Below are 144,179 nucleotides of genomic sequence, written 5' to 3'. Positions count from 1 at the left end.
GCCGGGATTGACTTGGGAATCGATGATGAAATACACCAACGTGGAAGTGGGCCTCATCGCAGAGAAGAAACAGTATGCTTTCATGGAGAGTGCGATACGCGGTGGCATCGTCCAATGTCCCCGACGCCATGCTCAGGCAAACAATCCTCATACGCCTGGTTACGATGCATCGAAGCCCAACACCTACATTGTCTACTGGGATGTCAACAACCTGTACGGCCACTCCATGTCCCAGTGTCTTCCCATCAGCGACTACGCATGGATGACCGAAGAGGAACTCTCCTGCAAGGATTTTCTCAACTGGAGCGAAGATAATGAATGGGGTTGTTTCTTGGAAGTGGATCTCGATTATCCCGAAACACTTCACGAGAAACATCATGGATTGGCCCTGGCCCCCTCTAAAAAGAAGCCACCTGGAGGATCAGAGCCAAAACTCATACTAAGCATGGAGAACAAGCGGAATTACGTTCTGCACTACCGACTCCTCCAATTTTACATAAGTCACGGCTTGCAGTTGAAGAAAGTTCATAGAGGATTGAAGTTCCGACAGAGCAAGTGGCTGGAACCCTACATAACCGAGAACACGCACCGCAGAGCGCAATCGACATCGCCTGCAGACAAGGATCTGTACAAACTGTTCAATAACGCCATCTACGGCAAGACGATGGAGAACGTGCGTAATTACATCGACGCAACGTTGGTCACGGACAAAAAGAAATTTGAAAAGATTGTCGCGTCCCCCTACTTCAAAAACTTCACCATTTTCGACGAGAATCTAGTATTCGTCGAGAGGAACAAGAAGCAAGTGATGCTCAACAAGCCGATTGCCATAGGTGCCACTGTCCTTGAACTATCAAAATTGCACATGTACCAATCGTACTACGATCAGTTTCAACCTTTTTATGGAGATAACATCCAAATATGTTACATTGACACGGATAGCTTCATTTTTCTAATCCAAACACCAAGCCTCGAACATGATCTGACTAAGATGAAGCATCTGTTTGATTTTAGCAACTTACCATCAGGCCATCACTTACATTCGGCAGAAAACAAAATGACGATTGGAAAATACAAAGATGAAGTTGGCGGGGAGTACATCAGCGAATTTGCGGGGCTTCGTGCCAAAATGTACTGTGTAAAGATTACAGAAGAAAAAGAGATCAAGAAAGCGAAGGGGGTGGGAAAAATAAGTACCAGCAAATTTAGCATGCAGGACTACAAAGAATGCCTTTTTCATGGTAAAAGGCAACTCAGCACCGATCATCGCATTGCAAGTAAATTGCATGATTTGTACACGACGCGCGTAACCAAAGTAGCATTGGATGCAACGGACAATAAGTTACGTGTTCTCGATTGTAAAATCCACACGCGAGAGTGGGGGCACTACAATGGAAGCGATAAATGTGACGTGTGTTAACTGTAACCCCATAGCCATGAAGTCCGCTGTGTCTTTTCCTCTTCAAAAGCAGGCGGAGGAAAAGAATGAAAGAGGGAGCCCTCGGGTGATGAAAAATAAGAGTTGAATTTAATGAGCCTCAGTTTGAAGCGGGCTTAACAACATAATAACAGGTTGCAACTCTTAATCGCCCGAGGGCTCCCTCTTTCATTTTTTTCCTCCGTATATTTTGAAGAATAGCAAAGGCACGTGTTAAATACCTAACAAGGACAATGAATCTCTTTGGTTTTCGCAAACAAAGCAACATGGAGACTGCATTACCAAATTCCAATAACCTCTTACCTTCCGTGTTATCTAAACTCAATGGTCTACTAATTGTACATCTTAATAGTATATGGACGGAAATAAATAACGATGTGGGCAAGATGTTTTACGTCTTCAATAACAATTTACATTTCTATGAAATTCCGATCGACGGGAAACTTCAAATCACCGTGAATCCGGAGAACATAGGCGAAATCAAAATTTCTACCGGCAAGAACATTTTTCGAATGAAGCACGACAAGATACTTTCTAACATGTCGTACGATGTGTCTGCAGGAGATTATCTTTACGTGGAACTCCTAGGAGATTACGACAAACTTATTCCTCTCTTCGTAGAATTACGAATCGTCTATCCTATTATAAATAACCGTTAACCAAAAATGCCTAACGACATTTTCGGCAACACCAAGCGTGTAGACCATGCAGAAGAGATTCTCATGTTGGACATTCGAGTTAAGAAGTTGAGGACCGATTTGATCGCTTTGCAGGAGACCTTAAACAAAAGTTTAGAGTCGGAGATCGCTACGCTCCAAACGCAATGTCTCGATCCCATTCTGAAAATCGATTCCGAACTGAAAACACTGATAAAAAATTATGTCGACGTACCTTCTTACGACAACATTCAAAATATACAGTTGAGCATGGATTCGCTTCAAAATGATTTGGCCAAATTACAGCAATTTCAATCGAAAAATGAAGATTTGGAAAAATTGAAACTCGAAATCGAAGAGCGAACTTCCGCAATAGAAAAGAATTTCTCTGAACTTCAAACCGTGGTGAATGATATTGATATAGAACGCTTGCAGGTTGTTGTTTCTAAATTACAAGAAGAATTCACCGGCACGTTGGAAGAAATCAAATCCAAGTTGCAGATTTTGGAAGATACCATGACGAACCTACCATCGTCGGACGAACTGCAGGTCATCGGTAAAAGCGTCGCGAACATAAAAATTCAATTGGAGGCCTATCAAGATTTCGAACACATTCAAACCACCATCGCTACGCTTCAGGCGTCCTTGGAATTGATCAACGAAGAAATTAAAAATATTCACGCTGAAGCAAGTGTGTTGACGAGTATTCAGGACACGTTGAGCACGGTTCAGCAGAAGATCCAATATTTGGAAAATTTGAACGTCGAATCCAATCTTACTCATTTTCATCACGTACTGGACAACATACAGGGTGACTTGGAATCGTTACGAACGAGCGTGCCTTCGAGCGAAGATTTGGAAAAATTGAAAACGGCGGTGACGGCCCTATCAGATTCGAGTGACATCAAAAGTTCGTTGAGCGATCTCGAGAGTAAAGTGGCCAATCTCCCCACCTCCAAAGAATTACATGCCTTGAAAAGGAACATATCACGTATGCTGAAACGACTGGAAACGGAAACGGCGAACGTGGAACAGATTCGAGACGAACTTGCCTCGCTGGTGTCGACGCTGCCCACTTCGCAGAGCGTCGCCGACCTTCACACGCAGTTTACAGAGATGCGAAGCATCGTGAACGATCTTACCGAGAAGAGCTCGAAATTGAATCAAGTCGAGAACCTTCAGAACATCGTCGTCAACATCAGAGATCAAGTTGGAGTGCTGGAATCAACGCAGGAATCAACGCTGACCTCTTTCGGTGCCAAGTTGCAAGAACTCAACGAAAGCTACAAGCAGTTGAACGTGGAAGTGAAAATCAAACCGTCATTTTCTACCGTAACAGATACCATAGTCGAACATTTGTTGCCCGTACAAAACACACTGGGTCAGCTTCACAGTAACCTCGTTAGCGTCGACACTAAATTCGCTAAACTGCATTCTCTGCAAGCCATCGAAATCAACAGCGTACCCAATCAACAGAGAATCTCCACGTTCGTCGAAGGTAACAAACTGTACATGCTACATCCTTATCATCCGTACTACAAGTTTTTCCTCGATGGCACGATTCAGATAAACGAATTTTCGTACTGGTCTCACGGCAGAAAAGCTAGCGTTCCCACCATGACTTTGATATCGAATCGTGGTGTCCAGAAAGCAGGAAACATTCCTCTGGCACGTTGGAACGAAACGCGCAACATATATGAAATACACGAAGACGAAGATCTCACCGTTTTCGGCGTGAGTGCCGGCGATAAGCTGATCATTCAAAACACGAGCGAAGTGCCACCCTCTTTGAATCCCATCACGCTGGTGCTTCTCTTCAAACGTAATCTCTAAAAATAATAAAAATGTCTAGGCAAGCCATCGTCCAAGAATTGCATAAACCTGCACGCCGCAACTACAAACGTTTGGCTGTGGTAACCAAGGGAATCGACGACCTCTGGGAAAGCGACCTCGTCGAAATGAGTAGCGGCAAGTTAAAAAACGTGCATAAATTGAACAAGGGCAACAAGTACCTCCTCACCGTCATAGACACATTTTCGAAATTCGCATGGGCTCTACCTTTGAAGGCAAAAACAGGAACGTGCCTCACGGAAGCATTCAAGACAATTTTTCGCGAAAGCGGCGGCAGACGACCTCGGTTTCTGCACACGGACAAAGGGAAGGAATTTTACAATGCCGTATTCCAAAAGTTTATTCGGAAACACAACGTTCAACATTACTCGACCTTCAGTGACGTCAAGGCCAGCATCGTGGAAAGATTCAATCGCACTCTGAAATCGCGCATGTGGTCACGCTTCACGCTTCAGGGAAGCTACAAGTGGGTCACTATTCTTCCGGAACTTGTTAACGACTATAATCACACACGGCACGCAACGATAGGCATGAAGCCAGCTGACGTTACCAAGTCCGACGAGCAACGTTTAATTTCTAGCGTTTACTGTCCAAAGTACACGCCCACGACAAAAAAAGCTAAATACAAAATTGGAGAACAGGTGAGGGTTAGTAAATTGAAGCGAACGTTCGACAGGGGTTTTACACGAAACTGGAGTACTGAACTTTTTACCGTGGTTCGAGTTCTACCCGGGAACCGTCACACGTATATAATAAAGGACAGTGGCGGTGAAATTTTATTGGGGCGCTTCTATGAAGAGGAACTCTCTAAAACTAAATACCCCGACACGTACCTTATTGAAAAAGTTTTGCGCAAGAGAGGCAACAAACTTTTGGTGAAATGGCTGGGACTTCCGGAAACAAGTTGGATCGATTCAAACAAAGTGATTCTATGAGTACGTGGAATGTTGTGAAACGTTTACCTAATTCGGAAAATGGAAGGAAGAAAAAGAACGGCGAATTGCTTCCCGACAGCATCCGTTGTCTGATCGTAGGTCCTTCGGGGTGTGGGAAAACGACACTGCTCGTGGACAATTTTCTCCTCGCACCGAATTGGTTAGATTGGAAGAACAGGCACCTGTACGTGTTCTCGAAAAGTTTGGAGCAATCCAAATACCAGCAACTGATGAAACTGTACGATGGTCTGGACATTGCAACGTTCACCTCGGAAATAAAACCACTTGACAATTGTCGTGAAAATTCAGTCGTTGTGTTCGACGACGCCATTCTGGAAAATCAAAATGAAATTCGCAACTTTTTCACGCAAGGTCGTCACAAAGGAATGGATTGCTTCTACCTAGCTCAAACATTTTCCAAAATTCCAAAACAGTTAGTACGTGACAATGCTAATTTCATATGTTTGTTTCGTCAAGATCACACCAACCTCAAGCATGCGTACGATGACTACGTAGGGGGGGACATGAACTACAATCAATTTTCGGAAGGCTGCTGCTCTACTTGCTGGAACGGTGACGATTTCGGATTTGTGACGATCGACATGACGAGGAAACCCAACGATGGAAAATACAGAAACAAAATCAACGACTTTCTAAACGTTGCAACGTTATGAGAAACGACGTATATAAATAACGTCATGACGAAACGAAAAATTGAAGACGAAAATCTCAAGCTTCGCGATTACCTCGCGAAACGCTTCAAAGGTTGGAAATCCGAAAATCGCGGATTCTACGAAGAGAAGAAACGTCAGGATCAACCTGTGATCGATGCCATCAGCGGTCTAGGTAAAGAAATTAAAAGTGTCACGGAACAAAATAAAAATTTGATTAATGAACTCGTACCGCTCGCAGCTAAAAGTTACGCCGTACCCACGCCCATTTCGAGCATTCCTTCGACGCCGTTCGAACTGAAGGATGCACCAGCACGACGTCGAGCCATAGGCAGCACGTCTTCGGATAAAATCGAGTTGGGACCTTTGGCACGAGACTACCTGAGCACGGGGAAATTCGACAAGGATGAAGTGTTCGGATTGTATCCCAGCATGGAAACCAGCGAAGGCGGCGGTGTGGTGTGGAAGATTGGGAAATCGAAGGTGACCTTCGAAGGCAACGACATTAAAGTCAATTTAGGCGACAAGGATAGTTGGAACAGGTATCCGGGTACGGTGGGACTGTGGGAACTCGTCGCCAAAAAGCAGCCGAAAGATTACACCGACGAAGATTACCAGAGTTACAAGGAAATTCTGATCATGACGGATGCCTTGTACCAGAACAACGACGCCTCGCAGAATAGGGTGAAATCAAGCAGCGGCGAGAAGTACAGGAATCTCATCAAACCGATTTGGAACCAGGTCAAAACAGGCAGCGGCGTCAAACGCTACAACACGTTACCCAAAGAATTCGTTTGGGTGGACGACGTGAGGAAGCTCGTGGACCGATTGTTGGTGATAGCCGGCGAGGAGAATGCAGGCAACCGTAATTTCTACAACGAGAAGGTTGGCATCGTGGACATGATCAGCACGAAACTTTCCAACTTCATCGTTAACGACGACAAGGGCATAGGTTACCTCATCAAAATCATCAACACGCTGCCTCCTAAATTTTGGAACGTGGCCGAAGGAAAGGGACTCGTAAACGACATCATCAACAAGTTACCTTTCGAGATGCATCTACCTGGCTACCAGTACTGTGGACCGGGTACCAAACTCGAGAAAAGATTGGAGAGAGGAGACAAGGGTGTGAATCCGTTGGACGCCGCATGCAAAGATCACGACATTGCTTACAACACCACACAGACGGATCTGGATGCACGTCACGAAGCAGATAGAAAGTTAGAGCACGCAGCTTTCGAAAGATTCGTGAGCAGAGACGCATCGTTGGGTGAACGGGTCGCCGCACTAGGTACCACCATCGCCATGAACACGAAACAAAAATTGGGGTGGGGTATATAAATAACATACAGTAAAAAAAAACAACATGTCTCACATAACCGATTTGCCACCCGAGCTACTATCTAAAATATTCAAAAAGGTAGTTAACGGAGATGTTAATAAACTTGTGATCATAGCAAAAACAACGCCGGAATTTCGCATCCCTTGTGAAATGGTTCTCAAGGACCTTCTTCGGAAGATCAGCGGCCTGAGGTGCGATGATCTCAACATTCTGCTTTCGGCTGCAGGGGAGAAATTAAACGATAGGTTGGACGAACTGTACGAGGCAAGGCAGGGAAGAAGACGGTATACTGATGATTGGTACAAGTCTATGCAGGAGACGGAAGATATCACTACGCACATCATCGCGTTCTCCGAAGCACGAACTTTCTTCCTCTGTTAAAAAAATCTTCGATACAAATCGCAAAAAAAAAAAAACTTGATATATAAATAACGCACATCGTGAAAAAATAAACTTTGGTATATATAAATAACACACATCGTGAAAAACAATTAAATTTCCCTAACACATACACTGAAAATTTCTCTTCTTTGATATGACAACTGAAAAAATAAGTGATCTCCAAGCATTAAAACAAATGCTAAATTTGTCAGTCGAGTATGTAAAAATTCGGGAATTGGAAGTCGACAAATCTTACACGATAACTTCCGGTTCAATCGTTTCTACCCAGTATGGTCCCAAGGTACGCCTGTTGCTCAACGCACAATACAGTCTATTTTTACCAGATCGATACGCTAACATGTTATCCGACGAGAAGCTATCTATTTTAATCGAGAACAAAACTCGAATCGTGTACAAGGGGACAAAGGAACTTCTTGGCAAGAAAACAAAGCACGTAATAGAATTTGTGTAACGACTGCGAGGCCTTGAAAATATATAAATAACATACCGTAATAAACTACACAAGAAAAAATCTCAGAATATATATATAAATAACATACCGTGAAAATAACACATAGAGCATCAACATGAAGCCCAAGGGTGTCGTGTACCAGATACCATACTCCAATCTAAAAAATCTAGGTACCCTCGATGGGTTACTCACCAAGAAACAACGCGAGAAGAAACGTTCTTGCTTGTCGAAAGGACATGGAATGAAATTACTTCTCAGCACACCTCAATTGAAAAGATTGCAGCGTTCGCGGAAACAGCAAAAGATCGGAGGTTTCATATTCAGCATCCCGGCCATCCTGGCAGCATTGGGGGCCGTTGGAAGTTTGGCCGGCGGAAGTGCCGCCATTGCGAAAACCGTCATCGACTCGAAGAAGAACAAAGCGGAATTGGAAGAACAGAAACGTCACAACCTGGCCATGGAGAAGAAGGGGAAAGGTATAACCAAAAAACAAAAAAGCAACCTCGATGCTTTGAAGAAATATAAAAAAAAGAAACAGAAGCACTCACCAACCGAGACATTGAATCTCTGATCGAACCGTTACAAATCAAACACTTCAGAGGAGTTTTTATGTCCGACTCGTTACCTTCAAGCGTGAAAAGAAGAGAATGTGGAGTAGTCAACTTGGACGGTCAAGAAAATCCAGGCACACATTGGATATGTTACCACAAAAACGATGATAAAGCATTCGTTTTCGATTCTTTCGGAGGTGTTCCACCTACAAATTTAGTTCATTATCTGAAAACGAACAAAACCTCCATATACTACAACGACGAACGCATTCAAGATTTCGGAGACGTGAACTGCGGTCATCTCTGCCTCTCCGTGCTCGCGTTTCTCTCTAAAATAAATAACCCTACAGTCGAAGATTTCCAGAAAGTACTGTGGAACCTGAAACAGCATCACTAGGATGGGCGTGTTCCATCTCACGAGCGAATCTTCAATCTTGAAACTCACGCTGCACGACGACATTGTCTATCCTAAATCCGTGGCTCTGCGTGCATTCTACAGCATGTACCTCATACCTAATGTTACGCAGCACAACAACAAAATTAGCGTCGGAAGCGAACACATTGTCGTCACGCCAGGACAATACAATCTTTCCACTTTGCAAGCTCAGTTACCCAAAGGCACGTACTTTTCTCAAAATTCGGTTACGCACAGAGTGGAAATCCTGTCGGCGACGGAGACCGTGGACCTGGGCACCATAGGAGAACTTTTAGGTTTCGAGAACAACACAAAACTCGAAGCTGGCATCAAGCACGTGGCAACAAACATTCCTAAATTTTTGGCCATAGAGACTCTGAACGTACACTGTAACGTGGCGGAAGGTATGATCACGAAATCCTCGGACGGATTGTTAGGAAGTCACAAGCAGACGGGAATCATAGCCACTTTCAAACCAAGTTCCGAATTCATGGAACCGATCATCTACACGCCCTCTTCGCCGATCTATTTTCCAGTATGTCGCAACCGCATAGACGACATAGAGTTGGTAGTGACGAACGAGAAAGGAGACGTGGTGGATTTCGCAGGTGCAACAACTACTGCCATCGTGGAGATCAACGTATAATAAATAACCATACATGTAAAATGGAGCAAATCGAAAGTTACGAATTGCAATCTTTCCCTCCCAACCGTCGCACGTTTGCCAATCTGAACGAAGCGAACAGGGAGATCGAATACGATGTGGACGTAGGCGACGGGTTCATTCATCCTCACAGAGCGGACCTCTACCTTCAATTCGACGTGGTGAAGAAAGAAAGCGGAGACGCGTTTCCTGCAGCAGCAAACTTGATACTCGTGGACAACTTCGTGCCTCACCTGTTCTCGCAGGTAGAGGTGAGGAAACACAACACCGTCATCGACAGAATAGACTATCCAGCCATCACGTCGACGGCAGTGGGAACATTGAAATTATCCAAAACAGACGCAGCGTACTATCAGGCAGGAGGATTCGAAGCCGGGACCAAAATATCGACGAGAAGTCACACGGTGCTCTTTCCCATGCGTCTGCTTCCAGGATTCTTCTCGGACTACAAGGAGATCATGTGGAAGGGAGGACTGAGAGTCACGTTTCGAAGAGCAGCCAACGACAACGACGCACTGATGCGATACTCTACTTTGGGTCCGGACGGCACCACGCCGATAGCCAACACTTTACCCGAAGCAGCGAAATGCGTCATCCAAAGCATGGAATTGAGAATGCCGGTAGTGGAATACGAAACGAACTACGCCCTCAAGTACAAAGCGGAGATCTTGAAAAATCCGCAGGTGCTGATTCACTTTCACGGTTACCAGTGCGTGCAGAAGATGGCGTCCGGAAGTCACATGGAATTCGACGTGACGACGCAGTTCAACAACATACAGTTCGACATGCCAGATTTCGTCGTAGTGCTCTTTCAGACCGGGAGGGACAAAAATCAGGAAAAAGATTCCAGCAAATTCGACGACTGCAAGATCAAGAACGTTTATCTGAAGAATGGCAGGAACGAAGTGTTCCCGCGCGAGAATTACAACCTCGACATGACCAAAAACAATTATCTCAAACTTTACGAAGCGTATTCGGCTTACAAACGCGTGACCGAGGGAAGTGTGGACATGTACTACACGCCCAGCGAGTTCAAAGCACGGAGACCCATGACCGTCATCAACACATCTAAGAGAAAAAAGGTTGTGGTCAACGATCGAACCAACATCAAGGTCGTCTGCGAGTTCCACGATGCCTTGCCCGAGGATACCCTATGCAGTGTCATCCTGATTGCAGAGAAGTCCTTCGCCTACGACGTGAAGAACGAGAGGGTCACAGAGCAGTTTTAACAAGTTTTTTAACATCTATTTTCTTGCACAATAAGAAATTTTTTGTACTAGCACAATCAGTTACAATGGCACAATACAAATTTCACTAGTTCAGATCACTTACAAATGTTAATTTCATTAGCTATCAGCTACAATATCTTTTTGCACTATAGCACGAGACAATCAGAAAATTTGCACAAAAAAAAATTTGTTGTTGTTTTTTTACACGTGAAAATTAACAATAAAATTTCTTTTTTATCGTTTCAGATGCTGTCGAAACATCAAAAACATATACACACACACTAGAAAAAAGCATGCAACTTTATTTGTAACACACACATATTCTCCATCTTCATCAAGAAAAATATTATAATAAACATAATTATTTTTATCTATATCTCACAATAAAACTCTATATCCAAAAATATCACAACATCAAATAACACTAGAGTTGTTAGTACACGTTGCATGCATTACGGAGGTCCTCTGTAGGGTTTCATGGAAGTTTGGGGGGAAAAAAAAAACACGTGAAACTCTACAGAGGTGCGGTAATCTATAACCGCAGCCATTAGAAAACTTTTACATTTTTGGTTGGGCACCACGCACCCTGGCGAGGTTATATAGGGGCCAGGCCTCCTAAAAAACAACAATTATTATTTTGTTTGTTTGTTTGTGTTACAATACATAAGCGCGCGTGTGTATGTGTGTGCCACATCCTTCCCCCGAGAGAGAGAGGTTTACATAGGTCGCAATATATAAACATTTGGTCCCGGACTTGAAAAATTACGATAAAATACACTCATCTTTCAAAAATAAGAGGATGAGAGGAGAGGTTTACGAAGGTCACGATATATATAAACATTTGGCTCCGGACTTGGAAAATTACGATAAGGTGCACTCATTTTTTCAAAAATGAGAAGATGAGAAGATGAGAGGAGAGGAGAGGTTTACGTAGGTCGCAATATATAAACATTTGGTCCCGGACTTGGAAAATTACGATAAAATACACTCATCTTTCAAAAATAAGAGAATAAGAGAATAAGAAAATGAGAAGATGAGAGCACGCGCGTGTGTATATGCCACATCGTTCCCCGAGAGAGAGGTTTACGAAGATCGCTATATATAAACATTTGGTCCCGGACTTGGAAAATTACGATAAGGTGCACTCATCCTTCAAGAATGAGAGAATGAGAGAATGAGAAATTAAGAAGATGAGAGCGCGCGCGTGTGTATATGCCACATCGTTCCCCCGAGAGAGAGGTTTACGAAGGTCGCTATATATAAACATTTTTTGGTCCCCTTGATTCCAGCACTCCAACTTCATCTCTAATGTTGACGACAATATTCTAAAGGTAGAGAGAATGAGAGAATGAGAGAATGAGAGGATGAGAGAATAAGAGGATGAGAAGAGAGGTTTACGAAGATCACAATATATAAACATTTGGTCCCAAACTTGGAAAATTACGATAAAGTGCACTCATCCTTCAAGAATGAGAGAATGAGAGAATGAGAGAATAAGAAAAGAGGTTTACGTAGGTCACGATATATAAACATTTGGTCCCAGACTTGGAAAATTACGATAAGATGCACTCATCTTTCAAAAAATAAGAAAATAAGAAATTAAAAAAATGAGAGGATAAGAGAAAGATGGGAGGATGAGAGGAGGATGAGAGGAAGATGAGAGAATAAAAAGAGAATGAGAAAGATGAGGAGGATGAGGAGATGAGAGCTCATCTTTCACTCATCACTGCCTTTTTGCGCCCGTGAAACGTCGTCAGCGTACTAAATGAGGCGCGGAGCAGGGAGAGAAAGTGAGTTTTTCAACTTTTTGTGGTCGTTTAGTCAAGAAATCAAAGTTGCGGTGGGAGTCACAAAAATACTCTACTACTTAGATTGTGCAGTTGGTGGTAGTGTGTGTGTGTAGGGGGGGGGGTATACTCCTGCACCCCGACTTCGAATACTGCTTGTAGTTATTCATCTTCATTGTAGCGATTAGCCAAAAGTGGGAAGAAATGTGATGTTAGAGATAATACATAATAAATTAACCATGGGTTCTCATCGTTGCAGTTAAACAAAGTGAACGGAAAAGCGACGTAAAAGTAGGCTAAATACAAAAATTTGCAATATATACTATATTAACTGAAGAAAACTGTCATTTACTGCAGGAAATTTAAAAACTCACCGTACCTTTTTATACCGTATCACCTCTTATATTGCAGAAATTGGCTTGTAAACCAGTGTGGTTCTAAAAGTATTATCTTAAAATTTGTGAAGAAAATATTATGACGAAAATAATTGTAATTCTAGAAAAGCATTCCTATAACATTAAGTTCTTACCAGTCAGAACTAACCTATGTATTCGCAATGAACAAGGCTGTTCACGTGTTCAGCCAATGACTGTTACAAGGTTTGCTTTGTCACCCTAATGGGAAAACCCTCTACCGAGTGGCTGAATTATAGTAAATACTACTATACTGCTAGGGCATAATTCATCTCCAAGAAATGGAGCACAGATTTTTGCACTGGAAGTTGTAAGATACTTGTTTTACACAGTAACAAGTGAATTTTCTGTCCCTTACGCGGCTCATGCTAAGTTGACGGGACGAGCAGAAGCCCCGCCTCCACGCATTTCTAAGTGATGACGTCAGAGGACCTCCTGTCTGTGGAGAGGACGTTTTCAAATCCGTGACGTAGTAGGTGAATTTCAGCGGTGTTTGAAGGCGTGTTTCTCGATAACCGAAACAAATATCGCCGAGATATTTTGCACATCTCATGTTTGTGCCATTATCTGTAAAATGAATGGATTTAAAACGTTTTTCATGTCTAAGTGGAAATGTCCATTGCTGCACCATTGTATTCGTCAGGTACGACTTTCTTTGTATTATTTTAATCCGACATTTAAACATGGTGTGAGGCGATTTTCGCACGCCTGTCACTCGAAAACGGTACCGATTTCGACATTTTTCACATGGCATTTTTTCTTTGCTTTTATTTGTCGAATCACCTCCCGAGCGTTGTAACAGGTATTTTGCAACACCCTGCATATGTGTGCATGTATTATGTGCTTTCACGTATCACATTTTACGTTGCTTTTCTTCCTACTTGGGCCGATGGCGGCGATAAGACTTGATGATCATATGAAATTTGATCAAGGGGCAAACACAACTCTTACCGAGTTCAGGATTCGAACCCGGTAACTTCCGTGGCAATATCACGAGTCAAGAACCCGGCGCCCTCAGCCACCGAAGGGACTCACGCAGTCTTAGTGTGTGTGTATTTATGTATAGCCTATATGTATGTATACATATGTGTATATGCAGGGTGGTATTTGTAGGGGGGATGAGGTGGAATTCCCCTTTCTGCTTGATAAATTTTATCCCTGTGGGGAAACAACAAATTATTAGCAATTTTGTTACTTTCCCCACTTCGCCATTCAATTGCAACACTTTTCTGTCAGACAACTGGAAGCTCCATTTGGGGAAGCCGTATGTGGCCTCAGGCACTGCTATATACCTGGAACTGTCAAATAAGTGGCCAGGGTTGAAGACCACCTCCCCACTTCCCTTTTCTTTTCCACGGAATTTGGCAGGAATGAATGTGAAAGTTACAAGTGGGTTGTCACGTAACTCGAACTTATCACCACATAACGTCTGTATTTGTATGAGTGAAACAATAGTACATGAAGACAGCCTACATGGAATTTTTGACGTGAGGGCAATAGCCCTTAACGAAGTAATTTTTTATAGAACAGTGTGCTTTCTTTAGAACGACCTAGATTTCTTTGTGAAGCTATCATGTTAGTGAAAAAAGTGGGCATTACGAGTTCCAAACTCCGAATCATCAGAAACACAACGCCGAGATCTAGGTATCCTCGTAGATTCAAAACTAAATTTCGATAATCACATATCTATCAACCATCACAATGCGTATGCTAGGCCTACTTTACAGATTCACCGAAATCAATAACCCGAAAGCACTTTCCATTTACTTCAAGACATTTGTGTCCCCCATTCTAGAATATTGTTCACCAATCTGGAACATGGCTGCCCATTCTCATACCTCCAAGATCGACAGTGTTCTCAACTTTTTCCTCTCAATCGTTCTATATAGAGTACCTGCCCTGACACACCTGCCTAAGAAGATCTGCTTGTAAACCTGCATATTAATACTCCAGAAACTCGTAGATACATTGCAGATATGATATTGCTATATAAGATTATAAATGGAAACTTAAGATGCAGCATCCCACTCCACGAACTCTCACTCAGAGTGCATAAAACACGGACCAAGGAAACTTTCCACCCTACAACTCCCAGGCTCTCACTCATACAACGTTCACTATTCCATAGGCTACCGAATCAGTTCAATATAATCTTTGTTTATTTTATGTTATCCTTTCTTTTGTGTTTCTAATCTTAGTCTATTGTTTTACTGTTGTTTCTTTCTGGTTGACAGTCCCGTCTCGGTTTCGGAGGGCAATTCTCCTTCTTGTCTCAAGTCTCGAAAAATATAGAATTGACAACTTATGCAAAGGCTTATCGCAGCGGCGGCTCAAGGGGGAGAGCCACCGTGGCATGGCACTACCCTCAGAAGAAATGCATACATAGCCCAAGTATTGTTAAATTAATACATTGATAGTTTACAGACAAGGAGATTCGAATCTTGCAATCGGTCAAGCTGGCCTGACGATCGCCCCAACCACAGACTAGATATAACAAGCCCCAACCTCCTCACTGCATCGCCAGCTGTTTCGTACCCTCGGCGAGGCAGCGTTCCGTGCCACTCAAGAGCTGGCCTAACCAAGTTGAAACACGTGAGAAGTCTCAGCGAGTAACATTTCCACCATGAGCCGGGAAGAAGGTGGCAGGGAGTGGTGTTAACCAGTGGGGTTAGCCCATAAGACACCAACCGTGCCCGTTTTCGCTTTGGCACAGCGAGGGAACTTTCGCAGTGTTGACACAGTTGCCATCTTCAGAGATAAGTCGCTAAATACGACGGATTTGTAAGACCCGTTGGGGAAGTAATTATTGAAAAAGGTACTATCTACTTTTCTGCCAACTTTTGGAGAAACGAACCTAGTATTTTTCCAAAGTTAAATGAACATTTTGATAATAGATAGATGCTCCTAGACTTTTTAAAAATATAAAAGTAAAAAATCCTATGGCGATGCGAGTTTTCTTTGGCATTTCGACAATTTCTTTTTACATCAAATGTCTAGAATATTTTCAACATCCAGTTGGAATACGTGTGCATGGGTGAGGAGAAGGTGAGAAGATTTGTTTTCCCTTCCTCTTGTAATTGTGTTTTTAGTGAAGTGTCATGTAGTGTATAAAGATAGGTTAGTGAGTGAAGATGAATCGTATTAGTGTGTTATTACTTAAACCCACACTGTTTGCCACGTTACCAAACGAGGATAAACATCTTGGCCAGTGGGGCAACCTCAAGGAGGGAGCGGGGGCAATGCAGAGGTTTTTTTTTTTTCGATTTCTTGATCACGTTGGCACTACCCATCATACTTGCCACCGGCCGCCACTGGCTTATCGTACAAACTTTCACAGTGCATAGAGATCATAAAGACAAAACAACTCTTCTTAATTATTTTTTGTTTGTTTGTTTGACTCCTCGTTTCAACGCTACAAGCCTTCTAAAACTGGATATGATCCTGCTTATTCGTGTATATGCAAATCAAACTACCGATTCAGAATTACCACGAATGAACTGGCGTTGTAATTATTATACACAAAATTCATGATTTAACTGAGGAACTCACATGTTCCAAGTTTGACTCTCGAGCTGGGCACAGTGGCGTACGCAAGGTGGGGGGGTTACGGGGTTTAAACCCCCCTTTCAGCTTGTGAAATATTATGAAAAATGCTGTGGAAAAAATTTAAATGGCCAATTTACCACAGTCAAAGATCTGGGACAATACTATTACTATTACTACATCTACTACTACTACTACTACTAATAATAATAATAATAATAATAATAATAATAATAATAATAATAATTTGAATTATTATTTCTATGTAGCATGGAGAAAAGCACAGCATTCCAAGCACACGCGTCTTTCAGAGTGATGCCTTGAAAATAAGCACAAGTTCTTGAAAGTGAAATATGAGGGTAACTATGATTTAAAAGAGAAATAAAATGTTTTGTATTTCAGTTGAAACAATGTGCAATACGCTGGTCAAGTCGTCTGCTGGTCCCGCGCATGGGTGCGGCCATATTGGCAATAAACAACCGGTTGCTACGGTCGTTGCTAAGGTCGGTAACATGGCGTTGGCTATAGAGCGTTGCTGAGGTTTTGGAAAGATGAGCCGAAAACAATGAAGGAGGGAGGGTTAGCATGTAAGGAGAACCACTTTCGTAGTTTCAGATACACAAGATAAGAAGGCGTCGTCAAAGTAAGGGTGAAAGCAAGCATGAAGGAAAGAATATGATGTTAAGGAAAGCGATACTTAGATGTCGCACGTGTTGTGACTAACACTTCTTCGAAAATTTTGCAATAGCTTTGTGTATGTGCGAAGAGATGTTTATTATCTTTCTTTCAGTGGCGGCAATTAGGGACGGCGAGGGGGCAATTCCCCCCCACTTTTTCGCCCACTTTTGCCCCCGCACTATGTTAAATCTTATCTACAAAGGAAAATATACTGTCTTTACCTCCCAGTTTTGACACCTTGCCCCCCCCCCGGTTTTGGAACCCAATCGCCGCCACTGCTTTCTTTATAGTTACGTAAACCAGATTAAATATTTTACATAACCAATGTAGCCTCTATTCCTTTGTTCCGAGCCTATTACGAGGGCAAAAGTGTTGAACACAACAAGTGCCGTTTCCTCCGTCCATCATTATCTTGTTATTATTTCAACTTATCACTTTATCATGTTCTTTTATGCAAAAATATTAGAATGAAAACAATTTGTTGTAATTAATAATGGACTGCCAAGCTGAAAACACCTTCAGGTCGATCAGTAGGCTCCAGGCGCCAGGAATGTATCCAGTAGCGTAACTAACATGCTCTGCGCACCCCAGCCCCCCCTCGCAACTTTCAGTTGTGTGCCCATACTCGTCTAAAAATATACAAATATATTTCTTTTCTAAAATATTAATTCACGCCCACATTTATATTAGGTATATAAAAACATGAAATGCATACATGTAATTTGAATCAATGTAAAAACTGGTACGAAAGGTTAAGACAACAGAGAAGCTGTAAAAAATTATATATGAAAACAGACTGTTATTACAAAAATTACGATATTGTCAAATGATAATTAGCAGTTTTCTGCATTTTTTCATGCAAGCAAATTCTTGTTTGCTAGTTTTCGAACTCGATCACTCTCACTGCTGACATTGTGCTTCTCAAGTAATTTTTGATGAATTTTAGCTTGGAAAATCATTTCGTCGAGGAAGAATTTTTTTAACTTCTCTTTTCCGTTTGGTAAAAATTGTAAGTAGGGTGAAAATTAGCGTTGCCAGTGTGTTCTCTTGCCTGTCGTCTACCCTTCGGCTACGTAAATCATTCAGCTAATGAAGTTTTGTTTTCTAATCTGGTAATCCACTTTCTACTTGTGATAAACATTTTCTGTTTGCAGTTAGGGGCATACAATATAATATGTTCGGTTGAAAATATATTTTAACGCCGAAAGTGAACTATCGGACTTTCTTAGTTTATCATTCTTACTGCGCCCCCCACCCGCGCACCGCGAGGGTGTTATTTACGCCACTGCATTTATCACATGTTCAATCTTTCGTTCAATAGTCCTTAATGCACACAGCGATATGCATAACTCGGAAAAGGGGTGAATTTCCAAGAAGCGGGAAGATAAGCTTCTAGGGGAGAGATTTCTTTCGTATTTTCTCAATTCCTCATAATCTATAATTGGCAGTAAAATATTTTCGGTTAGAAATCGCTTATTTACGAGTTACGATTATTCAGAATTTCTGGAAATTCAAGAACATAATATATTTTGGAAAGTGCCATTCGTTTAAGATGTAAATGCGAACCTAATTTCCTGAAATAACAGACGTGATACACCTGAGTTTACACATTTACTTTGGATGCAACAATAATAATAATAATACGGTGGAGGCACATAGTGGTTCGGATTACAATTTAAACTGTAGGTCCAGTCCCGATTAGCCTTACTGTGCATAAACTGGACTTAAAACACCAAATCAACCAATCAATAATAATAATAAACCATTGTTATCTTCATATGCATTTATTATTGTTGTTGATATTAGTAGTAGTCCCTATTCATTTGTGGTTGCTGTTCCGGCTATTGACTGAAATCACTTTAGACACTCAAAATATTACTACTACTATTATTAAAATATGTCAATGGCCTGACTACCCCTACAAGAATTTCTTTCGACGTCTATGACTATGTACTACACATATGTATTCTTTCGATCGAGAAAATGCATTGTAGTTTTTGAATACCCATTATTGCAAAGGCACGAAATATGCCTAATGTGCACAATGATTGTAATCATACGCATAGCAATAAGACATATCTGACCACAGACAAAAAACCATGCGACTTACGTTCATTTACCCGTCAACAAGCCTGTGTAGCCGAAACCGAAGAAATCGTAAGTTGCCGGTCACTTTCATGGAAAGTGCCTGCTTTTGTTCTTCCATTTCTTCTTTAACTTGTCACCTGTAAGCAACCTGTATTTTATGTACGTATTCTTCTGAATCTAATCTTTACAATGGTGTAAGATACATATTACCATTTTCGTTGAAAAACCCTGTCAGTAAGAACAAAAGGTATCCCTTGCGGTCCGCTTCCAATACTCACTGCATGGGGAAAGTACGGACAGCGCGTTGTATATTGCCAGGTATACTGTTGCTATGGCAACAGCGCCGGAAGTGATGTTCACTAGACCAGCGTATACTCTGGCGTACGCAGTTTTTTTTTGGGGGGAGGGGCCGGAATAGTAAATGTGGATAACACATGGCTTCGTTTTGGAGGGCAGGATGCATAATAAAATATTTCGTATTTTTGGAGCTTTTCAGTCTATTAAAATTGTATTCAAAGACAAAAATGGTAATCGGGACTCACTTTAAAAGAGGTTTCGTATTTACACATTTTGATTTTTTAAAGTTCTTAACGGATTTTTATTTGAAAATTCTGATTTTCTCAAAATTTTGGTAGGGGCTGTAGCATCATCGGTAGAGGCATGCATATTTCATTTTTGACAAAAAGAAAACGAAATTTGAAACAACACATTGCAATGTTAATTTTTAAGGTTTCTGAAAGGTGTGAGGTGCATTTTCCTACCCTGTTTTGTCTCGAAATGATGCGAAATGAACTGCAAAATGCGAAATAGACTCTTAAACACGAAATTTACCGTTTATATACCGACGCGACACTTTCTGAAGTCTGAAGTATCCTGTGTGTTATGCAATTCACGGAAAATTTATTAATTTTGTTGTAAATATTTGAAAAGCAAAAATGGACTCCTCTATACAGGAATAAACTTAATATTCTGGTAATGATTTAATGTGCTATTAGAAGGGATATGTTAATTTTGTGTAATAGTGCAGTTTTTAAATCAATTGCGATTATATTCACATTTTTAAAACCAAAATGTAATTTTATATACCGCCTTTTCACCGCTATAACAGCGAAATTTCATTTTATTTACAGCTTTTGAACCCGAAATTGACTCTGTTTTTATACTGAAATTTTGCTTTTTTATTTACCAAAAGTATGTGCCTCTAACCATCGTCCATGCCTCTACGTAAGTAGTGTAATTGGCCCTATTATAAACCCGAGAAAGTATGAGCCCCCCTCTGGCAGATTTGCCTACACTTAAAACTAGCTCAACATGCCCATATGAGCTTTTTGCTCAAGTGTGGAACCCTGTCTAATCCAAGATTTTTGTAAAAATGCCCTCGGGAATTTCCTGAGAAAGTATGACCCCCCTCAGATTGATTTGTCTACACTTACAAAACGCACTTCTGTGAGATTGTTGTCCATAAACCTGTCAAAAATATGCCCCTCTTGATATTTTTATTGCCCACACCTAAAACTACGCCAAACGTATTAACACACACACACCCACCCACCCACACACACACACACACACACACACACACACATATTTACTTCCGGTTTAAGTTCAATTGGACACCAGCCTCAATTTGTTTATCTAATATTAAAACAATGTAATATGCAGAGACTTTCTAGAATTGCTCTGTGACTCTCTCATTTCTTACATCATAAACATATGATTTTTCACCTATGAGAATAACACTACATATGGTGTCTTCAGGAGTGCTTGGGTATAATTTTCTGAAGCCTGTACCTCATCACAGCATAGCTCTGTCAGAGATAGGGACTGTGTTTCTTCATAATTATTATTCTTGTCAGTAATCAATTCTAACAAGTTTAATTTTTAATAGGCTCTTCACATCAGTGTAACAAATTTCCTGTCTTGTTTTGCATGCAGTTCCAAATCCCTGCTCATCAGTGCTGTAGAAATATCAGCCAGGCTCGGGTCTGTGTGTAGGAACAGGCAAGATATTTGTAGTTGAAATCTGCTTGGGTATAATTTTCTGAAGCCTGTACCTAACAGCATAGCTCTGTCAGAGATATGGACTGTGTTTCTTCATAATTATTATTCTTGTCAGTAATCAATTCTAACAAGTTTAATTTTTAATAGGATCTTCTCATCAGTGTAACAAATTTCCTGTCTTGTTTTGCATGCAGTTCCAAATCCCTGCTCATCAGTGCTGTAGAAATGGCTCGGGTCTGTGTGCAGGAAGAGGCAAGATATTTGTTTGAAATCTGCTTGGGTATAATTTTCTGAAGCCTGTACCTCATCACAGCATAACTCTGTCAGAGATAGGGACTGTGTTTCTTCATAATTATTATTCTTGTCAATAATCAATTCTAACAAGTTTAATTTTTAATAGGCTCTTCTCATCAGTGTAACAAATTTCCTGTCTTGTTTTACAGGCAGTTCCATCCCTGCTCATCAGTGCTGTAGAAATATCAGCCAGGCTCTGGTGTGTATGCAGGAAGAGGCAAAGTTGAAATCTGCTTGGGTATAATTTTCTGAAGCCTGTACCTCATCACAGCATAGCTCTGTCAGAGATAGAAACTGTGTTTCTTCATAATTATTACATTAGTCATAATCAATAAAATATAATTATATTCAGAACAAACCTCTATAAGATATGACAACCTGCAACAATCTGGATGTCAGGCTCTCTTGTTACAATCTTGTTTCTCTGTGCAGCCATCACTATAACAATATCTGCCAAATTTCCTGTCTTGTTTTACATGCAGTTCCAAATCCCTGCTCATCAGTGCTGTAGAAATATCAGCCAGGCTCGGGTCTCTATGCAGAAACAGGCAAGATATTTGTAGTTGAAATCTGCTTGGGTATAATTTTTTGAAGCCTGTACCTAATAATAGCATAACAGCATAACTCTGTCAGAGATATGGACTGTGTTTCTTCATAATTATTATTCTTGTCAGTAATCAATTCTACAATAATAGGCTCTTCTCATCAGTGTAACAAATTTCCTGTCTTGTTTTACATGCAGTTCCAAATCCCTGCTCATCAGTGCTGTAGAAATATCAGCCAGGCTCGGGTCTGTATGCAGGAAGAGGCAAGATATTTGTTTGAAATCTGCTTGGGTATAATTTTCTGAACAAACCTCTATAAGATATGACAACCTGCAACAATCTGGATGTATGAGATGTTTTATTGATTTTATGTTTCTGTATTTTTCAGGCTCTCTTGTTACAATCTTGTTTCTCTCTGCAACATTACCATCACTCTGCCACATGTTCTATGATTATATGCTCTAACAATTGTATAATCGATGCAAGAAAATAATTCTAACAAGTTTAATTTTTAATAGGATCTTCTCATCAGTGTAACAAATTTCCTGTCTTGTTTTGCATGCAGTTCCAAATCCCTGCTCATCAGTGCTGTAGAAATATCAGCCAGGCTCGGGTCTGTATGCAGGAAGAGGCAAGGTTGAAATCTGCTTGGGTATAATTTTCTGAAGCCTGTACCTCATCACAGCATAGCTCTGTCAGAGATAGGGACTGCGTTTCTTCATAATTATTATTCTTGTCAGTAATCAATTCTAACAAGTTTAATTTTTAATAGGATCTTCTCATCAGTGTAACAAATTTCCTGTCTTGTTTTACATGCAGTTCCATCCCTGCTCATCAGTGCTGTAGAAATATCAGCCAGGCTCGGGCAATACTGACATGTATTACACACCAGATGAATTCAAAGCACAGAGACCCATGTTGTCATCAACACCTCAAAAAGGAAACAAGTTGTGGTTAATGACAGGACAAACATTAAAATTATCTGTGAATTCCACGATACACTCCCTGAAGACACCATATGTAGTGTTATTCTCATAGGTGAAAAATCACATGTTTATGATGTAAGAAATGAGAGAGTCACAGAGCAATTCTAGAAAGTCTCTGCATATTACATTGTTTTAATATTAGATAAACAAATTGAGGCTGGTGTCCAATTGAACTTAAACCGGAAGTAAATATGTGTGTGTGTGTGTGTGTGTGTGTGGGTGTGGGTGGGTGGGTGTGTGTGTGTTAATACGTTTGGCGTAGTTTTAGGTGTGGGCAAAAAAAATATCAAGAGGGGCATATTTTTGACAGGTTTATGGACAACAATCTCACAGAAGTGCGTTTTGTAAGTGTAGACAAATCAATCTGAGGGGGGTCATACTTTCTCAGGAAATTCCCGAGGGCATTTTTACAAAAATCTTGGATTAGACAGGGTTCCACACTTGAGCAAAAAGCTCATATGGGCATGTTGAGCTAGTTTTAAGTGTAGGCAAATCTGCCAGAGGGGGGCTCATACTTTCTCGGGTTTATAATAGGGCCAATTACACTACTTACGTACGCCAGTGTACAAGGATCATGTATTTTTTTTTGTGTGAACAATGAGAATTAACTAAAGAAAGTTCTTGGTTCGTTGTTAGAGGCTAATGTATAGACAAAGGCTAGGCGGACAAGAATACAGTCACCAGTCCGCCTTCCCATTGTATTATTTACCACAGCACGTTTGAATGTCTCTCTTTAAAATGTCTCACCTTGTTGACTAGACAATTATTCAAAGACAATAAGCTTAACTATTGGAAAATGTTTTGTTGGTAAGAACAGTGAGACAATCCAGATGTGAATTATCGGGGACATTTATGCGCGGAAGAAGCCGGAAAAATTCCAACCAATTTCGGGAATCGAATCCGGATCTCCCGCATGATTGTCAGATGCTCTACCGACCAGACCACCGCAGCTTCTTGGATGAGTTCCATACTTTAATTATTTCAATTTATTTTAATATATTTTCTTGTTTTATGGATTTTCTTCACCTTGAAATGTCTCACTTCGTTGACCAGACAAAAAACAAAAACAAAAAAATGCTCCCAGGATTTGATAAAAATTGAATGATTAGAAAGTAATTTCTTTCTATTGTTTTCATAAATGGTATATTTATGTATATCTCTACTACACAATAGTAGTAGCGGTATTAGTAGTAATTCAGCTAATTAATTAATTATAAGTATTATTAATTAATTGTGATTATTATTATTTAATTAAAGTATAATAAATCAAAGGTAATGTGAATTTGGAGAAAGTTTTAGAAATAACCCCCCCCCTTGACGAAATCCTGCGTACGCTACTGGCTGGGCATGACTGTTCCTTTGTGAATCTCCTTTCATTGAAGTGGAAGTTGTTTAGTAGAGGAGGGGGGTTTGCTCGAGCCTTTGGGGACAGAAGGCCTAAGGGGATACTTCTATTGTTAACGTTAGTGTTGCTCACGACACGAGACATTTCCCGTCTCATCTCATTAAAGGAGACGGAAAAAGTGAATGTTTCGAAATGAGACTGGCCAGACCAAAGTTTCGTCTCGTCTTGTGGGTAGATTGGGTGATACCTAGATTGTGCTGGTTGGTGTTGGTGGCAGTGGGGGTGGGGAAGTTTCTCCTGCACACTGCTCGTAGTCATTGTCGCGATTACCCAAAAGTGGGAAGAAATGTGACATTAGAGAAGATACATACTAACCATTAAACAATATGACGGAAAAGCGACGTAAAATAGGATAAATACATAAATTTGCCATATATATATTAAGTGAAGAAAACTGTCGTTTACTGCAGGAAATTTAAAAACGTACTCTTTTTTTTTTTTTTTACAATATCACCTCTTATATAAGAAATTGGCGTGTAAACCCGAGTGTTCTAAACGCAGGGTGCGAAATCCAGGGGGGACTTTCCCCCCACCAATGATCTTGTCCTGAAATTTCCCCCCACCAATCTCTTCCGCGGAGGGAGTTTTTGTTTTAACAAGAAACATAAACAATTCATTTGGGATTCGAATATATTTGACTGGAATAATATCGAAAACGTACAAAAGTAACGGACATCAAAGAGCCTCATCTCTAAGGACACTGAACACAGCTAACCCCAGAATACAGAAATAAGACCGACTTGTTATTTCTTCTCCATTTCTCATCGGCTTTCGTTAGCAACCGCGAAGTATATAAACATATTAATAAAACACGTATTAGCATTTATATGTGGATTTTATACAGGAAACTATTATCTTCTCTTAATGCCTCTTAATTTTTGTCCCTTCCTCCTTAGCCAAGTCATTGTTCATAGCATTAGTAGTAGCTACATTAAAATCTTCAATTTGCAATTACATTTTGAATGAAGGACTGTCGATATAATATATTGTATATTTTATAATTTAATTTCATTATTTAATAATTCACACATATTTAATGACATTATATATACGTGTGTGTGTGACTGTCTGCTGCTTCCCCCCACCAATCTGCAGTGATTTCGACCCTGTCTAAACGTATTGTTATTTTAAAAATTGCGAAGAAAATATGACGAAAATAATTGTAATGCCAGAAAAGACATTTTTGTAACAATAATTTCTTGCCAGTCAGAACTTATGTATTGGCAATGAACAAGGCTGTTCACGTGTTCAGCCATTGACTGTTACCTTACCAGTATTGCTTTGTCAGCCTAATGAAAACCCTCAACCGAGTGGCTGAATTATAGTAAATACTGCTATACTGTTAGGGTATAATTCATATCCAAGAAATGGAGCACACATGATTTTTGCACTGGAAGTTATAACAAGATACTTGTTTTAGGCAGTAAGAAATGACTGTCGCTTGCACGGCCCATGCTAGTTTACGGGACGTTTTCAAATCTGTGACGTAGGAGGTGAATTTCAGCAGTGAATTTCAGAATATCGAGAACCAAAACAAATATCGCCGAGATATTTTGCATATTTCCGTTTGGTGTCATTATCAATAAAATGAATAGATTTAAAACGTATTTCATGTCATAGTGGAAATGTCCATTATGATACATGAAATCCATGAGAGAACACTGTGAAAGGAATGCCCAAGTCTGGACTGGACGTCGAATCCTTCGCTAAGTCTGACACTCAACATGCTTGGACACGAAGGTTCTTGTGTGTGTAAGACTAATAGAAAACACAGAAGAAAGCTATGCACTAGGCTTACGCTGACCAGTAAGGCTGGAAAGAGATGTATTACTAAACGACACTTTTTCACAACATTGTATTTGATATTTGCAAGATCCCCACATTCTTAACTATTCCTTAAATTTTTCCTCAATTTTTTGGCTCGTACATTTGGGGGGCTGCAACCCCAACACACCCTCCGCTCGGTACACCATTATATGGTTATTCCACCTGTTTTGACGTTATATTGAGTCTGTAGTTGAAATGTTTTTGGTTCACGAAGAACGCTTCACTGTAGAGCGAGGGGACGGCCCGTAGTCCTCTCCGGCAACGATGATGACATCATGCGCCGGAAGGGAGAGTTTTCAGGATCGGCTTGCATGCACCTCTTTAATCTTTCCACCATGGGCTAACCCCAGTAAACTGGACGCTCGAAGCAGACGACAAACGAGGTCTCTCTAAGTAGTGACGTATTAACATGGCGGGGCGTGTTTTCAGCGCAACGCTAGCCTCGCAACTTTGGTAGTCTCCGGGCGAGGGGAATGAAGCCGTGAGGGGAAGGGGGTGAGGTAAAACCGCCATCTTGGGATGTGCCACAGTTACAGCTGATACACTGGTAGAAGTAGGGATTTGAGCATGGAATGTTCGTTTATAGTGCATACTATCCAGGGACGTCGGAACTTATTTCGGAGGGGGTGGGGCAAGTTCTTAAATCAACCAACCAATTTTTACATTCTATGTGTAAGTGTGTGTGTGTGTGTGTGTGTGTGTGTGTGTGTGTGTGTTTGGTCATTCCACGTCAAATCAGGCAGAAGTTGACCCTCATAGTCACCGATTTTGATTATATTTGGTACACAACTTTGCTTTGCTCCAAAACTGATACCTGTGAAAGGATTTTGCTGAAATATGATTATTACGAATTATATGAGGGTTGTTCAAAATGTCATTTTTGAGCAAAATGCTCTTTTCAATGAAGTATATCTCGGGAACGAAAGAAGATACAGAAGCTTTCTTGAGCTCGTTGTATAAAGGAAGGACTGTTGCATATTATGAGATGATCAAATGTTGAAACTTAGTAAAATTTGAACACTCTGTTCAAATTTCAAGTTTGAACAGCTCAAAACACCCCTAATCGATTTTTCTCATTTTTTGATATTTTTAACTTTCCTTCCTCTTCATACTGAGAAAGTTTTATCGAGGTGTTTTCTTTTTTTACATATGGGAGAAAAATTAGATTGAATTTGTCCTGCATCAGCAATGAATTGAGCTGCAGCGTCCCTATGATGAGACTTTTCATTTGTGTCGCGCTAAAGGATATATATACTTACTGTTCAGGGAAAGATAATATTCCACTTGATAATTGGTTTCATTTTGTGCTGTTACTGCTAATTTATACGTTACTGTTTCCATATTTTTAACCACGTTCGTGGGGACGAGATGAATTCTATTTTACAGTCTGAAAGTGTCTGTGTCACTAATCACATCAGTGTGAACATCCCGTGTCGCTTGTCCCATTGGTCTGAAAGTTTCCTTACACTGTCGATGGCACTAAGGAAGTTTTGTGGATTTCCTCTTGTCGTTTCATGCAATAATCATTATCATCATCACCGCATTACTTTAAAGTTTAAAGCGGAAGAAAAGAGACGAAATATAGAAATGCTTCCGTGTGTATAGCTTTAAAACAAATGATGATGATGATGATGATAATAACGAACCTAATTCATACACAAACATTTAGTTACCAAGAGCATTTCAACCGTATATTTTGTCCCGTATTATTAATGTAAGTAACGATAACAGGACGTGGTGGACTGTCTAGAATGTTCATTAATGTATTCGCAACCACTGTACCAAATATCATAGCAATTATCACATTCATAGAAATGCTTCATGTAAAAGATTTATTTATTTTTATTTACATTTTACTTGGGATTACCGCTAAGCAGTTTTTCCCATATCTATTCATGTAAAAGAACCTGACGTTGCAGCGAAAACTTCTTTTACTTCCAAGATAAGCAGACCATAGAAGCAGACGAATACCATGCAGCTGTGCCGACACCAGCGCCTCTAGCGGTATCATATTCGAGTGGAACCAGCCAGAGAGCCCAGAACAGTGCCGTTTTCCTAGGGTTACCAGACGTCCGGATTTTCCCGGACATGTCCTACATTTTAGCCTTATGTCCGGCGTCCGGGAGGAATTTGAAAAATATCATAAATGTCCTACATTTTGAGCGTTACATAATATTAATTATAAAAATAGGTAACAGAAAAAATCATGCAAGTTACAAGTCCATGGACTGCGCTTCCAAACTCAATGGTGAAATTTATTTTGATTCAGTCATTGCACAAAAAGAAAAAAAGTTTGTCCTGCTATTAAACAAACGGGAAAAAGGAAGCACTTAATCAACAAAGGAAAAACGGTCTAGAAGAGTCCAGAAAAATTCAAGAATTCTGGATGTGTTATTTTGGTAGACACCCTGTTATTGAACTAAAAACTACCCAAAATGAGACTTCACAAACCATTTTAAATTGCTGTAATTGCTGAATATTTGTTTGCCATTACAGGTCATAATTCAAATGTTGAGAGAGTACTTTCATTACCATCAGCACAACAGACTCAAGAGAGAATTATTTTTTCATAAAGTCTGTAAAATGTTCGTTTGCTACTGGTCCCTATAATTTCAAATTGACTGTCCACTCTAATATAAATATAGTTTGACTAAACCTGAGATTTTGATAAAAATTGTCTCCTCTGAGAAGTACCACTTAAATCATGCAGTAAGAGGTGCATTTATTAGTATGATTGTAAGTTTTGAAATTTTGCATTTAAAAATTCATTAAGAATTCATTTCTTAAAACTGAAAAGTGTCATTTTTCAACTACTTTCCGTGTTCTATAGAAATATTTATTATTTATTGAGAATGTTTTGTGTCCTACATTTTGACCCTACATTTTGGGACAGCATGTCCTACAATTACCTTACAGCGATCTGGTAACCCTATGTTTTCCACACTACGTTATTCAAAGCGCTGTACTTAAACTGAACGCAGAGAAACGCGAGAACTTGCAGGGGTCATTTTACAGGGTGTAGTTTTTAAAATTGATGTAAAAGATTGGAAATGTCCATTGTAACTTTGGATCCGCCACTGACCCTTGCAGGAACTGTTCACCTAATCGTTCAATGCTAACGATTCCTGGGTCTGTTTGTAGTACAGTGGGATCCATGAATATTACAGAACAAATTGTCCATCACCATGTTCGTGCACTTTATTTGGCCCAATAAGAGCTTCAAGAATTAAAAGAAAACTCAAAACAAGCTGTTGACAACTTCTGCACCAGCATGCATAAAAATCCATCGCTTAAAAACACATACGATGTAAGAGAAAAATTAATGAAAACAGTCATAGACAATTTGCACGGTAAAACTCATGGATCCCACTGTACACTGCGAGCGAGCGAGCAGTTCCTAAGAAGGAGTTGTTCCCTAACGACTCGTTCACGAACGTTCATTTTCGCGCGCTTTTATGTGAGGTGTAAATGGATACGTATGTTTGTTCATCGAAGGAAATATTTTTAAGAAAAATATTTATCAGGGCTATATAGTTGTGTTTTATCGTATATAATTGATGGCATTCCCATCTATTTGTTGTGATTAAAGAATAACTGACTTTCATACAGTTTTGAGGAATACATTGATGCATTAGAGAATGGACGAAAGTAACAGTGGTAAGTGAAGGAAATGCTGATTTGCACATGTTTTTCAAATAAATGTTGAACTCAAGCTTTTTGGATTAAGTAGAAGTATTATTAACACGTTTCTTGCAGATATTACTAGTCGTATATGTAGAAATGTTGTTACAGACTTATAAAATCATCTAATTTCAAAATGAACCAGAATAGATTTTTGAAATTTCCTGCTTTAAGGTAATACAGGTAAGTCGAATAGATTAGAAACAGCAGCCTGTATTATATTAATTATTTTTTGTGTGGGAGCTTAACGTTCATCAGTTGAAAGCTGTAAACTTTGCGGGTCTTACCCATTTGTCTGACATTACTGCTAAAATTTTCCGTTTACCAAAGCAAGTTTTAATGACATCCCACATTAAGGGTAATTTTGGGGCCGTCGACCCACTGTACCCCCTCGAGAATTATGTCGATTTTTTTAAATCAACAGATTTCAACATTTTACCTAATATAAAAGTGGTTCCAGCTTTAGGAAACCACAAATAATGGAGATATTTGATCGCAAAGTATGACCCGCGTAAGCACAAGAAACTCCTATTCCGGACTACTTTCACTTATTTTTCCCGTAAAAAATTCCCAAACAGCAGCAAAACTAACACTTCTGGCGTAACAAAAACGAAATCACTATCGGTACCAAATATGGCCCTCCTAACCTAACAACCATATCCAATACGAACGAGAATACATAATTTTTGAGAGTACTAAGAAAGCAACGTGAAATCACTATTGTGACGAAACCTGGCCCTCCTAACTTAACAACTATTTCCAATGCGAACAAAAATATAATATTTAAAAGTAGCCTTAAAACAATGCACTTTCTGCTACATGATTGCAGTGGCGAAATGTGTCAATTGGCAGACAAATCACACATTTTCATTGATAGCACTTACCACACTAAAAACATATGCCCACCTTCCTAAGAAAATCCGGAGCAGTACCATGTCACATGATGGTCTCACTTATTGCACAACACTTTAGCAACCTTGTATTCTGACGTCGCGGGGCTTACATTGTTAGGTTAGGCTAGCTAGGTTTAGTTCTCTTAGCCAAAATAATAATTTGTCATTGTATTTATGCTAATGCTACCTAACCTAACCTCGTAGGCATGCCTCGTCTACCGAAACATCGTCTGCAGTAAATCTCATGCTCCCTGACCCTGATGTAACACCAGGATTGCCAACCTTCAATCTCTTGATATTTCCAACACGGCCCCAAGTTACAAAACACAAACAACGTAACAACACGTTCCTTCATATCACATGCAGATGGCAACGATCAAAGTGACGTCATAAATAGTCCCATCAAAAAAACTCTCATTACTCCACTATAATACAACCTTTGTCAGAAAAGTTCCAGGACTGAGCTCGTAAAAAATAATTTATTCAACTTAGGAACTAATGGTCCTAGGTCTAGTCAAAATAGTTCTCTTGGGTATCTATACACAGCTGCCACTGTTTCTGGAGGTCATGGAAGCAAGCAGAGAAAGCTTCATCCAGGAGGCTTCTCAGCACATCTGTCGCAAAAACTGTTTAGATTGCTACAATATCTTCATGACACTTCCCTTTCAGCAGCTTTTTCACATGTGGTTGGGGGGGGGGGGGGGGGATGAAATGACAGGGTGACAGTTCGGGTGAATATGTGGGATGTGGTAGAGCAGGGATACAATGCTTGGCCAGAATTTCCTGGACTGATAAAGCAATATGGGCATTTTGGAAATCTGCGCGTTTACTCACTAAATAGATTCTTTTACAGTAAAAAAAAGTATAAAAAACTTACGTGAGTGAGTATATGTCTGCAATCATTATACTCACTCACGTAAGTTTTTTATACTTTTTTTTACTGTAAAAGATGCAATATGGGGCCTTGCATTGTCGTGCAATAACAGCCACTGCTAAGATGCCGACAAATCAGGGTGGCACCACCAAATTGCTTGACAAAAACATTTCAGCTCGTCAATATAAAAGTTTTGATTTATCGTTTATCCTTCAGGCAGGTATTCATGGTGCATCAAACCTTTAGCATAAAAATATGTGATCAACATTGTCTTTGGATCGCCTTGCACTGAATCTCTGCCCTCCCAAAACCTTTTGTGCCAATCAAAGACACGGCTTCTCGATAATGCCTTGTCACATTGCTGTATCATATTCCATGTTTCACTAGAGGTTTTCCTATCTTAACAGAGAACTTAATGTTAACCCTCTGCTCAGAATCCACGTCCATCACATCACTCGAGTAATTTCCAAGTAAAGAAGCCAAACAGTGGGTTGGAAAGCACAGCCCTGCCACCTAGTGAGTTTACATGGATACACTTCCGTGGCCATGATTATTCAGAACACATATCAGGTAACTGAATATCATAGGTAAAGAAAAAAAATCAGTCCTGGAACTTTTCTGACAAAGGTTGTACATCTCTTAAAGCTAAAAAAAACACAAATCGTTTGTGTAGTACATAATCTTCATAAATGACACAATAATCATCACCTTATCGCGGGGGTATGGAGTGTCGATGATACCGTAGTTTCTAATCATGTAGTGTTCTATAATTTCTTATGACGTTATGAAATTTTTTGGTTGTTCAAATGCAAATTTTCCATGGCAGTTTGGTTTTACAATGAAATATTGTCTATTCAGTCTTCGGAGTTTTTTTTTTTTTTGAACGCGACTATTTTCACCAGGTGGTGAGAATACCATACAGGGCTATTTTCATTAGGTGGTGAGAATAGCATGAAGAGCTATTTTCACCAGGTGCTAAGAACTGCATGAAGAGCTATTTTCACCAAGTGCTGAAAACAGCATATGTGTTATTTTCACAAGCAAGAATAATTACCTGAATCGTACAATAACATTGTATTTTATAATATTGATTGGCAGTGTTGCTGAACTTACTGTTAAGAAGTTATTTTAAATTAAAAATTGGTTTGACTACTACTGTCACCAGGCAGTGAGAATAGCAGAAAGTGCTGAAGACCAGAAATTCCATGATCAGGTGTTTGGGAATATCTACAGAAGTAATTTAAATGCTAACAGCCCTAAACCTGACCTGCCTAACCTAACAATGAAAGCATTTAGGAAAGTAATACCCCTTCATACTTACGTCACATACTAATCCATATCAGAACACCTTGCAGTATTTTCCCAACTCCATAGCATGCAGAAAAAAAGTACTTGTCTCCTGCACGACAATAAATTCACCCTGACGTAAGCTTCATACACATAAACAACTAAAGAATACACACAGGCCAGGTTGTAGATCATGCACATGCAGTTTAAAATCTGGTGAAAATAGTCACTCAGTTTTTTTTTATGTATCTTACTTTCCTATTTGTTTATAAAGAAGTAAATAAGCCTAGATTCCAATCGTGTCATCCTATCATCATAATATAAACATTCCTTCCATATAATTGGAATTTTCTTGATTAATTCCCATATATATTTTTTTTTGGAAGGGGAGAATTTTCTTTACATTTTGATGCTATGTGTAGGTGAAGAGTGTCAGTTTTGGTACTGTAGTCATTATAATTATGTTCCTACTTAATATATTAGTATTTATATATTTTGAGTAGGTTTGATTGGCTTGGTAATTGTTCACTTACATTCATCTGCATGTGTATACAATATTTTCGGTGTGAAAAGAACTCTTCAGACAGTGTCGACTTATGAGCTCAGTCAATTACATAACTTATTTTTCACAACATAATATCTTGAAATTAATATACAGTGAGTCACATAATTATTCGGACACACAGTAAATTTCTAACGTTTAAGAGCGGGAAGGGTGTGAAATCTGTGTACAGCGTTGAAGTTGATTTTCGTTTAAAAAATGTCATGTTTAGCATAAAATTGGACGATAAAATGTTAAAAAACGAACATCAGCAACAATATAACGAAGGATGAATCCCTACCGTTGCAAAAATAGTGCCACAAAATTATTCGGACACATAGTAAATGTTAACGTAAGTTTGCGATACAGTGACAATTTCGATTTACGGATTGATTGATGTATGTATACTCTGTTCATATATATTAACTCTGGTTTCCTGTAGGTTTCTATAGCAATTACGATCGCGTTTTTTTAAGAAAGTTGTGATATAAGAACATATTCTATGTAGAAATGGGGCGAAGGGGAAAATAAAGTTCATTTGAACAACGTCAGTTAGTGATATGGCACCACGCTAAGGGTAAAACTTACCGTGCAATTGCCTCAATGTTGAAAATGAAAAAAAAGTACAGTTGCAGATATTATTAAGCGATTTAAAGATGAAGACAGGATCGAATCCCACGTTCATACAGGGAGACCAAGAATTTTTTCCCCCAGAGAAGAGACAGTAATCGTGAGGAAAATTTAAAAAAAAACCTAAGATGAGTGCTCCAATGATGTGTGCTGAGGTAGCTGAGGAGAGTGGAAAGCATAGTCATCCTGAAACTATAGAAAGAGTGCTCAGAAGGGCAAACTATCATGGCCGTGTAGCCAGGAGAAAGCCATTTGTAAGTAAGCCAAACAGGACAAGAAGACTGGTGTTTGCAAAGGAACACTTAGAAAAGGATCAGACATGGTGGAATCGGGTAATTTTCACTGGCGAGAGTAAATTCAATATTTGTGAGTCAGATGAGAGGGTAACAGTGTGGCGTAAACCAAATGAGGAGCTCCGAGGGAAAAATATGCAAGCAACACGGGGTGGTCACGTAATGGTTTGGGGCTGCATGTCGGCCCAAGGTGTTGGTAAATTGGCTTTCATCGAACAGACAATGGACAGGTACCACTACCTTGACATTCTGAAGTCAAATCTAAAGACTAGTGCTGAAATGATGGGCATTCTTTGTAACTTTATGTTTTATGAAGATAATGACTCGAAGCACACTTCCCGCGTAGTACAAGAATGGTTATTGTACAACTGCCCAAAAGTGCTCCATCCTCCACCGCAGTCTCCAGACTTGAACGTCATTGAGCACCTCTGGTGTAAGTTGGAAAAAGAAGTGAGGAAAACACTATAACCTCAAAGGCAGACCTCAAGGAGAGACTTCAACATGAATGGGCCAACATATCGCCAGTGTACACCAGAAAATTGGTAGAAAGTATGCCAAATCGTTTATCCGAGGTGTTAAAAATGAAAGGGATGCCTACCAGATACTGACATTTCTGTTCGTGCTTTCCTGTTTCTCCTTCCATGTGTCCGAATAATTTTGTTTAACCCACAAAAAATGTTTGTTTTGTTTAATGAAAATATTTTACTAATATATTATATTAAACATAATTGAAGATACTTAACAGTGTGCTCATATTGTGTTTTGTTTGTTAAATAAATATTAAACATTTATCATCATATTATATCACGACTACGTCAGTAAATATTCAGAAATCTTGTCTGTCCGAATAATTATGTGACTCACCGTATGCATACATCTTGGAAATGGACAAATTAGCATCTCTGAACTGAACTTGTAAAAGATCATTGCACAATGATAACCGTGAGCAGTATTTATGTACTGGGTGGTCAGTTATAATGAAAAATACACATCATATAAAAATGTTTTATTCTAAAATATAGTGCTGAAAGGGGAATGTAAGTTGGTGCTATTCATTATGTCATAGATGGTGTTACTGTTGGTGAAACCAAGGTAACACTTTACTATACCTGAGACAGATTTCTTCAAATTTACGGGAGAAAGTACTTACGCAAATCATTTTCTGTAGCGTTGTTGATGTTCGGGAATGTAATTTTGATTCATTTTTATGCGAATGCATGTGGTTTTGTACGAAAATCTATTTCCGACGTGCTATTGCTGCTGCTGCCATTTGCTTCCTGCATGAGAGCACAATACGCTCTCGTATTGTCCGTATATGCTAAATTGAACGAAAGGAGTGCTAATGGAACCAAACCTAACAGGCCTAACCTAACCTAGCAGGCATACTTCGTCCCCGTGATGGTTCTTGGGGCTATCGTGAATTTTTGGGCTAACGTCAATGGTTTTTCTGGCTCAAGGAACGATCAACGGTAAGCTATCGCCATGTTGTGTGTGGAAATAAACAAGAACAGTTAGTACTCGTAAATCTAAGAAATATACATTACTTTCCTAACAAATTCAATTATTTCACCTAAATAAGTGTTCCGGAATGCAGAATAGTACGTTAGCAATGTAAAAAAGTGCGAAAGAAATGATTCCCAGGTGTTTCAGGTATAGTAAAGTAGTACCGAAACCAATGCTGATATATGATTTTTTCAAATGAGAACTTCCCTTTCTATATTGCAGAATAAAATTTTACGCAAGAAAAGAACCACAATAAAACAAAACTTTGTCGCCTCGGAACATTTTTGAAAAAAGTGCATTTGTCAATCTACTTAGTTGTTAGAGTTGCAAAAAAGGTGGCTTTTTTGAATTAATGTTTTTTTTCTTGATAAAAAACAGACTCTCTGGAAAAATAACTGAGATTTTGGCTTTCTTTGGCTCTTTACCAATTACCTATTTCACTTGTTGTGTCAGTTAAGGGTTTAGAGTTCGAAATGTCATGTTTTGGAAATAGCTAAATAATTTTTTCATGATGTAGCTGCCAGAAGACACATTTTGGTCATTTCTTCTGCAGGGTGTTCGAAACGTCACGCAACCTAGACTTTGAACGTACGTAACTTTTGTACAAAATGCGATAGAGACATGAACCTTGCATTGGGAATTAATTTTGTCCATGTAGATATTTTATGAACATAAAAACACAATATGATTCTCTGCATGAACGTTTTAGTGTGGAAAAAAAGTTGTAGGAAAGTATTTGCATGAAGCAAAGAAAAACTTGGATAAAATACAGATATGGAGTCGCTTTGAAAAATGTTCAATGTGTGTCGCTGGTCTCCTTGGGTATTTATGGAATTTGCAAAAGTACGATAAAGTTTTATGCATTCTATGCATTACAGGTAATTTATGGATTTCCACCTCTTCCTTTGATGCTGGCAAGGTCCCAACTTACATTTGCTGATGCTAATCTCATAATTATATGTGTGGTGTTCATCATACAAATTGGATACATGTGTATGTCTCCAGCAGTGGCATATTCTCTCATGTAAACCAACTTTTTTGTTTTTATAATTTTGATTGAGCATTCCTGAAAAGCAAACTTTATTTACATGTGTCATGTATATACAATATAACGATCGAAATAAAAATCCTGGGGAGGATTCTCCACTAGAGGGGCAGACTTTTTCTTATAAGAACAAAGAAGAGCTTTACTAAGTAGTATACTTTACTAAGAAATACTCTAAAACATACAAAAAGAACATAGGATTATATGTCTCTGTGTGTGTTTGTTAGTGTTGCACCAATAACAAAATATGCAAAATTAAATTAAAACAACAATGAAAAATAAATATAAGTATGAAATGTAATTGATTTAGAGTAATAAATATCAAAAATTATATGAAAACTAAAATGAAATAAAAAAATTTCATCTATTTTGTAATTTATTGACATTTTGAACCAGTTGGTTAAGGAAATAGTTTGCCATATTAAGTAAGAAATAAATACACTTTTATATGTAACAACATAATTAATATATGTACATACATATATTTGTATGTATGTGCATAAATTTAGATTTCCTCCCCTCAGAAGTCTTCAATAATATCACACCCTGAGAAAGGTACTTTTTTTTCCCCCCAGAGTCACTTGCCACATCCCGAGCTAAGAGGCAGAAGCTTGATAGGAAAGGAAGGTTTGCTGCCTTGCAGAAGCTGAGAGACTTGAAAGGTTCCAAGTACAAGTATGAAGTGAATGATGTCGATAACGTCTATGATGAAGTGGATGAAAAGGAATACACAAAGAAGGTTCTCAAGAGACAAGAGGAGGATTGGATTATTGATGATGGTAAGTTCAGTGTTTGAGAGATTGCCACTAACAATGTGGTTATGTTCAAAGTTATCACATGCCCGAGAGTAAGTGGCCTGACTTCAGATTGCTGCATTCTTATCTTGTCATTACATCATATGAATTCACTACATATACAGGTCTCCTTGTATGATTGGTGATTCATGAGGTCTCTGTGAAGTATATGTTATCAACTGTTGCTTGTGGCTTTTTGCTTCAGTCTGAATACTCCCTAAATCCAGTCTCACACTGTAGTAAGTAGGTCCTCACTTCCCGACCCACCTCCAACTCGAAACTACCATAAGATTCTTTACGTCTTCAGTTCACGAAGACAGCAAAAGGGGTCTCACACGATCCTTAAAATCGCATCTTTAAAAATGGCGACTGCACAAACACTGTATACCACTTCGCAAGTTTAGATGCTAATAACCACTGAAGATTTGGGGAAAAAAATGTTTTCTCTTAAAAGAATAATAACGTTGGCACTGTTGAAAAATGAGACATGTAACCTGTGGCACTGGATGTGAGTATATAACATATTCGAACATGTGTTCTCGGGTTACCAGCCAGGTTAAATTGGAGTTGGCTAGGCGAGCCTTCTTCTGTCGCAGGTCTTGAAGATGGTGAATCCTGCGAAGTTTCTCCTCCCCGTAAAGGAATCGAATTCCTATTCTTATTTTATATAACATATGTTATTTCAGGTTGTTATACCACTTTAGGGACACACTTGTATGAAGTTGCATTATCTGTATATTACGATAGAAGTTGCATATTCTAAGGAAACCCTTCTCGTACGGTTTTGAAATATATCCCCCAATACGAACCAGTCAAGTAAATTACATAAACTTCACAACATTCAAAGTGCGAAAATTGTGTTGTTTACATTACCATATTATATTTATATTTGATTGACATATCTTTGCTCCTAAAATACATATTGTGAAATTTACTGTGAAGTCCATGAAGAACTAATTACAATTCATAATTTATATATCATTACAAAACTAGCAGATTTTTTTACTGCGGTGCTACACACAGCACAGTCTATTTGTAACAGCCAACAGAGTACATAGTACGTTTGTGGCTGTTCAGTGTTTACTTGAAATTAGTATTTGCGTCGGTTCTGAAAGTAAAATAACAGTATCACAGTAGGAAATTTAGACATACGAACTATTTAAAACATCAATAATGAGTAGACTCTTCACTCAACAAATAAAATATTCGCCCCAATCATTTATATAGCTGTATTGGTTGAATCTTTTTCTTCTTTAAGCTGCCTTGAATAAACAGTTGAACATATGTTGTCTTTCTTCTTCTTCTACTTCAGCTGGCCAGTGTGCTCCTCAGTTCTGATTGGTAGTTCTATGGTATTGCTGATGGATTTAGAGACTGTTTCTAATTCTGCCGAGAACTGAATATGAGAAAGCTCTCGCACGATCGTTAAGTGAGGAAGCTAGAAGTCGATGACTAAGTGAGGACGTATCTAACTGCCGTGTGAGACTGGCTTAAAACAACACAGATATGGTTCTGCTCACTTGCAACGGTAGCATGGGATGACTTTCACTCGCTCGTACTCCTTTGAGTCTCCCATCCTTGAGCACTCGAGCATATACAATGGAATATCATTTTAATGTCAAAATAGTCATAGCCACATGTTTGTAAAATACCCACCTTGGTAGTTTCAGCCCACAATCATCTATTTCATTTTCATATATCACTGTGTATTGGTAAGATAAGCTACATTTTAACATGGAGGTGATGACTATGTTCACTTAAGTTTCAATTTCACCTTGTCTTTCACTTCACAATCCATATTTGGGAGCCCACCACCACAAACAGATTGCGGTTATATGTGTACTATTGGACTTCGAGTGTATTCTGCTCATTTGTCTCTTCACGCAAAGAGGCTCTCAATTCCATACTCTATCTAGTACTTTTCCTTGCAGTGTAGAATTATATTTCTTGTAGTTTATGGTTGTTACAAGCATAAAAACACAGTTTTTTATGATATTTCTGGAGAGCACGAGCTCCCTTCATCAGTCTGATGTACCCCACGATGAAGGGAGCGTGTGTTCTCCTTGTAACAACCTTAACCTAGAAGAAAAATAACTATCTAGTACTACTGGGCTTTGAGTGTATACTGATCGTTTCACCTGTTCGAGCGTTATTTGCTCTAGCAAAGATGTTCTCAATTCTGTGTGCTATCTACTCTGCTCGCCATTAAAATTGCAACACCCAGAAGGAAATGAGATAGAAACATGAAACTTGGCAAATATGTAGTTCATAATAAGATAAGAAAATGATTACAGTTAGAGCTCGGTGGTGTGACATGCGACACGTAGAACATGGTTGCATAACCCCAAGGAGCTAGTAGCGTGTGCAGCCTCCACGGGCGGCAATAACTGCTGCAACACGGCGAGGCATGGACAGAATGAGTCTATCCATGTCTGCTTGCGGTATGTCGTCCCAAGCGGCTTCCGCACGGTGCCAGAGGTCTTCAACATTACGTGCCGGAAACCTGAGTTGGGCCAGCCGGCGACCCACCATGGACCAGACATGTTCAATTGGCAACATATCCGGCGAACGTGCTGGCCAAGGAAGCAGGGGCACGTGGTTAGCTTCCATAAATGCGAGGACATTCCTTGCAACATGGGGGCGTGCGTTATCCTGTTGAAAAGTGGCATTATGCAGTGCATGGATTAATGGGACAGCAACATGGGTGAGAACCTGTGTGATGTACCGTTGGCTGTTCAATGTCCCTTGAATGCGTACGAGACGCAAACTAACACCTATGGCGATGGCACCCCATACCATGATACCCAATGAAGGCCCTGTGTGATGATGCATGATGCAGGCGTCATGAAGCCTAGTGCCATGGTGCTGCCACAAGCGTGTACGTCCATCATGATGTTGTATACAGAAGCGGGATTCATCAGAGAACACTACAGCATTCCACTCCGCCATCCATGCATGACGGTGTTGGCACCATCTCAGACGCAAACGCCTATGCTCTACCGTCAGAGGAATCCGCAACAGTGGGCACCGGGAAAAAATTCCCCCGTTCGTGGGGACACTGGACGTTGTAAAACATCCCGTACTTCATGCGCAATCCTCGTTGACGTGACCATTCTGTCTGTAAGGGCCATGCGTATCAGACGTCTGTCCTCTCGTTCCGTTGTCCGACGCGGACGTTGTGAACCTCTACGTCGCTCTACAGTGCCTTCCTGGACCCACTGGTTCCATACACGGATCACTGTGGATGCATTCCGTCCTTCACGGGCACCGATCTCACGGTAGGATAATCCGCATTCACGGTATGCAACAATTCGGCCGCGATCGAACTGGGAAACCTGCTTGAATCGCTGCCGTATTCGACGATGTGGCATTGCTGACCGATTTTAACACACTACACTCACGACCATGCACTTTCACTGCTCTTCTGCACCTATCTGACCTGCTACAGGTACCACTTACCAGATGGCATGGCAGGCGCACATGATGCATGACGGCCTTGAACACCTAATCATTTCCTTCTGCACCTCTCCTCTACACACTGTGCACATTTCGTCCGATTCCGATTACTCCTTCTGGGTGTTGCATTTTTAATGGCGAGCAGTTTAGCATCATCCGTGTAAACTATTTGGCAAAATGTGAAATAACGTGCTATTGATGTTCAATGTTTTTGAAAGGTGTACATTTTCCTACCATCTTTTGGCACAAATGATGTGACATGAACGGTATAACGTGAAACAATTTCTTAATCACAAAATTTAGAGCTTATTTATCAATACAACACTTTGTGTGAAGTCTGATTTATCCTGCATGTTATGCAAAATCAGAGACAATTAATTATTGCTGTTCTAAAAATTTGAGAGGCAAAAATGGACCCTTTACACAATAATAAACTCAATCCTGTACATAATTAGTTATGGATGTGTGGTGGAAAAGGAGTTGTGGTTCATCCTGGAACTGCCAATTTTGGAGTATCATCTGCTAATTGTGTCACTGTGTTTTATTGTAGATGGCTGTGGATATGTTGAAGATGGAAGAGAGATATTTGATGATGACCTGGATGGCGATGCAATGTTTTATGATTCTAGAAAAGGAAAGGATTCAAAGAGAAAAAAGAGATCAGATAGGTCAAAAGATAGCGGTTCATCAAAATCCAGTAATATTAAAAATATGTTGATGAATATGCCTACAAAGAAGAGAAAAGAGGTATGATCTTCCTAGTGAATATCATGTGTGTATTATTGCATTCATTATTTCTGTATGGAATGCATGCTAGAATTTGAGCATTGCAAGGAAAGTGTTTGCTTATATTTTTTGAGATCTTCAGGCTCTCTAATTAGATACGCGTGTTCTTAACGGATGCTGTGTCACTATCAAAAAATATTTGGTTGGAGTTCATTCACTTAAATTGGGCAATAATTTTCCAGAGTATCAGTGTGTTGCAGAAATAGGAAAAACGCAGCATGGTACTTTCATGCAGTCGAATACTGAAAATTATGCAAAATTTTAAATTTTCATTAATTTTGTATTAGTAATGTGTAAAAAGGATGTCATTAAATGACAGGTTGTTTAATATTCCGATGTTATTGGTATATTTTATAATGCAAAACTGTTTGATCCATGGACTTACAGTACAATGTGTACATGTTAATGTTTGTGTTTTAAATATATTTTAATTGTTACAATTTGCAAGCATTGGTATTGGGCTCAATCTTGTACTTAACTCTCCAATATGCACATGTGGTACAGGTGTCCCCATCGATATTCATTGCAAGATTGCAACACTGTGAACTATGCTGCAAATGGGTACTTTTGTGTACTGGATGTTCTTTCTTTATCTTTGTCTAAGCTCAGGTGTGTTGTTCTGTTGCACTTCTAAGCCACGTGAAATATAAAGTTAACGTCAGTCACATGCTTAGGGGACTAACATAACAAGGAAAATATCAAAGTGAGAAAGTACGGCAGATTCAGATATTATATGGAAGTGGGTTAGTGAGGAAGGGAGAACACACAGTTATGTGTTAGCAGGGTGACTACTCACCGGGAATTCCTGGAATTCTGCACGAATTATTGGGTCAGGGAATTCTACGTGAATTTTTCTCCGTAGACGTGCAACTTTTATTAATCCATCGAATTTATACATATTTATAAATGCTCTGAGGCAAGTTTTTCACAATATAGGTTTTATTTTTATCGAGGAAGGAAATGAAAGCTGCCGGAAAAATGAAAGAGAATTCTCTCAATCCATTTACTTTTTAGTGTCTTTTGCAGAACAGCCTATCTCACAAACGATAGATTATTGCAAGATAAGATATCCTGAAGTTGAATAGACAAATTTGAGTTTGAAGTTCTTGTACAATTAACAAATTTTCGTAGATTAGTATATTTGTAACATTCGTCACTTGTATTTGACGATGTATTTGGAGTCTGGATATGTGGAATTGCAAATGCAAACTTTGTACCTTAAATTAAATATTTTATATATATGTATCTTTTAATTGAATTGATTTAGAGTTTTTGGATACATTGGAATCACACAGACCCTTTATATTGTTAATATATTTGTGTGCATATGTGTTAATGGTGAGATTCGTAATATGTTGATGTAGAGAGAACATCTGCTTGTATACCCTTGAAATTTTGGAAAGTTCACCTTGAAAACCAGGTATTATACTTCAATTTTATCATGGTCCTAGAGTGGCCACCCTGGTTAATGATGAAAGTGACCTCCTGACTGAGTTGGAATTGGTTGGAAATAAACTGGCCCCATGGCTTTTTTGGTTGGTCTTTTTTCGTCTATTTTCACAAAAGTGTCTCAAATCAATGAAAATACAGGAGTTGGCAGTATTTTTCCTCTTCCATGGTTTTAGTTTATCTCCCTACTGTAAAATAGACCTCATTTCTAAATATAAAATACAATTTACAATATGAAATTCGTAGCTAGACATAAACAGTGTTTCCATGACAGATGGCTTTTTTTTTTTGAATGGGCGGTTCTTCCGAGTATGATCTTCATATTTCGGAAGGCTTATTAGATATATCTATGTAGTATAAACATATTCACATAACTAGAGTAGTTTTGTATGTGTTTTTAATACAACCTAATAGTATGATATGATTTTCAATGTTCGAATTTGTTATACGAACACGTACATGAAGCAGAAAAGAAAATACTGCTCTACCTTTAGAAAATCTAGTATCAACATTAAATTTTGTTTTCAGTAAAATATATGTTTGTATGCCGACATTTGCGGCCTGTAATGCCCGCTTATTTTTATAGACATATGCAGACATTTATATAAATATTGCAAAACGATCACTAACCTGTGTTATAACACGCAAAAGTTCTTCTGTAATTCATCTAAGTTCTGCTCTTATATACACAAATAAATATGCTATAGAAACGATGTTAAGAGCCACAGATAAAAAAGCATTTTAATCATGGTTTTGATCAGTAACGTCCTGCTTAAGTTTATATCCTTGAAAGAGTTTTGTGGCGATGGGAATCGTTTGGAGGTTTCGAATGTGCAACACTGTATCAGGATTACACTGCAGACGAAACCGATAAAAGTGAATGGTTTTCTTGTTATTGTAGTGTGTATGTGTGACGTGTCAGTGAGACGATTGGAATGCCAGCCGCAAGATTCACGTTAGAACAAAGATTTTTTATGTATGACACGTACCTACGTGAAAACAAACTCGTGTAGAGACGTGTGTAGGTAATTTGTACAGAAATTCCCATGCGTTTCAACTCCACACAGAGATACGGTTAGATATCTTGTCCTTAAATTACGAGAAACTGTATCGTTAAATTTTAAAACACCTAAGCAAAAACGACGGATTCTAACCGAAGCAAAACTCGATGATATTGGTGCAGCATTAGAACGTTCTCCAAACAAACCTCTACGCCGTGTTTCACAAGAGGTGGGCGTGTCAAAATCATCGGCACATACAGTCACTAAGCTACTAAAATTAAAACCATACTCTTATAACACAGGTTAGTGGTCGTTTTGCAATATTTATATAAATGTCTGCATATGTCCATAAAAATAAGCGGGCATTTCGGGCTGCAAATGTCGGCATCTCCGTCAGTGTCGCCCGCCACGCTTCTCCCGATCTCTCGGCTGCAGATCGAAATGGACGCACGGTATAATTTCGTTAAATGGCCACTAAACCTGGTCACAGAGCAACTAGTGATGTATTTTGGCTGCTTGTTGTAGTGGTTCTCAACCTTTGTGAGACCAAAGCCCAGTATATTTATTTCTTACACGTCAATGCCCTGATCCCAACTACTTCACTAATAAATACATTTCTGATCTTTAAACTTTATATGGAAATTAATATTAATATATCAAGTATGGCATAATCCTAGTTCATTTATGTATAGACTTGCTTTCAGTATGAAATTAGATAAAAAATTAGTCGTCAAACCCTGGGTGCAACTAACTTTTTGCACCACGGCAGTTGAAAAACACTGGCACTAAGACTGAAGTAAAGAAGCAAATGAGACTGGCTGCAAATCTGGACTGGACCTACAGTTTGAGATGAGATTCGAAGCACCCTGCCTCCACTGAGAATTGAACCTCAGTTCTCTTCTTATTACAAGGCAACAGCATTACTTTATACCACTCCAGAGGGTCATTCTATAAAAGGAACCTTCTTTAAAAAAGCTGGCCTTTTTCAATCAACAGTACTTGCAATTTTTTCTCTGATTTACAGGCTTAATGAAATCTCAATCTCTTATGAAGTAGCTAAAAATCTTGTCAAGTATAGACAACATTCAGATCAAAGCAACACATGACGGGGGTGTCATTTTTTACTTGTCCCCAAACATTGAATATTTTGATATTAACATTTGTTTCATATTTTATAACATCAACATTTAAATTGAGACACAAACATACAAAAGCTTGTTTTAAGTCCATTTCATGGTCAGATGTGCTCATCTACATGTTTAGTTGTAACACAAGCTTACCCATGCCATACGAGAAACTTACATACCGAGAGGCTGCTCACAAGCCCATACCTTTTTTATCACTAAAATTCAAGAAAACATTTTATTATTGAATCACTGCTTCCTTTGCTTATTATGTGCAGTTATTTATTAATTATAATAATTACAAGAATTACTATCATTAATAAAAAATAATAACCAATTATTTCATGAGTGTGTGTCATATATTTTATCATTCACTAAAACTCACAAAATACATATTTTTTTATTAATGCTTTTTAGTTTGTAGAAGTGCGGTTGTTTATTAAATATAATAATTACAATCATTACCAACCAATTGTACACTGTCACTGGCATGAGTGTCTCGAATGAGACAAATTCAAAGATCGCACATGATATGTGCACCAAGTGCATTTTGCCTCCTAATTACATTACATTTGTTGAACGAAAGTAATAAATAAGTATTGGGAACATTGTAGGAAACAATGTAATTTATTTTCAAACAGTTGAAAAATCTAAAAAGTAGAGGTGGTGGGGCTGGAAGGACCCTTCCCACCCCCCTCCATATAAGCTAGGGTTAAAATTGTATCTGAACCGTTATGCAATATGTGTCAACTGGGATTGGCCAATATCTGTCTCTTGGCTGCTACATCATGTATATTTCTTTTAGCTAGTTGTAAAACATGTTACTACAAACCTGTAACTTTATAACGGTAACTTCAAGTGAAATAGGTTAGCTCTAATTGGCTTTATCGGTAAAAGAAACATCCATTCAAAAAGTAGGCTTTTTTGCAAGTCTACTCATGACCAAAAGTGAACATGACTGCTTCGGTTGTAACACATTTAGGCACTTGGGGAAGGACTGAAGAATGTGACTGATGTTAACCTTATTATATAACGTCACTTAGAAAGTGCAGCAGAGAATTGTGGCTGATCTTAGAAGAAAGACAAAGAAGGAATGTTCAGCTTGAATGCGCAGTATAAGTCACGATGTATTTCATACTTTAAAGATGGTTAATAGGTTGGGGAACAGATGTACCCTACTTGCCTATACATGTTGCAGTAAATTACGCATATAATGCAGGGTTAAGAAATGGAGTTTCTTCCAACTGGAGGTATTGCCGTCATACTTCCACTAACTAACTAACTCTCTAGCCTTCTTGAACCCGAAGGTTCATGGCTGCAGCAACACAGGCCTTCCATCTTTCCATATCTTCAGCAAGATCTATATACTCTTTTCCATCCCTACCAATTTTCTTTAGGTGCATCTCAATATTATCCCTCCATCTTTGTCTTGGTCTTCCTACTGGTCTCTTACCATCAGGTTTCCCAACAAGAATCCTGTAAACTCTTCTTTCCTCTCCACTGAAAAATAAAATACCCTTTAAACAGAGTTAAGTTAGAACATTCCAGTATCATCTCAAAATGTATTTGAATATATTTTGGAAACCTGATAAAATTGCTTTGACAAGATTAATAGGATTCCTGACAATATGACATTGTAAATTTAGACATTTTTTTTTCCTTTCTCCCTTCACAGGGACCTGTCAAGCTGGATGAGGATGACATCTTGGGGGACATAATGCAGGAGCTTCACAAAGAGCCTAGCCTAGTGATAAAGCCAAAAATGCCTTCGCTGAAAAGAGACACCTTTTCTCTGTCTCCGTCCGGCAGTGCTTTAAGGTAAGTGAATAATCAATTTATTAGATGCAAGAAATTGTCTTACGCCTTGTGCTGAGAAATATCTCAAACCTCTAATTTGCATAATGAGATTCAATATACAAACAAGAACTGTACCTGTTGTAAAATAATCAGTGTGCTGTTTATAAATACAGTAGAATCCTGATTTTACGTTCCCCTGTTTTACATTTACCCGCATTATACATTCAATAATCATGGTTCCAATAGTGAAAAATGCTCTAAATTTTTTTCCTGCATTTAGGGGTTTCTCGCATTTTAAGTTCTCTAACCTTGGTGCCCTGAAAAACATAAAATTGAGGTTCCACTGTATATAAGGTAAGATAAAGTTCGCTGTGAATATAGCACCTTGCCATGATGGAACATTTAGGGGATGTGGGGGTAGGGCTCCACACATGCTCGATCTCTGCCTTTACGGGTGATGTGATCAGCACCATGCTCCAGGTACCCATTGATTTGAGGCTGTGAGAGCCCCAGAGCAGTTTTATCTTGGAACAAGGCCAGAAAAATTCCAACCTTAGATCACTCACCCCAGGAATCGAATCTTGTTCCCCCACGTGGCAGTAACTTGCCCTACTCACTAGACCACCATGGTTCTTTATAAATATATAGTGAATAATAATTTACTAGAGCATAAGTTCTGCAGGGAGAGGACCAATCTGACAGGAACTGCTCGCTGAAGTGAAGTGTGGGTTTTAGCAATGTGACAAAACTGATTTCCACTGTGTGAATAGTGGCATGTTGGAACTGGTGACACAATGACCAGACTTTCATTTATGTTGTTAAGCTGAGAATAACAAAACAATGCTTCGAAGGTCACGAGTCCCCTTTGTCAAGTTGAGGTCATCTCGCATCGTGATCAAAGACTCCAATAACCTGAATCATTCTCACTAATTTAGGAGAAGTTCACTATCTAAGAAGAACATCGTCATAGTGCGAAAAGGGAAACATTACGCACAAGAATATCCACAATGCACAAGAGAGAAATTCATACATGGAGAACAATAATCACATTTTAAAAGGGTAAGTGCTGTATGCATCTTCAGGGTGGCTACTCTTCGACCATGAAAAAATTCAAGTATAATTCCCGGTATTCAAAGGCTAACTTTCAAAAAATTCAAGGGTACAAGTAGATGTGTTTTTTTATTTCAACCTTGCATATTACCATCTCTCACCCCCCCCCCCCCACCCACATACACAAATATATTAACAATATAAAGGATTCATGTGATTCCGATTCTATCCAAAGTTCTAATTCAAATCAATTAGACTGAATATATTTATATATATATTCTTAAAATATTAATAATAGGGACAGAGTTTACATTTGCAGTTTCACACATTCAGACTCGAAATAAACTGCTCACTATTAAAAATGCAACACCCAGAAGGAGTAATCGGAATCGGACGAAATGTGCACAGTGTGTAGAGGAGAGGTGCAGAAGGAAATGATTAGGTGTTCAAGGCCGTCATGCGTCATGTGCGCCTGCCATGCCATCTGGTAAGTGGTACCTGTAGCAGGTCAGATAGGTGCAGAAGAGCAGTGAAAGTGCATGGTCGTGAGTGTAGTGTGTTAAAATTGGTCAGCAACGCCACGTCGTCGAATACGGCAGCGATTCCAGCAGGTTTCCCAGTTCGGTCGTGGCCAAATTGTTGCATACCGTGAATGCGGATTATCCTACCGTGAGATCGGTGCCCGTGTAGGACGGAATGCATCCACAGTGATCCTTGTATGGAACCAGTGGGTCCAGGAAGGCACTGTAGAACGACGTAGAGGTTCACAACGTCCGCGTCGGACGATGGAACGAGAGGACAGACATCTGATACGCATGGCCCTTACAGACAGAATGGTCACGTCAACGAGGATTGCGCATGAAGTACGGGATGTTTTGCAACGTCCAGTGTCCCCACAAACCGTGCTTCGTCGTTTGGCAAACCGGGGAATTTTTTCCCGGCGCCCACTGTTGCAGATTCCTCTGACGCTAGAGCATGGGCGTTTGCGTCTGAGATGGTGCCAAGACCATCGTGCATGGATGGCGGAGTGGAATGCTGTAGTGTTCTCTGATGAATCCCGCTTCTGTATACAACATCATGATGGACGTACACGCGTGTGGCTGCACCGTGGCACTAGGCTTCATGACGCCTGCATCATGCATCATCACACAGGGCCTTCATTGGGTATCATGGTATGGGGTGCCATCGCCATAGGTGTTCGTTCGCGTCTCGTACGCATTCAAGAGACATTGAACAGCCAACGGTACATCACACAGGTTCTCACCCCTGTTGCTGTCCCGTTAATCCATGCACTGCATAATGCCACTTTTCAACAGGATAACGCACGTCCCCATGTTGCAAGGAATGTCCTCGCATTTATGGAAGCTAACCACGTGCCCCTGCTTCCTTGGCCAGCACGTTCGCCGGATATGTCGCCAATTGAACATGTCTGGTCCATGGTGGGTCGCCGGCTGGCCCAACTCAGGTTTCCGGCACATAATGTTGAAGACCTCTGGCACTGTGTGGAAGTCGCTTGGGACGCCATACCGCAAGCAGACATCGATAGACTCATTCTGTCCATGCCTCGCCGTGTTGCAGCAGTTATTGCCGCCCGTGGAGGCTGTACACGCTACTAGCTCCTTGGGGTTATGCAACCATGTTCTACATGTCACATGTCAAACCACCGAGCTCTAACTGTAATCATTTTCTTATCTTATTATGAACTACATATTTGCCAAGTTTCGTGTTTCTATCTCATTTCCTTCTGGGTGTTGCAATTTTAATGGCGAGCAGTGTACATCTACAAAAACAAGTCACAAATGTTATGAGATATTCACAGTATAAAAAGTATAAAAAAGTATAATAGTCGTAAAACTCCTTGCAGACTACATTTCGCGAAGGTACGCTTCGCTTCTTCAAGTATTTCTTTTCAGTATATAAAATACTTCATCGTATATGTAAAAATAAATCCAGGATTAGGTAAAAAAGGGTATTGGGATATAGAATTTAAAATTACATGACGTTAAAAGTCCATGTAGGCTAAAAGATAATTATAAAAGAACACTGTACCCATACTACCATACAGAATGAATCACTACTGTAGCATACGAATGCTACATCCCCTCCAATGAGAACTCCACAAATTCCGAAGCAGCTCGGGTCACTTCCGGCATGACATGGAATTTAACAGACTCTTCACTGTTCTTTCCCCACCGTTTGTACATGTTAATCCAAGCCTCATTCAAGTTACCGTCATCCCTATTCAGTTCTTCCCCCTATCAACACAAATATTTGCTGCCTCGTGAACGTTCATAGCAGGTTCTTTATGAACTCTTTTTACCACTTCTCTTTTTCTAACCTTATGATTTAATTCTAGAACATGTTCAGAAAGCCCGGTCTTCGGAGATTGTTCCTTAATATCTTTGTCATGCTCGTCCCAGCGAGTTCCCATGCTTCTTCCGGTTTGTCCAATATATGCTTTATTACAAGAGCAAGTTATCTTATACACGCCATTCTCATCTCTGACCTCTTTTCGCCCCTTTCCATCCTTTTTGCATTCACTAAAATATTACTCTATATATCGGGGAGCTCTCATTCCCCCTTTTAACCTAGTATTTTAGAATCTTATCAAATTTTTACAGATGGGATGCCGACATATTTGTATTCTATTTCCCCTACCTCGTTATTCTTACTTATCCCATTCCTTCCACCTTCCTTATTCAAGACTTTAAGTGCTCCCCTCTTTATTCTCCTCATTTCCTCTACTTTATATCCATTTCTTAACCCCACCTTCATTATCCAATTTTCTTCTTTCTCTCTTTGCTCCCTACAATTACAGAGCTTCCTGGCCCGAATGTAGAAGTTCATGTATAGATTATTCTTAATTCTGTTTGCGTGTTCGGAATTTGGTGGATATATCTGTCCCCTGCCAACTTCTTGTGGTAAACCCCAGTCCGAAACCCACCATTAACCCGTTCAATCCTCATGTCCAAATAGTTAATTATTCCTTCGTTTTCTATCTCACAAGTGAATTTTATTCTATCGTCTTGTTCTCCCATGATTTCGAAAATATGATCTAATATTTCTTTTTTCCCGATAACCAAGATGTCATCAACATATCTACAAAAATATTTAATATCATTGTTAACCTCACTCAGTGAATCCTTCTCAATGTAATGGAGGAATATGCTGGAAACTATTCCCGAAACAGGGTTGCCCATAGCAAGTCCTTCGTTCCGTCTATAAATTTTCCCATTGAAACAGAAATAATTATATCCCGATACTAAATGGAACCACCGTACAAACTCCCAGGCTGTCACAACATCAGTTCCCTTATCCATAACCCACCTCTGAAGACAATCTGCGATTTTATCTCGAGGGACGCTAGGATACAAATTAATGAAATCAAAACTACGTATTTCATCCTCCTTGTTTATGTTTATCCCCTCTAATCCCTTCTTCATTTCCCAAGAGTTCTCCTCACTGAATTCGGTCTTCCCCCCAACCTCCCTTAACCTCTCTACTAAAGTTTTCGCCAGTTTATACCCTGGGTGAGAATATATGGGTATAATCGGTCTCATCGGGATCCCTTCCTTATGAGTTTTCGGAATACCGAAAGCGATAGGAAGTTCACCCCTCTTACAGTCTTCAATAAGTTTCTTCTTTTCCAATCTCGAAAGTGTCAAACTAGTTTCTATCCCCTTTCTAACTACATTTCTTACTTTACTTATTGGGTTTCATTCTATTACTTCAAAATCATCATTGGAGAAACATCTTTCCATTTTGCCCTGTTTTCATATTGCGGAGATCTGTTATAGTGAAATAATGTACCTCTGTTACCTTACTCTGAAGGCTAGATGCACAGCATTGTAACACCCAATACGTTTGATGCTGATTGTAATTTTACATTTTACTCTTCAAATTTTCACTTTCTTGCGTGTATAGAATTAATTTTGCCCAAAAAAAGGTTGTAAAAGTGAATATTCATAATAATTAACGGATTATATATTTAATTGAAAAACACAAGGTACAAAAGCAAAAATCATGATAAACATGTCTGGAAAAATTTCATTTTTGGACTGAAAAACCTGGAGATGTTAGGGAATTTCATAATAAAAAAATTGTAGTAACCCTGATTCTGGAAATGGCATTCTAACATACTGAAGATGCTCTGGCATGTGCACACAGCCAGGATAATCCTCTCTGTAGTTTTATGTTGTCCTTTGTTTTTCTGAATCCCTCCATACAGTTTTATATGTGGACTATTTAGTTCTTAGATATATTTATTTTGTTGTTGCTAACAAGTTCATATCTTCAATATGAATTTTAGTGAAGTCCATTTAGATTGTGAGCTCTGTCCTATATTTAGTGCTTATACTTAAAAATAATACCGATGCTGTTACTTATACTGATTACTACTGATAACTGAACACGGTAATAGTTAAAACTGGGAATTACGTCAGGATATTAATAAAAAAAAAAATATTCAGAAAATCCTTTTATCAGATAATATTCGTGCAACAAATGCAAATAAAAGTAAAGTTCTTCCCTGTGCTTTGCACCATGCCATGAAGGCATATAGGGGGTGTAGAGTTAGGGCTCCAAATTTTCTTGATCACTGCCGAAGATGGGGGTGATGTGATCAGCACCATGTCCCTGGCTGCCTTTACTCCCCAGTGTGTTCTCCAGGTACCCACGTTATACGATGCTGGGTGGGTGCCGGAGCCATTTGAACAGGTGGAAAAAATCCCAGTTCTCCCCCGTTGGGATCAAACCCAGGTCTTGCATGGTAGTCAGACACCCTAACGACTGAGCTATCGTACCACGGCTACTACATAAACGCAAATATCCTGTATAATTTCTAGGATAATTATACTCTGGCAGAAGCTACATTAGCTTTGATATTGGCTCAGCGGTACCTGTACTTCATTGTTAATCAGTGCCTTCTCATATTAAATGACAGGTGCAAGTAGCCTAATTGCTCATGCATCTAGATTAGCTGAAATTATTAGAAAAGTAATGTACAATAAGAGATTTCAAATATAATTGTATTGAAATGAAGGAATTCCTTATATCTTTTGCAACTGTTTAAAATGATTTTCTTTCTCTTAATTAAGAACATACAGCAGGGCTCCTGCACCTTCAGTCTCTTTGAAGCCAAAGACAATTGCTAATCAACGGCCCCCTATTGATAGGGATGTGGGAGCAAATGGAGACACTTTTGAGGTTAGTAGACAATTAGACAATCATGTAAACTGGTTTAAAATGTGCACTCATCATGCCCTTTCATGACTGTTTTAATGTTATTTTTTTTAAGAATCAAAACATCTGTATGTTGATCTGTTACCAAAGAAGTTTGTATATTTAAATTGGGCACACACAGGAGATGTACTATGTAGAATTTTCAGCCAGGCCAGCTCGGTAGCTCAGTGCTAAGCAATGGCATGGTATGCTGGAGACCCAGGTTTGAGTCCTGGTTGAGCCTGCATTTTTCGCTGAACATTCTACAAAGAATTATGATTATTATTTTCATGTTGGCGTTTCTATAGTTGAACTAATGTTAAGTCAAGTCTAGTAACATTAAACAAAACTAGGGCTGATATGAAATTTTTGGCCAATACTGATATAGTACGGATATAAAATTTACTGATACGGATATAAAATTTACTGATACTGATAACTGATATTCTACCGATCTGATATAAAATTTGAAATTGTCCTTGAAGAACCTGAAAGCTTCATTGACCTTCTTAAGAAATGTGTATTTTGAGGTGACTACAGCGCAAAAGAAGTTTCTTACTTAAACATTTACTTTTAAAAAAAAGTAGAGCATGAAGATTATCCATAAAAATTACAACAAAATGGCAGAATTTTGCACTAAATATTGGATCAGTAAAATAATCTGTAATTTTACCGATGCACCGATATGTCTATATCAGCTGATACTGATTAATCTGTCCCATCCCAGGGTGGCTACTCACCGGGAATTCCTTGAATTCCAGGAATTATGCGTGAATTATTGGCTCCGGGAATTATGCGTGAATTCTGCTTGAATTTTTCTCCGTAGACGTGAAAATTTGCAACTTTTATTTATCCAAATTCTGTTGAATTTATACATATTGATATATGCCCTGAGGCGAGATTTTCACAGTTGAGTTTTTATTTTTATTGAGGAAGGAAAATAATGTGTGAAAAATAAAACAGAATTCTCTCGATCTGTTTACTTTGTTACTGTCCTTTGTAGAGCAATCTGACAGACGGAAGATTATTGCAAGATAAGATTTCTTGAAGATGATTGGGTAGAATATATACCATAACATTTCTGTGACTTGTGTTTGTAGTATTTCGAGTGAGTATGTGAAATGGCAAATGTAAACTAAGGACCTCAAATTAAATGTTTTAAATATACCGTTTAATTAAATTAAATTAGAATTTTTGGATACATTGGAATCACACAGACACTTCACATTGTTACTATATTTGTGTGTGTATACCAGTGGCGGAACCACAGTGGAGGAGCATTGCCCCCCCCTCCCCCAACCGTGAATGAAAATCAATTCTAAGTAGGGCAAGAGGGCAAAGATTGATGGCTAAGGGCACCTACAGATGGGCAATTACCCCCTCGATTTCAAATTTTATGCAAATAAAAATAAATTTCATAAAATTTACTCGCTCGCTTTTCTTAGTCTCGTCAAGTTTAGAGCTGTAGCTAGGGAGTAGCAGGAGTCGGCCCTGTTGAAAAATGAGACATGTAACCTGTGGCACTGGATGTGAGTATATAACATATTCGAACATGTGTTCTCGGGTTACCAGCCAGGTTAAATTGGAGTTGGCTAGGCGAGCCTTCTTCTGTCGCAGGTCTTGAAGATGGTGAATCCTGCGAAGTTTCTCCTCCCCGTAAAGGAATCGAATTCCTATTCTTATTTTATATAACATATGTTATTTTAGGTTGTTATACCACTTTACGGACACACTTGTATGAAGTTGCATTATCTGTATATTACGATAGAAGTTGCATATTCTAAGGAAACCCTTCTCGTACGGTTTTGAAATATATCCTCCAATACGAACCAGTCAAGTAAATTACATAAACTTCACAACATTCAAAGTGCGAAAATTGTGTTGTTTACATTACCATATTATATTTATATTTGATTGACATATCTTTGCTCCTAAAATACATATTGTGAAATTTACTGTGAAGTCCATGAAGAACTAATTACAATTCATAATTTATATATCATTACAAAACTAGCAGATTTTTTTACTGCGGTGCTACACACAGCACAGTCTATTTGTAACAGCCAACAGAGTACATAGTACGTTTGTGGCTGTTCAGTGTTTACTTGAAATTAGTATTTGCGTCGGTTCTGAAAGTAAAATAACAGTATCACAGTAGGAAATTTAGACATACGAACTATTTAAAACATCAATAATTAGTAGACTTTTCACTCAACAAATAAAATATTCGCCCCAATCATTTATATAGCTGTATTGGTTGAATCTTTTTCTTCTTTAAGCTGCCTTGAATAAACAGTTGAACATCTGTTGTCTTTCTTCTTCTTCTACTTCAGCTGGCCAGTGTGCTCCTCAGTTCTGATTGGTAGTTCTATGGTATTGCTGATGGATTTAGAGACTGTTTCTAATTCTGCCGAGAACTGAATATGAGAAAGCTCTCGCACGATCGTTAAGAGAGGAAGCTAGAAGTCGATGACTAAGTGAGGACGTATCTAACTGCCGTGTGAGACTGGCTTAAAACAACACAGATATGGTTCTGCTCACTTGCAACGGTAGCATGGGATGACTTTCACTCGCTCGTACTCCTTTGAGTCTCCCATCCTTGAGCACTCGAGCATATACAATGGAATATCATTTTAATGTCAAAATAGTCATAGCCACATGTTTGTAAAATACCCACCTTGGTAGTTTCAGCCCACAATCATCTATTTCATTTTCATATATCACTGTGTATTGGTAAGATAAGCTACATTTTAACATGGAGGTGATGACTATGTTCACTTAAGTTTCAATTTCACCTTGTCTTTCACTTCACAATCCATATTTGGGAGCCCACCACCACAAACAGATTGCGGTTATATGTGTACTATTGGACTTCGAGTGTATTCTGCTCATTTGTCTCTTCACGCAAAGAGGCTCTCAATTCCATACTCTATCTAGTACTTTTCCTTGCAGTGTAGAATTATATTTCTTGTAGTTCATGAAGATTATCCATAAAAATTACAACAAAATGGCAGAATTTTGCACTAAATATTGGATCAGTAAAATAATCTGTAATTTTACCGATGCACCGATATGTCTATATCAGCTGATACTGATTAATCTGTCCCATCCCAGGGTGGCTACTCACCGGGAATTCCTTGAATTCCAGGAATTATGCGTGAATTATTGGCTCCGGGAATTATGCGTGAATTCTGCTTGAATTTTTCTCCGTAGACGTGAAAATTTGCAACTTTTATTTATCCAAATTCTGTTGAATTTATACATATTGATATATGCCCTGAGGCGAGATTTTCACAGTTGAGTTTTTATTTTTATTGAGGAAGGAAAATAATGTGTGAAAAATAAAACAGAATTCTCTCGATCTGTTTACTTTGTTACTGTCCTTTGTAGAGCAATCTGACAGACGGAAGATTATTGCAAGATAAGATTTCTTGAAGATGATTGGGTAGAATATATACCATAACATTTCTGTGACTTGTGTTTGTAGTATTTCGAGTGAGTATGTGAAATGGCAAATGTAAACTAAGGACCTCAAATTAAATGTTTTAAATATACCGTTTAATTAAATTAAATTAGAATTTTTGGATACATTGGAATCACACAGACACTTCACATTGTTACTATATTTGTGTGTGTATACCAGTGGCGGAACCACAGTGGAGGAGCATTGCCCCCCCCTCCCCCAACCGTGAATGAAAATCAATTCTAAGTAGGGCAAGAGGGCAAAGATTGATGGCTAAGGGCACCTACAGATGGGCAATTACCCCCTCGATTTCAAATTTTATGCAAATAAAAATAAATTTCATAAAATTTACTCGCTCGCTTTTCTTAGTCTCGTCAAGTTTAGAGCTGTAGCTAGGGAGTAGCAGGAGTCGGCCCTGGCCACCGAACAATCTAAATGATAAAAGTTGTAAAAGAGAGAAAGTATGCCATGGCACCTCGTGAAGTTATTTGCGTGATATTAAATCAATATTGTTTTCAGTTTGCAATAAATGAATTAAAAATTTTCATGTTCACTTCACTCGCAATATGATTGTTTTCTGTAATGCACTGTAAATTACCAGAGAGAGAAGTAAGTCTTCTCTTCATGGATTTTTTCTTAAACGCACGAACAATTGTTTGGAAGAAAAGGAGCGTGCACATTTGAGAGACAATATATATAATGTTTGCTGTTGGTTTGTTATGAGGTTGATGAGTTGATTATGTAATGAATATAAATAATAGACCTATATGCTGTGTGTGTATAGGCTATATATGTTTAGTGTTGGCATGTATTTTCTTATTTTACATCACTCCATTTTGAATATGTGTAAAACATATGTTTTACGTGAAAGTTATACATGTTATATGTGCAAGAATAATATTCGGAATGCATTTATCATGCATTTTCTGCCATTCAAAAATACAGTTTGTGTACTTGTTTTCCATTATTAATTAATGTGAAATTGAACGTTTTTTTTAAAAAGGAGAAATATTTAAAATCGTTTGTACCAACACAAATGCTTTAACACCGACTTCTACCCCCTTTTGTCTAATTTACGAGGATGATAACGTCTTTGACAGTACCACTACTACTACCAATAATAGTCATAATAATGTCATTATTATTATTTTTGGTATGTTTATCCTGGTACTGCCCCTACCCCCCTTGCCCCACCCTTCAGACATAAGTTTGTGGTTGCGCCTCTAGTGCATAGTGCATGTGTGTGGGTGTTGAGAGGCGGTAATACGGAAGGTTAAGATAGAGAAAACATCTGCTTGTGGCCTTGAATTTTTTTGAAAATTTGCCTTGAAAACTGGGAATTATACTTGGATTTATCATGGTCCTAAAGTAGCCACCCTGCATCCGTAAAGAAAACATAAGTTACTACTTACGTGTGGCTAACAAGTCTGACCTGTTGCCTGGTCCTTCCTCAGGTAGTTGTCAGTTTAAATTTTTAGTTTCTGTAAACTATCTAATATGTGAAAGTTGTAAAAATGGTAAAGGTTAAGCCTGCTATCTTCTAAATGATCAACAAATTGTAAATAACCCAGATGTATCAATAGCATGGACCCATCATTGTGATCCAGCTCAATGATTGAGTGCGTTAAGTGGTTGACTTGTTCTTGCCTTCGAAATTCCCAGGTTCGAGTACTGGCCTGGGTGGCTTGGGTGTTCTTTGCGAGTGTCCCTTCGTCTATTTCATCTCATTCTGAAACTTAATTGAAAATTCATGCTCTTTGTTGGCAAAGGCTGAGGTGTACCAAATTCATATCTTCATTGCTAGCTTAGGCTATCTTCTATGTCACCGTGTCACTTGAAGGAATAGTAGACAAATTTGAAACAAAAGAGCAATGAAATATTTTTTCCAAATGAAAAACAAATGTAATATTACTGCACTAAGGTAGGTGGAGATAGGATAGTCCAGTGCTCAAAAAATTTTCTTCAAAGCTTGGCGCCAGCTCTGAAAATCAGGTGCCAGGAAACCACCTACTAGCGATTGTGCATACTACGTACAGTATGTTTCAAAACTTGCGCAATCCAAACTTTGAAAATATATATCATGAAAATCGTAAGAGATATTTACATCGGGTTTTCTGCACTAAACTAATCCGGCAGGCTATCACTGGGTTCATAAATTTATGTTAGCATTTATCTAAATGAAAGCAATTACATTATTTTAAAAATCACTGTTAATTTGCTGAAAACATCTGAGAACTAATTTTCAACAATAAATACTAACACAAACAATTTGTGGGATCATTTGTTGGTGTTTGACTATTTTTAAAACAGTTGCTTTGTGAGGTTCAGCAGAAGCAAGGCATTTTTATTGGAAAACCTCTTGCACATGAGTGTAAGAATGAGTAGTAAATACTCTTCAGCAATGCACACATACTGATCCAATGAATACGCCATGCTGAATCAATTAAAAAAAAAACAGGCACAGTAGCGGCAAAAGTGAGCCAAGGGCAGCCTAGGATTCTCTCAAGAGTCCAATTTCGGCACAAAATCTTGATTTACGATTTTTCACGTAAATGTATAGCCAATACTTAGACACATGTTGCATGCAACTGTTGGCAATATTTCAACCTGCTAGTGTTGACATATACGGATAAATGTACCAAAAATGGCACTTTTCACTCAACCCATAAAATCGTCAGTCAAGAATTCATCAAATGTTGCACATAACCAATATTGGTCGCAAATGTCAGACTGACATGGCATCAGTCATCAAATGTCTAATTATGACCCTTCGATAATGTCTTACATATGTTTCTTGCTCAGAAGTTCATTTCTGAAAAAATTTGAATGCTTCTTTCCGTCAGTTATTAAATTATATAATTTTCTGTACGGAGTGAACTGATAATTTTAAGCATTGAAAAATATCTCAGTGGATGAGGCTTTATAATGCAGAAAACCCGGTGCAAATATCTCTTACGGTTTTCATGATATACATTTCCAAAGTTTGGATTGTGCGACTTTTGAAACTCTCTGTATAAGATGCTGAGCATCACGGTATTCAAAACATCACTAAATTATTTGAGAAAGCAGGAAATGGGGGACAAAGGGTAAGAAATTGTTACTGACTCTATGGAATGTTCGCAACGTTGATAAAAAAAATAATAATAATAATAATTTGCTAACTTACGATGTATACTGCAGTTAGAACTTAGAATAATCAAAATTTCATACATATTATAGCAAAAGATCACAGTTGCCAGACTGAAACTTTTAGTCGCCATGGGGACCTGGCGACCGGAATTTTTCGAGTCCTGGGATAGTCACTGATCCTTGAACTAAGATCTGACAGGCAACTTCTGTTGACCACAGAGGTGCATGTCACTTTGCACCTAGGTGTGGTTTTAACAAACAGGAACCTAAGTTCCTGCTTTTGTACCTTCTTAGGTATTAATAATAACCTGTGACTCAACAGCCCTTCACAGCCAGGCCCTACCTAATAACTGCTGGCCTTACTTTCACATGCCCCAGCAGATCATCATCAGCAGTTATGGGGTGAAGTGTGTGTAGCATGACCAACGACTACCAGTCGTCGTCGGAGGTTTTCTTGACCAGGTTATGCTACTCATTTTCAACTCCCCGATTTACTCACAACGGTGGGTGCTTACCGGTCTCATACACTTGCTGAAATCTCAGCAGAAAAGTTATTACGCTCCCCCTTGGAGACTTTTACCAGTACATGGTCCGTTGCCTGAGCCCAAAGCCCGACACCTTAGACACCAAGTCTGGGTCTTTTGTGTGGGGGTCAGGTACGGTACTGACTGAAACATCATGGCTCCATTATGTTGGGTTAGCAGTTGCTTGTGCTTTTTACTGTTCTGGATCTGTGAGTGAGTTTTGAAGTAATTATAGGTACATCCATGTTGTTGATATTTTTGCATGCTAACTGCCAGAGTTTGGAAAATAGTTGAAAAAATAACCCATTACAAGTTAACTCTTAGCTTCTTTCAAAAGTAACTTATTAATAGGACTTGGAAGTTAATGAAATATCATCTTTAGCACTTCCAAGACAATGCTAAACCTGATAGTTCATTTCCCTTCAGTTAGAACCAGAATACATTTTTTTTTGCATTTTCTGGTATTTTCTGGCTATTAAGTCATTTTCAGTATTTTTTGCCATTTTTGTTGCATTTTTATGTTTTTTGTCAAGCACGCCATTAATCAACAGAAGCACAATATTGTTAAAATGTTCGGCATTTTTAAAGAATTTTAAGGCTATTCTAAGGGTATTTTTTTTTAGATAATTAACTTCCGAACCATACTTATTAATATTCTACAAACATTTATTGAATTTGTGTTCATGTGTGTGTGTGCAACTTTCAGGATAGCCTAATTGAATTTGAAGCCAGCCAATGCAAGCAAGAACCCAAGGAAGAAAACGATCTGATAGAGGACTTCGATACCAGTGATTTCCTAGATTCCAACGTTATTGATGAGGTATTGCTTTTTCTTGTTTGCTAACTAAATAAGTTAGTTAATATTTTAAATCATAATTTTTGTGTCCTCTTCTTTCTCTCTCTATCTTTTGGATGGTGTTAAATGAGTGGTTATTTTTGTTAATAATTAACGGAAGGATTAGTGATGAACCTATTCCACTTTGAACCAATACCAATGATGATACTCTTTCGGGTTTTTATGGACACGAATGCTTGAAAATTGTAACTTAATGGTTTTTCAAAATATTAATTAATAGAAGCATGTATATTTCGTTCCTGACAGAAACACGAAATGTGAAATAACTAGAGGCACATATTTTTGGTAAATAAAGAAACAACATTTCGGTACAAAAACAGTCTATTTCGGGTTCAGAAGCGGTATATAAAATAAAATTTTGGTGTTATAGTGGTGAATAATCACATCAAAAGTGCTATATAAAATGACATTTTGGTTTTCAAATTGTGAATATAATCCTAAATTTGATATAAAAACTGCACTTATTACACAAAATAAACTTGCCCCTTCTAATAGCACATTTATGTCGTTACCAGAGTATTAAGTTTATTCCTGTGTAAAGCAGTCCATTTTTGCTTCTCAAATATTTACAGCAGAATTAATCAATTTTCCGTGAATTGCATAACTCACAGGATACTTCAGACTTCTGAAAGTGTCGCGTTGGTATATAAATGGTAAATTTTGTGTTTAAGAATATATTTCGCATTTTGCAGTTCATTTCTCATTATTTCGTGACAAAACAAGGTAAAAAAATGCACCTCTCACCTTTCAGAAACATGAAAAATGATCATTACAGCATGTTATTTCATATTTCGTGTTTTCGTCAAAAACTAAATTTGTATGCCTCTAGAAATAACACACTGTGATATTCATTTTTCATGTTTTTGAAAGGTGAGGTGCATTTTCCTACCATGTTTTGTCACATTGTGATGCAAAATGAATTCCAAAATACGAAATAAACTCTTAATCATGAAGTTTATAGTTTATTTACCAACATGACAATTTCTGAAGTCTCAGTTATCCTGTTTATGCAATTCAGAGAACATTTATTAATTCTGCCCTAAATGTTTGAGAAGCAAAAATTGACTACACAGGAATAAACTTAATACTCTGATAACTACATTATTGGTTTTATTAGAAGGTTATTTATTTATTTTGTGTAACAAGTGTAGTTTTAAAATAATTTAGGATTTTATTCACCATTTTAAGACCAAAATGCCATTTTATATACAGCTTCTGATCCCGAAATGTGTCTAAGCTTTTGTACCGAAATCTTGATCTGTTATTCTCCATATGTATGTGCCTCTATTAATTAATATTCAGTCTTTCTTCATTTTACTTATGTCCTTTCTATAGTTTGAAGTTTTCTTTTAAGTTCACTTTATGCACAGAAAGGCTAATTGAGATGACCTACAGTTTAAAGTGACATGTGAACCACTATGATGTGCCTCCACTGTGTACCGAATCTCGGACTCCTGTTTTTGCAAAGGTCTACACTCGTAAGGGTTCACTATGAATGTACTGAGAAGGGTGGCTTTAGACACTCATCGGAAGTGATCAAAAAATATATTACCCATACGTGCATTCCTGCAGGTTAAGTTATGCTCTTAGAGAAAACTGTTGTGCAACCAACAAACTTTTTCTTGTTTTGGTTTTTAAATATCGTATTCTATTTATTAGTTACAGTCAACTCTCGATTCAACGACCTTTCACAGTTCCCGGGAAAAGAGTTGTTATTTCGAAGGGGTCGTTATTGGAATTTGCACCAATTTTCAGCTTAAAGGGAGCTCAAAGGAACACAAAGATGCCTAGGAGATGGTAACACCATTTATCCTGGTAGTTATACAACCTGTTACGCACAGGATGCGTGTTGTGAGAAGGAAAATAGAACATGAAAAAGTTTTCACAAACGAGAATTTAAACTAATGTTACTTTGTTTCAATTGTGCACAGTCGTTGCTTTTCCAGGAAATTCTTACAATTCTAGTTTATGAGAAACCCATTTGCACTGAGATCAATGGAAAGGAAAACAATCTCTCTCTTATTGCAAGCAAAACTCGAAGAATCTTGACACCAGTCAGACTGGTGCCAGCAAAAGTCGGGAGATAATCGGGCAGAATGAATGTTGGATGTTATATGGGTTTACTGGAGCATCGTCTGTTACAAGATTAACTGTTAAGATAAGATCTCTCTGGAGAAACAACACAACCTCTCCAGGTACCAGACAAAAAAAATAAAGGCAGGGCTGTAAATTTCGTTCTGGTTCGGCTGTGTAAAATACATCGCAAAAAAAAGTCACTTTTCTTTGCTTCAACCAACTTCATTCACCCTCCTCCCCCATTCAAGGAGCAGTCCAAACTCCTTCCTTGACTTGCATTGTAATCCAGCGTGAAAAAGGAAACGCGCAACTTGCGATGTGTTTTCACCCAATGCGTATTCTAGGACACATCATTAAACAGCGTGGCAATAATCATTCGGGTTTGGAATTGAATTTCACTTTAAACTGAATATTTAGTCCCGATTAGCCCATCAGCATAAAATGAACTGAAAACAAGCTTTTATGAAACTGCATTTTCACATATCAAAATGGTAGATTTTATTTACTCTCACGTTAATGGACAATTTAATGTTGTATTTAGGAGTATACTCGATGTCAACACCCACTCCTCCAAAAGTTTTCCCCTTGAATAATGTCTTTTTAATTGGCCTCAGTGACCATTCCTACATTGAGCACTCCCCCCCCCTCCCCACATGAATGGTTCTGAAGAAAAGCAGATGTGAATTAAATTTACAGTTTTGCTTATTAGAAGTCACAGAACATGAAGTTATTTTAATTCTTGTTTTCCTTTCTGGAAATCGAATTTCGTTATCGTCAAATCAAAACAGCTTTGCGAGATTCAAAACAATAAATTTTTCCTTCGCACTGGATGAGTCATTGCTGTTAGCAAGCAAGAGCTTTGCAGATGCTAGACAAAACACTGGCACCAGCTGCATCGTAAAAACAAGGAGACCGGCTGGAAGTTCGAGCAACAAGTGGCGGAAGAGAAAAATCCGAGCATTTTAAAGATAACGCAACTGTCGAAGATGGAACTTTTAACACCAGTGTAAAGAAGAAAGAAATGACCCTTGCTTTACGTTTTACCATGCAACAGATAATAATACGGGCAATATTTCCTATGCAGACAACAGCATTAAAAAAAGTAATAATAGTAAATAAAAAAACAACTGAAATCTGCAATTATCAACATTGCCATGCACACCAATGGCGGAGAATGAGCTGGGGAAAGGGTAGAGGGTCACTTTTTTTTACTTGTTCTATGGTTTTTGTTCGTTTTCAAGAATATATCCAGAACTGGTTGTCCCATTTTAGACATCCAAGGAAATGAAGAGGGATGGTTCCTTTTCCACCCTCGCCTGTAATCAGCCCGCATCAGCAAGAAAATCGTCGCTGAAACAATCTGCATCACCCCCCCCCCCCCCCACGTTTGCTGACAGGAAAAGAGGGTGAAGTCCGTCAGCCAACGGAACACTTTTTTGGCAGATATTACGACATCGACACAATTAGGAAAATGTATGAAGTGGGAAACTGGAGTTATGATGCACGTAAGATCGAAGTAAACTTTTGTGGAAACCTGGATGACAACGCATGAAGCGGGTTGAGGATCTTTAGTTAACCTATGTGGTTTTGATTATTTCTAACAGTTTCGCTTTTTTATGAAGTGTTGCAGGGAACAAAGAACATGTTTTGAATGAAAGCGGTTACCGGAAGTTGTCGGCTACAAGGCCGAAAGTTGCTCACTCACGGGAATCTGCTGAACTCTAGGTCAGAGCTGGACAGATGGGCCAGACTTCCAGGCACCACGCATCTGTATTTTCGAACATTCCTGTGATCTTATCTCTCGAGGTGGTATTTATCGATATAAAGAGCTTGACCTGCCATACACATTGGCAAGGACTGCAAGTCCAGCAGTCATTTCGGGCTGCTCCCACCCTCCCCTGCGAGTTTTCAGCAGCTCTTAGGACAAGGAAACAAGTCGATTTAAAATAACATCCAAGCACATTCGATCTTTTCTCGCGTATCCAAGAGCAAGCGTGCCAAAACAAGCCTGGCACGTTGGGTAGCGGCAGTCGGGTGCGGGGTAACATTGGTGCACTTGAGGGAGGGGAGGGCAGAGATCAAGTGCTATTGGATATCACTCAAGCATGGTGTGGTGGTGTCTATTTTTAGTTCAGACCTAATTGTGAGCGGTAGAGCACTCCTGAAGGGAATGAGTGGAGGAAAAAACAACACATTTTTCGGCCGATTTCCTTCAATTTTTCAACTTTTTTTTTAAAAAAAAATTTCTAAATTTTTCACGGTTCCCGGGAAAAGGGTCGTTACTTCGAGAGGGTCGTTATACCCAGGGTCGTAGAATCGAGAGTTGACTGTATTTAAAGAACTAACATATCCCTTTTCCTGTATTTCTTTTTGTCTACAGATGGAAATTGATGAAGCATTTAGCCAGCCCATGCCGAAAGAGTTAGTTGAGACGAAGCCTTCGAGTACAGTTTCGGTTTCGTCCCACAAGACTGACAGTGGTACCAAGCCTGCTTCACAACACCAAAATGTGTAAGTTACTTTGACTGTATAGGCATACAAAATTGCAGGTGCTATTGTTCATTTTGTGTTTTTCTCTCCACTGTGTTTCAGGCAGGAATTTCTAATTTGATGTCCCTGTACAAAGTACTCAGGGACTACCCAGTCTGTTTTCAGGAGAATAATACTGGTTACTTCACCACCACTGTGACAGTAACTGAACTTTGTAATAACTTTCAAACTTTGTTATTTAAATGTAATAATTAGATGTAGATGATAATCCGCGTCTTTTATTCCCCAAACACAAAGTAAATGTAATGTAAAACTGCACTTAAGAAAGAAATCTTTTTAAATTAAAACTTACATAATTTGAATTACTCGTTAATTCAAACAGAAGTTTATTACCCTTGAAACCATATTTAATAATGTGATGTTTTTGTTAATTCGAATTTTGGAAAATTTGATTTTTTGTGTGTCCTTTTGGAGTTCAAATTAAAAACGTGCACTGTATAAAATTATTCCTTACATCTTTTGTGTTTGCCAAATCGTTGGTAATTTGCAACTCTATGCTGGGACAAACTCGGCACTGTTGAAGTCATGAGTGTTTCAGAGGCTACAGAGCCCACTTTGGCAACACTGACAGGCAATTCCATTAGAGTGATGGAAAAATCAGGCGAAACCAGAGCTGGCTCCTTATCTCTGGCTTTGTATGCCAGACACCCAAGTTCAAATCGGCCGAGAGGACATTTTTCGCTGAAATTTCTACGAGGGCTGGAGCATAAGTCATGAAAAGTATAATTTGTTGTCATGACCATAAACTATAGTCGCTATAACTTATGTTTGCCCCAACCCTCATATATACAGTTTTTTATTTGTAACTTTCATTTATTGGAAAATTTGCCTTGAAAACCTTGAATTATACTTGAATTTTATCTTGGTCGTGCAGCGTAGACACCCTGATTTGGCCTTTCTCTTCCTCAGGTTGAATGCTGCCGCTATAGCAGAGCTAGCGTCAGGATGGGAGACCATGCAAGGCTCGGAAAGCAACATCACCACCTCGATTCCAGATGTGCACGTGGACCCATCCAAGCTCCCTCTCACCACAACGAAAGAGAATGAACAGGTACTTGGAATAGTATGCTTAAGCTTACGTAGAGCAGAACTTGCACCATATGCGAGCATGTAATGATTAGAGCCTTGATTTCAAGACATGCGAAACCTACCCAAATAGGTATACATTAGGGATGGGCCGATACCGATAAAGTACCGATATAAAATTTACCAATACCGATAACCGATATTCTACCGATCCGATATAAAATTAGAAATGGTCCTTGAAGAACCTAAAAGGTTCATTGACCTTAATAAATGTGTGTTTCAAGGTGACTAGTGAAAATGAAATTGCATATTTAGACGTTTACCGTTTTAGAAAGTAGGGCATGGAGATTATCCATAAAAATTACAACAAAATGGCAGAATTTTGCACTAAATTATGCGATATTTATCGATATATCTCATCGGTAAAATAATCGGTAATTTTACCGATACACCGATATGCCTATATCGGCCGATACTGATAGAGTACCGATTAATCGGTCCCATCCCTAGTATACATGCATGTGCCGACTTCCATGGTGGAGTGGTTAACACAGCATGTTACAACTCCAGGGGTTCGAGACCAAACCTGGGCATTCTTTGTCAGTATACCTTCATCAATTCCATCATATCATCACTCATCCTCATCTTCATTATTAGCCAAAGTGGCAGAAAAGCAAAGTAATATGAACCAAATCAATCAATCAACCAAATAGGCATACAATAAGGCACTAAAAGTTTAGGGGAAAGGCAATGTTATAGGAGCTAGAAATTTTTAAAAAGCATATAAAGGTATTAACTTACAATATTGTGATTAAGTACAAGCATAATTTCATTATGTAGGCAGAAGAAGATATTCTATGTGATCAAAAGTATCCGGACACACTGCGAAACGTGTGTTTATCATAGAGGGTGACACAGTACTGCCATCTACCACGTGAAATACATCATCAGCGATCTCAGTAGTGTACAGACAGCATGAGACAGCAGTATGGGATGGTCTGAGGAGCTCACGGGCTTTCAACGTGGTCAGGTGCCACTTGTGTAAGGAGATTTCCACCCTCCTAAACATCTCTAGGTCCACTGTTTCCAATGTTATAGTGAAGTGGAAACTTGAAAGGATGTGTAAAACCCAAAAGCTTTCAGGCCGACATCCCATGTTGACCTCCAGAGACCGTCGAGTGTTGAAGAGGGTTGTGTGGCAACTTGGTTTCCATGGCCGAGCAGCTGCCCATAAGCCAAACATCACACAGCCAAGTGCCAAACACTGCCTCGTGCGGTGCAAGGAGCGTCGAAAGTGGACCATAGAACAGTGGAAAACCATTGTGAGGAGTGATGAACCATGGTATATAATGTGGTGATCCGATGGTAGGGTGTGGGTGTTGCGAATGCCTGGTGAATGACATCTACCAGCCTGTATAGTGCCGACAGTGAAATTCGGGTGTGGTGGAGTTACAGTGTGGTCATGTTTCTCCTGGAGGGGCTTTGTCCTCTTGTTGCTTTACGTGGCAATGTCAAGGGACAACCGCTTTCATGCTGCCGACCATTGAAGACCAGTTCGGGGATGACCATTGTGTATTTCAACATGACCAAGCACCCTCCCATACTGCAGGGCTTGTGGGGGAATATTTTGATGACAACAACGTCCCACTAATGGACTGTTCTGCGCAGTGTCCTGATTTGAATCCCATAGAACATCTCTAGGATGTTTTGGAATGCCGACTTTGTGCTAGACCAGACCAACCCACATCGATACCTCATCTCATTTTGGTGCTCCGCGAGGAACGGACTGCCATTTCCCAGGAAACCTTCCACCACCTGATTGAAAGTATGCCTGCGAGAGTGAAGGCTGTCATCAAATCTAAGGGTGGTCCCTCACCGTATTGACTGCCAGTGTTCCCGATGGAGGGCAGCTCAAACTTGTTCTTCATTTTCAGTGGATGTTCGGATACTTCTGATCACATAAAGTATATCATTTTTGTATTAACGGAAAGAGTACTTTTCCCTTGCTTCTGAATAATATTTTTTTCAGGATGAGTAGATATGTAATGTTGTCCGATACCGATAAAGTACCAACTTCAAATCTACCGACAAGATAACTTTTAAGATATTTATAGATTTTATCAATTTTATTGATACACCGATATGCCTATATCAGCCGATATGGATATAGAGTACTAGTTAATCTGTTCCATCCAAGGTGGATTAATTTAAATCAGGTGATTTTTTAAAGAAATCACTGATTTAAATCGTTCTAAATAAATAATTTATAGAATAATGTACATAAGGATTTTGTAGATATCAGAAACACTTTTGGTGAAAGTATATTACTCTCGTAATCATTTAATGGTGATTATTAGATTCTAAGATGGGAAAGTAAAGGAAATAAAATATATGTATTGATGGTGTGAAGCTGATTCGAAAGGAAATGAGAACACCCGATTTCTCTTGATTTAAAATTCAATAATTTTATGGGCAAAAATAGCAAACATTTTGTGTAGAAAAATATACAAAATATTAATCTTGCTAAACCATAAATAGTGTCAATATCATTATACAGGGTGGCTCAATAAGTCACTTAACACCCCCAGTACAAGGCCACTGCGGCATGGGACGTGAAAATGGCGATGACCAATCGTTATCAGGCCAAGGGGGAACCACATTGACGTCACCCGCATGGTCGGCAGCCATCTTGATGTCCGCCATCTTGAATTCAACTTCAGAAATTTAAATGGGAAGGGGGTCGTGCGACATATCAAAATGGGCTAGAATTTCACCAGGAAAACAACTGTGACATTTGTTTTCACCTAACTTTAATTGTTGCAGAGTTAACAATACCACAAAGTTATAACACATGCTCAATATGACGTCCCTCTTGCGCAACACACACGTGTAATCGTCTCTCCCATGACCTTACCACATTCTGAAGAACCTCAGGAGTTATTGCAGTACAGGCATCCACAATGCGTGTGCGCAAGTGGGCCAGATCCCTGATTTTCGTAGCATACACCAAGGCTTTCAGGTGTCCCCAGAGGTAAAAGTCCAATGGTGTCAGGTCAGGTGAGAGTGCAGGCCATTCCACAGTCCCTCGGCGACCAATCCAGTGGTGAGGGAATTGTTGATCCTGGTACTGACGGACTATCATCCCATAGTGCGGTGGAGCACCATCTTGCTGGAACCATTCAGGATAGCTCCCATCCTCGGACAGTAAGGATGGTAAGATCTGCTCCCGTAGCAGAAGCAAGTAGCCCTCTGCATTTAAGTTGCCCTCAATGAAAAATGGACCAACAAGTCGGGAACCCCAAGTACCACACCACACCATTAGCTTCCCGCCTCCCGTCACCTTGCTGGGATCTGTCCAATGTGGATTTTCGGTAGACCAGTACCGCAGATTTTGCTTATTCACCTCTCCCGACACATAAAAATTAGCCTCATCACTGAACAGAATCTTGCTACCGACCGCAGGTCACGTTGCAGTTGTGCTATAGCCCACTCACAAAACTGCAAACGGCTGTCTGGATCGTCCTCACTAAGGTGCTGCTGCAGCTGTATCTTATACGGATGCCAGTGGTGGTCACGTACAATCCTTTGAATTGAACCTCTGCTGACACCGCTTTCCAGCGCCAGTCTGCGTGTGCTACGGGTTGGGGACTTTGCAAATGATGCCAACACCGCTACAGCAGTACCCTCATCCGTGGCTGTTTTCGGACGTCCATGTCGCGGCTTGTCATCCACAGATCCAGTATCTTGGAACTTTGCCAGCAACTGGCTGACAGCCACATGTGACACCGATTGTCTTCCAGGATTGCGGTTATTGAAGTCTGCATCAATGTCACGTGTACTTCTCTCCCCTGACATCAATATGATGGCAATCCGTTCCTCACATGTTAGTGGCATTTTCGTTCAGATCAGTGAAAAAGGAAATATGCTACTCTTGACACGATCAGTTCACATCATCAATCTTTTAAACTTTTATGTAAAGACAAAACACAATCGTAATTCCCATGCCAACCAATACTACAAGATATGTACATACCGGTAAGTCAATATCCGGACATTTTCAGTGATTGGTCTAACAATAAATACCACATAATCACATACTAATGATTATTTGAACAATAAACATTTAAGCAAAAAGGAAAGGACGTATCACTCTCCCATACGGAAATTGCCCTTAAATTTAAAGTTAGGTGAAAACAAATGTCACAGTTGTTTTCCTGGTGAAATTCTAGCTCATTTTGATATGTCGCACGACCCCTTTCCCATTTAAATTTCTGAAGTTGAATTCAAGATGGCGGACATCAAGATGGCTGCCGACCATGCGGGTGACGTCAATGTGGTTCCCCCTTGGCCTGATAATGATTGGTCATCGCCATTTTCACGTTCCATGCTGCAGTGGCGTTGTACTGTGGGTGTTAAGTGACTTATTGAGCCACCCTGTATATCAATATCATTCGAATTATCATTAAAAGAATCTCCAAAATTCAGGTACAAAGACTATAAAAATATTTAAGTTAATATTTTAAGTCACAATTATAGAGTACATTCAGAATGTTTTAGTTTCACTGGAAGAAAAGTTACTGAAATTATTATTAGTTTCATTAACAAACATTTCCATAGTAGTTACAGTATCAGAAACAGAAAAAATGTATCTTAACTTATTTTTTTATTTGCTTTAGTCAAACACTTCAAATATTTTACAGGGACATTTACTAGAAAAACCCTTTCTATAAAGAACTTATATCTACGAGGCACATGTCAAAACAATGGGGCAAATAATTTTTTACTTGGGACTGGCAACACTGACGAAGCTGCGCATGCACGGAAGCATGATTTAGTATTCTGTGCCTGCAACAGAGGTATATTTCTCAGTGTGGAGGTGCATACGTGCGAGTAGCAGGAAGTTGAAATGACTGCATTAATAGAAAATCCCGCCAAATGTGAGGTGAGGTCGGTGATTAGATTTCTAAACACAAAAGGACTGAGTGCAGCTGACATTTATCTGGAATTTTGTGCCATTTACGGACCAGCAGTAATCAGTGAAGGAAAGGTAAAACAATGGTGCCGTGCTTTTCGGGAAGGATGTTCAAATGTTTATGATATCGAGGGAAGCGGCAGACGGACGACCTTGTGCAACGTGTTGATGAGAAAGTGTGTTTTAATCACCGTTTCACCATTACTGATCTAGGCAAGGAGTTTCCTCAAGTGTCTGATAAAACATTGCACCGAATTATAACTGACAATCTGGGTTATCGCAATCTCTGTGCGAGGTGGGTGCCAAAAATGTTGAGAAACACTCGCAAAGATGAAAGAATGAAATCAGCATGTGATTTTTTGGCCCATTGGGAGAAGGATGGGGATGACTTGTTTTCTCACATAGTGACTGGAGACTAAACCTGGATATCGTACATCACTGGTGAGTCGAAGCAGCAATCCATGCAATGATGTCACTCCGGTTCACCGAAACCGAAGAAATTCAAGCAAACACCATCACATCGCAAAATCATAGAAACCGTGTTTTGGGACCAAAAAGGTGTAATTCTCGTGGAATTTCTGGAACCGGGACGAACCATCACAGCAGATGTGTATTGCCAAACACTGTCTAATCTGTGACATGTCATCTAAAACCGGCGAAGATGAATGTTACGGTTTGGAATTCTGCTTATTCATGACAATGCCCTCCCACACACAGCTAACCGTACTGTTGCAAAAATTCAAAAATTACAATGGGAACGTTTTAATTGCCCACCTTACAGTCCTGATCTTGCCCCAAGTGATTACGGTACCAAAAATGCTTGGAGCGTCATAGTGACTATGTAGAAAAATAGCCAGGGTATGCACTTGTATAGCATCAAAATAAAAATTTTCTCTCTTGATTTTATTCTCTGTAATAACCAATCGGCCCTTTTTTTTTACATGCCCCTCGTATGTGCATAGTGCGAAAAACCATGCAAGCAATTTTAAGTTTGGTTTTTAAAAATAATAAAAAGAATCGATTTAAATAAAAAAATCAACAAAAATGTTTTTTTAAATAAAAACCTTCATTTTTATCCACCCCGGTTCCATCCCTAGTATTTTTATAATAAGGAAAATCATGGCAAGATTGTACATTCAGTTACAGGTTATTTTAAAAATATAAAATTGTCAGCAATTTTACCAATAAATTCAAACACATTGTGTCTAAACCAGTATAGAAAATCTGGAAAAGCCAGGAAATATTGATTTTGTAAAATTGTAGACACCCTGAAATAATAATATTATCCTACTGACCAATCAATCTCATCCATATTTCCAGGTGCTGCGATTCTTCTGGTGGGATGCATACGAGGATCCTTTCAAGCACCCAGGAGTTGTGTACTTGTTTGGCAAAGTGTGGATTGAGTCTGCCAGCACCCACGTAAGCTGCTGTGTTACTGTGAAGAACATAGACAGGCGCATCTACATGTTACCCCGGGAAACGGTGAGTTCATCTTATGAGGCTGAATCCAGGAAATTGATGAGTTTCTGTAGAATCATAAGTTGCTTCTCTTCGTACATGAATTGGTATTGGAAGATAATAAGTCCCTCGCCATTATTTTTTTTAATGAAACGAAGAACAGATATGAAACTTGCTGATACTGTTAAAAAATTTAGTGATATTGATAACATATTATATCTGATATAATCGATCTGATATAAAATTTCATTCATCTCCTTAATATATGTGGTGTGTTATGAGAGGGATTTTTGTATTTGGATGAGAAACTACATACAGTAAAACCTTGTTAATCTAGACTAATGGAGGGGGGATAAGTTGACTGGTTTAACGAAAGTTCAGATTAACTGAAATAACGTAAAAGAACAGTAGAAAGTGCATTAAAACTCAGTTTATAGCAACAACTGCCTTTTCTTTGGGAAGTTCTCGTTGACTTCTAGCCACATTTAAAACCTTGCATTCTGCTTTTTTTGGGAGGGGGGGCTTTTGTCTGTCCGGATTAAGCAAAGTCTGGCTTATTGGAGTCCGGATTAACTAGGTTTTACTGTATTTTGGCAAAACTAGAGCGTACAAATAATATGTTTATAAGCAGAAAAGTAACAAAATGACAGAATTTTAAACTGAATTACAGGGTGTTATAGATATATTAGATCAGTATAATTATTGGAAATTTTACCAATAAACATGTATGTAGATATGCCTATATCGTTCAATACCAATAGTGTACTAATCTGTATCATCTCCAATAGTTTTGATATTTTGTATCCATGTTGTTACATTATTGCATTACCAGTAATTTGAGGAGGGTTAGCAAGGAAATGGATGACAGGAATGTCATCATCTATGATGACCCGTCTCTTTCCAAAGCATTGGGTTTTAACCTTTAAAAAACAGGCACAATGATACTGGTGGCACCAAAAAGTTTTCTAACTTGTAATCTTGCACAAGTTTCTTTTTGTGTGTAATATAAAAGGAAAGAGAGAGAACAACATATTTGCTGTGTATTGTGTTGTACCATAAAGGCACATACGGGGTGTGAAGGTAATTGTAATTACTTAATGTTCTGATGTTTTTCCAGTCGCACCTCTGATTCTGTTTCATTAAATGTAGTAATTATATTCTGTCTTTTGAGGATTTACCCTTATGTGCAATTCTTGACAAATTAAAATGCACAGTGCCATGTTTCCTTTCTAGCATTTTGATCAAAAGACCAAGAGTGATACTGGGAAGCCTGTGACCTTTTTGGACGTATACACGGAGTTCAACAGTAAAGTCACTGAAAAGTACAAGATTTCTCAGTTTAAGTCACGGAGAATCACAAAGAATTATGCTTTTGAGATTACGGATGTTCCCACCACATCTGAGTACCTGGAAGTTATGTATTCGGTAAGTTTGGAAGTTAGGTTGATCTTATATTCTGTGATCTCAAATGTTGTGCCTCTTATGGTGCGTAATATAAGTAATGTTCAATTTGGATATGTGTGTGTGTAATTTTTTGTGAATTAACCCTCAGTCGATGCCATCAATGTATTGGTAGCAGAAAGTAGGTTTGAATTTCATCACCAATATTTTTCCGGGTGTGTGTGTCTCCGAGAGTCTGCAAAAATATCATGAGGCACTTTCACAAGTCTAAATGTCCTGTAAATTATGCAAAATGTGTACGCATTCTTCTTGCAAAGCATTTTGGGGAGAAATGGATTTTGTCATTAAATGATCCCTAAGTACATGCATATGTAGTTTTTGACTGAAACACGAAATATGAAATAACACACACACACTAATGTTCATTTTTCATGTTTTTGAAAGGCGTGAAGTGCAAAGTAATTCAAAATGAAATGCAACATGTGAAATAAATACTGAAAAACAAAATTTAGAGTTTATTTACAATCACTTTCTGAAGTCTGAATTATTATGAATTATGCAAATCATGGAAAATTGATGAATTCTGCTGTAGATATTTGAGAAACAAAAATGGACTCTCTTTCACAGGATTAATACCATGACAAATACATGAATGTGCTATTAGAAGGGCAATGTTTATTTTTGTGTCATAATTGTAGTTTTTAAAATCAAATTTAGTATTATTTTCACCATTTTAAATACTGCTTTTAATTCTAAAATGTGCCTAGTTTTTTGTACCGAAATCTTGAATTTTTAATCACCATAAATATGTGCCTCTAATAATATCTATTGCGAAATTATGAAACTTTTCAAGTGGAAACTAGTCGATTGCAGTGGTATAGTTCAAATGGAAATTTTTTTGTAGGAAAATTGATATATATTCTGAGCTATTTTGAATTGTTAACAATTTTCAAGTCTCTGTATTGGTAAGATTATCATCATTGGTGCCAGTTCAAACCAGTATTGGCTCAGCCCTAATTTGAATAGTTATTTGGTCTAGGAATTAATTTGTGCGCCTGGACAAGAGATGGCGTAACGAGCGTATTGTCCCACAGTTCCGTGTATCCACACATGCGTTGAAAACTCCTGTCAGCATGCATCGTTCGTAGTATAGGGCAGTTGATTGACGCGTCAACAACAGCATTTTGTAGTCAACTGAACATGGCGCAGTTCTTACCAGATAAAGTGTTTTTGCGGGGTGTTCTGCTTCATTACTTTAACATGCAGAAAAGTGCTACCGAAAGTCATCGTATTTTGGTGGAAGTGTATGGTGACCATGCGCTAGCTGAGCGAACGTGTCAGAAGTGGTGATTTCAGCCTGGAAGACCAAGAGCGACCTGGACAGCCAAAAAAATTTGAAGACTAAGAATTGAGAGCATTGCTCGATCAGGATTCGTGTCAAACGCAGGAAGAACTTGCAGAAGCATTAGGCGTTGATCAAACAACAGTTTCCAAACGCCTCAAAGCCATGGGAATGATTCAAAAGATGTCACATTGGGTTCCACATGAATTGAAAGACAGAGACGTTGAAAGACGAAAAACCATTTGCGAATTGCAGCTTCAAAGACAGAAAAGAAAGGGGTTTTTGCATCGCATTGTTACTGACGATGAGAAGTGGATCCATTACGAGAACCCAAAACGAAAAAAGGCCTGGGTGAAGCCAGGTGAACCAGGTCCATCACAACGGAAACGAGATATTCACTGTGCAAAGGTTATGCTGTGCATATGGTGTGATATGAAAGGTGTGGCGTACTATGAGCTGCTGCAACCGGGTGAAACTATTAATGGAGAACGTTATCGACGACAATTAATGCGTTTGAAGCAAGCTCTGGCCGGGAAACGACCAGAATGGGAGAACAGACATAATAAACTTATTTTTCAACATTATAACGCTCACCCACATGTCGCAAAACCAGTCAAAACCTATTTAGAAAATGTCGGATGGGAAGTTTTACCCCACCCGCCGTATTCACCAGACGTTGCTCCTTCGGACTACTACTTGTTCGATTGCATGAATAACGATTTGATTGGACAGCGGTTCACTTCTTCAGAAGATATCGAAAAATGGGTCTCTGACTGGATCGCTTCAAAGGATGAGGACTTCTTTCGCCACGGAATCCGTAACTTGCCTGACAGATGGGTGAAAGTGGTGGCTCGCGATGGACAATATTTTTCTTAAGGTATTTATGTATTTTGTGTTTGAACTACAGCTTCAATGTGTGCATAACAACCGCACGAATTAATTTCTAGACCAAATATATTGTTTGAAAACTTTGATTTTGGATATTTTAAAATTAAAATTAAATCATAATATATGTTCTAAGATTTAGTTTAATAGTAAAAAAGTGGATTTACGTAACTGCTAAGTGACAGAGCCAGCACCTTTGACAAACCTGCAGTAACAGAAAGTTCACTGGCTTGGATAACAAGGAAAAGTCAGGGCAATCAACCCATGACTAAGAAAGTCTAGGAAACCAATTGTGTATTTGTCTACTCCCTCTGTCATATTTGTTACAAACTGCTACCAAAACTGATAGAAACAAAACAATTTATGATTTAATTACAGTGGAACCCAAATTTTACGTTCCCCGGTTTTACATATTCAATCTTAATGGTCCCAACATAGCAAAATGTTATGAAATTTTCCTCAATTTTACACTTTCCCTGCATTTTAAGTTTTTTGAGCTTGGTCCCCTGAAAAACATAAATTGAGGTTCCACTGTACATACGTGAATAGCACATGTTTTCTTATCTGAAATAAACTGAAGAATACGCTGAGCCGATAGAGATGCAGATGGTTTGGTACAGATCAATCAATGCTAAATGCTATTGATTTTCTCTTTGTTACAATTCCCAAGCATCAGCTACAGTGAGAATCTAGAAGAGTCAAAATTAGTTTGTCTTGTTTCAATGTGTATTGGCTAGACCATGCTGTATGTGTGAATTCTTTTTAAAATTAACAATTTATATAATCTTGTCTAATTAAGGCTAACCTTCCGGCCATACCATCGGACTGCTCCGGAGAGACATTTAGCCACGTGTTCGGAACAACCACATCTAGCTTGGAATTGCTCTTGGTGGATAGAAAGATCAAAGGACCCTGCTGGTTGGATATAAAGAATCCTCAACCCAGTAACCCAGCCGTCAGTTGGTGCAAAGTTGAGGTAACTAGTCCTTCTGAGTTTATCCTTTGTAGTTGTGGATGTTTTGCAATATTTTAGGAGTAATTGTGGAAAGAAGTACTTCCCCCGTAAGACTAGTGGTATTAAGGCTCTGTGGAGGAAGTATGTTTTTTCCATGATTGTACACAGAATTGTTATCAAAATACTAAAATTTTGAGATTGAGCACTGTAAAAGTATATTCAAATTTTTATTATGTTATAATAATAATACTAGACAGTGAAATCTCTTAATATTATTTAATGGGATTGCTGGTCACTTTTCACTTATGCATTTGAGAGGAAAGAAGAGTGGAACTCAATTTTTACATTCCAAGATTTTACATTTTCCAACATTATACATTCAATCTTGGTGGTCCTAAAATAGCAAAATGTTATAACAGTTTCCTCGATTTTAAGTTTTCCCACATTTTAATTTTTTTCTGCTTGGCCCCCTGAAAAGCTTAAAATTGAGGTTCCACTGTACTGGTGAAGATATTCATACCTGTAAGAAGAGTAAATCAGTAGAAAGCTAGGTAAAATGCAACTCTGTCAAAAGTAGAATAGTATAGATGTAGCATCAAGCATTGAAATTACTGTGGGAAGGACATGCAATCATAAGATATAGAAGGATTCCAAGGTGTGTACTAGAGGGACCAGCAAAGACTAACTTGTAAGATGCTCATGATGTAGGTAGGAAAACTGTTCTCAGACAATTCTATTAAAAAAAAAATGTTAACTCTTCTATCATCAGTACTTTAACCAGTGCTTTTAAGGATTTTGAGGACAGTGCTAGAGGATATGTCATAGTGTGTTCATACCTTTCTAACATAATCACTGGCGTACGCACAGGAGGTCTGAAGGGCCTACAGCCCCCTCTGAAATTTTGAGAAAATCAACATTTTCAAATAAAAGCAGTGAAGAACTGGGAAAAAGCAGAGTGGCAAATGAAAAGCCTCCTTAAAATACCACAGTTTCCAGTTTGAGAGAGGAAAATTCTAAAAATATGAAATATCGTATTGTGTATTTAACTCCCCTACCATTACAATTCCAACCCCTTCCGAAAAAAATTACTGCATACGCCAGTGAACATGATTGCTCTCAGCTAAAGAAATTCATAAATCCTATATCAAGAGATCAATTCCATGCTTGCTTAAGTTTTGGAAACGTGCTTTGGTTGGTACTCTGGGTTCGTGAAGTGAAATTTGTAATGCACTACAACAATGTATGAATCTCTTGCAGGCTGTTGCATTGAAGCCAGACAACGTGAATGTATCTGCCTGTACCTCGCCACCTCCACCTCTGGTTGTGATGACGCTAAACATGAGAACAACCGTGAACGTGAAGACATGCCAAAGCGAGATAGCTATGATAGGCATTCTTCTTCACAATAAATTCCACGTTGATAAGGCACCTCCTAAAATTCCTTACAATCAGCATTTCTGTGGTAAGTGGCATGTGCTTTTTACTTTAACTTTTAAATTCTGGAGCCTCGCGCCTGTGTTCTCGTTGAAGCCGGTGCCTTTTCAAACTTGCCGCAATATACATAAAAAATTGTAGCCTGAGAACTAATTATCGTAGAGAGATTAAATTGGTTTTGTTTTCTTTCTGAAAGACTTTGCTTTTAGCGGAGGTAAAATTTATACATTGTGCTCCCCAATAATTAATGTTAATGGAAGAAGAAGAAGAAAATTTAATTTTTTTAAAAAAAGAGCCCCTTTACCCCCCCCCCCCAATAGACTGAAGTGAATGAAAAACTGATAGCAATAGAGCAGGGCTTCTCCAAACTATTTCGTTTCACGGCACCCTTAACGTTCCAAGATTTTTCCGCGGTGCCCAAGTCAGAATGCAGGCCTGCCTATCTAACACTTGCAATGCTCGGTTAGTGTGGTGTGTGGTTAGGTTGTTTCCCTTAAGTTAAATAATAAACACATATTTCAAGTTCAGAAACATTTTATGTGTAAAAAGTACTAAATAAGAATATACGTATTTTGAACAATCATATAATTTCAGTAATATGTTGGAACATTTCGTGGTGCCCTTGTAAGCCAGCCATGACGCACACTTTGGGGACCACTACGATAGAGTTAATCTGAATTTGTTCCATTCGTGGTATGTACTTATATTGACTGTTTTATTATACTCTTTCCAGCCATCACTCGACCCTCTGATGAACCATGGCCGTTCGATCACAAGGAGAAGTTCTTAAAGTACACAGGCACAAAACTAGAGAAGATGGACTCAGAACGAGCTCTCCTTGGTTTCTTCTTGGCGAAAATTCACAAGTTAGATCCAGACATTGTCGTCGGCCATGATGTTTTTGGTTACGACTTGGAGGTGCTGGTGCATCGGATCAATGCGAACAAGATCCCTCACTGGTCACGACTGGGGAGGCTGAAACGTGGAAATGTTCCTGTAGGGAGGGTAAGAGTTAATATTCATCTTACAAACCCTGTTACCACCACCACCTACAGTAATAGTGGCATTGCTGGTATAATGGCTTATCTCTATTTCCTAGAGGATAAAAAAGCAAAATTTCAGTACAAAAACAGTCAATTTTGGGTTTAAAGGTGATAAAGAAAATAAAATTTCGGTGTTGCGGTGAAAAATCAGATGAAAAGTGGTATATAAAATGAGATTTTGGTTTTAAAATTGTGAACATAATCCTAAATTTGATTTAAAAACTGCACTTATTCACAAAATTAACATGTCCTTTCTAATTGCACATTTATGTAGTTACCAGAGTATTAAATTTATTCCTGTATATATTTTTTTTCTTAAATATTTACAGCAGAAATAATAAATTTTCCATGAATTGCATAACACTCAGGATAATTCAAACCTCTGAAAGTGTTGTCTGTAATTAAACTTTAAATTCTATTTTGCATTTTGTAGTTCATTTTGAATCATTTCGTGACAAAACAGGGTAGGAAAATGCGCCTCACACCTTTCAGAAACATGAAAAATGAACATTAAAATGTGTTATTTCACATTACGTATTTTCGTCAAAATCGAAATATGCATGTGTCTACGTATCACTGTTCACCTTATAATAGTTACTAGTTTTCTTCAGAAATTGTTTGCTTTAAAACCTTACTTTTCCATATAGATCAACTTATATTTCAATTATGAATGATGTCCTTATATTCTAAAAAAAATATAACAAACTTTCAAAACTCCATATTAAATTACAAGCTGTTCATGGAAACAGATTGGCAATTTACTTTACTGATACACCAAAATGTCCTTTAATACCAATAGGTAGGGGCATGCATATTTCGTTTTTGACGAAAAAACGAAATTTGAAAAAAACACACTGTAGTGTTAATTTTTCATGTTTTTGAAGGGTGTGAGGTGCATTTTGTGACCATATTTTGTCACGAAATAATGCGAAATGAACTGCAAAAAGCGAAATTAACTCTTAAACACGAAATTCAGGGTTTATTCACCGCCGTGACACCTTCCGAGGTCTGAATTATCCTGAGAGTTATGCAATTCCCGGAAAATTGATTAATTCTGCTGTTAATATTGGAGAAGCAAAAATGGACTCCTTTACACAGAAATAAACTTAATACTCTGATAACTACATAAATGTGCTATTAGAAGTGAAATGTTAATTCTGTGGCATAAGTGGTTTTTAAATCAAATTTAGGATTATATTCACAATTTTAAAACCAATATGTCTTTCTATATACCACTTTTCATCCATTTTTTCACCGCTATAACACCGATATTTTATTTTATTTACCGCTTTTGAACCCGAAATTGACTCTGTTTTTGTACCGAAATTTTGCCTTTTTATTTACCAAAAATATGTGCCTCTACCAATAGGGTAGTGATTAATGTCCCATCCCTACAGCATTGCAATAAGTGGTGTTCTGTTTCATATTTAGTAGTAACATTTTCATGTTGAGTCATCTGAATTTTCATTTCATTTGCTTTTCAATTTCAGACGAAAGGTTTTGTAGAGAAAATAGCCATGTGCGGGAGACTGGTGTGTGATGTGAAGATTTCAGCCAAGGAGTTGATTAGAGCCAGAAGCTATGACCTGGGAACTCTTTGTCAACAGGTGAGATTAAGTTTTGATTGTTGCAAGGTGTGTAATGTTTGGTGCATAATACAATTTTATACATGTGAAGAAAAATGGAACTTCTGGATGTAACATAAATGGTGTTCATAAAATAGTTCAATTTCATATTGCTGGATATTTTCATGAATAGGTTGGGCCTGCCCGGTTTCGTTCCATCAGTATTTCCTCATATTACATAGTCTCTTGTGTGTCAGTAGAGCTTTTTATTATTATTGTGAAAAGTGGTGTTTGTACAACTGCAAATTTCAAATGTCTTTGAAATTACTGCTTTTTATAACTTTCAATTTTCAGAATTAAGTTCTCGAAGCTTTGAAGGTTATTAAACGCTAAATTTTTATCTTTCAAACTCTCTTGCCATTTTCCCTTGCACCTTACAAAAAATTATGCATCATATAGAAGTCACGCAGTAAGAATTGCAGTAAAATTTGCACATTGTCATATATTTTGTGTATTGAGGCTATCCACATCACTTCCCACCCTTGTTAACTTATATTTAATTTTATGCACTGTAATGTTTATGCACAAATCTGTTTTTCAGTGGGTAATTTTTTAAGTGTGAAATTGTAAAGCGTAGTAAAATTGCCATGAATATTATTATATGTAAGTGGAAAAATACCCTGACGCAAGATACTGTCTTAACCTTGTGCTGGAAAATGCATTTTTATTTAATATTATAAACAGCACATTCATTGTTTTGTATGAGAGGTGATGTTTCACAAACTTCTTGTTTGATAAATGAATAATTAGCCAGTTGTTTTGATAATCAAAAAGGTAGCCATTTTGGAACTGATTCATAGGTCTTGTTTCATCTTCCAACTCCAATTAATCTAACTAACTAACTAACTCTCTAGCCTTCTTAAACCCGAAGGTTCATGGCTGCAGCAACACAGGCCTTCCATCTTTCCCTATCTTGAGCAAGATGTATATACTCTTTTCCATCCCTACCGATTTCCCTTAGGTCCATCTCAACGTTGTCCCTCCATCTTCGTCTTGGCCTTCCTACAGGTCTCTTACCATCAGGTTTCCCAACAAGAATCCTGTAAACTCCTCTTTCCTCTCCCATTCGTGCCACATGGCCTGCCCACCAGTCTTCTTGATTTAATTATTCTAATAATATCTGGACATGAATACAAATTATGTAGTTCTAAATTATGTAACCTTCTCCACTCACCTGTCTCCTCATCCCTTTTAGGTCCAAAGATTTTCCTAAGGATCTTATTTTCAAATACTCTCAATTTATGTTCCTCTTTCAATGTAAGGGACCAAGTTTCACATCCATATAATACTACAGGCAAAATTACTGTTTTGTATATTTTAACTTTTAGTTTCTTAGATATTAAACGAGAAGACAAAATTTTATGAAGAGAGAAGTAACATGCATTTCCTGAATTAAGCCTACTTTTTATTTCCTCTTTAATATAATTTTCATTTGTTAATATTACTCCTAAGTATTTGAATTTGGAAACTGGTTCAAACGAGTTGTTATCAATAATTAGATTTTGATTATTACCTAACACTTGCTTTCGGCCTGTAAGCATATATTTAGTTTTCTCTTTGTTAACTTCCAAACCTATCTCTTTAGCAGTTTTGAAAAATATTTTAGCATTATTCTTAATTGTATTCACATCATCCCCCAGTAAGTCTACATCATCTGCATATGCTAACAACTGAGTCACACCATTTAATTTTAGTCCTTCTTTAGTTTCTTTTACCTTCCTAACAGCATATTCTAAGGCAAAATTAAAGAGCAATGGAGATAATGCATCTCCTTGTTTTAACCCATCATGAATTGTAAATTTTTCAGACATATTAATACCCACACGAATTTTACTTTCTGTTTCACTGGTGCATACTTTTATCATACTAACAAGCTTCTTAGGTATTCCAAACTCTACTAATATATTATATAGTTTATCTCTTTTGACTGAATCATATGCTTTTTTAAAATCAATGAATAGCTGATGGACATTTTGATTATATTCCCACTTTTTTTCAAGTGTCTGTCTGATGTGAAAAATTTGATCAGTAGTTGATCTGTTACGTTTAAATCCACATTGATAATCACCTATAATTTCATTAGCATATGGGGTTAGTCTTGTTAAAAGAATGTTAGATAATATTTTATATGTTGTTGAGAGTAGAGAAATTCCACGGTAATTATTGCAGTTCATTTTATCACCTTTCTTAAACACAGGAACAATTATGGATTCTTTCCACTGTTGAGGGATTTCTTCTTTATTCCATATTAAACAAATTAATTTATGAATTTGACATATTAATGAATTTCCACCATATTTAATTAACTCAGCTGGTATTAAATCAATGCCAGGTGCTTTGTTATTCTTTAGCCTTTTAATAGCATCTTTAACTTCAGTCAAGTTAGGTTCTGGAACTAAAGGTTCTGCTGTGTGTACTTCATTCACTTCTGATTTATCTCCTACATGGACATTTAAAAGGTCATTAAAGTAGTTCTTCCATCTATTTAGAATATCACTTGGGTCAGCTAGAAAATCACCGTCTTTATCTTTTATCAAGTTTACTTTGGGTTGCCACCCCTTTCTAAATTCATTTACACCTTTATATAAATCTCTGATATTTTTATTTTTGCTGTTTGTTTCAATTTCGTTAATTTTGCTTTTCAAGTAATCTCTTTTTTTACTTCTAAACGTGCGGTTAACTTCTCGCTTTATTCTATTATAATTGTTTAGATTTGTATCATCACAGTTATTTAACCACCTAAGTCTAGCCTGATTTCTTATTTCTATTAGATTATGACATTCATTATCAAACCATGGCTTACTTTTTCTCGGCTTACGGTATCCTATACTTTCTTTAGCTGCTGATTCTATTGCATTACGTATGTGCTGCCAATTCTTATTTACGTCTGTTTCATTTATATTTTCATCATCATTTAAATCCTGCAAAACATCAAATCTATTTGACAGTTTAATTTGGTAATCTTTCTTAATTCTTTCATCAGTAAACTTTCCTGTATCAAATTTTAGAACTTTTAGATTTTGTTGCTTATGATTTATCACTGAGAGTCTTTCTCTTAATTTAGCAATTACTAAATAATGGTCACTGGCACAGTCAGCACCTCTATGTGTACGAACGTCAATTATACTAGTATGCCTTCTCTTATCAATGAGAATATGATCTATCTGATTATGAGTTTTACCATCTGGAGAAGACCAGGTATATTTATGGATATCTTTATGTTTAAAAGTGGTACTTTTCACAATTAAATTCTTTGAGGTTGCAAAAGTAATCAATCTTATACCATTATCATTACTTAATTCATGAAGACTTTCTTTACCAATTGTGGGTTTAAATGTCTCTTCTTTGCCAATTTGTGCATTACAGTCACCTAACAGAATTTTCATATCATACTGAGAAAATTTATCAAAGACCTGTTCTAACTCTGTATAAAAATCATCTTTAGTATTATCATCTTTATCTTCCGTTGGTGCATGTATGTTTATTAAAATAATTTTACACCACCTACCCTGTAAAACTGCATATGATATCCTATCATTAATAAATTCTACTGTTTTAAGAGCCGAGATAATTCTATTATTTATGAAAAAGCCTGTTCCAAAATTATGATTTTCAGTACCACCATAGAAAAAAGTATAATTTTTAGTTTTACAATTCCCTTCTCCTGGCCACCTAACTTCCTGGACAGCTACTACATCTAATTTATACTTAACTATCTCATTAACTGTACACTGAAATGCCCCAGGCCGGTAAAGGCTGAGAACATTCCAAGTGCCTAATTTAATATACTTATTCCTAATGTAGATCTTATCCTTAGTCCAGAGACCTCCCAAAGTAGTCCCCACCCGGAGATCCGAACGGGGGACTATTTTACCTCCGGAATATTTTACCTTGGGAACATCCATGGCCTTATATTGTTGTTTCTTGACATGTGTTTTTACAGTGCAGAGTTGTCAGCTCTACGCCTAACCCCCAATATGAATGGAGGAACTACTACACAAGACAAACACAAACACATTAGACAGCACAATTACTACACAAGACGAACACAAACACATTAGACAGCACAACTACTACACAAGACACACACAAACACATCACAACTATAACAAAATATAAACACAAACACACCACAACTACTACACAATATAAACATAAACAAACTTCACACCACAACTACTACACAAGACAAACAAACAAATTAGACAGCATAACTACTACGCAAGACAAAACAAACATATTAGACAGCACAACTACTACACAAACATACTAGACAGCACAACTTCAACACAAGACACATACATACACACCAAAAAGTAGCAATAGTAAGGTAAAAATTTTATCACATTGTATACGTTTATTATTAAACAAATCAACTAATTTTGAAGAGAAAGTGTCATTCCTGGTTTGTCGATGTAACTAATATTGCTTATTTATACCAGAGACACCACAGCAGTGGAAGGAGTGGTAACAGAAAGCAGGCCTAACTTAAGAGAGATTCAGACTGACTGCAGAAAAGGATAAAGCTCATGAAGCATTGTAGTGCCACAGAGAGGGGGTGCGGTTAGAAGGGGGAAGAGACTTCAATAATTGGTTAATAATAATGTACAACTCCAATTAATCTGATGATGCAAATGAGGAGTTCGTGAAATTAAACCCGTTGTAAAATTAAGAAGGAAAAATAATCTTAAAAGACAGCCACATGAAATTTTTCTTCTATTGTTGCAGGTGTTGCGAATTAAGGAAGACGAAAGAATTGAAGTCTCAACTGAGGAAGTGAAGAGCTATTACAGGTAAGGTAGCAGCAAAAATAGGGCTGCATTATTATTTTCAACAGTATGTTAGTAATAATTAGGGTTTATTTTATGCCAGTATTGTGAAAAGAGAGAAAAAAACTATTTTGTGATTAAATTTTGCTATTTTTAATATTATGATGTAATATTTAGGTTATGTCAAAACTTGGTTAAAACTGGTAAGGCATAATTCCATTGAAATACAGTGGAACCTTGATTTTACACTACAAGATTTTACATAATGCTGCATTATACATTAAATTTTGATGGTCCCAACAGAGCAAAATGCTATAAAATGTTCTTTGATTTAACATTTCCTGCATTTTAAGTTTTCTCAGCTTGGTCCCCTAAAAAAAACGTAAAATTTATGTTCCACTGTACTTATGTATTCATGTTTATGAATACAGGAAAACCTCATTAATACGAGGTTCAAGGACCAAAAAATGTCAACTTCGAATTAAACGACTTCGAGTTATCCAAATTTTTCAAGATGGCGCCTGTTTTTCAGGTGTAAATAAAGTAAATAAATTACCCCCACAACGGATGTTTTATACTTGGTGATAGCACAGAAAATAAGCTTTATATGTACTATATAATAATATTGTACGTTTTAAAGAAAGTGTAAAAAATGTTGCTCAAAATGAGAACACTGAGCTTACGCAGACACAAAGATTCCAAGGAGATGGTAACACAATTTATCCTGCCTAGTTATACAACCGGTTATGCACGGGATGCATGTTGTGCAAAAAGTCTTTTAAGAAACGGTTTTTCTTTCAATTGTGCAAAGTCATTGCTCTTCCACGAAATTTTTACAATTTTATTTCATAAGAAACCCGTTTGCACGGAGACCTACGGAAAGGAAAACAGTCTCGTTTATTGCAAGAAGTGAATCTTGACAGTAGTCACACGCGAGCAAGAGACGGGAGATAATCGGAGAGAATGAATATTGGATTTTATGTGCGTTCACTAGAACATTGTCAGTTACAGGATTAACTGGTAAGAGAAGATTCTCTTGGGAGAGAACACAACCTTTCCCTGGCACAAAAAAAAAAGAAAAAGAAACCATCGGGGCTGTAAATTTTGTTCTGGTTCGGCGGTCTAAAACACATCGTAAAAAAAAGTCACTTTTACTTTGCTTCAGTTACCTTCATATTCGCCCCCCCCCCCCATTCCCCCCTTGCAGGGATCAGTCCAAACTCTTCCCCAACTTGCATTGTAATCCACCCTGAAAAAGGAAACACGCAACTTGCGATATGTTTTCTCCTAATGTGTATCCTAGGGCACATTAAACAGCGCCGCACTCGATAATCACTCTGGTTTGGATCCCACTTTTAAATTGTATAGTATATTTAGTCCCCCTTAGCTCGTCAGCATAAAATTAACTCAAAACAAACTTTACGGAATTTGCCTATTTTCAGATTAATCGACAATTTATTGTTGGATTCAGGAGTATTCTGGAGGTCAAACACTCGCTCTGCCAAAACTTTTCCTCTCTCGTATTCCTACATTCAGCATTATGTTTTTTACAGCAGCACGCTAATGGTTCTGAAGAAAAGCGGCGATTATCCGAACTTTATGTGCATCGTCAAGTTGTTTTAACTCTTGTTTTTCTTTCTGGAGATCTAATTTCGTTATCGTCAAATCAAAACAGCTTTGCGAGATTCAAAACAATGACGCTTTTTCCTTCCCGCTGCATGAGTCATTGTGCCCGACCCTGTGGCCGAGCGGTTAGCACATCACGCTGCGATGCCAAGGGTCCCGGGTTCGAATCCCGGTTGGGCTTGGTTGTTTGTGAATGTCCATTCATCAATTTCATCATTTCATCACTCATCCCCATCTTCGCAAATTAGCCAAGAGGCACAAAATGCAAAGTAAAATAAACTAAATCAATCAATCAAGCATGAGTCATTGCCGTCATCGGCAAGCGACAACTTTCCAGATGCTAGACTAAACACTGGCGCCAGCTGCAAAGTAAACACAATGAGACCGGTTGGAAGTTAGAGCAGCAGGTGGCAGATGGGAAATCCTCAGCATTTTAAAGATAACGCAATTGTCGAAGACCGAACTTTATCAGCAGCGTGAGAAAGAAACATGATCCTTGCATTACCTTTTACCACACAACAGACAATAATACGGGCAATATTTCCTATCCAGACAGCTGCATTCAAACAAGAAAGAGGGACCTGAATTCTGCAATTATCGCATTGCCATGCACACCAGTGGCAGATAATGAGCTGTTGTAGGAGAAGGTAGGGGGTCACTTCTTTTTCTTATCCTGCGGTTTTTGTTCGTTTTGCAGAAGGAATTAAGAACTGGTTGCTTTATTTTAGATGCCAAAGGAAAGGAGCCTGTGTGCGTACACTAGCAAGAAAATCATGGCCGAAACAATTAGCAACAGAACCCCCTCCCCTCCGTTTGCTGATAGGAAAAAGGGAGAAGTCACTCAGTCAACAGAACAGTTTTTTGGCAAATTTTATGACCGGCACAGTTGGGAAACGTACGAAGCGGGAAACGGGAGTTGCAACATACGTAAGATCACAGTCAACTTTTGCAGGAAACCTAGATGACAACGCATTATGAGGGTTGACCATCTTTTGTTGGCCTATGTGACTTTGATTATCCGTAACAGTTTCCCTTTTTTATGAAGTTCTACAAGGCACAAATAACACGCTTTTAATTAAAGTGGTTACCGAAAGTTGTCGGCTACTGGGCCAAAAGTTGCTCGGCTCACGGGAAATTGCTGAATCTCGAGCTCAGAGCTAGACAGATGGGTGAGATTTCCAGGCGCCACGCGTCTTGTATTTTGGAACATTCCTGCAATCTTATCTCACATTTCTCATCTAGCACTGGTGAATATTTCCAAGATGACGCATTCAGCGGGGAAAGAGCTTGACCTGCCGTGCACATTGACAAAGAATGTCAATGTCCAACGGGCATTTCGGGCTGCTTCCCTCGAGTTGTCAGCAGCTCGTAGGACAAGGAAACGTGTCAAGGTCAAGTTAAAATAATGTCCAAGCTCTCTCCACATTCGATCTTCTCTTGTCGACTTACGCAGGTGTCTACTTCGAATTAAGCGAAACCAGTTTTGCTGAAGGTCTTGTAAACAACTTCGTATTAAAAATTATCCGTATTTTGATTTATCCATACTGAAATATATTATAAATCCTATCTTATCGGCTGGGGAATGGGAAGAACTTCAGATTAAAGGGTACTTTGTCTTAACCAATATAGTATTAACAAGGTTTTCCTGTATTCTGAACAACTTTTTGATTGCTACAGTGTTCAAACCAGTAATATCGAGATTGTGCAACAGTATCACAACATTGGTATTGGTTCAATTAAGGAGGCATTGACTCAGACCAGTATCAGTTAACATTATTGGGAGAGTATCAATTCAAATGTAACCATTGATATCAGATACATTAATACATCTCTAGTATCTCATGAGGTATACACAATGTGCTTATTTCTCTCTCCCATTTAAATTTAAACATCCACATTTTTTGAGCTACCATTGCTTACTCTATTTCTTTGATCAATTATCTCATTTCTAATATTTTCTAATTTCTAATGCATTGTTCATGAATTAATCCTATTATGACAATAAAAGTAATACATTGTCATAAGAACATTTGAAAATGGTTAGGCTATGTTCAAAGTTCCACATTTGTGCAATATCTATAATAATTTAGTCATATGATTGCTCAAAATTTTATTCATATAATGCAATTAAGTGTGAAATTACTATTTAAACTAATTTCATTAAATATGATGTTTAAAAAAGCCAATTTGTATATCATGACAAAATTATCAAATTGTGCAATATTCTGAATTCATATTCATAACAGTTATTTTTGACTGACAAAATGAAAAACAACTATTTTAAATCATATGTGTTCTTTCAGACAAGAAAGATATGATACTTTCAAATTTATAATTAAATTTATTGAAATTATGTACATTTGCATTGGCATCAAGGTTTATATACAAAGGTCAACTCTTTAAAATTGTTCAATGTATAATATGATGTCATACTTGGTATTTTGTATCAACATTCAAAAAATGGTAATTGTAATCATTAGATAAGTATATTGTGATATACATAGTAAAATAGCTGTAACAGAGCAAATATGTACATTTACTACACAAACATTCAAGCTGTTAAGCACTTATGGACAAAAATATAAAACAAAAAAAAACAATTGAAGATAACTCATACTAAAAAATCTGGCTTGAACTAGTTGCTCTAATACTAGTGGTCTGTGACTTTAAAAAAGGAATCTCAGGATGGAAAAAAGATAAGTACAAATTTAGCAATATGGAATGGTGATATATTTGTACAATAATTGTTGCTTTTAAAGCATTAAACTGGACAATGTTATAATAACTTGGATGTTTAAGTTATATAGAAGCCTTTTATGACTCGAATGAACTTTGAATATGATATAATCTTATAAAGAATCGAACGTTGTGAAATGACACTGATGTGTATAATAGATGCCATGTTGAATTGGAAGCAGTGAATAGGTATCGGTTTTCATCTTCCTTAACGAGCAGGCTTGTAAATGTTACAGTTCCTCAAATGAGTGCTTGGAGGAAGGTCGCATAGAGTGACAGTTATATGTTCTATGTTTGGAGGTGATCTGATCAGATGATGAATTTACAAAACTGAAGCTCAGAATTGTAGATACAAAGACTTGCTTTATCCTGGAAGGAGATAACAAAGATATATTTTTTTAATGTATAGCATTGATATCTTATAAATGTTATTGTAAACATATGCATAATTGGATGCTATTGTAATTTATGTTGTTTCTAGTTTTTTTTTTATTTTCATCAATATAATAATTATAAAGTTATCAGTATATGTACATTTAAATTTCCTTTTCAACATAGCACCATAGCTACCTATTGTGCTGATACTGAGTTTGAATTATACTGACAAAGTCGTTATATATTTAAGATTATGAGACGTCAGGTGATTAGTTGAAAAGGTTCAAGCTTATAATAATCTTTGTATTGTTTTGCTTCTTGTTCTGGTTTCTGAGGTTAGGTGTTTTTACCTTTAAATATGTCAGATCCAAAGGGTGATTTCTGCTTGGCAGATGTTATGGCTGCTCTCAATGCTATCAAAGATGGCCAAACAGAGCTCAAAGCTAATCAGGAGGATCTCAAAGCTAATCAGGAGGATCTCAAAGCTAATCAGGAAAAGACTGATGCTCAATTGATAGAGCTGAAAGCTAGCCAGATGGTGCTTAAATCTGGGCTGACAACTCTTCAGCAAACTTCTGATGTTCAATTAAAAGAAATTAGAATTGATCTTGCTCAATATAAGAAGGAGTGTTTAATAAGAACAGAGAAAGTGGAATCTCATATAAAAGCATTATCCATGAAAGTGGATACTGATATTGCTGCAGTATCCTGTGTTGTGGAACAAAAGATGGAAAATTTGGGTAAGCAGGTTGGTGCTGTACAAGAAGCACATGCAGATTTGGCAGAGCGACTGCATGTTGATATGAGACACATGCAAAAGGAATGGTGTGAAACTAAACAGCATTTAGCAAATACTTTGTCCTCTCTTTCAAGTTTACCTAAACCTTCAGTGTGTGATGGTGCTTCTTCTCCACAAATTCAACCTAACCAAGAGATGAATTCTGATCAATTTCAGTACAAAGTGCTTCATAATGAAGAGGATGGTTCAGCAGGAAATATGCCAAATGAACTTATTCAAACCATGCAAGGACTTGTGACAAGTGATTGCAAATTAGTGAATAATGATCTCTCTCAGGACCAGGTTCTGCAGGAACAAATAATGGGAGTAAAGCTAGAAGTTTTAACATTGGTTAAAGAAGTGTTGTTACCCATTAGTCAGTGTCGGTTAGAATCAGCTGGCAGAAGAACTCTTACAAAGAGAAAACGTGCAAGAGTTTCTACAGTAGTGAATAGTTCTGATAGTTGTGTTGATGAGGATGTAGTGCGCAAGCATGTATCTAAGGTATGTGATAAAGCCACTAATACTGAAACAGAGTGATCTGGCTCAGAAGAAAAGTTATTTGATTCTACCAATGACCGTAGAGGAACACCATCTGGTCATCGCCAAGATTATGTAAAAGGTGATTCTTGTTTGCATCATAATAAGTACATAAATAAGAGTGATGTAAATGGTCCTTCTCAAAGTGCAACTTTTGCGACTAGTACTCAATATGACAACTCTTTAGCGCACCGACAATCTTTCATAAAGCCACAAGAATTGTGCAAGTTTCCGCAGTTTGATGGAATCTCGATGGACAGTATGCCATCGGAATTTTTGGAGAAAGTTGAGGAAATGATGGATATTTACAATATCAAGGAAAAGGATTACATGCAATATATACCTAAGTTACTCAAAGACTGTGCAAAAAGTTGGTACACTCAGAATAAATCTTCCTTCAATACTTACCATGATTTTAAAAAGGCTTTTCTGTCTCACTATGAGAATTCTAGGTGGAAGAGTGTCACATTGACTCGGATACTGAATACTCAATTTTCTAGAGCTGCTCATGGTAACTTACAGAAATTTGTAAACAAGAATTATAAATTGCTCAAATCCATCCAGCCTCATGCGGAGGAAGCACACTTGATTGCACAAGTGGCTACGCTTTTGCCATTTAAGATCAGAGAGCACTTTGTGGTAAATAATGTTGAGACATTGCAAAGAGCATTGCAAGCCATAGAGAATTTTGAATCGCTTAGAGACATCCCACTTAGGATGAGCAATTCAGAATATGGTGTGAAAAATCGAAACTTTAAAGCTAAAGTAGCTCAAGTGGCTGTGGAACAAGCATCTAGTGCAGATAAAGAGAATACATACTCTCGCAAATCAAATTACGCAAGAACTAATTTTCATAGGAACTATGACAAAACAAACCTTGGAGTTAAGAGCTACAATTGCGGAACAGATAAGATTCCCACAGTAGCTAATGGTGTTGTTTCCCAAGCGGAAAACTGACGAGGACTCATGTTGGGGGAGGTAACATGGGTGCTAATAATGTATTAAAGCCTCCAAATAAGAATAGATTTGCCTATAATAGAAACACAATGGAAACAGACATTCTAACTCCTATACTTGACAATAATCAATTAGTAGGAGATAGCATGATGCTTAGACTTTCACAAAATATCTTAGGTGAACCTGTGAAGGTGGAAAAGGATGGTACACGGCACATTGGATTATGTGTTTCAGGTCAAACAATAGATCAGCTAAGACAAAGAATGGAATCTTATAATAAGTTATCAGACCAGGTAATGTTAATGATTGGCACGAATGATCTACTGAAACGGAGAAATGATGATGATATCAAACAAAGCTTTAACAGACTGATACAGGTCATGAAAAATAAGACAAGGAATATAATTGTACTTACCTTACCACCAATTCCGAAAGTTATGCATTCTAGAGGGGATCCAGAATGGGTCAGATGGCAAAGGTACAATTCTCACCTGTTATCTCTTCAAGATGAGGATAAGGTCAAAGTGCTAAATATTGCTCCTCTTTTCTTTGATGATGATGATGACAAGATAAATGAAACTCTGTATGAACAGTACATTGGTCCTCGTATACAAAATCGTCTGGATATGATTCATTGGAATCGTGCGGGCATGAGCAAGTTGTTGCAATTTTTATATAGTATGAGTGTCATCCGAAATATGCAGTTGCCTGTCAAAAGTGTGCATAATACTTTTAAAACTGAAGTGTCAGTTCATGCAACTGAGCTAGGTGACAAAGAGCGCAACAAGATTGGACACTTAAATCAGGGAAGATCTCATGTTCCTGAAAATCAAAAAAACTAGTCAATTCCCTTTGCCTTGAGGCAGGTGACAGAGGGTATGCTATAAACCCTGCCATAGCAGTTGTTAATGTTGGGAATTGGGAAAAAGGATTAGAAACTGAAGATCAAAATTACATGAAAGAAAATTACAGACCAATCAATAATGTTCCTAATGGTTCGAATACTGCAAAAATTTGGGTTAATATACTAGATCATAAACATTTGGCTCTATGTGATAGTGGAGCAGAAATTAGTTTGCTCTCCTATCAGGTGTGGAAAAATATATCTTCTACAGCCAGTAGGCCAAGATTATTGAGTACTAAAAACATTAGACTAGTGGATTTTACAGGCTCTAAAAAGAACAAAGTTTTAGGTTTAACTAGGCTTATGATTGTTATCGGTTTGCAAAGTTTGTTGGTACAATTTTTAGTGGTTCAGAATCTGCAGGTGGATATGATCTTGGGCTTAGATGTTCTATATGCATTGCAAGGTACCTTAGATTTCTCTAAGAAGGCACTTGTATGTGATAATGATAAATATGATGTACTTGCCCGTTTCGTTCCATTGGAAAATACTGTAGATGTGGATCATTATTATGAATGTTCTTTTGTGTCAAGTTCTGAGGATAATAAGGTGGGTGATGAAACAATATTAAAAATTTCTGGTCAGTTGGATCAAACTGAGATGTTGTCGGTAGTTGAAAAACAGAAATTTTTAAATATATTGTATAAATATAAAAAATTGTTTTCCATTAAACCAGGTTTATGTAAAAATTATGTGCACACAATGGAACTGGATACAGACAAACCCGTGGTAGGTCGAAACTATCCTATTCCATTTGCATACCGGGATGAAGTTAGAGAACAGATCAACACCATGTTGGAATGGGATGTGATTGAATTGTCCAACTCCGAATACTTATCCCCTCTATTGGTTGTACCTAAGCCAGGTGGAGGGATAAGAATATGTGTTGATCTAAAAGGGATAAATAAGCATGTAAAGTTGATGCAAATTCATCCCGTAAAAATAGATGAGTTATTAGTACAGTTTCAAGGTTGTAATTATTTCTCATCTATAGATTTGGGTAATGCCTTTTGGCAAATTGCTTTGGATGAACAAAGTAGAAAATATACAGCATTTTCATTCGAAGGCGTGTTGTATCAATTTAAACGTGTTGTATTTGGTTCAGTGAATGGCACCGCTGTCTTTGTAGATGCAATGAATAGAGTTTTGGCTGATTGTAAGGATTTTGTAGTGGTGTATGTGGATGATATCATTATAAGATCCAAAGACTTTGATTCTCATCTGACACATGTTGAAAGTGTATTTAATTGTCTACTGAAAGCAGGCATGACCCTTAAAATAGAGAAATGTAAATTTTGCTGCAGGGAGATAAAGTTTTTGGGTCACATCATTACCCCAGAAGGGTATCATAAAGATCCAGTTTTTGTCAAGTCTATAATAGAGTTACCGGAACCTAGCTCAATTAAACAATTGCAAAAAATATTAGGTTCCTTAAATTGGATTAGTAAATACATAAAAAATTATGCAATGTTTGCCCAACCCATGTATGAGCTTCTCAAAGCTAAACAAAAATGGTGTTGGAATAAAGAGGCATCTGAAGCATTTCAGCTTTTGAAGGAAAAAATTGCTGAACAAGTAATGCTTGCATTTCCCGATTTTGAACATAATTTCTTTGTTCAAACTGATGCTTCGATTATTGGAGTAGCGGGTTATTGTTTCCAGATCATAGAAGGAGGGTTCAAGCCTCTTGGATTTGTCAGCAGATTGTTAAAAGATTATGAGAAATCTTATACATCTACTGAAATGGAGGTGTTGGCGATCCTATATACTATAGACAAATTTGCTTCTATACTAAAAGGGAGGCATTTTGTCATTATTACAGATCATAAAGCCCTCACGTGGTTGGAAACTGCCCACACGTGGAATGCTCGCCTCACTCGCTGGTTCATCCAGTTACAGATGTATTCATTTGATGTTCAATATTGCAAAGGCAAGGAAAATGTAATCGCTGATTTGCTAAGTCGATCTTTTCCTTGGCAGTTGGACATGCATTATCATGTCAACTACTCCGAGTTGGAATTAGTGCTGCAACCTTTGTGTGACTGTAAGGAACTTGTGAATGCACAGAGAAATGATATCGAATTGGATGAGATCATTTCCTATCTCTCTGGAGATGTTGATACTGATAATTCTCGCTGTAGGAATTGGCGGAAACAGTACTGTCTCAGGGAGAACATATTATGTGTCAGGGATTTTCACAGACCAGAAAAGTTAAGGATATGCTTACCTGCCTCCTTAATTGGTAATATGCTCATCAAGTTTCATGATGAGAGTGGTCATTTCGGTGCATCTCGGACAATGGCACAAATATATAGAAATTTCCGATGGAAAAACATGTTTAAAGATATAAAACAATATGTTGCTGATTGCGATACTTGTGTCAGGTCAAAGCCCAATAAACATCCTGCAAAACATTTAGTTAAAATACACCTGACCAGTAAACCTGGAAAAGTCCTTTTTGTGGATTTGCAAGGTCCATTCGTCATGGGTTCTAAGTGGGAGAGATTTTTGTTGACAGTGTTGGATGCTGCAAGTCGGTACTTGTTGGCTTATCCTATTGTCAACAGTAATGCAAATACAGTCATCAAAAAGCTTATCAATTGTTATTTTGTCCATTTGGGTATTCCTGAAAAATTGATTGCCGATAATGGACCTCAATTCAGATCTCATCAGTTTGCAGATAAAATGAAACACTTAGGCATTATGTTAGTGTTCACTCCTCCATATCATCCGTCCTCCAATATGGTTGAGAGATATCATGCAGAGCTTAACCGCTTAATGAGAGTTTTGTGTCAGGATAGTCATACCCTATGGCCTGAAAAGGTTAATGTTGCCCTTCATTATTTAAATAATGCAATTTCATCTCAAACAGGTTATGCCCCTATAGAACTGCGATTAAATATGGAACCTAACATGAGCATATTCAATAATATCACTGAAGATGAAGTAATGTCATGGGATAATAAAATTCACATGGCACATCTAAAAAGTTTTGAGGCCAGAAGTAAGAAAACAAACCAAATCAACCAAAAACAACAAGCTAAAGTTTCCATATTAGTTGGTGATTTGTTGTTTGTTAGAAACAGACATAAAGATTTAGAAAATAATCCCATTAAGAAATACTGCTTCTTGTTTGAAGGACCTTATTTGTGTGTTGAGAATCATGATGATTCAACAGTTACATTGTTAGAATGCAACACTGGTAATCCTGTGAGTCAAGTGGCCATTGAACACATCAAAGTGTGGAAGTGTTCTAATGCCAAAAGGTATAAATGGCTAGAAATTTTGCAAAACTGCAACAAGTCACATGAGGAGCTAATAAAGAGATTGTTGCAAGGATGCAAGGTAGATGACATACTTGTCAGATCTTCAAAGGAAACAGATATTTCTGTAGTGAAGATGTAAGATTAAGTAAGCGTTAAGGGTTGGTTGGTTGGGAGTTTCTTATTGACTGAGTGTCAAGGGTGGTATATAAGACCTCAGTTCTTTACTTTTTCGTTCTTTGTATATTAATTTTAGCATTATGAAATTGCTTATGCGAACATGTTGTTTATTTTGTTGGTTTGAAGGACAAAAGATACTTCTTCATTCCACAACCATACCCACAAGAGTTGGTTGGTTGGGAGTTTCTTATTGACTGAGTGTCAAGGGTGGTATATAAGACCTCAGTTCTTTACTTTTTCGTTCTTTGTATATTAATTTTAGCATTATGAAATTGCTTATGCGAACATGTTGTTTATTTTGTTGGTTTGAAGGACAAAAGATACTTCTTCATTCCACAACCATACCCACAAGAGTTGGTTGGTTGGGAGTTTCTTATTGACTGAGTGTCAAGGGTGGTACATAAAACCTCAGTTCTTTACTTTTTTAATTATTCATATATTAATTTTGGCATGAAATTGATTATGCTAACATGTTGTTTATTTTGTTGTTTTGAAGGACAAAAGATACTGCTTCATATCACAACCATACCCATGAGAGTTGGTTGGTTGAGTTCTTCTCTTAGGCTGTTGGTTAAAGGTCTTACTGTGAGTCACAATACTTTAAGCATAATTTTTCTATTGTCGGCTGTTAATGTCAAAATTTTATCACTTTTCGTGCTTCTTTCCTTGAGTTTGAAACATTAGTTCAGGTGTGAAGTATTCCTCTGTAAAGTTTGCCTTAAGTTGATCTTCATGATCCGACATTGGTCCTCATTCATATTTCTTGATCCTTAGTTGTGTTGAACGGTGGAAAAAATTGATATAACATATATTCTTTGTTATTTGTATTTTGGAGTGCAAAAAATGTATAATATAATGTGATGGCATGTGCATAATAATTTTGAATGCTAAGATTTAGCTTTGGCTTGAAAAATATTTACTAGAGCACAAAGATTCCAAGAATTGAATCGTAGGCTCAAATAGGAATGAACTTGACAAAGAGCAAAGTGATTCACGTGTTGATCCAAGCTTCAGTCAAGTAGTTGTTTCCTTTAAAAATGCTAGAATGCATTATGGCTCCAAAATGCGTTCACAAAGGGCTGAATAGTAAGTTCGAGCCGTGACGCTGCGAGTTCAGGAACAACAATTATTTATGATTTATAATTTTTCTGCGCACATCATAATTTATACATTTCTTGCATGAATTCATTTGTGATGTAAAAAATCTTATATTCAGCACTCCGTAAATCTGAGGATGTTTGCTTCTTGATGCAGGGACTTAGATTTTTGTCTTGTTAGCTGATCTTACCAGATAAATGGATGAATTCCCAATGGGAAACTTAGTTGGATCAGAGGTTACTTACTCTACATGTAGAAAATTATTATTAATATATTTTTTGGCTAAATAAAGATTAATATAGAAATTATGCTCTCAGGTTGAGAATGAAGTTCTGAATGGTGCTTCATGGGTTGATAATAAATAATAATGTTATGTAGGTACACTGTTTATGTAAAAATGGTTCATTTGGTACTTCACTAGATAATAATTGTTGGTATGTCGAACTTGAATCATTTTTCAATATTATTATGTACTAAAAATTCATTATGCATAGTTGCACTGTATTAGTTCATGATGAACAAGTTCTAGTTGTATTGTTGGAAATCAAATATTCAGTTACCTTCAATGCATTATAATGCTGAACATGAAAACAGATTGTAAATATAGAGGCATTATATTAATTATTATATGTTAAAAGTCTCAGTAGTGCTCAGATCTGTTGTGGATTCGTCCCTTGTTGAGCGCCAGTATGACAATAAAAGTAATACATTGTCATAAGAACATTTGAAAATGGTTAGGCTATGTTCAAAGTTCCACATTTGTGCAATATCTATAATAATTTAGTCATATGATTGCTCAAAATTTTATTCATATAATGCAATTAAGTGTGAAATTACTATTTAAACTAATTTCATTAAATATGATGTTTAAAAAAGCCAATTTGTATATCATGACAAAATTATCAAATTGTGCAATATTCTGAATTCATATTCATAACAGTTATTTTTGACTGACAAAATGAAAAACAACTATTTTAAATCATATGTGTTCTTTCAGACAAGAAAGATATGATACTTTCAAATTTATAATTAAATTTATTGAAATTATGTACATTTGCATTGGCATCAAGGTTTATATACAAAGGTCAACTCTTTAAAATTGTTCAATGTATAATATGATGTCATACTTGGTATTTTGTATCAACATTCAAAAAATGGTAATTGTAATCATTAGATAAGTATATTGTGATATACATAGTAAAATAGCTGTAACAGAGCAAATATGTACATTTACTACACAAACATTCAAGCTGTTAAGCACTTATGGACAAAAATATAAAACAAAAAAAAACAATTGAAGATAACTCATACTAAAAAATCTGGCTTGAACTAGTTGCTCTAATACTAGTGGTCTGTGACTTTAAAAAAGGAATCTCAGGATGGAAAAAAGATAAGTACAAATTTAGCAATATGGAATGGTGATATATTTGTACAATAATTGTTGCTTTTAAAGCATTAAACTGGACAATGTTATAATAACTTGGATGTTTAAGTTATATAGAAGCCTTTTATGACTCGAATGAACTTTGAATATGATATAATCTTATAAAGAATCGAACGTTGTGAAATGACACTGATGTGTATAATAGATGCCATGTTGAATTGGAAGCAGTGAATAGGTATCTGTTTTCATCTTCCTTAACGAGCAGGCTTGTAAATGTTACAGTTCCTCAAATGAGTGCTTGGAGGAAGGTCGCATAGAGTGACAGTTATATGTTCTATGTTTGGAGGTGATCTGATCAGATGATGAATTTACAAAACTGAAGCTCAGAATTGTAGATACAAAGACTTGCTTTATCCTGGAAGGAGATAACAAAGATATATTTTTTTAATGTATAGCATTGATATCTTATAAATGTTATTGTAAACATATGCATAATTGGATGCTATTGTAATTTATGTTGTTTCTAGTTTTTTTTTTATTTTCATCAATATAATAATTATAAAGTTATCAGTATATGTACATTTAAATTTCCTTTTCAACATAGCACCATAGCTACCTATTGTGCTGATACTGAGTTTGAATTATACTGACAAAGTCGTTATACTATATTCTTGACAAAGACTCTTGTTGTGTACATGTGTTGAAATGTCTAACAAATCGAAAAGGTATCAACCACAGAATTGCATGTGTGCAACATAAGATTACTATGGTTAAGTTACATAAATCTAAATCTTAAATTTTGAATCTCTTTCTAAAGAAGCCTTCCAGGGAAGTAAAATGGTTAATATACAGGAAGGTTGAGTAAGCTGTGGTAGGATTTCATTGTCCATAGATGTTGTAAGAAACTTGTAAGAAATCTGTTATTATAAGTAATGAAAATCACACCAGTACATCTGCAAATTATACGTTTTGTTTCTTTTTGCAGCACTGGAACAAATTTACTTCAGTTGGTGAACTTCACAATGCAAGACGCATCATATATTGTTCGACTTATGTGCGAGCTTAATGTACTTCCACTTGCGTTGCAGATAACAAACATTGCAGGTATGGTGCATAATTATATTGTTATTTCATTTTATTAGATGTATGTTGTAGTGCATTGAGAGAAAAGTATAGTTGAAAGTTATTAATCAGTATGAATATTTTCTGATAATGTATTCCTTTTTTTTTTTTTTTGTAAATAAAATAGGCCAATAACACCTGTAATTTAATTCTGTACAGATGAAACAAGCATGTAGTTAAAAACAGTTTAATAGGCCAGTAATTTTTTGCTTTTTGTATTTTGCTACAAATAGTCCGTTAATTAGTGCAAAATTGACTGTAAAATAAATCTCATGGCCATATATTATGTATGGAGGTGAATGAACATTTCAAGTTGTTAGTATTTGTCATTTTATATTTGATTAAATATTATTTATCAGGATTAGTAAATCCTGTATGTGTTCTATTGACAAAGTTTTGCAATTTTTTAAAAGTCAATTTCGTACTTCTGTAGTCTAATCAGGATCAGGCCAGCAGTGGGTAATGTACCTCCACAGGGAACTGAACTCTGAGGTAATTTATTTGTTATGTTTTTGCATGTCAGTAATTTTGTATGTTATTACAGGGAATGTGATGTCTCGTACCTTAATGGGAGGAAGATCTGAACGGAATGAGTTCCTCCTGCTCCATGCCTTCACGGAGAAGAACTTCATTGTCCCTGACAAACAGTACAAGAAAGTAACGAAAAAGGTGAGATTATTGTTTGTACGAGGTGCGTTCAAATTCTAAGGTCTCCTAATTTTCTTTTCATAAGTCTTGAGTAGGTAGAAACATCAGAGTTGTTTTAAAAGGCTGTGGCATTGTTTATGGTTGGGTTGTGTGAGGCAGACATCAGCATCATCCTGCTAATACAAGGCTTGTGGTGCCAGCTGGCATTGGGAGTGTTTTTGACACTAAAAATGGTGTCATTCACGTTCCAAGAACAGCACGCTATCGTCAGTTTCCTCAATTTGCTTTGAAATACACCCATCAGCATTCATTGTCAGTTGAGTGAAACATGGGGAGAATCCATCATGGATCTGAAAGAAACGGTGTTGATGCGTGCAGAAGTTCAACAGGGTGTCTATCAGACTGGAAATCCTTGAAACGTCAAGGAATTTAATTTTTCTGGAAATGTTAGGGAAATTTAGTGTTTCTGGAAAAAGTCAAAATTTTGTAGTAGTGCACTAAAAGTAGGTTTGTGAACAAAGAATGAAAGTGAGGACAAGCAAGAAATTTAAAACTTATTGTTGACAAACTGTACTTCACTTTTGATATGCTGAATATTACCAGTAGTTGCAGTAAAATTTAAACTATTTTCGGAAGTTGATGAACTAAGGAATGTCAAAAAATGACCTGTAGAACGGCCATAAAATTATTAAAAAACGACCTAGAAATTGTAAAAAAAAGACCTAAATATAATTTTTGCTCTTAAAATCAAAGCTTGATTTTTTCATAAATTACAAGAGTAGTTGAATAATTCGGTAAAACCCATTGTTTGGTGATTCCAACTCCTGAAGCAAAGGGGTGGGGGATGCAATGAAATGCTAAGGTAGTTCTCTATTTTTACTTCAATGTTCTTAAAATACACCACAGGTTTTTTCTGTATAATCCATTCATCCCTTTCAGAGTAGTCCTTGCACAATGCATTGATGCAAACATTCATCATCTGAAAATACAGTTGTGTTCGCCAACATCATATTATAGTTTTGAAAAAAAAATACTGACTAATTTTACCGCTGGCCCCCATGGTGGAGTGGTTAGCACATCACCCTACAATGCCAAGGGTCCCGAGTTCAAATCCCAGCCTGGGCATGATCAATTTCATCATGTCATCACTCATCCCCATCTTCGCAAATCAGTCAAAAGTGGCACAAAAAACAAAGTAGAATAAAGCTAATCAATTAATTTACTTTAAAACCATAGAAGAAAGCGATAATAGTGGCCAGCAAGGGAACCTCAAAGGCTTCATTCAAAGTATTTTAAGTTTGTTGGAAGAAAAATAAATTTACTACAATCAATTATTTATTCCATTACCAAACATTTCAGTTAAAAATTATATTGTGCTTTTGCATTGACCATATTTTTGTTTAATGGCGAACCGTATCATGCCCAAGGCATGACTCGAATCCGGGACCCCGGGCGTCATAGTCCAATAGTCTAATCATTTCATAAAATGGGCCCGAGTATGAAAGAAGCTGGAAAGAGCTTCTTTCAAGCAAATGCCACCTGCGATCTTCAGCGGATGTAAAAATCCGCTGATACGAATTCTTCCGGAATCGCAGGAAAGATACTGCAAACTCAGCTTCACGCTGAAAGCACCGTTATTGAGAGACGCGGTCTCTCAACGGCCGAAGTTCGAATTTCGTTTAAATAGCTTGAGAGAATATTTCCCCCGCCAGTCGGTATCTGAAATCTATCGCGTGCACAGTTAGTGCCTCGGAATTATAAGAGTTGTTGAACTAAGAAAGATATGGCGTGAATAGTTGTTACCGAACGTTACAAAAGGAGTTACAGCGAGGAGTAGTACAATATCGGAAAGGAGTTTTATTTCAGGAGAGTTTCATCAACGAACCAGCGAGTCGATCGTCACTTCCAGATCTACAGGTAACGAACGTTCCTCTATCCTTGTCTTTCATTCTCTCACACCCTTGCCAGACCAGTCAATTGTAGTGTTTAAAGTTAATCGTGAGTGTTCTTATTTCACGGGGCTAGCCCCCTTGCTTGGTTAAGTGTAGACGTAGCTTTTCAGAGTTATACCCCCCTCTTACGATAACACCTCTCGCAGCCAAATAACCTCGAATATCAGGCTTCACATAGCCTATCTACGATCCCTTAATTTAAAAACAATCAGACTTTGTACGTGGTGGAGGTTTTGCGCGGCTTTTTTTTTACATATATTTCCCCTCGCGAAATGTATGTCCAATTTTTCGTGGTTATTTTTGCCCCCTGAGCTTTAACACGTTCACTCCGTTTACGAACTAACTTAACCGTCTATTATTTTTTCCGCTACCCTTTAACTTTCCATTTTTATTTATATTTTTGCGTCTTTTTAACGCCCCCCCCCCCTTGATTTTTTTTATTGGCTTTCAACACGCGTTAATTTTGACTACACGGTCCCCTAGCGAAGTGTCGCCACCTGTTCGAAGCCCGATTTGTCTCGTAATCGCGCCCGAACGTTCCCCGCTGTAACTCCTAGTTCTTTGGTTCGCACCCCCAGCCCGACCGTAATGGCTTTTTCCTGTTTTATGAACCCCCTTATGCTCGAAGGCCTCCAGTTCAATGGAAAGGCCGGGGAGGATGTCACGTGCTTTCTTGACCGTGTAGACAGTTTCGCAACGCTTAATGAATGGGATTCCGGAAAAAAGTTGCGAATGGTTTCTGCTTTTCTGGCAGGTTCAGCGCTTCGTTGGTTCGAAGGCTGGAAAGCTGTACAGGCAGACGAAGCAGTGACCTACGATTATTTTAAAACCCAGTTGCTTGACGAGTTTACAGATTCGGCCGATAAATTGCAGCTGAAAGAGAAAATCAAATGTCACCTCCACACGGACGTCGAATCTGTCACGGAGTATATTCGCGATAAGATACAAATGTTGCACCGTTTCGATCCCAACATGCCCACGGCCAAAGTTATCAAACACTTGACCAGGGGCCTCCAACCGGAATTTATGCGCGAGACGTACAGGCGAGAATACGCTTCCGTACCGGACTTTTTACGGGATTTAAAAGAAGTCGAGAAGCTTCAGTTCCTTATAAGAAAACGTAAGGCTCAGGAGCTTTTGTCCGATGCTAATAAAGATTCCCTGCTGCGCCAGATGGGCGACCTTACCGCGCAGAGTCCCAGGAATCTCGCGTTTCAAGACACCGCGGCGCCGGCTCAGGATCTCCCACGGACCGGTGAAACCCCGGATCTTGAACAGAAAGTCGCAGCCCTTCAAGCTGAGCTTGACTCGATCAATCATAAATACGAAAGGAACTCGAACCCGAGACCTCCGTCTAATGAGACTAAAAAATACTGTGGTCAGGAAGTTTATATGTAAGTCATGACAGCAAATGCATTTAAACAGTGTAAGAGAAAAATATCCCTCAAAAATGAAGAGAGATGTAACAAAAATGTCAAAAAAACTGAAAAATTACCTAAAGCCAAAAAATGCAAAATAAAACAATGTTTTCTTATTCTTATTGAAGGAAAACTGACTAATATCAGGTTTTAGCATTGTTTTAAAGGCTCAAAAAAAAAAAAGATTGATGTATTATGCAATAATTTTATTTTTTGTTAATCATTAGTCCATAAATAGCAAGTGTCAAATAAAAACTCACCCTTGAAACTTTCTTCGCTCCCTGTATCCAAACAGTCAATTTCTGTTGAGTTTCCATGGCCTCCCTGATGGCTCAGTGGTAGCGTCGTCGCCTTGTAATCAAGGTGTCCCGGGTTCGATACCTGGTGGAGGCACATAGTGGTTTGGATCCCACTTTAAACTGTAGGTCCAGTCTCGATTAGCCTTACTGTGCATAAAGTGGACTTAAAACACCAAATCAATCAATCAATGTGTTGAGTTTCCCTTCTCTGTATTACCTGTATGTGTGGAATAAATATTTCAGTACTTGGATAACAGGAATTCTAAGGGGAAGTCAGAGAATTTTGTTTTTACAAAAATTGTAGACACCCTGTCTATTGAATTTGTGCTCAACATCCTCCTTGAAGACCTGAATATACAGAAAATTTCCTCCAGAAATTCCGTGAATATGGACCCTACTTAGAACTTCCACACTCATGAACTCACTTTTTCCATGTCCATGATGTTCTCCCTGCATGTTTCACTGATCTGACGATGAATGACAGTGGGTTGAGAAAACTCCTTGCGAGTTTCACTTTTTTGTCTTGAACCAAATTCTTTATGGGGACATTGTGTATGAAATATTTTTAGTTCATTTATTTTGAACAATACTGAATAAACTTGAATCTCTTTATAGAGTGACCACAAACAAAAGAATCTTTGGCCAAAATCCTTGGTGCACCTTCCCCTTCATGCTCCACTCTACCCTCCCCTCCTCGTGGGAGTACGATGCACAGGAGTCATGGTTATGCGGAAGTTCATTTGCCTGTGGTTCCACTATAATAGCAAGTCCAGCTTAAAAATACTGTAAACTTTATTATTAAGAATTTAAAGCACCACAGAATGATCTGGATTTTTTTCAAAACTTTTTGAGAAAGTCATACGACATTATTTTGCCAAAATTAGTGTGGCAATCCTGCCTTTGATTAGAACTATACCATATCTACCTGTGAGAGTTAACATCTGAAATAGTCAAACAGCCATTGTTTCATAAAAAAATCCATTTTAAGGAAATACTGTTGCAAATTGAATTGAAAATTGCACTTGTTGCCTAATCTGCTGTATTCTGAATCTTTATTTTCTTACAGGAAGATGTAAATGAGGACGAAGATGGGGAATTTATGTCTAAGAAGAAGAAGGGTCGGAAGAAGCCTCAGTACACCGGTGGTCTCGTTCTGGATCCGAAGAAGGGTTTCTATGATACTTACATTTTGCTGATGGACTTCAATTCCTTATATCCCAGTATAATACAGGAATACAATATTTGCTTCACCACAATCCCCAGAACGTCTTTTAAAGATGCTGAAGGAGAGGCGAGTGACAATAATTTGTTATCGTTACAATTTTTTGTTCTTCACATTCTGTCATATTTTATGAAGTTAATTATTTCTGGTATTAGTTATTGTTTGTTTTTTCTGGTACGTACACATTTCTTGCATTGTAGAATATTTTCCTTGTAGTTAGAGTTCTTAGAAAGTAAAATCAGGGTTCCACTGTATGTGCATAATATTTGTCTGTGCCTACCTTCTGCCACGTTTAGTGGAATCAACTATTTTAATTTTATGTAAATATACTGAGGTTTTAACATGTCCTTATCTCAATCTTAAAATACAAAAACTGTTCTCTCTGTATACTGTACAACTCGTAAGACAAAGTCTTAATAATTGTTCATTTTATTACCCCAGTTTTAAGTCTACCCTGTATCAGCCACACATGTGGAATGTTTTCAAAGATTATGGACTCCTTCTTCTTTGTAGCTAATCAGTGGTGATTTATTCATTCTAGTTTTTGGACTTTTAACCACTGTTATTTTTTAAAGAGATTTACCTACGTTTCGGAGGCTGAATCTGCCTCCTTCTTGAGGGTAGCGTGTAGTCTGTTAGATCACATAAATGGTTGCCTAGGAGGATTATTCTTGGTGGCATAGGCTCCACCGCGTCTGTCGGTCACAAGGACCTCTATATACAAAAAATTGCCAGGTAAGATTATCAGTGGCCCAGGCTCCACTTTGTCAGATGATCACGTCAAGGTCACGATCAAGGCTTCGTGTGGCACCGTTACGTTTCCACCTTGATCTCCGGGGACTGGAATTATGGATTCCGTAGTAAAAATAGGAGCAATGTTCATTATGCTTGTGCTAAAATAATTATATCTTCTGTCCTGTAGGAAAGTGAGATTCCAGTTGAACTCCCAGATTCCAGCCTGGAGCCAGGCATCCTTCCAACAGAGATTCGCAAACTTGTGGAGAGTCGGAGGGAGGTCAAGAAACTGATGAAAGCTCCTGATCTTAGCTCAGACTTGAAATTACAGGTAACATATTATAAGACATTTGATTTTTTTAAAATAATATATTTTTATATGTAATTCTGGAGACCAAAATACCTTCAGGAAAAGAAGTGTTGTTACAAATTAGTGGTTGAGAAACACAGTGTTGCATACTGATGCATATTATAACTCATGGTGGAAAACTGCTGCTGAAGTGCACGACTGGTAGTGATATTCACTAAAAGAAACATTTTCTTCCTTCACAATCCAAGCTTATTAGAGGGCCCAGAGTTTTGGAGAAAAATGGTGAGGGAGTGTGTTTTTTTAAAACTTTAGGCCCTGTGTTAACATCTGACATATATCTATGTGTAGTGTGAGCAGTCCTGAGTTTGATCCCTGTTGGGAGCTCCAAAAGTTTAGTGTCGACCCCACTGGGCAACTACAGTGGAACCTCTTTTTTCAGGGGACGAAGATGAAAGAACTTAGAATGTGGAAAAATGTAAAATCGAGAAAAATTTTATATCATTGTGCTGTATTGGGGCCATAAAGATTGAATGTGCAATGCAGAAAAATGTAAAACCAGGGAACGTAAAATTGGGGTTCCACTGTACTCATTAAGAAGAAGTAGCAGACATTTTTTGAAAGGTCTGAGCGGCATTTTCCTACTATGTTTTGTCACAAAATAATGCAAAATGAACTGCAAAATAAACACTAAAATTTAGAGTTTATTTACTAACATGGCACTTTCTGAAATTTGAATTATCCCGTGAATTATGCAAATCACAGAAAATTGATTAATTCTGCTGTCAATATTAGAGGAGCAAATTATATAAATGTGCTATTAGAAGGGAAACTTTTATTTTGTGTAATAAGTGTATTTTTAAAATCAAATATAGGGTTTTATTCATCATTTTAACACCAAAATGCCAATTTATTTTTGTTTTTGATCCCAAAATGTGCCTAGCTTTTGTACCAAAATCTTCATAATATTTCACCATAGGTAGCAAAATCTCGTGAAAGATGTAAATATAATGATGGTGATGTGATGAAAAGTTAAATTCATTTATTTGTTTACTGCATTCTTTGTATACAACTAATCCTCATTTGCATAATTGTTTCATTCTTCTCTCGCAGTATAACATCAGACAGATGGCATTGAAACTAACAGCAAACAGCATGTATGGATGCTTGGGTTTTTCCCATTCTAGATTCTATGCAAAGCCCTTAGCAGCTTTGGTCACAGGTATGTATTTCGATCAGAATCTGTTGACACAGTAATATCTGTTCATCTTTAAATTTACCCATATTAAATACTTGTACATTAATGTTTATGATACAATGATATCAGTGACCACAAATATTGTGGAATTTCAGATATTCTAAGACGGTGTCTGCATTGTTTTTAGTACTTATTATTAGGCCTTTTATTTGTTTTTAGGCTTATTTTCCAAGTATAGAAATCTGGATTGTAGAGAAAATGTCTATTATGTTAGTTACCTTTCATTCAGAACTGGCCTAAAATTCTTGTAGTCGTCAGGCTTCTGTTACATTTTTTCATGTTCACGTCTGTAATCCTGCATTTGCATCCAGGAAAAATGGACAAGTGTAGTAATTTTACATTGTATTGTGTAGATTGATGTATATTCACTAGGGATGGGACCGATTAATTGGTACTCTATCGCTATCGGCCGATATAGGCATATCGGTGTATCGGTTTATTGATAAAATTACCGATTATTTTACCGATCCGATATATCGATTATTATCTGATAATTTAGTGCAAAATTCTGCCATTTTGTTGTAATTTTTATGGATAATATCCATGCCCTACTTTCTAAAAAAGTAAATGTCTAAATATGCAATTTATCTTGCACTGCAGTCACCTTCAAACACTCACATATTAAAGAGGTCAGTTAACCTTTCAGGTTCTTAAAGGACAATTTCTAATTTTATATCGGATCTGTAGAATATCAGTTATTGGTAAATTTTATATCGGTACTGGCCAAAATTTCATATCGACCCATCCCTAATATTCACGTTCTGCTGATTTACAAGACAATTGTACTTGTTACTTACTGACATTTCTCGCATTGTGTTTTCACTTTCCAGTTCTGTGACTCCAAATTATCTCGTATTCAAGAGTGGTTTTGTTTTTCTCTGAAGCTTTCTTATCTTACTTTCAGCCAAAGGCAGAGAAATCCTGATGAACACAAAAGATTTGGTGCAGAAAATGAGCTTCGAGGTCATTTATGGGGACACAGATTCCATTATGATCAACACACGCATCAACGATTATGATGAAGTCTTCAAGGTGGGAAACAAGGTAATCTTTTGCATAAGTTCATTCTATTTCAACTAAAATCCAAGTTTGTATCATTGGGGGTTTGTTGGTGTGGCTTAAACTGCATTTTGTTCAACCCGTAAGGTTTCCCATGCTAGTGCCAATTGACAGTTCCTGTGCCAGTGAGAATGAGAAAAAGGTCATCTGTTAGGTAGCTAGGAGTGAATGGAATTGTAGTCTAACTCCCGACATATTTTGCGTGTGTGTTGTTGAAGAAGCCCATTTTATAAACATGTGCTGATAAGTGTGTTCTTGATTTTGTGCATTGTTGTCTTCTAAAATATCCAGCCTGGAGTTTATTCTTGTGATATATGTCTGAGAGTCACTTTGCTGAAACAATTAGGAACGGGTAATTTCTGCAGTTAGATGCAACATGTGTTTATTGTTTCATGAAGGAGAAATTTGAAGTATTCCGAAACAGTAGCAACTTTCTGTAGGCATGTCTTGTGTTTGACAGGCCAGCCAAAGCAAACAAACTGTTCAATGAATTTTGAGGTAGAAAGAAGCGTAGTCATAGAAATTCTCCACTAATATGTCTGAAAGAAAAGATAATAAATAAATAAATTAAGTGGTTGATTGTGACTACATATTATGCACAATATACAACATGTACAAGACTGATTTTATTTCTTGTGAAAGTGGTGTAGCCTGATTTTGTACTCGCGGATTTTACATATTCCCACATTATACATTCATTTTTTATGTACCCTATAGATAGGGGCATGCATATTTCGTTTTTGACGAAAAAACGAAATTTGAAAAAACACATTGTAGTGTTAATTTTTTATGTTTTTGAAAGGTGTGAGATGCATTTTGTGACCATGTTTTGTCACGAAATAATGCGAAATGAACTGCAAAAAGCGAAATTAACTCTTAAACACGAAATTTAGGGTTTATTCACCGACGCGACACCTTCTAAGGTCTGAATTATCCTGAGAGTTATGCAATTCCCGGAAAATTGATTAATTCTGCTGTTAATATTGGAGAAACAAAAATTGACTCCTTTACACAGAAATAAACTTAATACTCGGATAACTACATAAATGGGCTATTAGAAGTGAAATGTTAATTCTGTGGAATAAGTGTAGTTTTTAAATCAGATTTAGGATTATATTCACAATTTTAAAACCAAAATGTCATGTTATATAGCATTTTTTATGTGATTATTCACCGCTATAACACCGATATTTTATTTTATTTACCGCTTTTGAACCCGAAATTGACTCAGTTTTTATACCGAAATTTTGCTTTTTTATTTACCAAAAATATGTGCCTCTACCTATAGATCAAAATGTTATAATTTTTTCCAAATTTTGAATTTTCCTGCAGTTTAAAATTTGAACGCCCACTGAGATGCCAGAAACATGCCACCTCGATCCTCCCAGTGGAAAATTCCATGTGCGTTTCCAAGGGTAGTCTCCCTATACTGCGCTACACTTGGGGGGGGGGGGGGTTGAAGGGGTTCGAGCAAGGTTACCCTCTTAATCTGTTCATCCAATTTCCTGAAAAAAAAACAACAAAAAAAAAACTTGTTGGATGTTTATCTCGATCTTATGTTTACTCTAACACTTGTTTCCCGCTTTATACGTTCTCCAAACTCTGCCAATGACAAAATTTGCCAGAAGCCTGCTCCCTATGCCAGGCAACTTCTCCCACTCCCCCCACCCCCGACTCCTCCCATCCCCTCTTCCTTACTTTTGCAGCAGTCTCATTCATTCACCATGCAACCTTGAACTCCTGCCTTACGATCTGGGAATAATTGCCAAAACGATGGTCACTAAATGCTGCATTCTCTAGGGTTTTAACACATTCTAAAAGTGTGATTGTGGTGTCTTTGTTCTCCCTTCCTCTACAAAAACAACTGACAACATGGCCCAATCACTATTCACACTTCTTTACAGATGCTTTTACGTAATCCTTCCTAGTATAGGGGAGAGGGAGGAGGGGGGGGGGGCTGCTTGTTTGGAAAACTTTCCTTTCTTCTTGTTTGCCCGGAAAGAAGTAAGGAGAATTTGCCAACCCCAGTTATTCGATATTCGTTTAGGAAGGAGTAAAAAAAAAAGTCTCTAATCTCCTCTAACGAGATAATTAATCTGCAACTGCTGTTCAGGGCTATGCAATAATTTCATGAAGCAGCCTTCTTTTTAATGCAGCTATCTGCATATGAAATATTGCTCGTATATCCCTTACAATACAATAATCCTTCCCCATTTCTTTCTGCAACTTGCTTTGGGAATAAGCATGCTGCTGACAAAAAAAAAAATGAAAAATTATGAAAATTATGTCGATCATAAATTTTGCGTAATTAAGGAATTTCGCTTATAGTGTCGGCCCTATAGATGCTCGATGGACCAAATTTTGAGGGAAGGCCGACAAAAAACCACACTATGATGATATGTAATGCTCGTGCCGCAACCTTGAAAAAAAATTGAAAGTATGGCTTTCAGAAATGTTGCGTAATTAAGGAATAATTCTAACTTTGGGCCTTTGCCCCTGCTTCCTCCCCTGGACCCTTAATTGTCGGATGTTTCTTAAAATGTTGCTTTTTGTTCATTCTTACAGTTAGAATTTAAATTTTTCAAAAAGATGCACTGGTTGACCAGTTATAATTTATCCCATAGTAACGAAAGGGAAAGAAAATGCTTTTTTCAAATGTCGCTTGCAGAAAGAAAGTGCACACAGTATTTAGTATAATCACTGCTTTTCTTCAGAACCATTCACACGATAAAAATAAGTCACAGTGTTCAATAATTCGTTTAACTGCGATTTCATTTTACACAAGAAAAAAAAATTCTGCAACTTCTCCGTCTTCAAGAACCATATTGTCTTTAAATATAATGGTAATAAGTCACAGTGGAACTCCCCCTTCCCCTGCAAGCCACTCCCTCCCTTTCTTCATCTTGTTTGTAATGTTTACGACAGGCTGGGAAGTGTGGCGCTAGTGACTTGTCTGACAGCTTGAAAGATATCAGTTTCCGATCTGCTTTAGTGAAACAGAAAGTAAAATTCGTGTGGGTATTAATATGTCTGACAAATTTACAATTCATGATGGGTTAAAACAAGGAGATGCATTATCTCCATTACTCTTTAATTTTGCCTTAGAATATGCTGTTAGGAAGGTAAAGGAAACTAAAGAAGGACTAAAATTAAATGGTGTGACTCAGTTGTTAGCATATGCAGATGATGTAGACTTACTGGGGGATGATGTGAATACAATTAAGAATAATGCTAAAATATTTTTCAAAACCGCTAAAGAGATAGGTTTGGAAGTTAACAAAGAGAAAACTAAATATATGGTTACAGGCCGAAACCAAGTGTTAGGTAATAATCAAAATCTAATTATTGATAACAACTCGTTTGAACCAGTTTCCAAATTCAAATACTTAGGAGTAATATTAACAAATGAAAATTCTATTAAAGAGGAAATAAAAAGTAGGCTCAATTCAGGAAATGCATGTTACTTCTCTCTTCATAAACTTTTGTCTTCTCGTTTAATATCTAAGAAACTAAAAGTTAAAATATACAAAAGAGTAATTTTGCCTGTAGTATTATATGGATGTGAAACTTGGTCCCTTACATTGAAAGAGGAACATAAATTGAGAGTATTTGAAAATAAGATCCTTAGGAAAATATTTGGACCTAAAAGGGATGAGGAGACAGGTAAGTGGAGAAGGTTACATAATTTAGAACTACATAATTTGTATTCATGTCCAGATCTTATTAGAATAATTAAATGAAGAAGACTTAGGTGGGCAGGCCATGTGGTACGAATGGGAGAGGAAAGAGGAGTTTACAGGATTCTTGTTGGGAAACCTGATGGTAAGAGACCTGTAGGAAGGCCAAGACGAAGATGGAGGGACAACGTTGAGATGGACCTAAGGGAAATCGGTAGGGATGGAAAAGAGTATATAGAACTTGCTCAAGATAGGGAAAGATGGAAGGCCTGTGTTGCTGCAGCCATGAACCTTCGGGTTTAAGAAGGCTAGGGAGTTAGTTAGTTAGTTAGTTAGATCTGCTTTAGACAAATACGACTTACCCACCGCAATGCAAAGAACAAATAAAAGTAGGATTATTTTGCAAAGGCCAATCTGGTTCAAGGGTGCATTGCCCATTCCATGCCCTCAGACACAAGGGACATAAATAGAATTCCAAGTCGAGAGTCTGGTCTCATGTTTGCAGCTAGGAAAACCTATATGAGAACGGGTGGCAGATGTTATCATCATGGAAATCTTAACTCCATGAGCAGCATTCTTTCCAGGAAGCAGAGTTAAAAACGTATAACTGATGTCTTTTCTTTGTTGGGACTGAACTCGTTGAACATATAACTGGAAGAATCATATAGCTGAAATATAATAGCATGCAGCCTTAGGGGAATTGGCAGGGACCTCCAGAAAAGAAGTCCTAACGAGAAAGACGTACTATCGCGAAACATATAATTGCGATTTCACTGTGTAAAGAAAGCTGTCGTTGTTCTAGGTAATCATTTTCCTATGGACAATGAGACACTATGAAAGCTGAACCACACAATGTTTACACTGATGAAATTCCAGCTATACCAAATGCAAGTTATGGCTTGAGGGTGACAAAATCCTCTATGTCAAAATACCTTTAAGGAAAGGTCAAAGGCTCATTGTTGCTCACATAAGGTTTTCCATTGTTGTTCACATAAGGTTTTCATGAGGCTTTGTTGGAAATGCCTTGCTCATGTTTAGATCCAGTTCTTCGAAAAATATCATGAGAAAATGGACAGTGACAGATAAAAAAAGTAGTCCACAAATCAGCTACATCCAAAGATCCTTCCAAACTCCATAACAGTAATTCGTAATACTCCATATCATTAATTAATAAATAAATAAATAAATATAACACCCACATCAAAATCCAGAAAAGTCACACTAGTTACGTCTAAGGGCATACAATATTTTTCATGATGATACCACAACTTTATAAGCTTGTAAATTTCAAGCAGTACTAGATCAACACATCAGCACAAGTTTATGGCCAAACAATAATGAGATTGCTACCATACCATTGCGATTTTAATGCAATAGAACTAATATGGGCCCATGTTAAAGGATTTGTTTCCAAATACAGCTCTCAATTTAAACTTTTGGCCATTGAATCTTTGTTAGTAAAAACAATAAAGAAAGTAAAGGAGAATTGGAGCAAATTTTTGTCCACATGTAAGAAATTGTAGAGTTCAATTTTGCAAGAGACTAACTAATGGACAACATTATTGATTGATTTGTCATTGACCTAAAGTCTAATGACGGTGACAATAGCAACAATGACAATGATGATGATCAAGAGTGAAGATCGCAGAGTGCAACCTCTGTTAAATTGAGGTAAGAAAGTGTATTAATTTCGTTGCCTTCTTCATTCTAATGTTCTCATTACTTATATGTGTGTTGTGTATATTGCACATTCCCACGTAGCTTATTCGCAGCCTGCCTTGGCTTTCCCTATCGTGGGGTTCTCTTGGTCTGTAGCAGCAATGCCATGTGGTTTCTGATAGAAATGTGGTTTCACAAGGTCATGCGTCATGAACATCCATGTAACCACAGAAATTGTTCAAATGTTGATGTATTTACTGCACCTTGAAATTTTGTCACCATCTGAAAGCATCATCTGCAGTTGCACTAAAATGACTTGAGCGATTTCAGCTTAAAAAACTGCAATCATGTTACGTGGCAAAGAATTGCTGATGATTTGTACTTTTGTTTATTATGTGGTAGAATTTTGTAACTTTTCTTGTAGAACTGTTGTTTCAAAAATTACAAATAATTGTGTTGATCTAATATTTGTGTTAGAGATGGGACATATTAACCAGTACTCCATCAGTATCAGCCGATGTAGGCATATCAGTGTATCGGCAAAGTTACGGATTATTTTTCCGATCTGAACGTATTACTATTTAGTGCAAAATTCTGCCATTTTGTTACAATTTTAATGGCTAATCTCCATCCTCTACTTAAAAAATCCATGCTCTACTTAAAAAAAAAAGTAAATGTCTAAATATGAAACTTCTTTCATATTTAGACATTTACTGGAAACATTTATTAAGGGGGTCAATGAAGCATTCAGGTTCTTCAGGGACATTTTGAATTTTATATCGGATCGGTAGAATATCGGTTATTGGCATTGGTAAATTTTATATAGGTGCTTTATTGGTGTCGGTCAAAATTTCACATTGGCCCATTCCTAATTTGTGTAAATATTGTGCAACTTAGTGGAAAACCTTGTATTGTGACTGATATAAATTTATTTATAAATTATAAGGAAAACCACTGTCTAGTATCATTTGTAGCATTATTAATAAATGTAACACTAATAGATTAAAGCTGAGGTTAACAAACTCTACCGTCAAGTGGAATTGGATATTGATGGGGTCTTCAAGTACATGCTGCTGCTGAAGAAGAAGAAGTATGCAGCTGTGACCATCTCCCGTCGTCCGGATGGACAGTTGGTGTTAGAGGAAGAGCTGAAGGGGTTGGACATAGTGAGAAGGGACTGGTCGCAATTGTCTGCCGAAGCAGGAAGGTAAGTAAAATTACTTTTTTTCACTTTAGTTGGAGGTAACAAAAATTAATTTTACAGATACTAATTGAAAAGAGCAAAATGATGCCATGGCATGGGTTGTGTGATCATCACCACACCCAGTTGGGCCACTGGCAGATAAAAATTCCTCACCGAGATCCTATCCTTGGAATTGAACTTGGATTTCCTTCATGTCAGTAGAGTAGAGCACCAAGTAGACGACCATACTGATAAATAATAGTACATCAGTCTGATGTAAAATGACAAATTCTTTAACCCTGCGTTAGTTGCTTCATTTTCTGTTACGTAGTGATCTGAGTCGGGCTTGCGAAATTATTTGGGTGGAGGTCAATATTCATAAAGGAAAGAAACTTCTTGGTTCACATTATCGCCTGCGCAAAAACTCTCCCCTCTATATCCCATGAATGACCAAAATTGTGGTAAAGTATCAGTAACAGTAAATAAGGTTGAATCGATAATTTACGACATTGGCTCTAGTTATCATAATATTAAAAGTAGTGTTGAGCCAATGCCAATGTATCTGATACTAGTGGTATCAGTATTTATTATTCGATACCAGCTGATACTTTCACACCCTCAGCAAAATTGCTGGTGACACTTTCCCTGAGTGTAATTTTCCTGGAAGTTATGCAAAATTTGGTGTCTCTTTTTTATTATTTTTCACCAGTTTCATGTGAAAAAACTGAAGTTTGTGATAACACACTATGTAATGTAATATTCTGGTATAATTCTTGAATATTTTAAAGCAAAAATGATGCATGTAATTAGAGTGAAAAACCTTACACACTAATATTAATCAGTATTTTAAAAAAAAAAAGTTTTAATATTACAATTTACAAGCATCAGTACCAGAATCTCGGAGAGTTTCGATATCGATATCAGTTCAAAGTAGTAATGGCTCAACCCTATTTAAAAGGTCCATTATTCTTTAAAAAATCAATCTAACGTAACAAGAAATACCAACATTTTTACTTTTGAACAAATATAAGTATCTTAAAAATACATAATCTTTCAGGCTCGTTCTGAAACAGATCCTGTCTGATCAGTCTCCTGACGAGAGGATCGAGAACATCCATGCACACTTAGAGCACCTGAAGGGAGAATTGGAGAACGGGAATGTCCCACTTTCGTTGTTGGCCATCACTAAGCAGTTGACGAAGAATGCTGACGAATACGTGGACAAGAAGAGCCTTCCTCACGTTCAGGTGGCCATGAGGCTGAACTCCAGGGGAGGGAAGAAGCTGAAAGCAGGGGATGCAGTGTCCTATGTCATATGTGAAGTGAGTATTCTAATTAAAGATTCAACTTTTCAGAAGCATGAGTAGTTTTCTGTGATTGATATATCAACGAAAAGTACTCATGACTTTTTTTTTTTACTTTTCCTTTTTTCAGATACTCAATCCGAGAATGAATGATTTAGGCCTTGAGCCAGGCAAGTTGGTGGTACCACTCAGGGGGACAGGTTCTGATATGATTGTTTGGTAAGGTTGGGATGCCTAGAGATGGAAAATATGTGATAGCATGTCATAACTCTTTGCCTTGTGTGTATCATCACTCTACTCCCCAGTTCACTGTTCGTAACGACAGATTACACACCCTTGCAAATTCACAACAGGTTATGCAACAATTGTCCAGGATCAGGTGCTCCACGTGCTGAATGTTCCCAGGAATGACTGCCGTGAGCTGTGATCCACCACGACCAGGATCGTCAGTAATAGAGATACGGCCATCTTTGAAGCGCTTACACAATTCAAATGTCTTACTGCGACAGAGCGTCTCATCACCGTACTGAGCCTGAAGTGTTCTGTAAATTTCAGCAGGTTTTCTGTCCTCGTTCACTAAAAACTTCATCACAACATGCTGTTCCATGTAGACGTTCACACTGTTGTCCGCCATCTTGAATAACTGATATATATTGTAAAATACATTATTGTGTGTGGTGAACTAGCAGTTATGGCCAATGTACATAGTCTGTGCATAGCAACGTTTATGCATCTTGTTTATGTGTCTTATGGATGTTTAAGTTTGAATCATGTAATCCACCTTGTTACAAGTTTGAATATATTTAATTATGAAGTTCCAATCTTGAGATGTTTATTTCTGTTTATGTCATTAATATTAGGACATAACAATAACGGTCTATGCAGAACCGCGGGAAATGAGCGCCACCTACCAGTAACAGCACACAGTTGCCAGTTCCTACTGCATACAAAACCTCCAGCCTAGTTGTCTATTTAAACTGGAAAAAAAAGTCCCCCATTGACTTGAACGGCCCTCGTATATTTGTTTGTGTGTGGTGAGAGGAGATAATACGTAAGGCTGAAGTAGAGAAAACATCTTCTTGTAGCCTTGAATTTTTGCAAAGTTCATCTTGAAAATCGGGAATTATACTTGAATTTTATCAAGGTCCTAGAGTAGCCACTATGAATAGGCATGTTGGTGCATTGTTAAAATTACCGATAATTTTATTGATATGATATTTCTGTAATTGTGCCATTTTTTTTAAAATGAATATAAACACGTAATTCATGTGTTCTTGTGAATATAAGTGCATAATCCATAATTGTGCTCTCGAGGTGACCCTTTGAGTACTACTTCCATGTAGTACACCCTGGACTGCATTTTGCGAACTAGTGAGGCTCTCGCACCTGAACCCATGGCCAGTATAATCTTCCATGGCGCTTGTGTTGCGTCCTGTCCATGTATGTTTGTGATTGTCCCTTCACCTTTTTCATCTTATCATCATTCATCCTCGTCATCTTGATTAGCCACAAGTGGCAGAAATGGGACATAAAATAACCTAATTCAATCAATTAATAATTGTGTGCTCAGTTGCAGACTAAAGAAATATGGGATCATTACAATTACATGCACTTTTCCTGATGTAGAGATAAATCTAGTATTTCATTTGTAACATTTTTCACATGTTGTTTCAGGATGGGAGTAATCTAGCAGCCACCCAGAGAGCCTATCACATAGACGAACTGAAGCACAACGAGAGTCTGAAGATAGATGTGAACTATTACCTGTCCCAGCAGATTCACCCTGTGGTCTCTCGACTCTGCGACCCAATAGAGGGCACAGACGCTGCTCGCATTGCGGAATGTTTGGGTAAGTTGAACATAGGTGTGTGTGTGTAGATTTGAATTGTTGAAGAGAGGTTCTCTTCTATAGAATGATTAACATTTTTCTAGGATGCAGCTGATACCGATACAAATGTACCAGTATCAGAAAGTATGGGTTGGATTTTATTTAGCAATGCTGACTGATAATTTTCCGGCATTATGGTCTTTTGCAAAAATGCCATGTGACACTTTCTATAGTAGGGATAGGAACAGATTAATCGGTACTCTATCAGTATTGGCCAATATGGGCATATCGGTTTATTGGTAAAATTACCGATTATTGTACTGATCCAATATATATATATATATATATATATATATATATATATATATCTTCTAATTTAGTGCAAAATTCTGCCTTTTTGTTATAATTTTTTGATGGATAATCTCCATGCCCTTCTTTTTTAAAAATTAAATATCTAAATATGCAACTTCTTTTGCACTGCAGTCACCTTGAAACACATTTATTATGGAGTTCAATGATCCATTCAGGTTCTTCAAGGCCTATTTGGAATTTTGTATTGGATCAGTAGAATATCTGTTATCAGTATCGGTAAATTTTATATCTGTACTTTATCGGTATTGGTCAAAATTTCATATTGGCCCATCCCTACTTTCTAGGAGACTAATTATCCTGGAAAGTATGCAAATTCGAAGTTTCCTTTTATTTTGCACCAATATTGTGTGAAAAATGGATTTTGTGATTACAGAACAAACATTTTAATGTTCTGGTTTAAATCTTCAATATTTTGAAAGAAAGCTTTGGAAATTTGATACTTATTATTGTAATTGAATACTCAACAACTAATATGAATTAATATGTTGAACAGTTTTTAATTATTTCAATTTTCAAGCATTGGTATCAGTATGAGTTCAAAGTACTATCCACTCAATCCTACATTTTTTCACTTATCCTTTGCATGACATGATTAGAGATATATATTTGTGATGAAAAATATCAACATCTAGGTACAATAACAACAATTTTTTTGCATCAAAAGTGCATTTTGGTGGTATAATGGGAAATATAAATTTGAGACAAGATTTCCAGTTACTTCACAAAATAAAAATTTCCATTCTAATAACATATTTTTAACCTCATCTATGAGAAATCATTAACCCTGTTGACGGCCAAGGTTTGCCAAGCAGCATGCCATAGGTTTTCGTGTTTAAAAGACTGGAGTCTTGTCTATTGCTTCAAAATAACTTTTCAGTTATTCTCACGGTGCTGGTTCAATGCTGACAACAATTTGAAGCTCTGACTGGGAATTAAACCTCTGGCCACACACACCAAAGGCAAAACCATTCGGCTGGAATGAAAGCAACTAAAGTTCAATTGATTTCACTGCTCCATCCATGCAGTCAATGAAGGGCAAGAATTTACAATACCGGACCCTTCTGTAATTTCTATTCTTCTGCTTATACTCATGAAATAATTAGTCGTGATGATTTATCTGAGGTTAACATATTGGGATGAGGTGTAGAAATTGTTCATTAACTTGTAGAAGTTGTAAAATAAGCTTTTCTGTTCTTGCAATGATTCTCCGTATACAAGTATGGGAACCATATTTGTTGATATGAACAATTGACGTTTGCAATTAGTTACTCTGTCTACGGCGTTGCCACACTGTTGATTTCATACTAGGAGAGCATGGATCGTGTAAGAATGGCGGAAGAGAACAGTAAAAAAGTTGTTGATTACAGGTAAGTTTGGCAACAATGCATCGACCATAATTTGCAGGATACGAAAATGGCATCTCTGATGAAGAACGTTTGCTGTTAAAGTGCCACGACAATAAGATTTTTTGTCAGTTCGTTACCACAATTAGCGCAAAACCATTCACGGATAGCCCCACTGACCATTCTCGGTTACATTAAGTTAGGTTAAGCTAGTTTAGGCAAACATAGTTAAAATTTGGTGTCGTAAAACCATGCATGGGTAGCCCCACAAACCATTGACAGATAGCCCCATGAACCATTCATGGTAAGGTTAGGTTAGGCATGCATATTTAAAATTTGGGGTTGCAGTAATGTCAGGAATGTATATTTCGTTTTTTAAGTATTGGAAACACAAAATCTTCTGGTAAATAATGATTAATGAGCAATCATGCACGTCTGTTCCAATCACGGACCACTCAAATTTGCTTATTTTGCAATTTGAACACGTGACCCCCAAATTTAAAATTCAAATTCGTTATTAGGAGGCCTCAATTAGCGAGTGTGAAATATTACAAAAATCGGGGAGGGGTCCGGTATTGTAAATTCGCTCCCGCAGGAGAGAGGTTAAAAGTGGAGAGTCTTTAAGAACTTCATCAGAAACAGGAAGAGGCCCACTTTCTCAAAAAGCTAAAAACATTAGTCAAAACACTGTTATCATCTTCTAACATGGACAATGAACATTTGGGAAGATTAAAAGTTTGTCTGAGTAAAATTGGCACATTTCTAGAGGCACATATTTTTGGTAAATAAAAAATACAATAACTGAGTCAATTTCGGTTAAAAAGCAATAAATAAAATAAACTTTCGCTGTTATAGCTGTGAAAAAGTGGTAAAATACATAAAATGACATTTTGGTTTTAAAAATGTGAATATAATCCCAAATTTGATTTAAAAACTGCACTTACTACACAATACCCTTCTAATAACATATTTATATCATTACCAGAATATGAAGTTAATTCCTGTATAAAGGGGTCAATTTTTGCTTCTAAAATATTTACAGCAGAATTAATCAATTTTTCGTGAATTGCACAACACTCAGGATAATTCTGACTTCAGAAAGTGTCGTGTCTGTAAATAAATTTCATGTTTGAATGTATTTCGCATTTGGCATTATCTCGTGACAAAACAAGGTAGAAAAATGCACCTCACACCTCTCAGAAACATGAAAAAATTAACATTAGAATGTGTTATTTCACATTTCGTGTTTTCGTCAAAAACAAAATATGCATGCCTCCATACGTTCCATAAGTATATGCCGAACCCTTATAATAACATTACAGACATAACACATTGGAGGGTTCAGCCCTTGCAGGAAGTGACCATGGGTGAGATGACTGTGTCCAATCCGAAGTCAAGTTAGAATGACTTGTTGGGAGGGATGGTATGAGGAATGCCAGTTGGCTTCATACTGCGAAGCTGATCCTAGTGTTATGCAAATAAAAAATGCTTTATGTTTGGACTTCTTTACTATCCACAGTCCCATTACGTGTTTTAAGCCTTGAAACATATCACCTAATGATATGAGGGGCCTGCTGTATTAATATTACAATAGATTTGAAGAACTAAGAGGAATGTTTGTACAATTTTTATAAATTTGAATTATTGTTGGTAGGTCTGGATCCAACACCATATCGCCAAGCACTCAATCAAGCCGAGGATGAAGATGCAACAATCCGAGAGAAGTCTGTATTGTTGGATGAAGACAGGTTCAAGTATTGTGACAAGTAAGTTTAAGGACTTCAATTTTTAACGTTGGTTGTTGTATTTTACATTGGCATTTTCAAATCAACTTTTTGCAAACATTTCAGGAACTCTGATTAGAAATTGTGAGGTTTGTAGTTTGTCTGCTTCTAGTCAAATCACCAATTTTAGGATTCAGCAAGGTTTTAATGTGTGAAACTTCCTTTAGCAAACATAGACCTCGCAGATTTTGATGATACAACATAAGAAAAAGTGGAAAAATAAGTTTCAAATTTTTGACACTGTAAAACTTCACACTCCCTTGTGATAATTATCATAATTTGCCATTATTCAGTTCATTACCTTAATTCAACTGGAATAGAAATATTTCTCTCATTGGAAAACAAATTTCAGTAAGTCTCGAGTTAAAACAAGGTTGCATATGCATTTTTTAAATCCCCCCCTTCCATATGCAAGGTCCACTGTATTCTTTAACTTACAGGGTGTCTGTCTACCAGTTATGAAAGTCAAGAAAAAGTAATCAACAAGTTGGTCAAGAAGTCAATAAAAAGTCAAGAAATTATAATTGTAGTCAAGAATTTTTGCTCTCACAATGACTGATTGGGTTTATTTTACTTCACCTTTCTGCCCCTTTGACTAATCACCAAGATGGGGATGAATAGTGGTAAGATAGATGGATGAAGGGACAATCATAAATACATTAGGGTGACAACATGAACCCCACATAAGTTTATACTGGTTAAGAGTCCAGATGCCAGATTTTCACAAGTCTGCCAAATGCAGTCCAGGATGCATTAATAGATAAGGCAAGTCTAGTTCTCTTGTTAAATACAGCTTCAGTTTTTATCTTAACTGGCCTTTTGGTAGGGGATTTTCATTAAATAAATATTTATTTTCTTAATTCCTAATTTCCAACTTTACCTAAGTAGGGGTCGAATAAATAAAGGTTAAGAAAATTGAAAAGAAAAGGTCAAGAATTTTGAATTTGTTATTTTGGTAGACATCCTGTTATGGCATGTAGGACAGATGTAGTTTTGTGCCACTGCGTTGTCAGGGTTCCTACGCATCTGGAAAACCTGGAAAACAGGGAAATGTCAGGAAATTTGGCTTGTCATGGAAAAATCAGGGAATTTTGCAGATCTGGAATTTACGTGCATTTTGGAGTCTGCAAGAGAAAAAGTTGCAAAATGAAGAAACAGGTCACTTCCACTTCTGGATTCGATTCTTGTGATTCCACTTCCAAAGTAAAACTTGCAGTCCAGATATCTGATTGATAACTACAGTACATTGACAATATGATCATAATTATCGGAAAGGTTGGTGAAGATGAGGTTATCGTCTATTAGTTTATAGATCTTAGTCTTGTTGGCATTTTTGATAGAATTCCTATATGCAACAAAAACTTTAAGGTTCAGAAGCAAAAATCATGATGATAAACATGTCTGGAAAAATTTCATTTTTGGACTGGAAATCCTGGAAATGTCAGGGAATTTCATAATCAAAAAATCGTAGCAATCCTGGTTGTTTACATTTGGTTGGTATTTCGTGCCACTGCATTGTTTGCATTTGTTTGGTGGGAGTTGTGGTTTCTAACATTTGGTTGTGCTGGAAATGTGGATATCTGGGTTATGTTGTCGTAGCAGGAACTCTTCCGAGTCAAAATTAATATAAAAAAGGAGAATTAATAAAAATTAATAGTACAAATTGCCAATCTGTAACATAAAAAATTATCTGGTAATACCTGTTCTTATGGCCAGATATTTATGGTGAAGATCAAAATTTCACAAAAACTTGGCAGGATCAAAGGCAGTATATAAAATGACATTTTGGTGTTAAAATGGTGAATATTATCCAGCAGTGGAGGTGAAATTTTTAGGAAGTATATTGGGGAAGACTATTAAGGGATAGAATAAGGAATGAGTAGATCCGACAGACAGTGGGTGTAGTGAAGCTTCAGGACAGGATAGATCAGGCACACAGATGAGATGGTTCGGACACATGAAGAGGATGGATGCAGAAAGACTACCAGTAAAGAGCTTACATGCACAAGGAGTGGGAATAAGGCCAAAGGGGAGACCAAGATGTCGGTGGAAAGAGCAGATAGCGGAGAGTGTTAGGAGAAGAGGAGAAGATTGGAACACCGTGGAAAGAGAGGAGTGGTGGAAGACCAGGAAAAAATAGAGAGGCTTGACTTCTATGCCGACCCAGCCAGAGGCAGGAAATGGCTAAGGATGATGATGATGACTTATTACACCAAATAAAACATTTACTTTCCACTAGCACATTTATGTAGTTAACAGAGCATTAAGTTCATTTCTCTGTAAAGGAGTCCATTTTTGCTTCACATTTTTATAGCAGAACTAATCTACTATGACGGTTATTGTCATATGGCAACATAAGGTAAATACGATGTGATGAATGTTGAGAACATTTAGATATTCAACGCACATCCATAAACCTGTACAATATGAATTTCAGAGAATTCACGATAGATGGAGCGTAACTGCCGTAAAGTATACTTTTAATCACGTCAATTGCAGATAATAACGCTAGATGGCACCATTTGAAAGTCATTATAAATTGTAAAATTCTTAAATCACATTTTACGTGAATGTTATATTGAAGTTAAACTCAAAGTCATTCTTTTATAAGCGCCTTTGTAACAAATTTTGATCTATTGTTGTTGAAGATCGCTTTGTCATAAAATTTACCGCCAAAAAGTTTGCTATCGCTATGCACAAGGACATTTTGATGTGTCGGCGGCTGCACGCAAGGACAATTTGCAGTGATGGCGATAACCTATAAAACTTACAGCGTGATATTCTCCATGCTATCGCATTAATAAAGATAGAAAGTTTGTTCAAACATTTATTGCAAAAATATCTTTGACACATACATCTGCAAGTATTGTGATGATATATAAATATGTAAATTGACAAATTATCCGGGTTAATTGTGTTGTACACAAAAAGACAGTGGGAAGGAGTAAAAGAAGAGGAAGAAAAAGCGGGAGTGAGCTGGAAAAAAAATGGAGTGAAAGGAGCATTGTGGTGAAGAGAGGAGATAATATATTTCCGTGAATTTACGGTGGTCATACATTTGCGGGACAAGAAGTGAGTTTTGTTTCCATACCGGTAATGGACGAGGAATGTCTGCAGGTGTTGGAGAACGATGATGCGTAAGTGATATGATGAAAATATCGTACCCAAACAGTCCGCAGAGGGACAGTGGCATGGCATCTTTTCCCGGCTTCACAAGGTAAGCTGTCGTTTTCCAAACATTTCTGCATGAGCTCATGTCGTCGCAAAATAGGTAGATCTACCGAATTAACATTGTATGAAAATGCATGCATTCGTGTGAAGCGTGTGTCGCAGGATTATTTACACAAAAATCGTGTGGAACCTCATGGTGGATATTAACTGACAGGTGACGCTTTCATTATTTGGTTCAAGTACACATTTCTAAAGAAACAAGAATCTTATATATTTCTATATATAATAGTTGAACTTTGTACAGTATGTTACTCATTGTTAATACATTAAAAACCATAAATGGTTAAGGAATTATGGTAATTTAAATTTTATTTGGGGTAGTTGATCCTCCCGGCTAATTTCCTCCCACCTGCGCTTTCAGGCGCTGCGAGTGTGACCTGTGGGGGGCTACCTGCAAAATAGGGAAAATACTGGTTGGAGTTCTCAGGTCTCCTGGAGCGTCACATAAAGATCCATGAGACTCAGGGTGGAGTGTTTGCTGCTGGGGAAAGATCAAAACAAATAAGTTTAAACAAATAAGTTTAAATAAATAAGTTTTAAAAAAAAGAAAAAAAAGGTCAAAATAAATAAGTTGGAATTAAGTTCCTTTTGTTGTTCGTTTAAACTTGTCTTGTTAAGATAGTTTGGAAGGGGTAATTCAAATTAGTAAAGATTAAGTATTGGAAACGAATATGGATACAGAACAGGAGCCTGTGACTCTGGACACCTTGCTTTCGTTTATTAAAGAAAGTAGTCAGGCGTCCAGAGAAAACACAGAGCTAATGAAATCTGAGTTGTTATCTCATACCAATGAATTGGTTGGTAAACTTCAAATGGATTTATCTCTAACCAATAAATCCATGTTGGAGTTAAAACCGGACACTACGAAGACAAGTGAAGGTCTTCAGGAGCTTGCATTGTCAGTATCCCAGTACAGGATTGAATGCATGAGTAGAGCAGAGAGATTAGAAAAGAAGCATGAGGGGTTGGCTAAAAGACTAGACTCGGAAGTGCAGGGTGTGCAGCAGGCAATACGACAGTTAAAATTGGATAATGAAAATAGTTTTAAATTGTTGGAAGAACAGGTTGTGGAGAAAGTGATGGATAGAGTAGTAGTAAGGAAGACTCCGTCGGTTCGGATTGCTGAAGGAAAGAAGGTAGTAAAGGCTGTCTGTGATAGTGACTTAACCGTAGTCAAGAAGGAAGTTTTTTCATCGGTTCAGGGGACTCAGAGGGGTTCTTTGTACAGGGTTGAGGATAGTGCTTCAGGGGTGAATAGTTTACCGGCTGATGTTGTGTTAACATTAAGATCGATGGAAAGTTCTTTGGCAAGGTTCAATGGGGTCTTGGCTAGGTGGGAGTCTAGGGGCTCTGATCAGGATCTCGTAAAGCCAAATGTTGATGGGATCGAAGTAAGGCGGGTTGGTTATCATTGCTCTGAGTCGGGGGCGTTAAGGAAGCATGGTGTAGACAAAGCCACTTCTACTGAAGAATCAGATGGAGATTCTGCACTTAGATGTTCAAAATTCAACCACTTCAGGTCCACTCAGCCTGAAACTGTAGATTCTTTAAGTGAGGCGGATAGGTCGGGTGATTGCTATCTGTCGTCAAAAAAGAAGAGTTACATTAAGACCAGGCATGGGAAGGCAAAAATGAAAGGGTTACAAGGATTAGTAGAACCTCAGACAAAGGTAATAAAGGATAATCCGGTACGCTCTAACACTAACGATATTAATAATAATACTCAAGCGAAAGTCTTTAGCATAAAACCTCAGGACTTAATGAAATTTCCAAAATTCAGTGGGTTAATAACTACAGTAACTCCATCCGAATTCCTGGAGAAGGTTGAGGAGCTGCTAGAGCTTTATGGGGTAGAGGAAGGGCAATACATAAAGTATGTCCCAAAATTGTTAACAGAAAGTGCCAAGCTTTGGTTTGCGGAACGGAAGGATCGCGTTACAACATATGATCTTTTCAAGAAAGAATTCATAAACTACTATGAGAGTTCTAGGTGGAAAAGTTCATGTTTGGCTAAAATTCTGAATGCGCCATATGTCAAGACCTCGGAGGAGAGTGTCTTACAGTTCTTTTCAAAAAACTTTAAACTCCTGCGTACGATCCAACCTAAAGCCGAAGAGTTGCAGATTATTGCGCAAATGGGCATTCTTCTACCTTATAAACTAAAAGAGCACTTTGTAATGCAGGACATCTCGTCGTTCTCGGAGGCAATTCATGTTGTTGAAAACTTTTGAGTCGCTAAAGGATGTACCAGTAAAAAGGGATTGGCCTTCTTCTCCTAAGGTAAAGGGTCAAAGGGGCGGAGTAAATATGGTGGCGTTAGAGTCACGTAGCTCTGAAGAAAAGAACCTGGGGGAAAACCAATTGCCAAGTAGTCCTCCTTCAGATGGGGAAAGGCTGAGGTATCGAAGTCCAAGGTCCAAATCACGCCAATTAAACAAGGTGTCCACATCAAATGACAAGTCGTTGGGAAACAAGTTACCCCTCACATTGTAGGAGGTGATGTGAGGTCGGTAAATATAGATCCTCCCAAGAGCACAAGTGCTTCGGTGTCTACTAGTATAGGTTCAGATGCATTATCTAAATCTCACTCGTTGTCACCATTGTTGGAAAATAAACAACTAGTAGGGGACAGCATGTTGCTAAGGTTAGCTCAAAATCATACAGGTTGTAGAATTGAATGTGATCAGAGGGGCAACCGCGGCGTTGGATTAACGATCAGTGGTCAAACTGCTGAAGAGTTAAACGAAAGACTTCGGTCTTGTCAAAAGCTGTCTGACTCGGTAGTTATATTAATTGGGACAAATGATATTCTCAAGTTTAGGTCCGAAGAAGCTATTAAGCAAAGTTTATTGCAGACGTTGGATCTTTTGTCTAAAAGGACAAAGGAAATACATTGGCTAACGATACCTCCACTGGCACGGATTATGCGCGACAAAGGTACCAGTGTGTGGAGAAAGTGGCAGAGCATCAATGAGCTTATTATGTCGTTCCATAATGGAAAAAATGTTAGAGTAGTTGACATTGTGCCTTTGTTCTTCACAGAGCAAAATGAAATTCGGGGTGATTTGTATGAAGAATATTTAGGGAATCCCTCGTGAGGCAAGATCGATAAAATTCACTGGAACAGAGCAGGAATGGCCCGGGTGGTGGACCTTCTTCGAAGTAGGGGTGTATTTAACGTTTTGGGCCGTACTAACTTCAAACAAGCGTCTCAACTCGTGGTTGAAGCTGAGATCCATGCGATCGAAGAATTTCCAGTAATTGAAAGGAAACGTCGAGGTCGGAAAACCGACCAAAGACTCTTACCAACGGGCAGGGGGTGAGGGCAAATTAAAGTCATCTGCCATATTATTTGTAAATATAGAGGAGGGTATTGATGAGTTTGATCTGGGGGAGTCAATAAATTCTATAACGCCAATTAATACTAGTAATCAAAGATGCGGATCTGCAATTATCAATGTTTCTATTATGGGTGAACCGTTCGTAGCCCTCTGTGATAGTGGTGCGGAACTGAGCCTCCTGGCTTACGACACCTGGAAATTGATATCATCGTTGGTCTCGCGGCCTAGGTTGAAGTCGGCGTCAAGTATTAAGTTAATTGATTATTCGGGCACGAAGTCTAAATCGGTAGAGGGTATTACGCGATTGAATGTCAATTTAGGGAGTTATGAATTTTATGTGCAATTTGTGGTTGTCAAAAAACTGAATGTACCCATCATATTAGGATTAGATGTTATTTACGGTATACATGGGGAATTGAACTTCGATGTTGAGGCTTTGTTTTACCAAACTCCAAACGGTAGGACACTTTTGAAGTTCACTCCACTTGCTGACATAATGTCCAATGAGCAAGATTTGTCAGTTGCCAACATGTCCTTCGTGGCTGAAACTTCGGACCTTGAGCGATCAAACTTTGAAAATAAAATAAACGCCTCTTTAGATGAAGGTAGAAAATTAGATTCGCGTTTGATCGATGTACTCTATGACTTCCAGCTGATGTTTACTGATAACCCGGTTTATGTACCGAATACGTGCATCGGATGGAAGTAGACACAGACGAACCAATCGTGGCACGAAATTATCCTATCCCATATGCCTATAGGGATAAGGTAAAGCAACAACTGAATGTAATGTTGGCTTGGGGGGTAATTGAACTTTCTGTCTCAGAACATCGTTCGCCTCTGCTAGTTGTGCCAAAACCCAACGGGGATATTCGTCTATGTGTCGATCTGAAGAAAGTAAATTCCCACGTGAAACCGATGCAACTTGCTCCCATGAGAATTAATGACGTCGTTCATTGGCTGCAAGTACTTCACCTCACTTGACTTGGGAAATGCGTATTGGCAAGTTCCTCTTCATGAAAGTAGTCGTAAGTATACGGCCTTTGCCTTTGAAGGAATTTTGTACTAATTTAAGAGAGTAGTTTTTGGATCAGTGAATGGCACGGCCATATTTGTTGATGTCATGAATCGGGTCCTTGGATCATTTATGGATTTTGTAGTGGTGTACGTTGATGACATTATTATCCGATCAAAAGACTTCGAATCGCACATGAAGCATGTAGGTATGGTACTGGAAAGGTTGCAGCGGGCAGGATTTACCTTAAAATTAGGGAAATGCAAGTTTTCCGTAGAGGAATTTAAATTTCTGGAACTCATAGTCACTACCTGTGGCTTTAGGAAAGATCCTATGTACGTGGAAAGTATAGTCCAGCTACGTAAACCGGAAAACTTGAAACAGCTTCAGTGATTGTTGGGATGTTTTAATTGGTTATCTAAGTACATACCCAATTATGCACTTGTGGCTCACCCTTTATACGAGTTGCTGAAACAAAAGACCAAGTGGCATTGGACCATGGAAGCAGATAAAGCACTCAAGATGTTAAAGGCTTTGGTCGTCCAAGAGGTAACTTTGAGCTATCCCAACTTTGAAAGAACATTTTACATTCAAACAGACGCCTCCCTGATTGGGATAGGTGGTTACTGTTATCAGCTTATTGACGGTAACGTCAAACCCTTAGGTTTTGTCAGCCGACTGTTGAAGTCATATGAGAAATCGTACACTTCCACCGAAATAGAGGTATTAGCTATTTTGTACACGATTGATAAATTTTCCTCCTTCCTAAAAGGCAGACAGTTTGTTGTAGTTTCCGACCATAAATCCCTCACCTGGTTAGAATCAGCACATTCTTGGAACGCCAGACTGACGAGGTGGTTTATCCAAATTCAACAGTATTCTTTCGTTGTTCAATATTGTAAAGGCGTAGACAATATTTTGGCAGACACTCTTAGTAGGAGCTTTCCAGACATTTCTGATTCACAATTTATGATAAATGTATCCGTTGGTGCACAAACAGATGAGGAAGTGTTCACGAAAGAAGACTTGATAAGTTTACAGAGTCAAGATGATAAGTTTTCCGAGATCATTGACAACCTGATGGGAACAGGACAGAAAGTCCAACCTCGTTCGAGATCATGGAGTCAAACGTATTGTTTGAGGAATGATGTTCTCTATATCAAGGAGTTTCATGATAACTCGCGTTTGAGGATTTGCTTCCCAGTCAAATTAATCGGTAAGATTTTAATAGCTTGTCATGATGATAAAGGACACTTTGGGGTGGCCAAAACTTTAGCTCAAATTTATCGCACTTTCTATTGGAGTGGAATGAAGTCTGACATAAAATCATACATAAAAATTTGTGATCTGTGTCAGCGAACTAAGCCAAACAAACATCCGGCAAAATTTGTAGCCAGGTCACATTTTACTGATAAACCTGGAGAATTATTGTTCATCGATCTACAGGGTCCATTTATAATGGGGCCAAAACGAGAAAGGTTTTTGTTTACTGTGTTAGACGCAGCGACGAGATATTTAGTGGCGTATCCCGTTGTTAACAGCAATGCCTACACGATCGTAAACAAATTATCAAACATCTACTTTGTTCACTTAGGAGTTCCTAAAAGAATAGTCTCAGACAATGGACCTCAGTTCAAATCAAATATATTCAGGAATGCTATGAAATCTTGGGGGGTACATCTGACTTACACTCCCATGTATCACCCGAGCTCAAATTTGGTTGAGCGTTACCATTCAGAATTAAATTGTCTAATGAGGGTGCTCTGTTCTTCGAATCATACAAAGTGGCCAGAAAAGGTCCTGGAAGCATTGAAATTGTTGAATGGATCTGTTTCGTCACAGACAGGTTATTCTCCGGCTGAGTTAAGATTAAACATGCCCATGCGTCTGATTGACATGTCACCTGTTGTTGCCCAGGATACTAAAGTCACATGGGATGACAAATTAGTAATGGCCAATCTGACTAGTCACCATAAACGTTGACAAAGTTTAATGCCAAGGAGAATGGTAAACCAGTGATTAAAGAGGGCACCTTGGTCTTTGTAAAAAATCAAACGTTGAGCGGTTTGGGGGATAAAGTGATTAAAAAATATTGTGAACTCTTTCTTGGTCCATATCTTTGTGTAAAAAACAACAAAGATTCTACGCTATCGTTGATAGATTGTGTCACAGGGGAACAAATAGTTGACCAATCCGTTCAGAACTGCAAATTGTGGAATTGCTCAGAGGACAAGTTGGTGGTTTGGAAGAATAAGTTGAGGGGTTTGAATTTAAGGAATGTGGAGCAGTGGCTGAAGCAACTTGAGGTTGCTGATGAGCGAGAAGCTTCCGGCAAGGGGAATCAAAGTAAGGTTGTGGGAAGAGAGGATTAAGGTTTTGTAAATTCTCGTGTGGGTTAAGTGAGAATTAGTCTGCGGCGGGCCAGGAGGTCAAGTGGATGCAATTCTGCGGCGAACCAGCATACGAGATCAAAAACCTGAGATTTTCCTTCATTCTTTCTAATATGTTGAAATACATTCACAATCCGAATACGCCCCAGGGAGTCTTCCTTTATAAAACAAATGGTACTTTATAACTTTCATGAGTTTCAGACGGAATGCAACTTTTCAGGAACGAAATAATATGTATGAGAATATACCTGAAAGAACTAGTCAATTCGGTATAGCGTGGCGGGGGCCTGGAGCGTAAAGTGATCCTGTACTGGAATGTTAGGCACCTGTTGCAAGGCTCGGAGTTTCTCCTTCATGTAGAATAAAAGAATTATCCAGAAGATGATTAGAATTGTATATAGTGTATATAAGTGTAATGAATCTGTAACTATGTGACTATTTAAGGACAAGTATATGTATTTATGATTAGTCAAATAGTATTAACCTAACCTAAAAATTGATAATATGTTACTGGTCTGTGGCAAGGGTTAGCCCCTTGTTGGGCACCAAATATGACGGTTATTGTCATATGGCAACATAAGGTAAATACGATGTGATGAATGTTGAGAACATTTAAATATTCAACGCACATCCATAAACCTGTACAATACAAATTTCAGAGAATTCACGATAGATGGAGCGTAACTGCCGTAAAGTATACTTTTAATCACGTCAATTGCAGATAATAACGCTAGATGGCACCATTTGAAAGTCATTATAAATTGTAAAATTCTTAAATCACATTTTACGTGAATGTTATATTGAAGTTAAACTCAAAGTCATTCTTTTATAAGCACCTTTGTAACAAATTTTGATCTATTGTTGTTGAAGATCGCTTTGTCATAAAATTTACCGCCAAAAAGTTTGCTATCGCTATGCACAAGGACATTTTGATGTGTCGGCGGCTGCACGCAAGGACAATTTGCAGTGATGGCGATAACCTATAAAACTTACAGCGTGATATTCTCCATGCTATCGCATTAATAAAGATAGAAAGTTTGTTCAAACATTTATTGCAAAAATATCTTTGACACATACATCTGCAAGTATTGTGATAATATATAAATATGTAAATTGACAAATTATCCGGGTTAATTGTGTTGTACACAAAAAGACGGTGGGAAGGAGTAAAAGAAGAGGAAGAAAAAAGCGGGAGTGAGCTGGAAAAAAAATGGAGCGAAAGGAGCATTGTGGTGAAGAGAGGAGATAATATATTTCCGTGAATTTACGGTGGTCATACATTTGCGGGACAAGAAGTGAGTTTTGTTTCCATACCGGTAATGGACGAGGAATGTCTGCAGGTGTTGGAGAATGATGATGCGTAAGTGATATGATGAAAATATCGTACCCAAACAGTCCGCAGAGGGACAGTGGCATGGCATCTTTTCCCGGCTTCACAAGGTAAGCTGTCGTTTTCCAAACATTTCTGCATGAGCTCATGTCGTCGCAAAATAGGTAGATCTACCGAATTAACATTGTATGAAAATGCATGCATTCGTGTGAAGCGTGTGTCGCAGGATTATTTACACAAAAATCGTGTGGAACCTCATGGTGGATATTAACTGACAGGTGACGCTTTCATTATTTGGTTCAAGTACACATTTCTAAAGAAACAAGAATCTTATATATTTCTATATATAATAGTTGAACTTTGTACAGTATGTTACTCATTGTTAATACATTAAAAACCATAAATGGTTAAGGAATTATGGTAATTTAAATTTTATTTGGGGTAGTTGATCCTCCCGGCTAATTTCCTCCCACCTGCGCTTTCAGGCGCTGCGAGTGTGACCTGTGGGGGGCTACCTGCAAAATAGGGAAAATACTGGTTGGAGTTCTCAGGTCTCCTGGAGCGTCACGCTACTTCCTATGATTGTGCCTAACTTGCAGGATATTTCAGACTTCATCAAGTGTTTTCAGGAACTATTTCGCATATACAGTTCATTTTGCATCATTTCGTGACGAACCATGGTAGGAAAATGTACCCCATACCTTTCAAAAACATGAAAAATGAACATTCAGCATTATTTCACATTTGGTGTTTCAGTGAAAAATGAAAAATGCATGTCTCTACATATTGTATGCATTTATTTCAGTTTATTTTTAAAAGAAACTAGTAACCTGTAACTCTATATGTGTGTTTCCATTAAAGAATACAGTGAAGTAATTTTTAAGTCCCAACTATTTAATACTGAAGTATAAATATACATGTAGAATATTTATTTGGATAGGTAATGCATGGAGGGACATATTTTTGGTAAATAAAAAAGCAAAATTTTGGTACAAAAACGGAGTCAATTTCGGGTAAAAAAGCAGTAAATAAAATTAAATTTCGCTGTTATAGCGGTGAAAAAGTGCCATATAAAATGACATTTTGGTTTTAAAATATGTGAATATAATCCCAAATTTGATTTAAAAACTGCACTATTACACAAAATAAACATATCCCTTCTAATAGCACATTAAATCATTACCAGAATATTAAGTTTATTCCTGTATAAAGGGATCCATTTTTTCTTCTCAAATATTTACAGCAGACTTAATCAATATTCCGTGAATTGCATAACTTACAGGATACTTTGGACTTCAGATAGTGTCACGTCGGCATATAAATGGTAAATTTCATGTTTAAGAGTCTTATTTCGCATTTTGCAAGTCATTTCGCATCATTTCGTGACACAACGGGGTAGGAAAATGCACCTCACACCTTTTCAGAAACATAAAAAAGTAACATTAGAATGTGTTATTTCACATTTCGTGTTTTCGTGAAAAACAAAATATTCATGCCTCTAGTAATGCATTATACCATGCTATTACTCTATCCTCTTCTCACTTTCAGATTTAAGTTCAAATGCATGAATGAGCAATGCGGAGAGGAAATTACAATGGATGGACCTTTTAGGAAAGTAAGTTAACACTTTGGTTGTTTTTATCTTTTTAGAAAATGTATTATGAAGTAGGAGGGATCTGATTTCAGTGCATGGGTATGTTTGAATTTCAGTTTAGCACTTAATATAGAACATATCTTATCAGGTGTAATAGATAGTAAAATAAATCTGGAAAAATTGTGTGAAAGTGCCTCGTTATAATGCCAGAAGACATCATAATGTAATTGCAAGGACAGTCTTGAAATTGACTCTCATATGGACAAATTGGTAACACTAGTGGGGGTAAATGTCTCAATGTATGTAGAAATGAAATTTGACAATAATGTTTAAGAACAATTATGTTTTGAACTCGTATATATGAATATATCTTTATTTTTTTTTTTTTAAATTTCTGACTTTTGTATTGAATGTATATTATTATAAGCCTCTTGTATGTATCTAACCTTTACCTTACTCTGTAAAATAGTTAATCTGTTCACAACACCTAAATACATTTCAATTCAATTCAATAATGCACACATTCAGATATCTGGATAATTTGGATAATCTGGGCATTGGATATCTGGATAATCCAGACAATCTGGATAATGCAGATTTCCAGATAAAATTTTGTCTGGATTTGGCCATCCACACTATGAATAAGAATGAAATACAGTAGTCATTTAAGGCAAAATTTGGGCTGTACGCATTCATACATATTCTTATGGCCTTTATGAAACTATCTAATACATTTCCATCACTTATGGAATTCTGAATGCAAGCTACACAAAGCTGATGGTAAATGCCATCCTGTTTCGAATTTCTTGCAAATTAGTAGGGATGGGACCGATTAATCGGCACTCTATCGGTATCGGCCGATATAGGCATATCAGTGTATTGGTAAAATTACCGATTTATTTCCGATTCGATATATCGATAAATATTTGATAATTCAGTGCAAAATTCTGTCATTTTGTTGTAATTTTGTAATCTCCATGCCCTACTTTCTAAAAAAGTAAGTGTCTAAATATGCAACTTCTCTTGCACTGCAGTCACCTTGAAACACACATTTATTAACAAGGTCAATGGACCTTTCAGGTTCTTCAAGGACCGGTTCTAATTTTATATCGGATCGATAGAATATCGGTTATCGGTATCGGTACTTTATCGGTATCGGCCAAAATTTCATATCGGCCCATCCCTACAAATTAGTAAATAAGTAAAGTAGAAAGTTGGTAAACTGCATGATTATCTTAAAGTTAATCCAATCTGATATTTCTGTAATGGCGTCCAACTTGCCAATGATTGAGAAAAATCAGCACACACTGAAAACAAATCATAACCAGATTTCTGCAGTGGAAATATTCTCCAAGTCCATTTACCTTATGAATATGCCTTGTGTACAATATATGTCATTATTTGAGAGATCTAAATGATTGTACTTGTAAGTATTAATTATTTCTTTAATATATTTCCATTGTGCGTTAAATAGCATGCTTTCTAATTTATTTCAGGATGACGAAAAACTGGTTAAACTAGAAAAGTGTCCGAATCCGAATTGTACAGTTCCACCTGTCCAGTACCTTCCTAATATCCAGAACAGGCTCACACTTGCCATGAGAGCATACATCCATCAGTATTATAAGGTAATTTCAATAATGTATTATAAGCAGAGCTCATAAGGAGACAAAAATTAGCTTTTAACTAGGGTTTAGTTCAATACTGCCATATGGATTAAAATTTTAAAAGCAGTATTAACTCATTTATCCAAATTGTAAAGTATTTTTACTGTAATTGTCGTCATGCTTGTTTGAGAGATGAATGTAGAATAATTCAAGAAGTTTGTTTTGTTTTTCTAGAAAACAAAATTAATCTCATAATGCATCTAGCAGGGATGGACATGAATACCATCATCAATAATTTACTGATATGAACTTTAGTGATACTAGTAACAAAATGATGGAATTTTGCGTTAATTACGGCTATTTACAGTTTTGTTGGATCTGAAATTACTCGTAAACTGATACGTTGATTGAGTACCAATTAATCTGTCCCATCTCTAGCATTGAATAAGTTAAACACTTTCTTTTGTAGGGATGGCTAATGTGTGAAGATCCTGGATGCCCCAATCGCATTAGGAGGATTCCACTACGATTCTCTCGAGGATATCCCATTTGTAATGTTTGTGAAAAAGGAGTTATGTTCAAGGAGGTATGTTAAAGTTATAAAGCATTTGCATTGCATCTAAAGATACTATTCATTTTACCGCAAAAGTTTTTTTCAGCGATCGATTTCGCCACTCGTCTGGTGGCTTCATCACGCCTGACAAAGCTACCAGACGAGTGGCGAAATTGATTGCTGGAAAAACTAGCGGAAAAATGAATAAGTTATCAGAGTTAATTAGCATTTGCATGTTTTTTCTTCTTTCTTTCTTCCTTTCTTTCTTTCTTCTTCTCTCTGTCTGTCTGTCTGTCGTGTGTCGTGTCTGTCTGTCGGTCGGGTGTCGTGTCGTGTCGTGTCTGTCTGTCTGTCTGTCTGTCTGTCTGTCTGTCTGTCGGTCAGTCGGTCGGTCGTGTGTCGTGTCTGTCTGTTTTTTTGAGAGGAAATTTGGCCACACCTGTTTTTTAACTCATTTAAGCTTTGAGAATGATGTCAGAACTTTTTAGTTTCTTGTGGTGTGTGTGTGTGTGTGTGTGTGCGCGCATTATTTTTCTTATTTTGTTCCTGTCCTCCAAAAAGACAAACAGAACCCCTTTAATTTTTTGTCCACATAGGAACATGTACAACAAGATGACTTGTGCCTTCATAATGTGGCCTACAGAAATTGCTTGCTTTGGCCTTCTCCTGCATATGTGCAGCATGCATTCAAACCAAACCCTATTCATGACTGCCTGTAAATTATGACATTGTTTTCCTCATCTGTACATTGCCTCTAACAATATTCATACCATGAAATTTATTTTCTGATTAATTCTAGTATAATAATCAAGTTGGTGGAACAAATTTATGTACAGTTGAACCCCAGCTTACGTTCCCAGATTTTAAATTTTCCCGCATTACACATTCAATCATGATGGTCCAAACATAGCAAAATGTTATAAGATTTTCCTGGATATTACATTTTCCTTCATTTTAAGTTTTTTCTAGCTTGGTGCACTGAAAAACGTAACATCGAGATTTCACTGTATCTGCATAATTTTCATCTTTATTGAGAAACTTTTCATTTTTACTTGTAAGTAATAAGACTTCAGGCTATGCCATATGTGAAACCAGGGATCTTGACTTTTGAGTCTTGTCTGTCACATATAAAGGGTGTCTCAGAAATATTTTCATTTTTAAAACTATTAAAATAAATACTTAAATTTTTTGTATAAAGATAAATTTATTACCAAAAGAAAGCGTAAACATTACATTTTTATTCGTGGAAAAGAGTATTGGATAAATGGTGACCGTTCATGTTTTCATATTCAATTATTAACGATTGGCGAGGATCCTCACTAACAGACTGGCGCACACGGTCAATGTTCATGTTCGATGTGATGACCTTGGATGTCCCGGCGGTTTACTCATCATAGTGCTTCCAGTGTTTTCAAACTTTCTCACCCAATATTTAATTAAATTTGCACTTGCGACGTCTCTTATTCCTGCCAGGTTATAATGATGCCGGTACAAATGACTCACAATGACATAAGAATCATTATTTTTATAAAATGCACTAACACAAAAAGCAGGTTGCTGCCCCGTAAAGCGCTCCATGGCAACTAAATATTAACAATGTTGCCCAGCATTTGCGATCTATCTCATTTCTCTGTAATGTGTGAATTGCCCCAGAGGGCGGATTCAAAAACAAAAATATTTCTGAGACACTCCTTATTTGTATTTGTAGAACAACATTAAACAGTCTAGTAAAGAAAACAATTTGCATGTGTGTGCTAAGAGGAAGCATCTTCTGACTTTTCCAGTACACTGATTCACAGCTCTACACACAGCTTAGCTACTTCCAGCGGATCTTTGAGGTTCCCAAGGAACAAGAAAAGAGTGAGTATTTCATTTTTGTCTTCTTACAATAAGGTAGAAGCAGATAAAAGCTACGCTATCTGTACAACAAAAGTAGTTGATGCATGTAGACTCCAAAGACGTATTCTTAAAGTATACAGGCACTAACTCAAGCTTGGAAATATATGTAGATCAGCAAAAGGTCTTTGCTAAAATTAGGGATGGGACCAATTAATCGGTACTCTATCGGTATCCGCCGATATAGGCATATCGGTGTATCGGTAAAATTACAGATTATTTTACCGATCCGATATATCGATAAATATCTTATAATTTAGTGCAAAATTCTGCCATTTTGTTGTAATTTTTATGGATAATCTCCATGCCCTACTTTCTGAAAAAGTAAATGTCTAAATATTCAACTTCTTTTGCATTGCAATCAGCTCAAAACACGTATTTATTATGGAGATCAATGAAAATTTCAGGGTCTTCAAGGACCATTTCTAATTTTATATCAGATCTGTAGAATATCGGTTATCAGTATCGGTACATTTTATATCGGTACTGTATCGGTATCGGCCAAAATTTCATATCGGCCCATCCCTAGCTAAAATGCAGCAAACTTGTGCAATCCTACATACAGAGATCTACTAGATAAAAAAACAATAACAAATTAAAGTTTTTCATGCGACTCTCCTTGTATTAATTGAGATTGCAAATGTATTATTCAGGAGCTTCAGGAAATGTTTACTATTGGATTAGTATAATATCAATTATTGGCAGATTTTACGATACTTTATCAATATCATAAAAACTCTGTACCAGGGTGAATGCTGTAATGTGGCTGTCTTTTAGAACTTGAAGAAACTTTAATTTAAAATTGCTACTTTCAATGTATAAAAGCTAGGGATGGGCCAATAAGAAATTTCGGCCAATACCGATAAAGTACAGATATTAAATTTACCGATCCGATATAAAATTAGAAGTGGTCCTTGAAGAACCCGAAAGGTTCTTTCATCTCAATAAATTGTTTCAATGTGACTGCAGTGCAAGAGAAGTTGCATATTTAGACATTTACTTTTTTAGAAATTAGAGCATGGAGATTATCCGTAAAAATTACAACAAAATGGCAGAATTTTGCACTAATTTATCAGATATTTATTGATATATCGGATCGGTAAAATAAATCGAAAATTTTACCGATAAACAGATATGCCTATATCGGCTGATACCGATAGAATACCGATTAATCGGTCCCATCCCTAATAAAGGCACCTATGTTTATCCTTATGCCTACAATTGCTCTCTTTACAGAAATGTCTTCTGATGCATTGAAGGCTTATCAAAAGCTGCGGGAACAGGTTGAACGTGTCCTCCGAAGCAGTGCCTACTCGGTTGTGAATCTCAGTAAATTATTTGAAGGACTTTTCCCGAAGGACGTGAAAAAAATGCCCAATATCAAGGTAGAAAAAGAACGGTAAACATTTTGCTGTTAGCCTTTAAAAGTTCTAGTGAATGCTTTTTGTGTGAAGTGCTGTAAAGTGGCTTTGATGATTTTATGTACTTGAGCCAAAATTTACAGGTTTTAAATTCTAGTTCAATTTTTGCATTCCCACTTGTAAATATGTAAGATGTCAAAATGCAAATTTTAATTTTTAAGGTTATATCCAGTTTATTGCATTAAGTTATTGTTTTCAACTGAGGTACAGGATTTTATTAGAAACTTTGTTTGCTATAATTTTTTTATAAATAAAATCATAACTATCATACTGCTATAATTTTTCAATTAAGCATTTATAATTTAATGGGATATCGATGCACTAAAGACCTGAATTGTGTACTGATAATTTGATTATTTTCGGAGTCTTGTGATAATATTAGTCCACAATGTTGCATGGTTGGACTCGAATGAACTTTTTGCTCTTAATTTTTTTTTTTCACGATTGATTTCGTCACCTATCTGGTAGTACATGCCTGATGAAGCTACCAGGCAGATGACGAAATCAATTGCGAACAAAAATTAAATGGGGGGAAAATGAACCGTAACTTCACTAAGAGTGAATTTCCTCTCTCCGCATAACCACCAAACAGATATCTTTAGATACAATACAGAAATCTGAGTTAGCCCGTATGATTGAGGTGAGGCAAATTTTGGTAATTATGTATAAAATATAATAGGGGTTAGAAATCAGAATAGGAAATACACTGGAGCCTCGATTTTATGTTTCTTGGGAGACAAAGTTGAAAATACGCAAAATCTGGGAAAATGTTATAGCATTTTGTTCTATTGGGACCAGATTATTGAATGTATGATGCAGAAAAATGTAAAACTGAGGAAGGTAAATTTTAGGTTCCACTGTATGACTTTTTGTGAAGTAAAGGACTGGAGGGGAGCTTTTGGACTGAAGTGATAAGCGATACTTGTTTCTTGGACCTCAACCTTCAGAAATAAATGCAACATTTCAACACTCCATGTTACTTGGACTTTCCATTTTCTCAATGCACTGTGTTGCTCTTGCTCAGTGAATGCTTTTTGAATTTGTAAAACTGAAGGGGAAAGTGCCTATTCTGGTGTGTATGCACAGTTTGTGATACTGTCTAATGTCACTTTTGTGTGAAACTTCCATGTTGTGTGTCACTTTGGTCTGAAAGCCTCCTAAGAGGTTAGTAAATTTATCAAATTAGGATGTCCACATTCTGAACAGTGACATTTATGAGTTTGAGTCTCCCTTTAGTGGCTAAAATTAAGCGAACACCCGAGACAGTATCTGAAACAAACAACAAACCATGAATGAACTTAGCTGGCGATTCCTTAGGGAGCCTTCAGACCAAAGTGACCGACCTTCAGAAATAAATTGAATCTTTCATACTGAACTGACAGGACAAGCTGTACATGCCACTTGTCTCTTGCATGTTGTATGCCACTCATTGCCTGTTACTTGCCATTTTGGTCGGGAAATAGCCAGCCTTAAAAAGTTATCCACCCTCGATGAGAGAATGTTGGTAATCCGTCATGGTATTGTCTTACATAGGCTTGTATCAAATATTTCCATAAATAGCCTGTAATTTAGTATCTTCATGAATATACCGTATTTACGTGTGTATAATGCGCACCCTGGTTTTTGATGGAGAAAAGCGACAAACAATTATAGCTTGTATATAATGCGCAGTTTCAAGAAATA

The 144,179-nt window shown here is 37.6% G+C and overlaps 1 protein-coding gene across 1 annotated transcript; it reads left to right on the top strand.

Annotated features, from left to right (window-relative positions):
* The first annotated feature begins 29,634 nt into the window (after positions 1 to 29,634).
* Positions 29,635 to 142,917, top strand: PolA1 (DNA polymerase alpha catalytic subunit). Its single transcript, XM_083130028.1, has 30 exons — positions 29,635 to 29,829; positions 37,495 to 37,698; positions 41,720 to 41,916; positions 47,205 to 47,347; positions 53,473 to 53,581; positions 61,419 to 61,532; positions 66,025 to 66,155; positions 67,104 to 67,245; positions 73,513 to 73,677; positions 74,887 to 75,078; positions 78,081 to 78,257; positions 79,494 to 79,698; positions 80,404 to 80,675; positions 82,204 to 82,320; positions 87,067 to 87,131; positions 101,934 to 102,052; positions 102,615 to 102,739; positions 107,454 to 107,678; positions 108,532 to 108,675; positions 109,765 to 109,873; positions 110,814 to 110,953; positions 117,306 to 117,511; positions 118,545 to 118,809; positions 120,466 to 120,640; positions 123,989 to 124,100; positions 136,974 to 137,040; positions 138,516 to 138,647; positions 139,096 to 139,212; positions 140,964 to 141,039; positions 142,312 to 142,917. The coding sequence occupies exons 1-30, from the start codon at positions 29,811 to 29,813 to the stop codon at positions 142,476 to 142,478; spliced, it is 4,431 nt and encodes a 1,476-aa protein (XP_082986154.1). The 5' UTR covers positions 29,635 to 29,810; the 3' UTR covers positions 142,479 to 142,917.
* Positions 142,918 to 144,179: the final 1,262 nt, after the last annotated feature.

This window comes from Lepisma saccharinum, chromosome 10 (assembly GCF_977018435.1).
Source record: "Lepisma saccharinum chromosome 10, izLepSacc3.1, whole genome shotgun sequence".
In the NCBI taxonomy this organism is placed as follows: domain Eukaryota; kingdom Metazoa; phylum Arthropoda; class Insecta; order Zygentoma; family Lepismatidae; genus Lepisma; species Lepisma saccharinum.
Note: the sequence above shows the minus strand (reverse complement) of the source record. Positions and strands in the feature narration are given on the sequence as shown.

Coding starts and splice junctions, on each gene's coding strand:
- PolA1 (XM_083130028.1), top strand. Junction 108,676..109,764: donor GCTCAGACTTGAAATTACAG/GTAACATATTAT, acceptor CTTCTCTCGCAG/TATAACATCAGACAGATGGC. Junction 137,041..138,515: donor TGGATGGACCTTTTAGGAAA/GTAAGTTAACAC, acceptor AATTTATTTCAG/GATGACGAAAAACTGGTTAA.